This window comes from Eulemur rufifrons, chromosome 1 (assembly GCF_041146395.1).
Source record: "Eulemur rufifrons isolate Redbay chromosome 1, OSU_ERuf_1, whole genome shotgun sequence".
Lineage (NCBI taxonomy): Eukaryota > Metazoa > Chordata > Mammalia > Primates > Lemuridae > Eulemur > Eulemur rufifrons.
The window spans coordinates 10,518,174-10,662,352 of NC_090983.1; the positions used below are offsets into that span (position 1 = coordinate 10,518,174).

Below are 144,179 nucleotides of genomic sequence, written 5' to 3' on the forward strand. Positions count from 1 at the left end.
GTCTGATCTCTCATCATTTGGCTTCCAGTTTCCATTCTCCCCATACTTTAGAAATTCTTCTAAAGCCTCAAGTTTCCTGGAAGCCCTAGATCTTTGCACTAGGTGATCTCAATGCCTGCATTTCTCTTGATACTGAACTAGATAAACCTTCCTCATTCTTTAAGACTTAGCTGGCTATTTCTTCTCATAGAAAACCTTTCCCAATGCTCTAGTCTGGGTTAGTTTTGGGTTGGCCTTTCCCACCTGTATCCATAGCACCTGAGCCTCTATCATAGCTCTTATTTCATTGAGCACTTGTGTCTATGTTCCTGACTATACTGTAACTTATATCCTACTATAATTCCAAGTTTCCCACTTGATTTCAGGACAGGCACTAAATATTATTTACTGTTAAATCCCAACGAACCCTACTTGATTCCTGGCTCATAGTACATACTTGATATTTGTACTGATGAAGATAACATTTTCAAAAGGTATGGAATGATAATTCTTTTAAGGACTGTTACTTTACCAGTGCTAATTCTTATTTTCCCTTTAGTTGATCCAAAAGCCACTGATTCATCCAAGCTAAATTTATTGAGTGTCTAGCACGTGCCCAGCCAGTGGTGGTCATAGTAATCCAGAGGTAACTGACACAGAGCTACTGCCATTGAGGACAGCACTGCCTAGTGGGGAAGCAAATGAATAAATGAAATATCATGCTAAGCAGAGGCATGCATAAGTACATTAGAGATACAGTTGACAGTAATAGAATTACATTTGGAATTAGCATTGGGGAATGAAATGTTTCCAAGTAGAAAAAAATGTTGCATTTACATAAGCAATTAAATGTGCTAAAGATATGAATAGGCAAATCCAAAAAGAGAAACTAGAACAAGCAAATTAACATTTGGAAAAAGTCAGCTTCTCTATTTAATGATAATGAGACACTGTGTTTTGCTTACTAGTGTAAGACTACTTTAAAATCTCACACTAGTAAGAATCAAGGAAAATGAACATTCATAACTTTAATGGTGGGTGTATAAACTTAATACAGTGTCTTTGGAGGGCCATTTGAAAGTAAGAATCTTGAATAGATTAATTCCAATAAGTCTATACCTTTCAAAAAATAACACAAAAAATTTATGTATATAAGGATATTTATTAAAATATTTATACTAATGAGGCCGGGCGCGGTGGCTCACGTCTGTAATCCTAGCACTCTGGAAGGCCGAGGTGGGTGGATCGTTTGAGCTCAGGAGTTCGAGACTAGCCTGAGCAAGAGCGAGACCCCATCTCTACTAAAAATAGAAAGAAATTATATGGACAGTTAAAAATATATATAGAAAAAATTAGCCGGGCATGGTGGCACATGCCTGTAGTCCCAGCTACTCGGGAGGCTGAGGCAGTAGGATTGCTTAAGCCCAAGGAGTTTGAGGTTGCTGTGAGCTAGGCTGACGCCACGGCACTCACTCTAGCCTGGGCAACAAAGCAAGACTCTGTCTCAAAAAAAAAAAAAAAAAATTTATACTAATGCAAACTGGAAACAGGACTGTTTAATAAAGTACTGTATATCTATGTTATGAAATACTAAGCAGGCATTAAACCTCGTTTTTCAAATATTTAATGACACAATAAATGGCTAAAAATGTGCATATAACAATATAAACCACTTTATATTTTGGTGTGTAAGATGTATACACACAAATGGATATACAAAAAGTGAAATTATGGACAATTTAAAATTGTTATACTTTCCGCATTTACCTAATTACCTAGAGCAAGGGCTGGCAAAGTTTTTCTGTAAAGGAATACTTTAGATGTTGTGGGCCATAGGTCTCTGTCACAACTCTCATTGCGGGATGAGAAAAACATGGACAATATGTAAGAAATGGGTGTGGCTTTATGCCAATAAAGTTTTGGTTTACAAAAACAGGTGCCAAGCCAGGTTTATCCAGCAGGCAGTACAGTTGTTTACTGACCTGTGATCCAGCAAGAAAGTGTATTAATTTTACAGTAAAATGTATAATGATTCTGTTTTAAAGAGTCCAGAAGACTAGGAAGAACAAAGAGAAACGAAACATTTTTATTGGGTCATTAAATATGAAACGTCTGATTTTAAATCAAAAGTGTAGTTTATTATGTCTCAAATGAGAAGCAGTACAATTAATCAAAGTATGCCCCTAAACCATTGGCACAGTTTTGCCTTCTTAACGGTAGCTTGTTCATGCCAGCAGCGAAGGAGCCTGGAGAGCGAGTGGCCATGAAATTGCAAAAGGCGTTTTCCACAGTTTGTTGAGAATTGAATATTTTTCCTTGCAAGAAGTGGTCCAAAGCCAGGAAGAAGTGGTAGTTAGGTGGCGGCGCAAGATCTGATGAGTACAGTGGATGCCAGAGAGTTTCCAAGTCCAGCTTCTGTAGTTTGAGCAGCATCGTTGGTGTGACATGTGGTCAAGTGCTGTCTTGCAAGAGGATTGGCCTGTCTCTAGTGACCAATCTCGCTGCTTACTCGCAAGCATCCTCATCATTTCATCCAATTGGTTGCAGTAGACAACCACTGTAATTGACCAGGTTTCATGAAGCGTAGTGGATAATACCAGCGCTGGACCACCAAACAGACACCATTAGCTATTTTTGATGAATATTCAGTTTTGGACTATGTTTTGGCACTTCATCTTTATCCAACCATTGTACCAAACATTTGCGATTGTCAAAAAGAATCCATTTTTTATCACATGTAACAATACGGTGTAGAAATGGTTCTCCTTTATGTTGTGACAGCAGAGGCAACCTTTGAGACGATTTCTCTTCTGACGTTCGTTTAATTCATGCAGAACCCATCTATCCAGCTTCTTTACCTTGCTGATTTGTTTCAAATGGTCCAATATTGCTGGAATAGTAACATCAAACCTTGCTGGTAATTCATGCACAGGTTGAGATGGATTTGTTTCTTTCTTTTTTTTTTTTTTTTTGGAGACAGAGTCTCACTCTGTTGCCCAGGCTAGAGTGAGTGCCGTGGCGTCAGCCTAGCTCACAGCAACCTCAGACTCCTGAGCTCAAGCGATCCTCCTGTCTCAGCCTCCCGAGTAGCTGGGACTACAGGCATGCGCCACCATGCCCGGCTAATTTTTTCTATATATATTTTTAGCTGTCCATATAATTTCTTTCTATTTTTAGTAGAGATGGGGTCTCGCTCTTGCTCAGGCTGGTCTCGAACTCCTGAGCTCAAACGATCCGCCCACCTCGGCCTCCCAGAGTGCTAGGATTACAGGCGTGAGCCACCGCGCCCGGCCGAGATGGATTTGTTTCCACTACAGCTTTTAGCTCATCATTATCCACCTTGGTCTCAGGTCACCCACGTGGCTCATTTTAAAGATTAAAATCACCAGAACGGAACTTCTCAAACCATCGACATACTGTGTGTTCATTAGCTACATCCTTCCCAACCACTTTGTTGATATTTCGAGCTGTCTGCGCAGCATTGGTTCCACAATGAAACTCATATTCGAAAATAACACGAATTGTTGACTTATCCATAGTTCAAAAAAATTGCTTTAAAAAAATGTGAAAGATAATCACAAGCCAAACCATGTGTTTGAAAGACTGAGGATGTACCTTCACAATAAAAATAAAACAGGAAATGTCAAAATGAAATGTCAGAGATATCAACTGTCAAACTTAGTATTTAAGGAAATCAGACATTTCATACTTAATAACCTAATAGTTATCTTTTCATGTATGTTATCCTTTTAAAATAAATTATAATCACCTTTAAGGCAGGCATTTTTATATTGCTCTTTATTCCTTACACACTTTATGAGTTGTCTATTCTCAGAAAGTATTTGCTTTTAAAAAATAAATGCTGATTATTGTCTACTTATATTCTAAGGAAGCTACTGTGAACTCAGAATCAAAGCCTTGTAGCTAAGGTACGATGTTCTGTATGGGGTCCATAAGTTTTCTTGAGGATATTCTAAAGCAATTAAATGGGTGATCTCGCCTGGCTCTTCCTTATAAAAACATCCCACTAAATTGTCAACCTTTTCAGTGAACTACCATTTGAATCCCTGCAGTTGCCTCTCGCAGACGGCTAAATTCCTCCATGTCAGCAATAGCAGCCAACGTGCTTCTGCAGGACCAAGAGGCTGCCTGGCCAGCGGAAGCGTTGTAGAATACTGGCACGTGCGGTGTCTCCTCTGCCCACAAAGACAGCATGTTCTCTTCATACAGCGAAGAAAACTGGCTACTCCTGGCCTATTCCTTTCTTGCCTGTACTCAGTCTCCTGTCTTCCACCCATCCTACCACCTCCAACACACCCTGCCCCTCTTAAAATGCATACATCCATTTAACATCCTTCCAGTTGTCCTTTACGTCTCTTCTGGATTTTGAAACTCGGAAGCTGAAATCATCCTATGCGGCAAGAGATAACAAGACTACTACTGTGTAGGCTTTTGTTATAAGATTCATATCCTTGACGCTGAATTTCCATGAGAATTGTACACTATCCAATCAACACAGGACTTCCTCTCTGGTACTAATCATACCTAATAACCTTTCAAAATTTAAAAATTGTATCAACCTTGAATATTAATATTTATACATAAAAACTAAATCACAGAAATATCCTAAGAACATATAGGTTTATATTTTTATAACATTGGTTTGGTAAAGCATTTCTTGAACATGAATTCAAAGCTAGAAATTATGCAGAAAAGATGGACAGATTTGGCTTTATAAACACATAAAACTGCTATACATAAAAAACAAAATAGAAATATTTGCAAAATACGTAACAGTGGTTTTACTTAATAGTGATATACCAGAAGGTCTAAAAATTTTTTTTAAAGATGACCGTACTAGGAAAGAGGGATAAATCTCATGAAAAGGTAATTCACAAAGCATGAAAAAATGATCAACCTCATGAGTAATGCAAGAAACATAAAATGAAATATTAGATGATATCTTTGACCTATCAAATTCACAATTTTTAAAAAATAACTAGTGTTATCAATGTTCCAGAGGAATAAACACTCTCAAAAGTTTGTAGGAACCCTAAGTTGGGAAAACTTTCTGGAGGACTATAATGTGGATTAAAAGACTTAATGTTTTGCATAGCCTTTGGCCCAGAAACATCCACTGTGGGGATTAATCTATGTGCAAACTATACAGTTGGGCAAAGATGCTAGAAGTATGGTTCATGATCCGAAAGAATGCAAATAACCTAAAGGCTCTACTACACAGGGGTGGACAAACTATGACCTGCAGGCTGGTTTTGTAAGTAAAGTTTCACTAAAAAAAACCTGAGCTCATTTACATATTGCTTATGGCTGTTTTCACTCTACAAGGGCAATGGTAAATGAGACCATGTAGCCTGCAAAGTCTAAAACATATGCCATATAGACATTTAAAGTTTGCAGACCCCTGGTGAAGAAATTTATGCTGTAAGAGACATTTAGTGTAGTTATTAAATATGGTTTTGTACATTATTTCATGATGGGAAAAGGTACTTACAAATTATTACATTTTGAGAACAGAATACAATACTCATATAAACTGTACACAAGAAAACAATTATATAGAATGCACATACACACACTAAATTAGCTGGGGGGAAAATACACAATGTTGACGCTGGTGATCTCAGGGTGATGAGGTTAAGTGTATTTTGGGGGTAGGGGGACTCTCTTTAAAAGTTTTATTCAATGAACACACTTTATTTTTGTAAAAACACAACAACAGGTCTGTGAAGTGATTGCTTTTCAATTTCAAAGGTAAACAGGGTATAAGAAAAACAATTTTAAACACCATTTCTTTAATATCACCACAGGACTGCCCCTCCTTGGCCAGTTTCCAGTCCCTGACACCACTCTTCTGAACTAACTGCTCCAAGGAGGACCGGCACCAAGACAGACTTCATGTGTCTTCGGGTGCTTCTGTCATCTGCAGAGCCTCCTTCCCTCTCCCAGTGGCCGGCTTCACAGCGATAGTGAAACCTGTGATCTTCCAATTGTCCTCTTCCACAGTACCCTCCAGAGGAAAACCCTAAGCCTTTACACATACCTTCGTTGTACAGCATCACCTACTTAATGCCTTTATGTGTGTGAGGGTGAGACTCACACATTTCTTTACTACTTTGTAAATAAAACACTCTCTGCATGGACTCCTAATTCCTGGAAACACATCTAAAACTGAACACACTTAAAACTTAATCCACATATATTGTTACAGAATTTCTATAAATGAATTTTTCTTAACTCACTTTTCAAAATTCTCCAGAGCAATTTTAGCATAACAAATTAACTTTTATACAGACTTTAAAAGCTAGATACAAAAATGATGTATCTAACACAGATAGGACCTAAATCAGTGCTTCTTGATCTTGAATTTGCATACAAATCACCTGGGGATTGTGTTAAAATGCAGATTCTGATTTACTACCCTGGGATGGGGCCTGAGACTCAGCATGGCTAACAAGCTTCCAGGCGACCGCGTCCAGGCTGCAGGTCCTCAAACCACACACTGAGTAGCAAATTACTGAGATTATTTTTAATGCCTTAGGTGGTGTGTGCTGTAGAGAATTCCATCCTAATACTATTTTGCACTGATTTTAAACACAATTATTGACTTTTAGACAAGGAAATGTTTTGCAATGAGTACTCCCATACTGTGTGCACGCGTGTGGGAACAAACACATACACACACACACCCCCTATCCTCTAATCAAATGACCCGGAGAAAAAACTGTCCAACTTGCTTCCATACAGCTGCTTATCCATCAATATAACGCACCCACAATATGCACATTCTCTTCTTCCTGCTTCCTTCGCGCCCTTGCCCCTCAGTCTTAAATTCTACTACTCCTTCACACATCTGTGCTGGGTCTGACTGAGATGCCCCCTACTCTCCCGCAGCCTCACTTCCCTGTCATGAACTTGCACTTGTACACACATCACACTGTCCCCACCTGGATCACCAGCCCCTTCGAAGCACCGCAGTGGAGTGGTTCTGAGCACCTGCCAGGGAATTGCAGAGCTGGGTTCAAAGCTCAGTTCTGCCACTTTATCTGAACAAGTAAGCCATCGTTCCTAAGCTGCTTCTGTCTAGTAAAACAGAAATCATACCTACATACAAGGTTGTGAGAATTATAGGAATTCTCAAACATCACTTAACAAGTCAAAATTGTTCTGCATCTTAAAAAGTATTATTTCTAAGTTAAAAAAAAATATTGGAAGTCTCTGAATGGCCCCCCCCCCCCCGGAATTTGCAAATTTCTCTTAGGTTCCCATAGTTTAGGATACTGGAAATCTTATCTGAAAGTCCTGGTAGTTTCTCTCTTCTCTCTGAGAGCTAGCCATAAATAGTTAGTAACTAAAATAAGGCTGAAAGGAATTGTACTGTTCTAAAATCATATCATGGCTTATATATTCTAAATTTATAAGTCATCTTCTGTGATAACTTTATGGAAATTCAGTCAGAATTGATACTGATAACCATAAACCTTTAAAATGTTTAAAATCCTTCAAGGATTCAACAGAATTTTATTTAGCTCCTTCTTTAAAACTTTTGTAAACCTTAGAAGTTACTGTAGAAGAGAATGAGGCAAATAATATTTGAAGATAGAATGGCCGAACACTTGCTGGGGTTTGAAAAAAAAAAAAAAAAAAGCAGCAATTAAGGTTAAAGGAGCACACCAAATTCCATGCAAAAAATAAAAATAAACACCTACATCCAGACACATCATAGTGAAACTAACACCCCAAAGAAGAACCGCTATTTCTGTGTGTAGCAGATAGAGTTTGTAAGCCTTACGATTAATACAACTAGAGGATCTTAATAAGTTATCCTTCTCTGATTAAAAAAAAATATTTATGAAACCAAAGGAAATGTAGCAGTTATCTAGATTTTTAAATCCCCTGATTACAGATTAGGTTGTTCAGCCCAAAAGTTAAGTGATATCATTGGCAATGGAAAAGGCCTAATTTGTGCTTCTGTAATCCCAAAGCAATATATGAGAATATGAATAAAAAATGTAAATTAAGGTGATCCAATTAATACTTTAAAATGAACTTTTTAAGACAATTCATATTGAGAAAATGCAACAAAGAAATCATGAAAAAAAAATCAACCTCACCAGTAATCGAAAAAGGAAAAGTAAGATGTGGCATTATTTCATATCCCTTAGTTAGCAATCATTAAGAAGAATTGGAGTAAAAATGGCCCACATGCCTTTTTGGTATTTGCAAAAATGAAAATAATTTCTTTAAATAGTAATTTAGTTCAGTGGATGATGTTAATCCTTATAAACCAATAGTGAATAGTGTAGTTTATAAAAATTTATTCCAAGACATAATCCAAGACATAATACGTGGTAGGGAATTCAATTAATTATGAAAAAAGACATATGACCATGAAGACTACACTGCAATATAGAAAATGTCTGAGAGGTATCAAAGTTCTTGAAATGTATATTGTTCACTCACCAATTCCACTTCTAAGAAAACATGACCCCAAATCATGTGTGCTAAAAAACAGGTAAAATTTCTGACACTGAAATACTGGAAACAATCTCAACATTTGTCATGGGTATTAATTTTGAGAACTCCATATAACAACACATAATTAGAAGAGCCTGTAGATCTATATGTGACAATGAAAGAAACCCATGATGTACTGAGGAAAAGGTTGCAAAATAGTAAGCATGATATGATCCCATTTTGTAAGAGGGCTTTATTTATTACATAAAGCCCAGAAGTACTAACAATATACCTGCACAGAATTAGTTTAAAAAAAAAAAAAAAAACACTTCTCCGTATTTTCAGATTCTTTATAATTAGTACATATTTTCAATCAGAAAAAGTAATAAATGTATTTTGTTTGGAAAAAATTGTCATGTAGAAAAAGCACATTAAAATTAAATGGCTATGACCACAATGCAATATTTCATGTCGGCAAGAAGCAAATATGGAGAAAACGAATCCTGAAGTTGGATCATTTGGGGTAAGAAAACTGAATAGTTGTTTTCATGTCCAACAACGCTAGGTTTTTTTTAAAAAAAAATCCATACTCTTACTTATTAAAACTGCTGGAACTAGGAGCTTCGAAGTAGGAATACAATATAGATGAAAGGATGAATTTTAAAGTCAGTCAGAATTCTACCCTTGCCACTTACTAACCAGCTGTCTAATCTTGGCCAAGTGAACACCTGAGTGCCAGTTTCCTTGTGACAAATACTGCCTTAACAGATTTGTGCCACTAATGAAATAGCCATTACATGAAGTACATGGCACAAGTTGGTTTCTAACAAATGGTATCCATACTACTAGTTTAAATTCTAGGAAGTTATTGATACTTAGCTATTTTTGATCTACAAAAATGTCAGTTTCTTATGTTCAATCTAACAGCTATTTGGAAATGTTTAATCCCAATTTCAAAGCAAATAGCTGTCTAATTTAAACACATATTACAAATGGCTGATGAGAATCTTTTTTTAACATTTGGAAGAGATCTCATTTTAAAGTTGGGGAACTGGAATTACCTAAATTCCCCACCCAAATGCTAGTTAATGGCAGAACTTGACTGGGACACAGGAAACTTGACTCTGGTTTAATACTTTTCACAGAGCCCCAAACCCTCAAGAGTTCAGTAAAAATCATTAGCATACCACCACTCAAGAAAAAAATTGAAATGGATAAAAACAATTTGAATCTTTTCTCATTAAGGAGTCTAAAAGCAAACATTAGTTCCCCCCTTGCTGTTCTCTGCCCAAACCCAGGGTTATGGTGGTTTTGGTAATATTCATTGAGTCTAAGGAAACTAAATTTTTTTCTGTGTTCTGGTAATGGTTAATATAAATAATTTAAACAAACAACAAAAATGTACAGAATAGTCAGGTTGGATCCATAAGAAATAATAGTGACTACTAGAGGGAAATAAGAGCAGGGATGTGAAGAACTGGGGCAGTTCACTATTTACCTTTTTGATTTCTACAGGTAGTAGCCTAGGTAAAATCCCATTACAATGCTATCTTAAAACCAACCTTCACCAACTTGTATCTCAAGAAAAAAGATCAGTCTTTACAGGGGAAAAAAAGAATACTGGAAGTAACAAATATGTCTGTTTTTAAACAATACAGATGTTTTGTAATTTAAAAAGCAGGAAAAAAGTGGCAAAGGCAGTTAATAATGTATAACTACTAATGGAATAAAAAAGGATAAGCTGGAAGTAGATGCACGAGTTGCTTTATAGTGATACATGCAAATAATGAAAGGAACAAAGATTCTTCTTCCAACATTCCAGATGTCTTGTTATGTGACACATTCATTTAAAGGAAAGAGGCTGTTCTCAAATGGTACACAAATTCAGAAGTCTTTATTTTGAAAAAAATTCTTCCAACAATATTTCACAATGAACAAGAACTTAACCAAATTTATCTACTAAAGTATTTTAGAAGTGAATATTGAAATCAGCCTGCAAGCTTTCTTTCATTCAATACCTAAAAATCACCTCCTGCACTAAAATTGGTCTTCAAAAATCTTGGCGTATTTTTTCCAAATAGTTCCTGTTGATTAGAAGGCCCTCTTACACTTTCTTTGGAACTTTTCAGTAAAAGTTCCCTTGTTCCGCATTTCTAATCTTAAAGTGCAAGTTACTTTCTATCAGCTGTTAGAAAAAGTATTCTTCATTTAAAAAATTTTTGCAGGAAACATAATCCTGTGCTTGACTAATGGTAAATATATGTTAAGAAATTTCTGACCTCTAATCTGAGGAATCAGAATCAAAACTTTCATTATTACTCAAATTTTTTCTAAAGCAACAAAGGCTAATTTTGAAGAAATAATGAAAAACATGTCATAGTTAATTTTCTCTTCTTAAAAATAAGGTATAGTCTAGTAGGCTAATGTAGATAAGGAAAGGCACAATACCAACAAATAGTAGAAAAAAAAAAATAGTAATCCCAAACCACACTTTTAGAAACTCCAAGAGTTATGGGTAGAAACAATGGAAAAATGAAGGTACAAGATAGATGTGAACTTTGAACTTGCAAAATCTTTCAATGAACTGACTCAATGCCTTTATAGTTCAATTAAAAGCACAGGATTTTTCAATATCTTAAGTCAATTTGAGGGATTTTTTCTCTTCCTTAAGTAGAAGAATTTCTTAAATAGAAGCACAAGATCATAAACAGCTGGTGAGCCTCAAAATAGAATCATATCTATTTTATTGAAAGTTTCCAGCCAGGCAGAATCAAGAGTAATCTTCATATATGCATAAGGATATCCTCGTTGTAACAATATTTAGTAGAAAAGTCTATAAGCAAATGTTCTTCCAAAGGGACATACATATAATGGAATCCTGGAACCATTAAAATAATGAATTAGAGCTGGATGTGGTAATGTGGAAAGACAACCAAGTTAAACAAAAAGAACCAAGTTACAAAACTGAACATTTAAAATAAGGAAGGACAGTGAGAGGCATTTAGAGAGAGATATATAAAATGAATAACATTTCTGAAAGACTATATAAGAATACAAGCAATTATATTCCTTTGGGGTGTGAGAATAAAAGTCGCAGAGGGAGACATACTTTTTCACTTTATACCCTTTGCATATTGCATAATTTTCAAATATCATAAACATAATATTACAAAAAACCTTTCAAGTCTTTAAAAAACCTGATTGTACCCAAAGCGTTCTATGAAATACTGACTATATTAAGATTAGTTTACAATCCCTTGCTGCCTTTAGTTCATGATCATACAGTCAAAATTAGAAGGCTTCCTGGTGTTTTATTCCTCTATCCCACCATTCAAGATTGAGGGAAAATGCAGAGACAATAGAATTCAAATTGTACTCTCATTGCTCAAACTGTAACTTGGAAAATGTCTACTCACAATTTAAGAAAACCAATAAAAATTAATAGATAGGCATTGTAAGCACCAATTAAAATACTTTATCCAGGATCGCTTTTCCTTTTTACAAAAGCCTGAATCACAACATTCTGTTTTCATTAACCCCTACAGCCCTATGTGCTGGACAAAAACAGATTTCAAAAATACATTTAAATAAACATTGAATTCTTATCCATTGGCATCAAATAAGCTGACTGGATAGAGGTTACTGGGTATACATTCTTGGCAAAAGTCTTTATTGGAAAATCCCATGATTAACTCAAACCTTACACGCTGACTCCAATACCAGAATAAGAGGTGGCATAAGCACATTTTCTACCTTTACTGGTAGCCATTTTCTACCCTTACTGAATGTTTGAGGCTAAGAAAATTTGGAGTAGAAGGCCAGTTGCCACATTAAGAGTGCATGTCCCACTGTAAAAAGTTGGAATCAAAATCCAACATTTTAAAACACTGTGCTGGCCAAAAAACAGAATTGCAGACAGAACTGAGAGTCTGCAAGCCCTATACTAGCACTTAGACTTTTTAAAAACAGGGTTCCAAATACTTGAGTCTTTTGAGAATAAATATCTCAGTGCCCAGTATACTTCTAGAAATGATCTAGCATCCAAATGCTTGCTGAATGAACTAACAATATAAAACAAAAGCTCTTCAAATATTGGGTATAATCATCAAATGACCAACAAATTTAACAAATGAGCTGTGATATCATGTCAGTGCTGTGCTGGAGCTGGCTTGCAAAGGCTTGAGAGACACTCAAAGTGCATTTAACGAAATCAGATTGGTCGGTAAAATCAGCTGTGGTGAGGGTACTTACACCACAAACATCAATAAACACTACAAAACAGGGACCTTTCCCTTTCATGAAAGATGGTTCTTAAATATTCACCAGCACAACACTGGATTATATCATGGTCACATATTTGTTCAAATACAACCACATGAAAAGTTTAATAACACTGTTATTTTAAAACATACAAAGAAAAACTTAACTAATGAGGATGAAATCCATACAACAGGTTACTTTAACACAAATTTTAATAACATCATATTAAAAGTAAATTTTAAAATTGTATAGGGTACAAACTACATCAATAAAGGTGGAATGCTTCACAAAATAGGAGTCATCATGATACTTCAGATGCATCTTCACTTTAAAACATTCTCCATTCATTACCTTATTACTTCTAAAGATTAAATAAAACCCTAGAGAATAAGCTGTACTAATTTCATCAAATTATGGAAGGAACTCAAATTAAATGATTAGGTTTTTATATATATTTAAGATGTAGAATATAACTTTCTCAAAATTTCAAAAGATTAAAAAAGAACCTACTCACACATAAATGTGACAGCATTTTAATCCAACAATAAAATGCCTGTTCTCCAGGGCAAAAGCTGTCACTAGCTTAACCTCTCTCTCTGCCTTGCTTCTTCCATTCTGAAAGTATGGGTCCACTTCAGGGATTGTATGAGATAATATATGAAAAATGTTTAGCAACTGTCTGATACACTGAAAGGGCTTAATAAACCATACCCCATCAATACCACCAGTATTATTACTTTGAAGTAAACAATGTTAAAAAGTTTGCAATTTCCATTTATCCCATCAGACAAATAAAAAAAACTTCGAGGTTCAAGGAGTAGTGGTATGTTCACCCTACAAGTAAATACTATTCCAGAAACACACAAACTTAAAGTATGGTGGTTCTCAAAGTGTGGTGTCGGGACTCTTGAAGGGCCCAAGTCCCTTTGAAGGGCTACACAGAGTTAAAATATTTTCATAATAATACTAAGATGTCATATGCCTTTTTCACTCTCATGATTTCACAAGTGCACAATGGAGTTTTCTGTTGTCTATGTGCTGTGTGATATTAAAAAAAAAAAAGATGCATAAGCAGTATGAGAATCTCACTGCTTTTATTAAGCCAGATATTTTAAAAGATGTGCAAAACATAAAACAATGCTCCTGTTCTCATTAGTTTTTGTTTTGGAAAACAGCTATTTTTCACCAGAAATGTTATTTAGATTAACAACTAGATTTATTGTTATATTTAAATGAACAACCATGGTTTTAAAATATCTCAGTATTAATTTTTAATACAGTAAATTATGATAGATAGAAGCTACATGAACAAAAGCACTTTGGGGATCTTCAATAATTTTTAAGAGTTATAGTCCTGAGACCAAAATGTTTCAGATTGTTGGTGCAGTGGTAGAGCAGTAGCCAGTTTACACTCCCCATTCTGGCAATTTACAGGAACTGCACCAAAGAGGGTGTGGGGGCAAGGGTATTTCACAGGTAACACTTTTTCAAATTTACAGAAGGGCTTATTTTAAGGAAGAAAGTAATAACCTAATCTCTATTTTCATAAAAAGAGAATAAAATATTCTCTACTTCAAATAAGAAAATATGCCTTCAAACTGTATCAACAAAGTTTGTCCCCTAAAAGAAAAGAGAAACTTCTTTCCTGAACAAAAATAGAGCAGGATAGAAAATGATTCCACTAGTAAGCCAGAAGTTTGAAGGTCTTCAGTCTTGTCACCTTCTAAGATTCTCTCCTTTCTAGTACTCAATAGAATTTTGACAGTCTATATAAAACTAGAAGCAAATACAAATATAAAGGTCTAACAACAGCAGATTTTAAAAAATAAACAGTAAATACCATTAGAGAAACCACTCTAAAGCTGGATCTCTTAAACTAAACATTTTGATTTTATAGCACTCATTTAAAAGTAAGTGTTCCCATTTAATTACAAACGTCAAGATATACCCAGAAAAAAATAGTCTTCAAAATTATTTTGATAACAACTATTTAATTTACTTCTTAGATGGAAAGCCTGGTGGGTTATTTGAATAATGGCCTACAATTATATAGCATAACTTTGTACATATGAATTAATTGGGATCCAATACAATCTAAAACAGAAATTCGAACACATTTCCTAAGTTTTCCCTCCATGAAAAAGGGGCTGAGAAAGTCCCCCAAAATGTAGAGACATTTCAAGGCTATACCAATATACATCTGGACCTGTGCAGATTTAATTCTAAGAGAAGAAGCACACTGCTCAGAAAGGGGTAGCGATTTTCCAGTCATCTTGCTTATCAAAATGGTTCCAATAAACCACACGTTGAGCTAGATGTACACCGGACAGCAATGTTTTAACAAGTCTAAAACACTATACAGGTTTTAAAATACTACAACAACTCATGTAGTCATCATTGCAAAAGGCATTCAACATGAATAAAAATGTTTGAGGAAACTTCTGTTTACCTCTTTTAATACCAAAGCTTTTTAAAAAATTTTAATCATTTTAAGATAAAACTTTTCAAACATGTATTACATATTTGCATATGCAATTTCACCCTTTCTTGATGACCCAGAGGCATAATAAAGGACAATTATCAGAAGATGATGTAATGTAGTGATGTCCTACAGGCTGGCTGTCCCTACACTAAATGTTTTTGGACAGTGTATGCTCCTCATAGTTTTTCCAGTTTCCTTCCTTTCAAGTCATCCCTTCCCTTCTCAACTGCTAATATGCAATGGGCTGGGAAATCAAATAATCAAAATTATTAAAATCTCACATGAAAACAAATGCATGAGTTCTAACATACATACTTTGTGACTCACATGGCTTGCTCAGAGGCATTTTTCAAAAAACTGTTCCAAGTTTTTTAATTATATTTTGTTTTGATGAGACTGCCAGATTATCTCTGGATGAATGAGGCATTACTTATACATAAATATTTAAACAAGTTCATTTGAATATTAACAAAAAGATATAACTGAACTTAGTAACTTTGCCTTTTTAAACAAAATATTCCATGACTTCAAGGTAACACTGGGTTCCAGTTTCTCTCTCCCCCAAAACAAACATAAACATATGTCGTATAGATTGTATCAGTTTGTCCAAAAAAGAAAAAAAACTGAGGTGCAATCATGTCACAGTTAATGCATGTCTACTTCCAATACATTCAAAGACAATTTTTTTAAAAAAATCAATAGTTAAAATAGGCCTTTTGCAGTCTGAGAATTCAAGATACTTAGAAAAATTTGTAAATACACATACATGCAAATTCTTTATATATACAAATTTCCCAATATTAAGAAGTTGCAAAGAAATTAGAAGGATTACGGTAAATCTGACAAGCTACATTTAAATGCTTTACCATTGACATATTCCTGAATATAGCAGTCAAAGTAGTTTTAACAAATTTTCTACATGGCCTTTTAATAAAAAGTTAGTCACTAGAAATCTTTTAAGAATTCAAGATGTTCTCAATTCACTACTCATATTTAAGGCCACTTTGGTAAAGGCATTGCAGCAAGAACACAAAAACAATAGCATATTTTCTAATATTTATTTTTTTCACCTGCAAACCGTAGCAAAACATGATCAGCTTTATTATGCAGACAGGTATCCCTCTACATTTTTAAAGAATTTAGGCATGTATAAATAGAAGAGCTCTTTAGAAAGGAAAACTTCAAGAATGAATAAAATCTTCCAATTCTGACTTTGTAACTTTCCAGTAGCAATGGTTAAAATGATTTTGGGTCATTCATTCCAAGATATACGACAGCACCTTAAAAGTGGCTGATCTATTTTCCCAGTAACATTTCTCACATAACAATGTGTTAAAGTTACAAATACTGATATGCACAAATAGCTAATTTCTAAGAAAAATATGTACAGTACTGCAGCATAATGAATGTGGTATCTGCAATAACTTAATATTAGCCAATTTTTAATATACATGATACCGTTACCTTTTTCTGCCAATTCACAGGTTAAAACTTGTTACTGGAGCCCTCCGTTTTGCACATATTACCTGGTGTTTAATACACAATGCAGGCTTTTTAAAGACTTCTCTTGTGTTTAAAGCTAAGATCAGTGAAACAAGACAACAGTGCAAGAGGTGGAGAGATGTAATGTGACCACATAAAAGTTCGTTCCAGTAAAGTGTCTATATAAGGCTATAAGAAAGGATTGGTTGATGAGCTTCCTGTTGGAAATTGTCCTGTTGGTGCACCAGTCTAAAGGAAAATATAAGACAAAATAAATAAACAGACAAAAGTACTGTGTGTGCAAAATACAAAATATTAACCTGTATGTAATCTAATCTTATTTAATTAAACTTTATTTAGACTAAGAATTATTTTATTATTATTGGCAATAATATTTATTCATCATTGTTATTGACAACATACTATAATAAAACTATTTTGTGTCAGGCATTGTGCTATGTCTGTTATATCCATTATTTCATACAATTCTTGTAATAGATTCTAAGAAGGGACTTAGCCCTAAAAAGAAAAGCACTTGTGATTCAAACAAAACCTCTGACTCTAAGACTCCCTTTCACACTGTTCACTAATTCCTAAGACCTCTCATAAAGTATTATTTTGACAAGAAAGCAGGTATGTTTTATATTATAAAATAGCTTATTTACTGTCAATGCTTTGATTTGCAACTGACCAATTTTTTTTCTTTTAAAAAGTCAGAAAAGGATCATGCGCTGGCTCCATCTCAATTTGTGTAATCTTATGATGTCATATCAATAAAATACTAAATATCCCTGGTCATCTAGTGGCTATAAGAAAGAAGTTAAAAAATGCTAAAAAATTTCAAAAAAAAAAAGAATACCAAATAGCATCTAATAGAATTCACATCCTACCTACCCTGGTAGGATGTGAATACTATTAGAGTCTATTTTCCTAATGTGAAAATAAGACACAACAAGTTATAAAGTGCTTAAAATTGAGTTTCACTTACCATAAAAGGATTACTAGATACTCCAGCGGCTGCAACTTGACCAAAAGGGGTTACCATTGGCTTTGTTTGTCCAAATGCTGCAAAACCTGCACCTTGTTAAAAACAGAAATCAAGAGACAATCTGATACTTATAAAGCCTAATAATAACTTTCAGAGAAATTCCTACCAGAGCAGCAAAAATAAAATATTGTGGTTAAATTGTTAGGTCTCATACTCTTTCAGATATCACAAACTATCTTCCTGTGGCGTGTCTTAAAAGAGCTTTCATTCAGCTCTTCAGAAATGGTTAATTCCAACTCGTCTCAACAGTGTAAATCACTGACATTCACAGGATTTAATTAATAAATGAGCTTTTGACTATTTGGGAGGGGCTATGCAGACAACACAATGATATCTATGTGAACATCACAATGTGTCTCAAGAAATATTTTATTATTTATGGCTCTTCCGTGGACCATGCTTACAAATTTTTAAATAACCACTGACTTTAAAAAAGGAAACACGTAGTTGTAATTCAAGAATAATCTTCAAATCTATGGACTTCAAATTTTAAGTAGTGAGAGAAATAAGTTAAAAAAATGGTCAAGTGAATCTTCTCACCTCTTCCTAAAAACAAGTAATAAACTCCAACTATAGTACAGTTAAACATTTAGAAAATTAGTCTATTTTACACACACAACACACAAATCCTTACATAAAAAAAGGACACAAGCAACATTTTTGTGATGAAAGAAAAACCCCCAACACACTAGGTCTACAAAGTCTTTTAAAATCAAGAGGCGTACTAGAACACATAAGACAAATGAAAAAGACGACGACAATAGGAATTCTGAGAACAAAGCATTACTCGTTAGATGTCACTGATGTCTCCTAAATCTGTCATCTGGTCACAATTTACAAAATCACTCAGTTACCTGAGGCCCAAATCACTAAAAGCTTCTATTTTTGTGCAGTAAACACTCAGTAGATAATACTACAGAATTCTTTAGCAGAGTCTTTGTGCCCAAGCACATAACATTATGATACATAAAGGACTCCCATAGGGGACTTACTGCCAGTCAAATGTTAGATCTTACCATTGGGCTGTTGAGAAAAAGCTGTCTGTTGAGGGAAAGCTCCTTGCGCCGGGAAGGCAGGCTGCTGGAAGCTGCCACTAAAGCTGGTGGGAAGACTATAGGGAGCAGGAGTGCCGAACCCTGCGGGCATGCTCATGGATGCAGTGCCAAAGGTTGCCGCTGACAGGAGAAAAGAAGGGCTGATGAGTTATGTGCAAGAGTATGTTTTGTTTCTCATATCAACATTGTAGAATAGACATCATTTACCTTGAAAAATATTAAGATGTACATTAAAGGCATTTTAAATTCCAAAACCCCAACAAAGTTAGTAATGAGTTTTAGCACTACAGAGTTTAACTTAACCTACGAAATCTTGTTCTCCTAAAATCCAATGGCCAGAATGAAACTATTAAATGCTGTCATTTGAAACCCAAGAAAATTTCTCAGAATAATTACATAAAGTTTAAGTCTAAACAGTAGTCTGCTTTTTAAAGCCCGTCATTTTTTAATTCATATGTATACTAGTATACATTTTTGTTTTTAGTTTTGTTTTGCTATATACAGTAAATAACAGTCAAAATTTTAATTTTATCTACTAAAGTATCTGCTGTGATGTAATATATCACAGTTTAAAAACCTCTGCAAAATAGTTCACTAAAAATAACAGGACTTCATAAAACACAAAGGTTAGAGGCAGACCACTCAAAACTTACGAAGCTTTGTAACTAGAGCCAAAAAACGAGGTGGTGGTGGTGGGAGGGAGGACAGGGAGGGCAAGAGGGATGAAGGAAGTGGGAGAGAGGGGGAGAGAGGGAGGAGGAGAGAGAGGGATGGGGGGGAGGGGAGGGGGGAGGAGCGGGGGGAGGAGAGAGAGAGCAGCTGAGTCTACTAAAAACACTAACACAATTAAAAGGACAGGTTAAGTTCCCATTAAATCAATTTTAAAAGAAATATATGGATTCCCACCCTTTTCTGAAAGATGTAAATGAAGACAGCTTTGGAAGAAGGTTGACAGAAGGTTAGGACTGCTGATGTATAGAAATTAGTGCAAAATGCACAAATATTAGAAAAGAGTGAATGAGCATTCTTATACGAGACAAAGAATGCAGGATAAATGGACACAATGTTCAGTACTACTGTACTCCTCCTTGGCTGCCATGTCTGGCTGCTAATACCCGGTGGACAGAGCATTACCATGCTGGGGGAAATCTGTGTGTGAACCACTGCGAAACATATATGTAGTATGCTGCCATCATTCGCCCATTTACTAAACACTTATGAACTAATATGCATTAAGGAAACACATGCAGCAGAACAGTACATTATTTATTGCTAGTGAATATTAAAAACAGAACCTTCCAACCATATGTTCTAGGAAAGGTCTCAGTGAAATAAGAGTCAATAATGTTGGTTTAAATATAGACTACTACCAATTACATAATAAAACATTTTTAGCATTATGCTATCAAAAAACCATAATTCACTGAATTTCCCGATTTAAAAAAATTTACCAATTTGTTCACTGATTTAAGGTATAGAAATTAAATACTAAAAATCTTACATAGAATTATGTCTCTTAATTTTCAAAAACTGAAAAACAATTTATAGATGTTGTCCAAAGTAATCCTCGTAGTCTTAATGTTTATAAAACAATGCAATTTTGCTCAACAAAAGTAATTAGAATATCACATTTTTTAAAATTATTTTTATATTATTGATGAGGAAAAAAGGAAAAACAGGCCACTGGGAAGCAAGTGAATTAAAGAATAAGCACACTGCAAGGGAAACAGGAGGGTTTCATAACAGATGACAATGCACTGACACAACTTTGACAAATCATTTTAAGAAAGCACTAAAAAGCAAAACTTGGATACAGTTAAGCAAAACCAAACTCCATGGAATAATGTGGTAAAATGGTTTGGTACATCAAAAAGGCATCAAAGAACTATGAATTCAAACTCAAGAAAAAGAACCAAAGAACCAAAACAGCTACTAACATTCTAATGTGACCATGGAGGTAAGCAATAATGCTTTACGGCATTAACACATAAATCACTACAAAAGATTTCCATGTAATTTTAAATACAATGTAATTTACCCAATGCCACACATCCATGCCCACTCCATTTGAAAACATGGAAAAAACTTAATTCCACATGCAGGGATCCAGAACAGTAGCAGAAGCTTCCACAAGCGGGTAGACAAATTGCCACACAAATCTAGATATTAGTTGTGGCCACCTACCAAAATGAGCGTGAGGAAACACTTGAGAATGCATTGCTCCAGAAAGGCCTTATGGAAAGCCATAAAGAGACCAATGTCAATTAATTTATGGATAACTATTATTAAAATAAAAGTAAATTTGTTTCATTAAAAAGTTCTAAAATTAGAATGTACTCTTGCCAAGCAGGTAGCGTATAAATACATAATAAAAACATTCACAACATGAGCCTTTTTATTTCATATTCATGACATAAATTTACACCGTTCGAAATAAATGGGAGTTTAGAATATTAAATAACAAATGAAGAAACACTGATGAAATCCATTTTTTAAAATATGCACTGACTTTTTTTTATGTGAAGACACAACTATATTCATAAAAAAGGCTTTACAGGCATCATGAGCTACACCCAAAACTGCTATGCATAGGATCATCTAAAATTATCAGCATCCATATTTAGTATTAAAACTTCAAGTCTTGGGAGAGAGCACCTGAACAGTTGATGGTTTTTTTTTTTTTTATTTACAAGTCAGTACATTAACTAGAACTAAAGATAACTCAAGTGAACTAATTTAGTATAAAGGGAAAATTATTAAATATACTAGATCATTAGAAAGGTGAGCAGTATTTTCAGCTCTAAATATAATGGCTGAAAAAAAGAAAGAAAAATGCATTTTGTGCAGATCTTACCTGGCATGTTTGAGGGTAGAGAGGCTACACACAAGTATATGAAGTTAACAGAAAGTAAACAGGCTGTTAAATACTAGAACCCTTTTTTGTTTTAATGATCGGAAATGGTATTATTTCTAAAATATATTTCCATGCCCTATAAATTAGAACACTTTTTAAAGAAGCATACATTTGGGAAACAGAGTAATTAAGAGATTGAGTGGTTCTGAGTGTTGGTTCTGTCACTTTCTAGCTGCACGATGTTACTTAATGTCTATAAGCCTCAGTTTCTGCATTTGCAAATAGGGGATGGAATGACAGGGATAACAAACAGTATCTACTTCACAAAGCTGCTGTGAGGATTTAATATAACAATGAATTAAAGTGCTACATAGTAAACATTCAATGAATGTATTTTTCTTGCTAACTTAAAAAGATGTCACTGTGTTCTGAATTTAAGAAAATGTTAATTGAGGGGGAAGAGTTCTATGATAAGTTTAATGATTTTACATTTATCTCCTTTCTCAGAGCACTTTAAAGGATCTGAGAAGTCTTGTATTATTATTGGTTAAATTGTGTTTGTCCCAGCATTTACCATTTCTATTTCGACACAGAATCCTTTTTCATGGAATATTGCTAATATCTCTAACACACGCCTGGAGACATAGTCCATAAAGTACACTGGCAAAAACTGACTTTAAGTCAATAGTGAATATTAGCCAATATTAACCATTGTACTTCACTGTGCAATGAAGATGCCACCCAAGATCTGGTCACGGACTGCTATAAAATTTTTTTAGACCTCAATATCCTTTTGATATAATTCACATACCACACAATTCATCCATTTAAAGTATAGAATTCATTTTTTAAAGTATATTCACAGGGCTGTACCACCATCATCACAATCTAATTTTAGAATATTTTCAACACCATTCCCAAAAGCAATCCATACCTATCAGCTGTCACTCCCCATGCTGCCCCACCACTACCACCACCCCAGCCCCTGGCAACCACCAATCTACTTTTTCTCTATACATTTGCCTATTCTAGACCTTTCATACAAAGAAAACCATAAATATGTGGCCTTTTGTGACTAGCTTCTTTTACTTAGCATGTTTTCAAGGTCCATCCGTGTTGTAGCATGTATCAATACTTTATTACTTTTTATTATTTAATAATATTGTATGGCTATGGAGCATTTGGTTTCATCAGTTGATGGACATTTGGGTTGTTTCTACTTTTTGGCTATTATGAATAATGCTGCTATGAATATTTGTGTCCAAGTTTTTGTGTGGAAGTGTGTTTTCATTCCTCTTGGGTACGTTCCTAATAGTGGAACTGGTAGGTCATATGGTAACTCTAGACTGACCTTTCTGAGAAGCTACCAAATTGCTTGCCAAAGGGGTTGTCCCATTTTACATCTCCACAAGCAATATCTGTGAGGTTTCTAACTTCTCTACCTCCTCACTAATGCTTGTTATTGTCTATCTTTTATTGACCATCTGTATCCCTTCTTGGAGAAATGTCTATCCAAATCTTTTGCCCATTTTTTAATTGAGCTGCCTTTTTATTATTGAGTTGTAAGAGTCGTTTATATATTCTGAATACAAGTCCCTTATCAAATACATGATTTGCAAATATTTTCTCCAGACTGCTATGAAGTTTAATTTTTCATTGTGTTAATTTTTAAAACTATCCTGTCTCTTTTTTTATTGCCAAGTTGACAATTTTCACTTTTGGCTGCTAAAAGTACCAACTGCAGATTATTAAATGTTAGACATATCTAAATATGAAGAATAAATTGAGAGTGAGGAGCACAGGCAGAGTAATTCAACAATTCTATAAACAAAATATATCCTACATAGCCCAATGTAACTTTCTATTTAATTTTTTTCCTTTGGTTTTGCTCACCTATCCCCATTCTTTTTTTTGTACCAATCCTGATTTCCAGAGTATATTACACAGGTGAGGTGAGCCTACTGAATATTTAGACATAAACAAGGAATAGTATATAATGCTAATTTGTGTATGTTTCATCAATATAAATTTAAATTATAAATTTAGAGGTAATTGTACTGGAATGGAAATAGTACTAGTTTAGAAGTGTTCTGGGTACTTAGGTCAGATCAGCCATTACTTAATTTTGAACCCTCAGGCAAATCTATTAACATCTTTGCAAATCAGTTTCCACCTAGGTAAGAAAACAAGGATGTAGGGGCTAGATTCTATCTATGAAATCTTTCAACTCTGTATTTTATAAGTTTATCTCCTTGGGAAAAAAATAAATCTAAAACCATTCATTCATTAAACTAAATGCTAGCAAATAAAGGCTATTCACTCAGTAACATAGGAGAGACTTAAGAGTTGTAAGAACATTTCCTAATAAATTGAAAATTGTTTTACTTCCATTAATTATATTTAAGGACATGAGAGGGAGGGGGGCAAAAAAGAATGCTAAATATCATAGAGTTTGAAAATTAAAAAGGTCTTAGGCCATACAGGCTAATCTCCTAATGAAGGATCCTATGTAATATGGTTAAAAAAAAAAAAAAAAAGTTAAAGCTGCAAAGTTTAATAAATCCAGGAAAAAAATGATTATTTAAATATGTATTTTAAGAATAAAATATAACAACAAAAACTTTCAAATTTCACACAGAACTATTATGCAATACCCCTTTCAAAGGCTAACTTAACATGTAATTCTGCAATATAAGCATATTTGAGGACAACAAAAAAAATCCTAAAGAATAAGTGGACATAGATTTATCTTTTGAATAAACTTTGCTAAAATTTTATATGAGTTGAGCACATATTATACACTTATGTTATATCCTATATAGAACCTTAACTTTTAAAAGACTTCCATACTCTAAATAAAATAAGCAAAAAAAGCCCTTAAATCTAATGACAGAACCAACTTAGAGGTAGTCATGAGAGGAAAATAATAGGTTCAATTTACTGAGTACATATTGTAATGTAAAGACCACACAATGATTTGCATCATCAAATTTCACAACAATCCTGCCACCAAAAGATTATTTTTCAAATTCTATAGATAAGAACAACAGGCTCAGAGAAATTAGGTCCACACAATAAACCTCAGTCAAGGTACAATTTGAATTTCCATTCCTTAGTTGTTAAATGGGGTTATAACTATAAACATCTCAACAGTATCTTGCAAGCAAATAACTTTACCACTCATCAAATGTTACACCACCACCCCCACCACCATCATCCTTACCCTATTCATTAAAATAAAAGACAAAAAGCTTTCTTAGGGTCACCCAGCAAGTAAAAAATGAATCAGAATTTGAACACAAGTTTGGATGGCTATAGTCAAAACATGTCCACTTAACTTTTCTGAGCCTCAGCTGTCACACAGTGATTTAGACATATATTTGATGAGAGCTGAGGATTAAATGAGACAATATACAAAACCTGTTGTATCATGATATATTTTACAAATTCATTCCACTAAGTCAAAATAATATACTAAGAAATAGAAATGTTGCATGGATCACATCTGATGAAGAAACAGTACAAATGGAAATTTAAAACAATCATTGATTAGGTACACTTGAATTAAAACAAACCATTTTTAAAAAGTTAAATTTGGTGTGAAATTCAAATACTTTATTAAACACTTATTACTAGATACCAACAAATTATGACTAAAGACAATTATGTGAAAAGGAAAATAGTACAGTTCAAATTCCTAATTATAATTTTTAATCTTATCAATGATAAAACTATTTACTAATAATTACTAATTCTTAATAGTTTAATTGTAATGTTACATAGAAGTACCACTCTCTCAAGATTTCATATCAACGTTTGCTATAAGTGGAGTTTAAACTTCAGTGTTATACATACCAAAAAAGCTTATAAACTCTAGATGTAACATATACACAGCCATATCACATGCACTAGTTGACATCCCCAGGTGATGGCAAATAGCTCTGGTGTTCAGGTTAATAAGACAAAATCAAAGTACAATATGAGAAAGATGTGCCTGGTTTACAATATTAATCAATGGGAGGGGAGGGTAAAGAGAATTAGGGAAAAAAATTATCAAAAGAGAAAACATTCAATATCATACCCAAAATTGCATCAGGTTCCCACAATTTAAAAAATGTTAACAACTTGAAAAAATATGCACTACAAAGACCTATTTATTAAGAATTCATGGAACAAACAAATTCATCTGATACAATCTCATGAAAAAACAAAAACTTCTCATAAAATTGTTCTATTAAGACTGAATGAGTTATAGCCAATAATTTTGAAACCAGACCACTAAATAAATAAAAATTACTGTGTTCAGGTCCTATCTCTGTCATGAAGTGTCTATGTAGTTCTAAGAAGTCTCATCTCCACGTTGGGCTTCCCTACCTGAAAAATGAAAGCTTTGACTGGGAAGGGTAGACTCTAGTTAATTTCTAAGGTCCTTCTCAACTGTTAATTCCAGGATTTTATAAACTTTCAGCTCTCCATAAACTTTCCATAAACTTGTCCTTTACGGAAAAACTCTTCTATCCATTTGCCATACCCTTCAGTAAGGAAGAGACCACATTTTCTGGTGTTCTTCACATGGTGCTTTTTACGATAAATACCTTCCCCAAAACTTACTGTTCCATAATCTGTCTTTTTTTCTTACCTGTTGCTCCTCTGGCATTGGTCTGAAATGGATTTGTAGAAGATGCCACAGAAGGACCAGCAGCAGCAACAAATGGATTTGTGGAAGGCGTAGCTTTAAAAAATTATAAAATATACTATAAAATCCTAGTACATCTTGTATTCAAGATTCAAAATATTTGTTCACTATATTTATCAAGATAGAAAATTCAAGCTTTCTAATAATATATCATTGCTTTGACTGACTATCTTCTGGTATCCCTAAAAATGCTATATGATATATATTTGGGTTCTGTATAAAAACCAGTATTTATACCAGAAGCACATACCTCCAAATGGAGCAGGCACATTTGAAGATGCAGGCTGTGTCTGTGCAGAAGCACCCACTGGCACTGTTCCAAAAACACTGCTGAAAACAAATATTGAAAAAGTTCATATTTTAAAAAAAGGGGGGGTGCTCTATCTACAGGGTAGCCATAAAATGTGGAAATAGGTAATACCAAACACATCATGTATCACAGCATCAATATCAACACACAGAAAATTAAGAAGACGTATTTAAGGGTAAAGATTTAATAAAATTAAAAACTGTTACTGCTCCATCAACAATATTCATAAGAAAAACTGAATCAAGAATATTCGTCAGTAAAGCTGAATGTGTCCTTATGAAGAATATAATGACTATCAGAAGACTACCAGTACAGTTTGGTGCCACTACCTTCATTCATGCTAAGGCACCAGCAAGTTCTACATGCCATTGTTTTTATATCATCAATACAAATGTCAATTAATGAAAATGTAAATAATCTTAGATTATGAAAAAAGTTTTAACCTAACAGACCCCCCTGAAAGGTTCTCAGGTACCCCATGGATCACACTTTGCAAACCACTGATATATTGTAATGTAATATCAATAAATCATTTGTTATCTACAACTTGTCAATGTTTCCAGAGTTTTTGGCCACTTTGCCATAGTCCACTATTACACATCTAATGTAGATAATACTAATAAAGCAAAAAATATATAAACCACCCCAAATTTTATTCTTTGGATTCAATTTTTCCCATCCGGCACATAGAAAATGTATTATCAGAGAGCCCAAGTAGCTAGTGTTACAATCCTAACATTTCTCTCCAGAAAAGGTGCTAAAGGAAAATAAGCTACTAGGATAACAAAGAAAGAAGCAGATACAATCCACAGGAATGGGAAACAAAAGAGAAGAGTAAGACATTGTACAGGTAAATCACCTGTACTTCTGAGTCTGTTTCTTTAACTGTTAAATAAAGTTAAGACTAGAAGAGTTTTTTAAAAGTGTAATGTCCTTAAAACGTGTTAGACTTCCTACTGCCAAGAATTCCTTTATAACAGATATATTTGAACATACTAGCAGAAGTGCCTATTTATAAATACGAGTATGACACTGAAGAGATATAGAACTGATGCTGGGCTTGGGTGCAAACATTTCTAAAAATGTGTATTTATAACTAAGGCTACAACATGGCACTTTCATTGTTTAGTCTTCGTGACTGAAAACTGTATCTTGAAAGTATATAATTAGACTGCTAAATGGCTTCTCTACTTAGTACAATCTGTATGTAACTGCTCATTTGAGATGTGTACATATTCCTAAAAACATTATAATGTTCAAGAATGAAAAGTAATAAAAACTGATTCAATGAAAAGATAAAATTATGGTAATTATTCAAAGATTATATTTTAATTAGAAATTTCCTCAAATTTACAAAAATATTCAAAAATGTTTAAATTATGCCCCCAAATAGTCATTATTTAACCATATTATTATTTAGAGTGGAAAAAAAAAAGATAAAACACAAAGCAGAAATGCTGGCTAAGACGAGGTACCTGCTAGCATTACTAGTGGAAGTATATGCATTACTGGAGGTGGCAGCAGAACTGAAAACGCTGTCTAGTTCCGCCAGGGCTGCGTACTTGTCTGAAGATACACTTGACTGACTGGGAACTGAAGCCACAGAACCAACAGGAGCTTTACCTGTGGTCCCAAAGCCACTCCCCTGATCACCACCTGGGAATAAACAGAACCAAATTACACTAAAAATTTTAAGTTACACTTTCAATTTATCAACCACATTTGCCATGAAACACAGGTAAACTTAAAGACTGGTTTGGAGCTAAGCGAATAAATGGACAAGATTCTAGAGTCTTAATCTAATAATCTAGACAATACTGGACAAGATTAGTTGCTATACATACCACTGTGGTAAAGACAATACTGTTTCCATAACAAAAACTAAGATTCTGTACCAACATGTCTAGATTATATATAAAGAAGAAATTACCAAAGTGCTACATTAACATCTCCAAGACAGGTGGACCTCATTCAAATGAACACAGAAAGTCATGAAGTGCTGAACTTAATGTGAACAACATATTAAAAGTATCATTTTTCCAAGGTTCTCCATGAAAAAAATTAGAGATAGTAATAAGAAACATTTACTGAGCACTTACTATGTGCTGGGCACTGTTCTAAATGCCTTACATGCAATAATGTATAGAACACAACTCCATGAGTTCAATGCTATCATCATCCTCATTTTGGAGAGAAGAAAAACAGGCCCAGAAATCAGAATGCAGAATCCAGTCTAGCACCAGAGCCCCGCTGTTCACCACTTCAACAGGCATTTTTAGAGGCTACTGGCCTTAAGACCAAAATTGGGCATAAAAATATACTGTAAAAATCTTAGATTTAAAAAACAAACAAACAAACACCAAGATGTTAACAAAAATAGCTCAACATTAGTACACTATAGAAACCACCAAATAACCCTCCAGCAGTCAGCTCTGTTAATGAGATTTCTTGGCCCTTTATAGCCAGAGTAGTAAAGCATGCTTTCTAAAACAAAATAAAATTTTTTCTAAATTGTTTTCTTTTAAAACTAAAAGTTTACAAATTACTTTCTACATCTTCAGTTTTGCAGGTCCAAAATGTGCCAAGTAAACATCTTACTCGAAATGTTAGTTGTGGACAAAATTTCTATATAACAACTGAGAAAAGCATAACATCCTCAGATTTTAATAAATACAAGCAAATTTAGAGCACTGTTTAATATAAAAATTTGTATTTGTTTTGATTAAAGCTTAATACCTTGCCCAGCACTGAAGATATTGTCTAAATTAGCAAGTGCCGCATATTTGTCTGCTGTCTGTAAACCAGCTTTGTTTGTTGAAACTTTACTAACAGCTGATGCTGTTTGATGACTCTGGGAAGTATTGAAGGTTCCAAAATCAGCACTGGAGGATTTGGGGAAGTTATCAAAATGAGCAAAATTAGCATTTACTGATCCAGCACTTCCACCTGCAACAAAATAAACACAACACTTGAAATTTTTAAACTTTTCCCAATACCCTTTAGTAGACTATAGAATCCTTTTTTCCTAAATTAAGTGTCCTATAAGCAATCCTACATCCTTAAAATCAATGACTGGCAAATGGCATTCAATTTACACATGTGACGATTTTCAAAGGCCTTGGCAACATGTAAGATAACAGGTTTCTATGTTTATTATTTACCATATAGTTAGGAATGTCCTCTGGGGGGGAGAACCTCCATACTACCTGGTTTGAGATTCAGTTACTTTATAAAACATCCAGCTATATACTATGACTTTGTATTAATTTTCCTTAAACAGACTGCAAACAAGATATGAAGCATCCTACTTGGAGGATTCAAGCTTTTGTAGTTTCACAGCAACATGGTTTAAGCAAATCCCAGGAGTAGGGATCAACAATATTTATGGTGTATTATTTTGATCCACAATTTCTTAAAAGATGGTTCTTGAGATTCAGACTTACTTTATTTGAAGAGCTATTACTTAATTCCACATAACAATTTAATGTGCATACAATACCATGATGTCCACAGTAAAATCATGCCCTACCTACCACACAGGTATAAAAATTATAGTACATAATACATGATAGCAATTTTTGACTTATAAAGTACAATTCACCTAAGGATCACTGTGGTACATATCCTGCTAAATCTCTGAAGTCTGCTCTTATTCTAGAGGTTTCCCTAAAGTTCTATCAAAAGACTAAAACCAATGGATCCTGCACTTTTGAGATACTATTATTTCTAAGCCTTGGTTTCAGCAATCAAAATAGTTATGTACAACCTGTCTCTGTTTCCAGACAGTTATATATTTAAGTGATAGCAAAGAAACTTAAAGATATTTTAAACACAGAATGGACACACACCTATTTTAAAAAAAACACAAACATTTTCTATCAATCAGTTTTTTAGACATTCTAAAACAAGTATATACTGATAAAATCTCTTTCAGGAATAAAACTGGTTGTTTTCAATTAAAGCTAGTAATATATGATTGTATTTTTAAAAGTGTGATCTGTTACAAGTAGCTGGTGAACAAAGTACATACTAAACTTTCAACATGTCTATAAAGAATTTTTATTTCAAATTATTAAACCAACTAACTTTTATTATACACTATTATGTTCTCTAACTCTTGAGTTTAATAATAGAAAAGGGAGGGTAAAAGTAAGAGTTTATGAAGGGTTATCATTAAAGAAATATTAACAATCTATAATTGGAAAAACCAATGAAATATAGCAAAAACATACAAAGTAGTGAAAGATGCCTACTTGACAACAGAACTTACTGTGAGTAGCCTGGAGAGGAAAAGCTGAAGTAAATTCACCAAAACTGCTGCTAGATGAAAGCATTCTAAATGCTGGACAGCCAGAAATTATGTAAATGATGAATTTTAAAGAAAAAAAGAAAAGAAAATTGAAAGAAAAAGCTTTAAGACAATACACAGAGTTAAAAGTTGAAAGAAAAGTAATCAGCCAAAGATGTAAATAAAGATTTAATGAGTTTCTGAAAACAGTACAGTTTATGAGAGTATTCGATGTTTAAAGACCAATTCCTGCACAGAAAGCTATTTCCAAGTTTGGTTAAAGTCATTAAATAATCTACTCTTGACTAATAACATTTTAAAAAACTTCCCAAGCTTGTTGCCCTCAAAATTATTTACATTTTTAGTTCTATGGAAGCAGTCAATCAGCTTCCTTTATTCAGAGGTATAATGTCAACCTAAATCAATGTGTTCCACGAACCTAAAAAAACTTTTAGTACTTTAATGGCCCTGGACATGGGAGTTTTAAAAAAGATTCATGTGCAGGAAAAGGAGGGGAATGGATATTGTCAATTAGACAACATACCAAAGAGTACAGAAAAACAAATGAACATAGAAAAATATAAAGAGTTCAGGTTTCCCCAGAGCTTTGGAAGACAGAACTATTTTAAAATCAGATAATTGTAGAATTTAAGTTTAGAGTAATCTTTCAAAATTATAACTAGAGTGTTTTGTTTTTTAAAGTAAACATTTAAGCACCATACTAGAGAAGTTCTACCTGTAGTTTGGGGCTGAAAAGAAGAGTGACTTGCTGTGGGGAAACCTCCAAAATTACTCGAACCACTAGACTGTCCAAATGCATCAAAGTTTGCAAAATCTGCATTTGCAGAATTCTGAGCTGTAAATGGTAAGGAACAACATATGTTAATGAATATGAAAACTATAAATGAAAATACATGACAAATGAATTTAAGAATTTTATGAAAAGTTTCTATGTATCAAAATTTCACTTTATAGAGAATTCATTTAGAAAGTAGATTTTAAATCCTACCAGCATTTAAGCCAATTATAAGTAATTTACTAAAGAGTGTACAGAAATTTCCAAAAACACTTTGTACAATGATAAATTTATATACAATACCCTGTGAATGACCTCAAGAATAGTACTGTAAAAGTGACTCTATTAACAAAGGAAACTGAATTCATAGCACTAAATACATGCATTACACTAAAGCAAAGATGTACAATACATTCTGAAAAAAATCATTGATTTCAAATGGTAATCAGCTATGTGAATCTAAAAAGCTAAGTATCTAAAATAACAGTACAAAGATGGTTTGATTACACAAATTAAATACTCTTTTTTTTAAAGTTTCCAAATATGTCTCACTATGGTCACATAAAAATGGAAAAAAAAACCTGAATGTTTAACAAGGATGTGATCACCAAATAAACTGAGGATATTCACATTCTATTAGAAGCCTGTCATTTTAAACTCATATTAAAATTTAAGAAACAAAGAAAGCTAGTAGAAATTATAACAATTGTACCTCATACTCAGAGGGGAAAAAAAGAAAAAAAGCAAGTTGCATTTCCCAACTGGTCTTCAACCTAAGAGCAAAATTCTAGACTTCCCTAAACTTTAACTATGTAAACAAATAAAACAATTCATAAGTTTTTTTTAATAGGTCAAACCAGATGCTAGCTAAGAATTATATAGAAGATATGATGAGAATAAGAAATAGCTGGTATGCGGGAAAGGGAAGGTTAAGTGCCAAGAATGAAAAGCATGTCCAGTGGGTAGAGAAAGGTTAAAGTCAGGGACACAGTAAAAGATAACCACTGCAAATTCTTTGCAGGCAATTCTACTTCCAGGAAGTTTTAGTAAAGAAATAATCTTGTAAATGACTATGGCTGTATGTAAAAGCTAGACAATGTGTTTTATACAATAAATGAGAAAATCAGAAACTAAAATGACCATTAATAAGGGATCATTTAAATACATTAGGGAACATCATATGATGGAATATATATGCAGCCATTAAAAAATCATGTAAAAGAATATTTAATCCTATACAAAAATGTTTACATCAAAGTAAATAAGATAAACAAGTTAATAAATTCCAGATACACTTCCATGTGCCAATTTTGTTAAACTAAATAATGGTACTGTGTGCACAGAAAATTTGCATTTTAGTTAACTCTAATAGGATTTCAGATCAGCATCATTTTTGTGTTTGTCTGAGGTTGCCATGCTTTTGCAATGAACACGTATTCTACTTGTGAAGAAACCAAAAAAAGTTACTAGATCAAAAAAAAGGAAAAAGTTACTAGACAAAAAATTTTTCTACTAACAAAGCAACACATTTAACATTATTTTACAAAGAAAATCAGGAAAAAGTTACAAACAAAAAATTCTTCCACTAACAAAGGAACATATTAAACATCATCCTAGGAAGAAAACCAGGAAAATGTGGGGCATTTTATGTAATTACTGTTTTGTATATATCTGAAAGGTCATTATAGCAAGGGAGAAAATGTACCTAAACAAAATGTGCCCCTTTTAAGAGGTACCTGTGCCACTTCCCTTCTTGTGCTCTGAAATATGGGGTGCTGCTCTACGTATGGCTGCTCATACTTTACTCTTGAAAACCTTTTTTAAACACCATGTTTTCCCCATCTCTCAAACACCACACAGAAGTACCTAAATTAAAAGGCTGCTTACTGCTTAACAATGTTAACTGCTATATTTTCTGAATACCTTGTAATCATTTGTCACTGTTTTTACTTAACATGACAAAATGCAACTTCTTTATATGCTAAAAATTTCCTTTTCAGAAAATAAAAATAATAGAAGAAATACTAATGGATAAATGACAAATGAAAAAAATGAAATTTTTGAGAAATAATTTTAGAATATCTATACAAGATTAAACAATAATGTACTACGGTTATCATTTAGTATTGCTGAGAATACCAGCAATCAGAAAATTCCATCCTGACGTAAGTAACTATATAACCTTGGACAAGTCCTTCAATTGTTCTCGCTCTCCTAGTTTTCTAACAACAAAATGGGGGTACTCATTAGATGATTTCAACTTACAAACCCACCACTGTGATTCTGTAACTTCTGAGTGAACAGAAATAAATTCTTTAAGGGTTTTGAAATACTAGGCTAATAAAAAGAAAGTTCCACTAAAAGACATAAGTTCTAGGCCAAAATATGTAACATCTAGATAATGTAACTATAAACTAAATGAATAGAGAACATGGTAGAGGAAGTTCTCAAATTTAGAGTTGGTTATACAGGTTGAACGTTCCAAATCCAAATTCTGAAATGCTCCAACATCAGAAACTTTATGAGCAACGACATGATGCTCAAAGGAAATGCTCACTGGAGCATTTCAGATTTCTAGATTTGGGATAATCAACTGGTAAAGTATATATAATGCAAATATTCCAAAATTAAAAAAAAAAAATCTGAAATCTGAAATACTTCTGGTCCCAAGAATTTCAGGTAAGGGATACTCAACCAGTATTCCAAAAGGCAACTTCCTATGTTTTTTTTAACAATTTAATTGTGCATTTGAGAACATCAAACGAAATACATCTGTCCCTTGCAGAAATCGGAATTAGGTCCCTAAGCTAGTTTATAGCTCATAACTCATATAAGTTCATAGCTTATATGAATCGGTAGTAGATAATAATACCCAGTCTATTAATACATTTAATTTAAATTTGGAACATCACGGGGGAAATCTACATTTAACATGTTTCAAACACCATCAAGGAAAAAAAATCAGTTCAACACAAACTATTTGGTTAGTCAAGCCCATTTTTTATCACATTTATATTTTCCTGGTGTTTTCCAACCAAGCCCCAACACATTAATCAAATACTTATTCGATATGGCAAGAAATGGCTTTGTAGTATTATACTTGTACCAGTTTTTACTTCTAGGTACTGAATCTATTTACTATCTTCAACAATTAGTTATAAGTGAAAGAATGAAACTTTAGAAAACACAACTTTGAAAATTAAATTGTAATAAATTCAATAATACAAAAATTAATATCTGGACCCTTGAGTAATCTCTGTACAAAGAAAATCTAAACTAAACAGAATGTTACAAAATAGTAAAGATGTCTCTTAAACAATATTTCAAAAAATACAAAGGAATCAATTCAGTTTGGAATTCAAGACACCAAGTTAATGAGACTGAGTCTTGCTGACAGTTGTCTTTCCTCTTCAATGAGAAACAGATACTCATGAGAGGGGAAGATAAACAGAGAGACCATAGGATACAAACTGGGAGCCCTCAGCAAACTTCTCCGACAGATATGCTCTGAATCACCCATACAGTATTTAACATTTCCACACATATTTCCAGTATAAGTACAATGTATGCTTTTAGACTGTTTAAGCATAAATAAGTAACTGTAAAGACTCAAAATAGTACCAAGCTGTTAGGAAATGAATCTAAACCATTGGGGGAATCTTAGTTAAGATCCAAAGATTAAAACAGAAAAAAAACTATGATCTTTTTTGTTAAATGCACATAGGTATACATATAAATACACATACATAAGTGTGTATGTGTATAATATATAATACACACAAACACACATACATATATGTGGAGGATGTGAAAAAGAGAGAAGAAAAACAATATTTAGATGCTAAACCCTGTAAATGCAATACCTCATCTGAACCTACCACTTAGAAAGTTATCAAAGCCAATTTATAGAATAGAAAATTTAGAAACGTTAAGTAATTTGCCAAGGTACAGATAATAAATGACAAAATCGGCATTTGAACCCAGGTCGTCCCAACTCCAAAGTCCATGTTTACCCAACATTATGCCACTTCCCTGTCCATTAGACTGTTGCCATTACAATTAAGGAGAGACAAATGACTAAATCTACATTTCAATAATAAATTTTTAAATATTACCTAAGTAACCCTGCAAGGTTTATATATTTAACAAACTAAAACTCCATAATTTGTAATTTCTGGTGAAGTGCATTAAATTCTTTTAACAAACATGTTAAATCTGGGAATGGGGTGGGGTGCTGGTTGTTCAAACACTACAAGAGTTATCAAAACAGAGTTACATCTTCAGGAACCAACTCTGAAGGTGCTCCTATTCCAAAAATGGGATAATCTGAGCACTAATAAGAATGACAACAAATTGAGATGTAGCAAATGTTTAAATCCATGAAGTTATAATGATACTAAAGGGGGAAAAAGTCACCACTGAAAATGCTGGGAAATCAACTCATTATTCTGATATCTGATTGAAAAAAATAAATCATGTATTCTGACTTTCCTATACAAATCAGGCCTCAGGATAATCAAAGATTTTTAAGTAAGTATTTTACCTGATAAATGATGGAATAAATTTAGAATATCACCATTTTGTATAGTGAACGCAGGCACTGAGCATCAACAGCTAACATTACAAAAAGAGAAGACAATCCAAAATTATGTGCCTCTTAAACCCTAAGTATTACAGCAGGCACGTCCCCTATCCACAACCCCCCTAGACACGAAGTTGTAATTGATCAAGCCTCTACATCCAACAACTAATTTACAAGAAATACAAAGAAGAGAGGAACTTGTTAAATGGTACCACAGCAGTACAATCAACATATTCAGACTACTGAAAGCTCTATAGGACAAATAACCTAGTTTCTTTAACAAAAAATTATACAGGAGATAAAAAGCAATGGAGGAAGAACCTATAGACTAAGACCAAAGAGACATATTTCACAATTGTAATGTATAGACCTTATCTGAAATCTGATTCAAACAAACTATATGTATGAGTACGTGCACACGCGTGTGCATGCGTGCATGTGTGTGTGTGTCTGTATGGATATGTATATATATGTGGAAAAAACTTTTGGAATGAAAATTCAAATATTGACTATACTACTGTGGTTATGTTTAACAAAGAAAAACCCTTCTGTTTTAAAGATACATAATATTTAAGGATAAACTAATACTATGTCAAAAATTTGCTTCAATAAAAAGTGAGTGGGTAGAATGATATGTAAGATTAGCCATGAGTGACTTAAAGATTATATTATCTAGGTACTTTTGAATATCTGTAATTTTTCAAATTAAAGGGGTAAAAAGGATTGTACATTAAAGCCTTCCCCATTTTTCTGTGGAAAGAGGTCATGTCAATATCTGACATAAAATAAAACCTCCTCTGTGATTAAAAAGCACCACAGTTATATGGTTCCCTATTATACATATGTTAACAGTTATAGGTGGGGGAAAAAAAGTTATGAGTAACCAAACAGCCTCAACAGAACATGTTTACATATACGTAAGTTCAATAAAGAATGGATGTGTCTTGGTGCTTCATACACAGCCCTGGCAAAAGCTTTTGGGAGAAAACACTTACCTGCATGACTGTTGAAATGTGCAAAGTTAGCAAAATTGGCAGTAGCTGTTGACTGAGGAGCTGGAGCAGCAAAGATGTCAGAGCCAAGATCACTCAAAAGGTCAAACTGCTTCTTTTCCTGCTGCTGCCCTTGAGAGCGACCTACAACTGGGGACTATAAACCACATATTATCTATAGATTTTCCAAGTCAGATCTGCAAAATTTTAATATAAAACTATCTTCAATTCACCAAACTTGAAACACATTTACACAGGAAGAGTTACTGTACGCTAACCTAAACCCTCTCTTCATTTTTTCCTTCAAACTTTTTGTGTAAACAGAGCAATTTATCCAGAAGTCCTAGTATGTGTTATTAAAAAGGGTATGATTTAATCCATCGTACTATGCCCTCAGAACCATTCTTATATAGAGGTTGCAACGTCACACAGAAACAGATCTGTCATAGAATAGCTCTGTCAACTACAATGAAGTACAGAAGTACAAACTTTAGGTGCCAACTTACGAAAACACTTTTTTAGAATAAGGTATAATGCAAACCCACCTGTGTTTCAATGTTAAACATGCTTCACAATCAGGCATGTCGGGAAATTTTACTGCTTAAGAAATCCCTTCCTATAAAGTACATCACAGAAGCTATACTGTTCTGTGATGGTCACCAAAGATGCATGTTATACTAATTGTATACTGTAGGACAGGTAGCTACAGCAACATTCCTGTATACCTTCAGAAAGCTGCAGAGAAGTCAAGCTCATCAGCAACAGCAAAAAGAACAAAAATATACACATTTCAACCACTTAACCAACAATCTTTTTAATGTATTATAAACCATGAGGACATAATGATACTGGCGTACAAGAATTAAAGAATTCTCAAATTCTTGATACTCAATCCCCCTTAAGTAGAAGTCCCTACAAAGATTTAAAGACTACTCACCTGACTAGGTGTGCCCTTATTTAAGTGCAGTGCTGGTGCAGAATCCCCTAAAAGAGATTTCAGTGGTTTGACCTCAGGTGTGCTGCTTGTGCTACTGGCAGAGGACCCTGAAATAGATGCATGAACTGATGCCACCACTTTGGCTTGTTCTGGCGGGACATACCTAAAACAAGTGAAAGTCCGTTAACTAAGAAAAATGTAGGGAATTCTATACTAAAAAATGATTATGTTCAATTCTAATTTTGTAAAAGACTGCTTCAACATTAATCTTATCTGAAAACCCTCTCACTCAGAATTGACGGCTTAAGACTACATTTAATTGAAATACTCAGAGAAAGAGTAATAAAGACTAACCACCAAAAGTGTTTCAATTATTTACTTATGCTTTTTCTAAGATAATAAATACAATATAACTGCTTTTTTAAACCACAAAAGACCTACAGTTAATCATCATGATGAGTAGTTAATACCATGCTATAATTTTTAAAAACAAAAATATCTTAAGATCATAAGTAACATTTAGAAACAGATGAGATGGTAGGGAAAACATTTATTATAGTTAATAGCTTAAAATATAAAGGCCTATTATATCAATAAGAATTATCTTCACTGCTTCATGATCAGCAAAAAAAAAACCCCGTATCTATAAGATCAACAATCCTATTTTAAAATGACAGAAGAAGCAATTCATAGGAGATAGAGAAATGAAAACACTTATGAGCTAACAAAAAGGCAAATTAAGGTTTCATTCACGTTTGATCTGAGTGTGAACTTTACAAATGTTCTATTGCTATCTACCGAAATATATATATAGGTATGGTCTGTGCCCACCCCAGAAGTACCACTTCCAGAAACTTACCCTTAAGAATTGGATGGGTATACATAGATACATGTACACATGGATGTTACCATAGTACTCTATAATTTCAAAAAAACTGGGAACTAAACCCAACATCCATCAGGAGAAAAATGTTTAAAGGGGCTATGTTAAACTTTGTATAACATAATACTACAAAGCTACTCAGCTTTGATGAGGAAAGATGCCCATAAAACTTTACAGGTCTTTTAGGTTTGATCTCAGTCATGTAAATACAGGATTCATGGGAACAGGGGAGTGAAGGAAGGAAAGACAGGCAGTAAGGATATAATGACCAAATATTATCAATGCTAACTTTAAGGGGTAGGATTATGTGACAGCCTCCACTCTCTATAATTCTGGGTTTTCTCCTACCCTCCTTCTGACCCCTCATATCAAGCAGGTGGGGGAAGTAGAAAAATAAGAGTGGTTAAGACCCTATTCCAAGAGAGAGTTCAAATCCCAGCTCTACTAATCTATGTCTATAAAACCTTGGGCAAACTACTTCAATTCTTTGTGCTTCCATTTTTTCATCTATAAAATGGAGATAGGGTTGTTGTGAGGCTTAAACAAGTTAACATTTGTAAGGCACTTAGAACAATTCCTGGTACAGGCTTTAACTACATAAGTGTTAGCTGTTATCAAACTACATAACAATCACAAATAATAAAATTGCTCTTTTTCAATAAGTGGGAAAAAAGGACAAGAGACATGAGAATGAATATACAAAATTATGCTTTCTCATAATTTGGCATACCACTGATGATATAAATTCTTCAGTATTGCCAAGTCTTATCAAAAGATAAAACCAGGTAATAGTTACTGGTTCAGAAGACTCATCTGACAAAGGAGCCAATCTTGTATAAGATAGGAAGTGATTTTGAGAACTGGTCAAAAGAACAATTTCAAAATCCCACTGGATAACAACAGCATCAGCGCTATTCAGTGTAGTTTCCCTAGAGTGAGTAATTTAGGGAGACAGCATTTGGATAGTGCTTATACCATGTTAAAAACCCATTTCATTGCTTCCTAGTTAAATGTTACAGGTGTGCAGGAGTTTGGATTAAAAATGTACAGGTCCTGGCCCTCTTGAATGATGGTCACTCTCCCCCTTCATTAACCACTTAAAAGTTTGTATCCTGTTTCTCAGTAAAGAAAAATTTAAAACAAATTATAATTATTGGAGGTTTCTAGTTATTTGGGTTATAGTTTGAATTAATAATATATTAATTGTTATAAATGTGATCTATGGTTTTAATTCTATCAACTGATATTCACACTTATTTTTCTCTTGATAGCTAGAGCTAACCTATCTAAAATCCCAGCTAAGCCCTAATCAAACTAACTTTCTCAATCGGTAAAAGTAACACAACTGAGAAAACCAAAAATTAGGTTAGGGTTATGCAAGGAGAACAGAATTACCTACAAGACAGAAGGTCTAGAAGATTAAGAATTAAAATGATAAAAGGAATATTACACTTTTCATTTTAAAAGAATCATTTATGCTACTATATTATACTACTATATTGTAACATATAATTATATATTTAATACATAATATTATACATATAATTATTACACTGTATTGTAAAAATCATCTCACCTTCTAATAGTTTCTTCCCTTCTGAACATAAATTTTCCTGCTGAATTTTTATCTGTATTCATACCTAATGTCTCTAGTGCAGCTGCATATAGGCCTGGCTAATCTTGTCTCACAAAAAGCAGTCTATTTTAGAGAGCAATAGAAATACAAACTTCGACAGAGCATAGAAGTCACAGCTAACGTGCTCACTGAATGAAGGTAAAGACCTCCCTCCCATAAACCACAGCCCAGTGTTCCCTCAAGACCAAAACAGGCTCTGAATATATCATTCTCTGGGTTATAATACAGTTCTCCTCAGGGAAATAAGAGGTTGTTTACTTCCCCATTATCTATTTTCTCTATTTGTGACTCTCTGACCCATCTTCTTAATTTCTCAAGAAATAAACATACACTGTTCAATACTGATAAACAACCAAAGATTTCATGATTAGTAAGTCTTAGCTATATTTAAATTGTGCTCATATAGCTAAAAATGAAGAGCCCAAGTTAGTGGAACACTAGCTCTATGGATACAGTCCCTGCTCTGCTTTAGGGGCTAACTGTATGTATAACCTATTGGAATTATTTTTAAAAAATTAATATCTGATGGATTTAGTCAGGGGGATAGGGAAGGGTTAAGACACCCTTCTTAACCAGGCAGTAAACTGATTTATTAGGTGAGAAGTAAGAGCTATTTTGAACCGAAAACTTACTGCAGGACACAATTAAGTTATTACTACACCAGAGCTTCAGCATAATGCCTAGTATATAGAAGATACTACTCAATAAATATTTGGTAAATGAACAAAGATTTTAAAAGAAGGCTTGGTAGGTCTAAAAATCTCTACAGAAGATAACAGAACTACAAAGGGTTAGAAGGAAGGACCCCTAACTTTTCAAAAATGGTAGAAGGCCTGATAAATATCTTTAAAAGGCTGCTACTGGGCAGATAAGATAAAGCAGAAGTTTTGCAGCAGCCCTGTTTGAGAAAAAAGATAAAGTAGGAAGTAAATGTTTTTGGTAACCAAATCCAACAAAAAGCCAAAGGATAATCCATGTTTACCTACCTATCTACCTATTTAGTTCCTTCCTTACTGCCTTCTGTCCTTCATCGTGTCAGACTAACCTTACCTATAATTAATGTGATTTGGGGAGGCTTTACTCTAAATACAAACTATTCACTCACCATCTTTTCTTTTCATATTTTTCTTGTAGAAACTCTTTCACTTTTTGTGGATCCCTGAAGTCTGGAATTGCTGAAGATCTATCATCAAATAATCCTAGCCAAATCTGTTTACAGACCTTGGAAAAGAATTAAAAAAAAAAAGTGTTAAATTCAATATCTTCACTTAATGAAATTTTAAGGAAAAATTATTTCTCCAGAAAACTACCTACTTAGTAATTTTAATGATATTGCTTTGAATGAGGATATTTATTACAATCAGAAATGAAGGGACTAAATTTATTTTAATATCTTGTAAAATGCAGTAAAATTTGAGCAACAGAATCATAAGGAAAAATACTTCATAGGGAAATGAATAGTGAAATGGGATTGAGAGGACCTGGGTTTTTCTGTGGTCTCTGCATGATCATAAATTATAAACCATTAGAAGTCATGTAACCTGTATGAATCTCAGTTGCCTTACCAATAAAAGAGAAACTGAACCTCTGTTTTACGGGTAAAGGCAATTTTACAGGCCCTTTAACAAGTTTAAAAAAAAAAAAAAAAAATCAAAAAGAATCAGAAGTAGTAGAATCATAAACAATTTCTATTAAAGTATAACAATAATAAACACAAATACAAGGCAGATACAACTCTAGCTTTATAGTCTCCTACGCTTTTTCTGTCCAATAGCTTTAAAAATGAGAATCTGAGATTTTTCTAACTTTTTAGAAAAATCAGAAGAGAAATAAAGTGATGCACACCTGAAATAGGACACAAAGCACAAAATAAAGAAAAAATACTAATAAAGTGACTTCATCAAAATTAAAACTGTTTGCTCTACCAAAAAAAAAAGAGAAAAAAAATAGAAAGGTAAGCCACCAATGGATAAGAAGTACTTGCAAAATGTATAAGAACTTGAAATAATTTGAATCCAGAATACATAAAGAAATCCTACAACTCAATCATCAAGAAGACAGACAATCCAATACTTTTTTAAAGAGGTGGCAAAACATTTGAACAGATACTTCACCCAAAGAAGATATAAGCAGCCCACCAACTTTAGTTGTATTTTCATGTGGAAAATACAAATTAAAACGACACTGAGACCTCACAACATAGACACCCACATATTTTTAGAAAAGCTAAAAATAAAGACGGACCACACCATGTGTTGGTGACAATATGGAGCAACTGGAACTGGAGAATGTAAGCGGTACAACTACTTTGGAAGACAAGCAGTTTCTTAAAAGTTAAACATACACCTAGCATATAACCCAGCCATTCTACTTCTAGGTATTTACCCAAGAAAACCTAAAGTGCTTTTCCACACTCAGATTGTACACAAATATTTGTAGCAGCTTTACTGACAATTACCCCAAACTGGAAACAACTCAAATGTCCATAAATAGAAGAATGGATAAACAAATAGTGAAATATCCAAAGTAAGGTACTATTCAGCAATTAAAAGGAAATATTGCTACAAGAAACAACATGAATAAACCTCAAGATCATTATGCTGAGAGAAGTCAGTCTCCCCCAAAAGTATACACTGTAAAATTCCATACATTTTAAACTTAACTTATCTATAGCAATAAAAAGTGGATCAGTGGATTCATTACAAAGGGGCACAAGGAAACTCTTGGGGATAATGAAAATGCATGTTATCTTGTTACTGTGGTGGTGATTTCATGGTTTATACAAGTCAAAACTTACCAAATTGTGCACTTTAAACATGCACAAGTTACTGTAGCCAAGTATTCTTCAGTAAAATTATCAAAAACAAGAACACAAGTTTCCAAAATTATATTATTTTAAAGAATAACCAATTATGACACTGTGAAAAGAACATAGTACCTGGTTTCAAAAAGCCCAACAAATATTTAAGAAATCAGAGAAGGAAAAGCATCCTTCTCAATCTTACCTGCTCACTACTGAACTGGGTAAGGGAGATACAAGAGGAAAGACAGGAAATCTGCACAAGAGGAAGGACAGAAAAACATGTTCCAAAACAACATTTCTTTTGGTTCCCTTCTACTCCAAGCTCAGTGCAGATAAAGTCATAAGGCAGAAACAATTGACACATGTAAGGCCTAGCGTAAGCCACAATCCCATCATAAAAATATTTTTGTGGCAAAGCCTGACAAGTACAGACATTCAGGAATAGTAATACAACCTACTGCCAGAAATACTATGAATCTTGAAGAGGCCCAGCTTGTCCAATAAATATTTAGGCACTTAGAAACAACTACACAGGACTCTCCTTAGGCAGAAACCTAACTAACAATTCTTCCAAAATGTAATTTTTAAAGATTCTGTGGCTTTACAATTACATTCATAAAGAGAGGACTGGAACTTTCTGATTTTTCTATTTTAAAATTTCTCAAGTGAGAAAACGAGACATGGTTGTGATCTGCCCAAAGCCATAGACCTATTAATTGTAAATGGTAAAATTAGTTAAGGACACTTTATAACATTTAGTCTCTGCATTCCAAAACCCCTACTAACTACCATTATAAAACTTTTAAAACTAAAAATAAATGAATAAATAAGCATACAAATAAATAAATAAAATGAAGAAGATAGGCTTACTGCAAACAGATTGCAGAGCTGCCATCTTGGCACTCATAATGGTAATACATAGCAAAGATAGAGGGCCTGATGGTAAACTTTATAGATATTTGATTCACACAAAATTCTGTACCAACTACTGTGGTTCTGTTCCTGCTCTCTGACAGGTCAAACTGGTAGAGAAAGTCATTAAAAATAGCTGGTTGGGTCCACTACAAATTCATGCTCTCTCACTGTTGAAGTTCCTCAATGTTATTAATCAGTTCTCATTTCCTACTACATTTGTTACCCCACAGCAGATATTTCCTGTGTTGCTCTAAATCCTATATATTCCTGACACTTTTGGCAGTTGAATTCTTTCTCAAGTGGCCATCAAAATGTGATTCCCCAATTCCCTGGACCAGCAGCATCACTGTTACCTAAGAACTTTTTGGGAATGCAAATTTTCAGGAGCTATCCAAGACCTATGAATTCAGTACCTCTAGGTGATACCCAGCACTCTGTGTTTTACCAAGCCCTCCAGGTTATTCTGAAGTAGGCTAAAGTCTGAAAACCAATGCTTTAGTAAAATCTAGGCCAACGAACTTTCTACCTGTAATTTTATTTCTCTCTCCTTGTCTCTGTACCAGAACATCAGATATAGATAGAAAGGTAGATAGATTCAGACTATATATAGTTTTTGGCATTTCCCAAATTTAGCTAGTGAACCTGTTATTGGGCAAGATTCATTTAACAGAGCCAGCATTCCAGTGACAGAGCTGGGAAAACGTCAGTGTCTATCTCCTTATGATCTACTCACATTTTAGTCCCTGAAAAGTTGTTGCTCCCACCATTCTACTAAAATTGCTCTCTTTCAGCTTGTACATTTGCTAATAGGAAGGAGAGTATAAAGACTTTTCTAGGTTTTTTGTTTTTTAGTAAAATAATAAACACCAACTTAAAAGGGAAGGTTTGAAAAGAGTGAATCAACTAAGGCTGCACATAGCACTGAAGACTTGTGGCCATGAATAGTTTTAAAGTGAAACTAGTCAGAAGAGTAGCTTTTTCTCTGGTCTCATCTGGCTGTTTAGGTACAAAGTAGATAGAACGTTGGCTTTAACCAGGTAGAATACATCAGGGGTTGTATAATAACACACCATGTACCTAAGCTAGTTTAATAAAAATGCAGACATGATGAGGGTGATGGACAACACAGAGGTTTAACAAAATGAGGGAATGGAGGTCAGTGAAATGGAGGCCCTGATGACTGTCCCAATATTGTTGGAGTTGGGCATTAGAGAGAAAAAGCTGGGAAGAGAGATCAGTAGTGGTCACAGAATTGGATGCTTGAAACTGAAATCTAAGAGATGATATAGTTATCAATAAATAAAAAGTCAAAAATGGTATGAAGGATCACTGGAGAGAAGAGATCAAGGTATTCAAGAGGCCACGTGGATTATTTATCTGGATACTGGGACTGCCAAAATGGTGAACATTCCTGGGAAAAAGACAGTATTTAAGGTGCTAAAATCTACAATGAATGAGGGGGATTGATTGGTACCACTGCAACAAAAAAACACAAGAGGTGATAAAATCTATTGACATGAGGAGCATGAAGATGGGGGACTAAAAACAGCACTGAGGAGCAACAACAACACCTACTAAAAGCCATCATTTGCAAGCGCTGAACACATAATGGAATTAGTTTTGAGGATCTCTTTGAGAGGAGGTAGATAATCAGTTCTAAGTATGGAATGAGGTGGTGGTTGTGGTAGTTAATGAGCCTGGACAAAGGAATCAGACTGCCTAAGTTAGAATTTCAACTCTGTTAGCAGTCTGACTTGAGCAAGTTCATTTTTCTTCATCTGTAAACCACAAATAATAATAAAACCTACCACAGGGAGGTTGAGTGGGTTTAATGAATTAATATATGTTTTACACTGAGAAGAGGCATACGTAGTCATTTCAAATAGTAATAATAGCTATATTACTTTTGGGCCTGGTTCCTTAAGTGGTTTGCAGTGATGAGTTATGGAGAGATGAGATAAGCAAAGACTGGGAAGGGAGGTCTCACCAGAACACAGGAAACAGTGGGTTTCTATTGCAGACACAGAACACAGGAAATAGTGGGTTTCTGCTGCAAACAGAATGAAAGCAGTCTTGATAGAACACTCTACCCCTCCTCTTGTAGCACTCTGTACCTCTTGCAGGAAACTCCTTTCAATCCACTTGTATTAGAACCATTGAGCATGTGTCTCATTTACTTCTGGATTCCTCATAATGCTTAAAGCAAAGGGTTATGCCATATTAAGTGTTTAATAAACAGATCAATAATACTCAAAACCAGATCTCAAGGAGGAATTAAAAATAAAATCACACCAGCCAACAGAATAAAGTCATGAAATTATCAGAGTAATTTTTTCCTTATTCTAGTGCTAATATACTTTAGAATTACAATAATAGCCACTGACAGAATCTAAAACATTTTTAAGCATATTTTATCAGTCAGGGTTGCCATAAGGAAACAGATGGCATACTCAATTTGGGCAATTTGAAGAAAGTTTAATAAGGAGACTATTACAAAGCATAGGTAGGCTGTAATGAAATCACAAGTGAGAATGCAGTATCCCAGGGTTACTAACAGCAGGGGCCTGCTACTGCCCAGGCAGTAAAGGCACGAAGAAAGAAAGAGGTCAGCAAAACCTTAAAACAAAGAGGGCTGCCTGATAGGAGCTGCAAACTTCCAATGGAAGGATGCAGCCAGGCTGCAGAAATCCCACAGGAAGAAGTCAAGAAAGTAAATATCCTAACCTCTCTCCTTCTTTACGTGGATCTGTTGACAAGGTTCCCTATCGAGCTGAACCCAACCAGAAGCCAGGGGACAAAGGAGCCCAACTGTGTACCTGGACAGACCAGCTGCCCAGAGCCAGAGCATGGTAAAGACTAGAGCTACAAGGACAGTTGGAAGCTATGCAGCACAGTATCCAAATCACAATAATACTATATACAGGGCAAGTGATTTAATAAGCTCAATTATGAATACCAAAAATAGGAAACTTCATACTCATTCCCAATTACTCGTATATAAAAAAGGAAAGGCAAGAAACAGTGTTACATAAGGCTTGAGAAAGAATAGATGATGGTAGAGATCACATATTATAGTTTTGTGATCCTTTCAGTGACAGCAAAATAGACAGTAGGAAGGAGCTTAGGAAACTTCATGCCAAAATATGACTATTTGGTATAAAGAGTATTTTGAATTAAAGGCCCTTTAGAGATCAACAGGCCTTGGAAGGGGCTTTCTCTCTATCTGCATAAACCAGACAGACCCACCAAAAGAACAATGGTCTTCCCTTCCCTTTCCTGTTATCTCACTATATTGCAGGAGAAAAGATCAAGAAAGCAACCAGAACTGGTCCAAATCATTCTAAATATAATATCTGTCTCTCAAAGTTAATTTGCAATGAGAATCATTTACAAGTCAATCTGCTTACCACATCCATTCATCCTCCCTAGCATACATTTATTGCTCCTAAACAGAATTATCTATATTCCTCATCTCCCCCTCCCCTCTAAAAGGAAGTTATAAAAATATCTGGATCCCATTGGGATATTAGGTAATAACTCTGTGATTCTCCCCGTGAGCACAGTAAATAAACATCTTTTCTTATTAATCTGCCTTAATTGTGAGTTGAACTTTCGGGGGGAAAAGGGAAGTTTTCTCTTCACCCCCGCCATAGTCACCTTTATTCAGACTAAACTTTGTTTTCATAAAAAGAATAAACAATGTGAAATGATTCTGCTTGCAACCTCTAAGTAGAAAGATATAAGAATAAGGAAAGTACAGATGCTCTGGAATTAGAGAATCTTTTTTCATTAAGCCAATCAATAGACATCCAAAGAGATTTCAGACATTTTTTTGTCCTTTCTCTCCTTAGTAGAGATGGAGGATTACTGTCTCCTTCCATATGTAAGATATAATCACAGCATTTAATAATACTTCCCATAAAGCACAAGAACAAATAATTGGAGAGTTAAAAATTAAAAATGTCATGAATAAGTAACTAATACCCACTTTTGAAAGCAGAAAAACTGAACAGATTAACAAACAGAAAATGGTTATCATGAACCTATTCAAAATTCTATCACCAACATATTATTTTACCCTAAAATGAAGAAACAAGGGAGAAAAAGTCCACAATCAAAAACTATCTCAAATACATAACATGACTCAAGTTAAATCCTAGAAAAACAGGTACATTATCACCATTTCCCACACCTATCCAGCCTTCATCAGCATGACCAGATGATTTCTCAGTGATGGCATATCTCAAAAATACATAAATTGAATGATACTTGCAGAAACTAAAACAAGAGAAACTGATAAACTCTCATTTATATATCTTCTTAGGAACTACATAGCATATTCCATCTTAACATTTGGTTTTAGAAAACGTGCTCAAAAGAATTAGAACATAAACAATTTAGTTACTAAAAATAGGCACACAAGTCACAGTGCAGATCACTGAGACATAAGTGCCTTTGTGAACCAGCCACATAAATGGACAGGTAAGAGAATATCAGATTTGTGAGATATTAAATCCAACTTATTTATTTTATCCTAAGTTTGTTTTTTATTTAAGAATAATTACCTTATAATGGCTTCCTTAAGAATCACATTCTTCATCATGGCCTACTAGGCCCAACAGAATCTGACCCTTGATTTAACTCTCCAAACTAATCTTATATCATCACTCTTTCCAGCCACACTGGCCTTAGAACATCTTCCCTGAGCCTGCAACCCAAAGGGGCAATAACCGCCACACCAAATCCCAGATATATACTCTCACATTATTTACTTTCATATCCTTTATCTCACAATTTTCAAATTAATTTTCATGAAGCAGGAAACTCCTCTCTGATTCAACACTATTTGTATGCTCAATACCTGACACATAGTAGGCACTTAATATGTGGTACATGAGTGAAAGAAACTTCCTTAATAGCCCTGAAATGTATGCACAGTAGAAATTACCTTTTTTCTTTTGTTCTATAATTTACATGCTGACTGAGAACATTTAGCTTCCCAACTTACTTATGCAGAAATAACAGTTATCACTGATCCAAATTCTCACACCATGTATAGGCCAAGGATCAGCAAACTGGGCTAAATCTGGGCCAGTGTGTGTAGATAAAGTTTTCTTGGAACACAGCCATGCCAACTTGCTTATCTATTATCTGTGAATGCTTTCGGCTACATCAGCATTGAATAATTGCAACAAAGACCTCATGGCCCCCCCGAAAAGCCTAAAATATTTACTATCTAAACCCTTCAAGGAACAAGTTTGCCAACCCCTAACAATTTAAATAGGATAATAAAAACCTGTTTTAGAGGCAGGTATTACAATGCGCACAAGGAATAATGGAATATGCCAGAAATGGGCATAAAATGAAGGAAGCCTTCCCCTGAAGGAAGAACTTCCCAAGAGCAAGGACTATCTAAGAGCTAATTTAACATACCAATTCACTTGAGAATATAGGAAAAAAAGTACCAGAGTAAGGTTTGATGAAAGATTAATAGGTATTTAACACTTGTTTTGTAAATAACTACTGAGTACAGAGAAAAAGAGAAAAAACAAATTTGGAAAGGGATTAGGAAAGCTCACAAATGAAATTAAAAGAAAGAAGCAAATACTTTGAACACTAGAAAGAAATGAAATGCAATGGAAATTGTTAGTTAGAAAACTTACTTCAAGTATCTGTGTGTTGTAAAGGAGACCAATAACTCTAACTCAGACCTAATGTGAAGACTTAGTAGAAGGCAGTATACACAACTCACAGCACATCTCCACAACTCATTACACTTAACAACTCACAGATTTAACATCAGATGGAATTGTGTTCCAGATGGGTTACAAAGATCCCAAACCCAACTATACTAGCTCAGATAAAACAGGTCTGTAGAAAGCACACACCAACACTCCACGAAAACAAAACAAAAACCTCATGGGAACCAGGAATGCAAACAGGAAGCCATCAGGACCAAGGCAGTCTGACTGCCTGTCTCTGAAGTCCCCTCTAAACTAACCCCTCCACCGACACCAACAGTTTATCATTTTTGCTTCTCATACTATGTCTAGTTCCTGCTCTTGCTTATTATCTCAGTACAACTTTTTTGTTGTTCACTTGTTAGCCTGCACATGGCCCACTACAAACTACCTTTTCAGTTCAATGACTCATTATTTGAATACAGCCTCTGTGAACCTTAACTCAATTTCTTGAGAGAGAGAGGATCCAATTAAGTCACTGGCATCCATTCCTGGGTGTGTGTGTGTGTCGTGTTGTGTTTTGCAGTTTTCCCAGGGCAGGAAGCCTTCCCCTTTCTTCTTTCAGCAAGGAGCATGAGCATATGCTATTTATGTGCTTTGTAAATTACAAAGAACTTTATAAGTTTAAGATTTATTATTAGTGAAGTCACAGGAGTTTCAAGAAAGATTATCATTTGCCCTACTTTCTCAAACTGAGATGATGTAATTTACAGGGTAAAACAACTAACTGCTGCCTTTTAATTCTGTTATATCTTTCACAAGTCTCCAGGTTTTATCTAGTTAAATTTATCAGTCTTTACTTTGTGATTTCTTCCATTGCTTTTAGTTTATAAAGTCCTCCTGCAGGCATATGTTAAATGCAAATGTTGGCTATATTTTCTATTAAATGTTTATGGTAATCACTTCATTATGTTTCTTTATTATCCTCCCCAAATGTATGCATCCTTAAACACAATTTAGTTTTGCTTATTTTTTTAATTATGAAATTTATTTTACAGAAAAGCTGCAAGTATAGTAAAAAGAAGTCCCACACACCCCTTACCCAGAATCTCCAATGTTAACATTTATTTTACCATTCTCTTTAGATAAAATTTTTCCAAATCATTTTACATTGGAGACATGATGAACCTTTTATTCCTAAATGTATATTTCCTAAAAATAAGGACATTCTTTTATATTATCTTAGCACAATTATCAAAATCAAGAAATTAACATTTTACAATATTATATAGTCCACAGATTAGCCAATTATCTTAATAATGGCCTTCATAGCAAAAGGAAGAGGTATTCTTCTTCCAGAATCCATAACTGACTTGTCTCCTCAGTCTCTTTCAATCTGGAACAATTCCTTAGTCTTTCTGTCTTTTATGGCTATGGCATCTTTGAAGAGTACAGGTCAGCTATCTGGTGGCTATGTTCCCTAATTTGGGTTTCTTCCCGATTAAATTCATGTTTGCATTTTGGAAAGGAAAACCACATAACTGATGTCAAGTGCTGTTATATCCTTCACGGTGAATCAGGAGGCACATGATGTCAACTGGTGCCAGTACTAGTGACATTATCTTTGATTACTTGGTTAAAATGTACCTGCCAGATCTCTCCATTGTAAAGTCACTATTTTTCCCCCTTGGATTAATAAGTATTGAGAAACAAAAACCTTTTATAGGAGGAATGCAAGCCCCTTTAAATTACCAGGTCCAGAAGGGCATTTAAAGTGTAACAGCACTCATGTCTCCCCCTTGAGCTAAATAATTACCTCTTGAAGCCACTTGCTATGAGGGCTCTAGACTAACCAACGCCAAGTAGCCATATAATGCCATACACCCTACATAATTCAACAGTGTATAGCCAATCACTAACCAATGTTCTTTGTGTAAACCAATGAGAATTCCTGACAAACAACTTTTGTAGTAGCTCCCCTCTTCTGATTTGTCCTTGTTGTCTTTAAAAAGGTGAGCCTCCCTTTTGTTCTTCAGAGCACTCCCTAAGGCAACTGGGAAGTGTGTCCCAGGCTATGGTCCTCAACCTTTGCACTTGAATAAACTCTCTTTATACTACACTCTGTTCTTTTTGGTTATTTTATATGGACAGTATCTTGCAGAAAGATATCAGACTATTTTCTACATGTTTATGACTTCCTATTTACTCAATGTTTTACAAATTATTCCCAGCTAGTTTTATTTGTTGTTCATTGGATGAACTTTAGAATTATTTCCCAAAAAGAAAAAAAAAATTCCAACAATGTTTTCATTCCAATTGTTCTAAATTTAATTTGTGAAGCCTCTTAAAGCAAAGCATTCCCAAAGATGGTATAAATCTGACAAGCAAACTTGCCAAGAGGGAAAAATTAACCAAAGCCCCCCACCAACACACACATACACAAAAAGTACATTTTTTACATTTTCCAGAATATACCTAGAAAAAACAAGTAGCTGAGCAAGGGAGTAGTAGAATGGGCAAGCTTGTTTGGTTGTATTTCCTTGAATATTCCTTGAATTGGTAGCTTTTTAGGTATGTCATCCATCCAGTGTACCACCTCTAACACAAACACTACTCATCTATTATTTAGTTCAATCTAGGACTAAACAGATAGTGATCCATTTGCAATGACATTCTATTGTCTGGTTGTCCTGGTGACTGGAGGCAGTTGACTGAAGTTTGGAATGTAGTCATTGACCAAGGAATGGAGAGAGACTAGCCCAAATGTGAAAAAAGCCTCTGAAGTAAACCTAACCTGTACCATAGGAGGTAGAAAAGGAGGTAGAAAAGAAACATTTAGTTTTCTTTGCATATTTGTGAATATATGGGTGGGTCACAGGTCAATAACAGAAAAAAGAATACTCAGGCAAAGCTCTTCTAAGTAAAACTAAGATTTGCAGAAGAGGCAAGCTTTAAGTAGGTTTCAAAAACAAATTATCCAATGAGGGGATAATCTGAGCATCAGTATGAATACCTAAAACTGACTGAAACACATCAAATAAATAAGTCCATAGTGATATTTTATTTAAAGGAAAAAAAAACCTAATTGGTTACTATTGAAAACGTTATGGAACTATTTTGAAAAGTTAAATATTGAGGATTCTGATTTTTGTTTATATGCACTGGATCTGCTGATACATTTAAATAGTAGCTTTAATGTACTTTAAAAAGAATAACAATAAAACTATTACATCTTAATGTAAATAACTTTTATTTATGAAAATAGTTATATTTCCTAAACAAAAGAATTAGTGAAGAGTAGCACTGTTTTAATTTTTGCAAATTTCATTAATGCCTGGTTAAATAGAAGACAGATGATTTCTCATTGCTTCTGTTACGTAGCTTCTGGAAATCTCCACTGTACAACCATGAACATAGGAGTAAAAAACAGCAAATTGAGTTTTACTATTATTAAAAAATGTTTTTCCTTACAGTACCTCTCAAAAGGTCTCAAAGATCCCCAGAGGTCCCAGTCTGTACTTGGAAAACCACTAAGTTATAATGCCACCACTTTCCAATCCCTAATTAATGGAGGTAGTCATTGAGCATCAGCAGCGAACATAACCCCTCCCCTGAAAAAATAAAGTGTCTCTTGAGAAAAGAACACACCATACAATCTATGAACAGTGGATCTTTCCCCCCTTCCCAAATTAAGCCTAAATCTTAAGAAGCTATTTTATCCAATTACCAGTTTATAGGCAACTGAGAGGACAGAAGAACATTGACACTACATGGATGGAATCCCTAAAATCCAGACGGTGAGAAACTACTGAACAAATGACTGGATCAGGAGAAGAGGAGGGGGAGAATGAGAACGAATGGCTAGAAGGGAAGCATATAGAATAAAAATGACTTAAAGGGTGAGCAGAGTAGGTTCCTTCCAGTAATGGTAGAAAGGCTCATATTAAAACCCATATCTCCAGCAGGTAATAACTATAATCTCTGGACAAAACATAAAAGACACTAGATAGGAACCACAAACAAACTGGAGAAACTCTTCTACGAAAGAAACAGGTATTTGCTGCTCTTTTAAAGAAGCAGCTCCCCCACCCTACCCCTGCCAACACCTGTAGGGCCGCTAAAACTCAAATAGAAATCCACAAATCTCAAAAGTTTAAAGTACAAGAAGAAAAGAGTTTGTCACAGCCACAGCACTGGAAAGTGGGGGGTAAATCCCAGATAGCCAGAGAATAGGCACCACAAAACTTGCATATCAACTTTGCCCAAATCTGTGGCTCACTCCTGATCTATGCATGTATGGGGCTGACTCTGAACAGCTCAATTAACGACTTAAAGAACTAAGCAGAGATTTTAGCTGGCATTCTTTATGGGGGAAGGGGAGTTTGCCAAAGTAAAACAAACAAACAAAACCAATACTTCCTGGAGGAACAAAACAGAATCCAGAGGCTCTACAACCTATCCTTTCCAATGTCCAGGATATAATCCAAAATCACTAGATATACAAAGAAAAGCGGAAGTGTGAAAAGGGAAAGTGTGACCCAGTGGCCACAGACTTGAGATGATAAACATTTTGCAATTCAGCAGACAATAATTTAAAGCAACTAGTATACCTGTATTTTTTCCAATAAAAGATACACTGAGTATGCCTTCCTCCTCCTGCCTCCCCCTCTACCTCTTCCGCCTAACACAAAACATGCTTACAATAAGTAACAATGTACAAAATATTAGCAGAGAAATAGAAAATACAGAAATAACAGAAAAATACAGTAGAAATAATAGGAAAAAATATAAATTCTAGAACTGGGGAAGACAGTATCTGAAATAAATTAGAGCTTGGAGATAACAGAAGAGTCAGCTAGGGATAAACAGAAATGATTCAATATAAAGAATGGGAAGATTGAGGAAAAAAAATTAACAGAGCACCAAGAAGCTGCGAGATAGTATCAACATGCCTAAAATACATGCGAATGGATCCTCAGAAGGAGAGCTCAGAGAGAATGAGGCAGAAAATAGATGTGAAGGAAAAACGGCTGAAATTTTCAAAATGAAAATGCAATTTGTGAATGGCAAATTTATAAATTCAAAAAGATCAGCAACCACAAGAAGGATAAATACATACACACACAAAAAGCATATCCAGGTACATCACAGTCACACTCTGGAAAACAGAGCGAGCCTCAAATTGGCCTATCATTACAGAGAAACATCAATATGAAGTAAATTTCAAGAGAAAGGATATTACCAAAGATAAAGACAGACTACATAATGACACTTTTATCAAGAAGACATAATAATTATAAATATGTTGGCACCTAACAATAGAGTTACAAAATACATGAAGCCAAAAATGACATATTTAGAAAAAAATATGCAAATCCTCAACCAGTTGTCTAATTGTTCTATCAGCAATTGCCTAACTAGACAAAATTAGTAAAGCAGCCCTACAAGATCTGAACATAATTAGCAATCAGAGCTGTAACTGACATTTAGAGAACACTACATCCAACAACTTCAGAAAATATACTCCTTTCTAGTGCACACAGTATGCTCACCAAGACAGACCATGTGCTGGACCATAAATGGGGTCTCAGTAAAAAAGAAAGCATTGAAACTATATAGAAAATGTTCACTGATGACAGGATTAAATCAGAAATCAGATATAGTACAGGACCTAGGAAAAACCCACATATGTAAAATTAAACAACTACTTCTATATAAACTACTTCTATATAATCAATGTCTTAAAGAAGACCCATAAGGATAATTAGAAAACATGAACTGAATGACAAAATACAGCAAAATTTGTATAATACAGTTAAAGTAGAAATTTATCATTTTATAATGCTAATGGTTTGAACTACATGGTCCACTTATTCGCAAATTTTTTCCAATAAAAGATACACTAAGTGTGCCTGCTTCTCCTGCCTCGCCCCCCACCTCTTCTGCCTCTGCCACCCCTGAGACAGCAAGCCCAGCCCCTCCTCTTCCTCCTCAGCCTACTCAATGTGATGACAATGAGGATAAAGACCTTTGACAATTTACTTCCATTTAATGATAGTAAATATATTTTCTCTTCCTTATAATTTTAATAACATTTTATCTTCTTAGCTTTCTTTATTATAAGACTGCAATATGTAATACACATAACATACAAAATACATATTAATTGACTGTTTATGTTATCAGTAAGACTTTCAGTCAACTATAGGCTATTAGTAGTTTTTGGAGAATCAAAAGTTATACATGCATTTTCCACTGTGCAGGGGTCAGCGCCCTGAACCTCCACATTGTTCAAGGATCAAAACTGTATTATAAAAGCTGTCAAATTAATGACCTTAGGCTCCACCTTTAACAAGCTGAAAGAGGAAATAACCCAGAGTAAACATAAGAAAGGAAATAATAAAGGTAAAAGCAAAATTGTTATAGACCCCACACACATTAAAAGATTAAAACTATTAATATTATGAGTAACTTTATGCCATAAATATGACAACTTAGATGAAATTGGCCAATTCCCTGAAAAATCCAACTTATTAAAACCAATATGAGAAACAAATAACCTGAATAATCACTGTGGTCACTTTCACTCTCTCCCCCAGTGACACCCAGATCCCAGTGTGCTTTTTCATCCTCCCAAAACGCCCGGCCATCTCAATTTGGGCAGCTGGTCAAAGGTTACAGAATCATCAACTCCTAGACAGGTTCCGCCACTTAGTGCCTGAAACTGCCAACAGGGGATGGGGAGAAATGGAGCAGAGGGGCAGGGACGACCCTACTTGATCTCCATGACTCACAAGATAGCTCAATCAAACAGGCGTACAGGCAACAGACCAAATCTGGCCCAAGGGCAGTAGTTTGTCAAGCTCCGACATGGAATATCTAAAGCAATCTATAAAAAAAGAGAACTGGAGGATTTGTACTACCTGACTTCAAGACTTCCTATAAAGCTACAGTAATCAAAAGTATAGAATGGTATTGGCATAAATAAATGGAACTAGAGAGCCCAGAAATATACCCATACTTATATGGTCATTTCATTTTTGACAAAGTTTCCAAAGCAACATCAAGGAAAGGGACGTGTTTTCAACAAATGGAGCTAGAACAACTGTATATACGAAAAATATGAACCTTAACCTCTATCACACCATACACTAAAGTTAATTTGAGATGGACCTTAGATGTAAATGTAAAGGCTAAAACTTTAAAGCTTCTAAAATGAAATCAGATCATTCTCATGATTTGGGAGTACGCAGAGATTTCTTAAGCCAAGGAAGAAAAAACATTAATTACAAAACTAAAAATTAATAATTATTTTATCAAAATGACAAACTTCTCCCTGTCAAAAGATACCAGTAAGAAAATGAGAAAGCCAGACTGAGAGAAAACATTCACTAAAGATATATCTGACAGAGAAAAATGAACAAATTCTGATTTATTCATAGAATAGTACTCAGTTAATAAAAAGGAAAAAGCTCCACATGCATCCACAAACTCAAAAGAAGTTTTATACAAATAATCATATTCTTTATTATTTATATGAATATGAATAAAAAACACAACAATGCTTCTGGAAAAGGGAAGGACTGAATAGGAAGGAGTGTCAAGGAACTTTCTGGAATGATGGTTATGTGCTATATCTTTATAGGGCTTTCAGTTACGAAACTGGAAGCAATTGTCAAAACTCATCTTTAAAGGTACACTTCAGATTCTTGGATTTCACTGTATGTAAATTAAACTTCAAAAAAATTGAATATTGAATTTTAATTAATGGTAGATACACTAAAGTTTTTAGAGGTGATGTGAACTAATGCTTGAAACTTACTCTGAAACACAGGATGGATGGGTGAATGGATGGATACACAGATATCTGCAAACATAGCATAATGTTTATTATACCTGTATAATTTTTCAGCGTTTATGTATATTTGGAATTTTTCATAAAATGTTCAGGCAGAGGAGAAGACAGGCAGATCTGGCCATTGGGCTGTGGTTCTGAGCAGCCTCTGTCCAGGACCAGAGTCTTGCCATGACCATCCACGAGCACGAGTTCAGAGAGACAGTGCAGTAGGTGGCCCAACCAGGCTACCTGCAGGCACAGTAACTGCTGAACCATTGCATTTGCACTACCAGGAGATCTTGCTCAGCTGCATTAAGACCCATGGCACTATGCTGCTATAACATGGCACAAAGCAGGACAAATTCTCATACCAAAATATGACTGCTCGCAGCCATCCCATCCTTGGAAAGATACCAGCATCACAGACCAGCATGGGATCATCCTTAGGGGAATGGTGGAGTCCATGGTCCAACAGAAGACTGGCAAAAAATACAATCCAAATCTCCAAGAAGTTCCTGTAGGCATGGCCTTTGGCTACTCCTACCCAAAGCTGATTCTGCCAGGCAGGACAGCTTCAATTTCATGAAACAGAAGCAAGAAACCTTCAACATCATCACCAATTCCTCAAAAATCTATGGGCCCAGAAAGCCTGTTTGAAATTTCTTCTTACCAGCTTATAAAGCACCCTGCAACCAGATGGCATCTTCTGTTGTCAAGCTGAATGCCAATTACTGTCCTGACAGCTAAATAAGCTTCTTGCTCTGAAATAAGAACCTAGCATCAATTTTCAGGAGCGTGAGTGGCAGCTGATGCCAGAGCAATGGAAAACACTCACGCGAAGGACTACAACTCAGTGTATACCAGGTGACACTTGTGCTGCCTGAGTCTGCCTACAAGACACTAGAAGTCACCTGAGCTGCTATTTCCCAGGGACTTAAGCTAGCAAGGCTCTAAGGTTACACAGTATCCAGCCCGAGTAGCCACCTGTTCTGAGGCCCCTGCTGTCCTGACACAAAGCTCTGTCTGGATCTATCCCAGACCACCAAGAAGTTGCCTACTCCCGTTGCAGGTCTGACTGTGATCTTTACAAGCATTACAGAGCTTTAATGCCCATATTAACCACTCAGAATGTGTGGGCCTTATTGGATCCTGATTCAAACTAACTGTTAAGAGAAGGGGGGGGGGAGGAGAAATTTATGAAACATTAGGAAATTTGAACACTGACCAGATGACTAGATTACTGCTCATTTTTGTAGTCATGAAAATGGTACTGAGGTTATTTTTTTTTTAAGTCCTTGTATTTTAGCAATAACATGAGTTGATGAGTGTACAGATGAAACTGTATGTCTCGAATCAGATTCAAAATAATAAAATGACAGGGTCATGAGTTGATGGGAGTTGGTTATATTATTAATTATTTATGTAAACATATGAATATCTCCATAATAAAAAGTTTTTGTAGGGAACAAAAAAAGCCTAGTAATTTATATTTTTAATTAGATTCAAAGATTTTTTTAAAAGATAACACACAACGGCAAGAATGAAAAAACAAGTTGAGAGAGAGTACAGGTAGCTAGAATGGCTGAGGCAAACAGCCAGAAGGAAATAAACACAGTGAAGTGACCTGGGACATCAACATAAAAAAAACAATTAAATAAACTCTCAAAGTAGTTACTAACTAACAACATCTAGCTTCTTCTATAATGTTCTGGGTTTTCAGTCATCATTCAAAAAGATCCACATGTGACAATATGTACAAAACAAAGATAACATTTTCTATTTTTTTGTTAATTAATATAATCAGATATTTCTCTGAAAGCCCACAGTTAATATCAAGAATGCACTATAAATATTTTAAACATTACTATGTTATTACTGATTAGATTCAGCTAAAATTAAAAGAAAACTATGGTACCATGCCTTTCTTTCAAAATACTTAGAGGCCAGACTGTCAAATGTGTGCATTTCTTCATAAATTTGCAGAAACTGATGAAATATCCTTTTAAATAATACAATATTGTGCCTCAATATTTTAGTTAGATGGTTTTAAACCTCAAATATCTCACTGGTAAGCTATTCTCTCAAATAACTACATTCTGTGGTTAAAAATGTTCAATGTTATTATTAGTGAATTATCTGTTCATATTTATTAAAACCATCATACTGACTGAAATTCTGCAAAAATTTCTCTCTACACTAAATTCAGTTCAAAGCACACCACGTTCCTATAGGACCCTTATTTTCTGAGCTGACAAAACAATTGGAAAAGCATCTTTGCACCTAAAACCATCATCTTACATCTATATGATACAGCAATTTTCAAAATGTTTTCATATACACTATCTTCAAATCAACCTCCTGAAACAGGCAAGACAGATACTTATGCATTACAAAGGAAAATGAAGCTGAAGGAAAAGTGGTTTTCCTGAGGTGACAAGGTTCATAAATTAGTGGTACTGAAACTGAACCATAGATTGTTTTGGGTCCTAGTCTGGAACCTTTAGTTACTATACTGGTCTTCACAACTAGTGATCCATAGCCACCTGCATCAGAATCACATGGGATTCTGGGTGAAAATGCAGACAGACACTCCTGTGTCTCACTGCACATCCAGGGTCAGAATCTCCAGGGAATAGAGCCCAGGAATTTTTACTCAAAAAAAAGGAAGGAAAGAAAGAAAGAAATTAACAACCATCACAAGTAATTTCAATGAAACTTACATGGATATAAAGTTTGAAACTCACTTGAGTATATACTCTTGTGCATTCTCACTGCTCTAGGTACAATGAAAAAGTATGTAAGATTATGTCATGGAAATGACTATGTTTTGAGGGAGTAAGACCAATTCAGAAAAAAAACTGTGAGGGCAAATAAAAAACAAATGTTTTGTAAATCTTATAGTAAATGCTATTTTAAAAAATAGTTTAAAATACATATAGGAGCTGGGTGTGGTGATGCACACCTATAATCCCAGCTGCTTGGGAGGCTGAGGCAGCATGATTGCTTGAGCCCAGAAGTTCGAGACTGGCCCGGGCAATGTAGTGAGAGCCTGTCTCAAATAGAAGAGAAGAGGAAAAGGAAGAGGGAAAGGAAAAGAGGAAAGGAAAGGAAAAAAATACCTTTGCGGTTTTAGTATCTGTGGGATAAAATATTCTTGAAAGATTTAAGAAAACAAAACAGATCCCATTCCAGCAGCTGTAGCTGAAAAAAAATTTTTTCAAATAAAGAAAATAGAGATGATTGTAGTTAAAACATATCTACTGGCAATAAATAATAAAAATATCAGGCCGGGTGCGGTGGCTCACGCCTGTAATCCTAGCACTCTGGGAGGCCGAGGTGGGCGGATCGTTTGAGCTCAGGAGTTCGAGACCAGCCTGAGCAAGAGCGAGACCCCATCTCTACTAAAAATAGAAAGAAATTATATGGACAGCTAAAAATATATATAGAAAAAATTAGCCGGGCATGGTGGCGCATGCCTGTAGTCCCAGCTACTCGGGAGGCTGAGACAGGAGGATCGCTTGAGTTCAGGAGTTTGAGGTTGCTGTGAGCTAGGCTGACGCCACGGCACTCACTCTAGCCTGGGCAACAGAGTGAGACTCTGTCTCAAAAAAAAAAAAAAAAAAAAAAAAAAATATTAGCTAGGGATATAAGTCAGGTTATAAAAGGATTTATATTGCAAACTGAAAACTTTGGAATTAATTCTATAGACAAGGGTTCTTCAATCAACTATCTGTAGACCAAACTGGGCCACTGGGCTATTTTTATACCGCCCTCATCTAAGAATAGCTTTTACTTTAAACAATTGTTTTTTTAAAAAAATTTTTTTTGGCCGGGCGCGGTGGCTCACGCCTGTAATCCTAGCTCTCTGGGAGGCCGAGGTGGGCGGATCGTTTGAGCTCAGGGGTTCGAGACCAGCCTGAGCAAGAGCGAGACCCCATCTCTACTAAAAATAGAAAGAAATTATATGGACAACTAAAAATATATACAGAAAAAATTAGCCGGGCATGGTGGTGCATGCCTGTAGTCCCAGCTACTCGGGAGGCTGAGACAGGAGGATCGCTTGAGCCCAGGAGTTTGAGGTTGCTGTGAGCTAGGCTGACGCCACGGCACTCACTCTAGCCTGGGCAACAGAGTGAGACTCTGTCTCAAAAAAAAAAAAAAAAAAAAAAAAAAAAAAATTTTTTTTTTTTTTTTTTTTTTTTAAGGGATATGCAAGAGACTGCAGGTAGCCCACAAAGTCTACAGTATTTACTATCTGGCCCTTTACAGAAACACTTTGCCAAACCTTGCCATGAGCAACAGTGTAATTGTAGATCCTGAATTAAATGAGTGTATAACTTAACTCTGCCACCCTATAATGATATTTAATATGTTGTTACTAAAATAACTACCAATTTTTATTATTATTATTTAAGCTCAGCTGAAAAGTTAAAATTCTCCAAGAATTTAACTCTTATCACTGTTCTGTTACTCTTGCTTCACCTACTGTTATAAATTTTGCATACTAACAAAGTAACTTCGAGTTTGTATTCCTAGACTATATCACTTGTAAATTTGATACAAATAGTTCAAATTTTATTTTAATCAGGAAATATACTATTCTAAGCTTACTGTCATTAAAAACCTTCTACCCTTTCATCCAGCTTTATATTTTCCTACAATATACTTACATTAGTCTGGAATCTGATTACTCAAATTATGTCATGGGAAAATTTGGAGACTTCAAAGTTGTGCTCTCTTCTCTAAATGATGTATTCTAAAACATTTCATAATTGTGAATTTATACTTTTTCATTATTTTAGAACCAAAAACACATGTGCCTCTCAACTAGGCAAACAATTTTAAGACATTACTATCAAATATTAGGAAGAAAGAGAGGTAGAGTGCAAAATGCTTGTATACACTTTCTAAGGGTAAAAGAAAGTTGAAACTAATAAAATCATCACATTTAACTTCTTTTACGTCTATTAAGGATTCAAAGATACGCAATAAGAATAGTATAACTAAAGTAGTATTTCCTTTCTAGAAAATGAGGCTTTTCCATAAATAATAATGGCCATTATTAATCAATTGCGTTGACTGGCTCATCCTTAACCCAAGATTACAAAAGATGCCCGCTTTCTTTGTTAATTTTAAAAATATTAGATCAGAACTTTTACTAACAGAAAAACATAAAACTAAAAACAAACAGAATGGAATTGATGGAAGCCCATTAAAGGTGAGAAGGAAAAAGATTTCCAAATCCTTACTCTATCTGGTTCCCCATGACACTAGGCTGCCCCTCAGAACTACTGGCTTCCTCCCTATGGAGTGCCTCCTAACCATTCAACATTGCATATACACCCAAAGTTCAAAAATTTAGTAAAAAGGAAGGAGAGAACTTCAAGTGAAAGCTAATCACACAACAGCCTAACAAGTTTAATATAATCACAAAGCTAATTTTCTTCCTCTTTTTTTTTTTTGGCTTTTAAAGCAAAGACTAACAGTAACTTCAATACCAGATGTGCTCCAAATAAAAAGCCTTTTACATTCAACATTGATGAATTTTAAAAACGTATGTTTCACTTTAGGTTTAAGGTAAAGTATTTATGTAGTAGACATTAATTCCAAATACATCATTATATGAGTACATTCTAAAATATCTAAATACAGAATACAAAAATAACTTTTTTTAGATATAGTGAAATTCAGCATTTTAAATAACTTATTAAATCTTATTAAAATGACTGCCAACAAAAAAGTTGAAAATTGTAAAAACACTTACTTCATTTCCATGTTTTTGCAGGAATTCAATTTCCTGTTGTGTGAATGTTGTCATGGAGATAGATTTCACCCTGTGCGGTGGATTTAACCCTCGCCTAAAAGATAAAATATTTTACAAAATTTACTATTATAAACTATATTTTTAAAATAACACATCTAATAATTCAAAACATTTTTAATTAGCACATTTAAACTTGAAACAGTACTTTCATTCCATAAACTAAAAGTATTTAAAAATTATTTTAAACTATTAATCTTCATAATAAATGTCAAAGTTTGGTTACTCACCTAAATAGTATATCTAACAATAAATTCAATTAACTACCTAGTTAAAAGCACATAGTACCTGTAACACAAGAGCTTCTAGGAAATATAAATATAGCTTTTAGTGTGTGTCTGATGAAAGGAGAATATAAATGTGAAGAACTCTATGGTAAAGAATTTTAAAAGTACATCCTAAAATATCTAAATATAGAGTGCAAAAATAACTTTTTGCACTCTATATCCCCTAAGAAAGAGATAATGATGTTTTAAGATTGGGGCTATGCAAATATTCTTATCAAATACCTACCTTTAATTAAGTTTGAGGCTAATTTAGAAAACTATGTGAAAACTAATGTAAGGAAACTTGAGGTAATTAATCAAGGTGAATAAAATCCCATCTCCATCAATATAAGTAAGGATTTATAAGATCCTTTTCAGTCACCTTAGGAGTCAGTTAAGTGTTCAAGAGGAAACCGTAGGGATATGGAGAAAGGATTTAAAAAATAGCTGGATAAATAATTAAATCACTTTCAAGGTCCTTTACAGCCTTGAAGCCTTTTCTGTATGAATGGCTTTAAAAAGACTTTATCTTGATATTTTATCAGGCACATGAAAAACTGAATAGAAATGCACTAAGAAAGTAAGAACCATTTACATGCTGTCCAAATATCACAAAGTTGCCTATCCACCCACAAGAATAACACTTAAATAATCTATGCAAAGTAACAAGTAAACTATGCAAAACTCCATAAAACACTCTGAGGTCACGTCCTCTGATAAAGGCCTCATTTGAAACTGGATTCTAGAGCAGAGTACTATAGTAGCATTTGTACAGAATTTGTCAAAATCAATTTGCAATCATCCATGCTAATTAAATGGGAGATTTAATACTGATGTAAAATAATAAATGTACCAAAAGTCTTTCAAAATTACTCTGGAAACATTTTGAATAATTAATTAGAGTGTGTAACATTCTAGAAAATCATAATATTTTAAGTCAAAACACTAATGAGAATTCAGAATTAATAGGAGCTCCTCAACTTTCCTATCCTGCTTCTTCTTCCTCCTCCTTTCCCTTGTCACAGATGAATGACATGTTTCAGATCATGGTCTGAATTAAGACAAATTACACCACATTCTGAAGTGGAGAAAGGTTAACTTGGGTTTTGCTGTTGTTTTGTTTTGCTTTGTTTAAATTTTAAGTTAATTGTTTTCCTTCTATCTGCTGATAAGTCATAAAATATGGAAATAAAGATTGAATAAGAAGAGAAACTAAACAATTTTATTCTGATAAAACTTTTGAACTATGAAGAAATAACTTCAGTATGAATAACTTGCAATTGCCTTTACAACTTGCAATCATAAATTAAGGCTCTAAAGATTACTTCTAAATTTCCAAAAGTGAAAATTTAAGAAAAGTCATTATTATTCATTTAAGGTATTACACTGTATCTTCCAATTCATCTGTAATATAAGAGCAAGACTAAATTCACCACTTTCAGGGAAGTTAGATCATTTATGACACATACTTACACCCCACCTTGTCCCAAAAGAATTAACTTATAATTGTTTCTCTCAAATGCCTCTACGTCTTCCTTTTCAAGTTTCAACTTTGTCTCTCCTTATTCTGTAATATCTCCTCCTTGTTCCAGACAAGCCTTTACCTTTCCATCTTCCTGGTAATATCTCTTTTGTAAAAATGATAAAGGCAAAGGAATAATTTTTAATGAGGAAATATCAAATACTATTACAAAGGTATATGTCATGGAAATTTTGGAGCAAAGACTTATACCCCTATACTTCTCAAATTGTTCAATGAGGAGACACCAATTCATAAAAACAATTCTGACTCTTTTTACATTACATTACACAGTACAGTGTGTGTAGCATATTAACTGATATATCTCCAAGCCCTACCATATCACAGGGTCCATTAATGCACAAAGAAGATACTCACATTACCTAAGTGAACAAAATTTTGAACTTATGAAACAAATATAACCAGAACATACTCATAACCAAACTATGAAAGGATATTTTTTCCTACTTAACAAGAACACTCATTGCAGGACTTTTTTAAATGAGCTCTCTCTCAATGAACTTAAAGTAACATTGAATTTACAAAAATGGCAAGGCCTCATTTATTATACAAATTGAGTAACCTCAAGAAAATTTTACATGTGTTCATGTTGCTTTCTCTAATTACTCTTTTATATTCCATTTATTCAGGGAAATTAAGTATATTCTCAATGAAAGGATATACAAAGATTTTTTACTTTTTTAGCTTTCAAAAGCTTTGTACATGGATATTACATACTTATAAAAGGTTAGGGAAAACATGAAGACTGATTCTATCAATCATTTAAATATTGGCCAGGTGCGGTAGCTCACTCGAGGTCAGGAGTTCAAGATCAGCCTGAGCAAGAGCGAGACCCCGTCTCTACTAAAAAATAGAAAGAAATGATCTGGACAGCTAAAAATATATAGAAAAAATTAGCCGGGCATGGTGGCGCATGCCTGTAGTCCCAGCTACGGGGGAGGCTGAGGCAGAAGGATTGCTTGAGCCCAGGAGTTTGAGGTTGCTGTGAGCTGGGCTGACGCCATGGCACTCTAGCCTGGGCAACAGAGTGAGACTCTGTCTCAAAAAGAAAAAGAAAAAAAAAAAAGTATATAGGAAACATTAAAATAAATGAAAGAAGGAATAAAATGAACAAGGAATATGTAAGTATCAGAATGAGGCAAATTAAAAAATCAGAATTTCAGAAATGAAAAATTACAAATGTAGAAATTAAAAATCAAACAAATCAGTTAAAGAGTAGACTGGACACATCTGAAGAGACAATGAATGAACTGGGAAGCAGAAAAAAGAAATAACTCAGAAGGCAGGACAGACACATAATGAGACAGAAAAGACGAGGGTCAAAAAAAAGGATAAAATCAGAGTCTGACATACTTCTGACGAATTCTTTCTTTCAGGAGAGAGAACTGAAATAATGAAGGAGAGGTAACATTTGAAATGAGTGAGATTTTTCAGATCCAATAAAACGCAGCATCTACAGGTAAAGGAACACAGCTCATTAAAACGACAAATAAAATACACTTAGAAACATTTTGATAAAACTGCAAAGACAAATAGAAGATCTTAATAGCAATCAGAAAGAAAAGAGGAAACAAAATTTGACTAATAGTAACTTCTCAATGGAAATGAGAAGACAGTGTAATACTATCTTCAATGATAAGAAAAAAATAACTGTTTTGAACCCAGCAAAGCTATCGTTGAAGACGACCAAAATAATATTTTCAGATTTAAAAAAAAAAAGTTTACCCCAGGAGATTTTCACTAATGAAACTTATAGCGTATATACTTTAAGAAGAAAAATAGCTCTCTTTTAACCATGTGAGAATACAGGGAGAAGTTGGCTGTTTGCAACCTGAAAGAGAGCCTTCACCAGAACCCAACCAATCATGCTGCCTTCCTATCTTGGACTTCCAGCCTCCAGAACCGTGAGAAATACATGTCTGTTGTTTATAAACCAAAAAAAAAAAGAAAGAAAGAAGAAGAAGAAGCAGATGAAAATGACCTAAGAAGGTCTTGAGATATAAAGGGGGTAAGCAAAGAAACTTGTAAACTCATTGGCATATCTAAAGAAACATCATCTGATCACCATAATGTCAAATTTGTAGGAGGAAAAATGGGAAAAATTTAACACATTCGCCAATCATAACACTTAAATGAGAATACTTTGCATGTTTAAAGACTTTATGGTACTAGACAAAGCTTAGAATACTAATTAGAATGTGAGTATGAACAGCACAATTTCAATGGTGACCATAAAAGAATATGGAATTTACAGCTTCCAAATCAGTACAAAGGGAAAAATCAAAACAAAAACAAAAAAACTGCCAATTTCTAAATAAAATTATAAATATATTCGATACATAACCTAGCAATCCCACTCCTAGGTATTTACCCAAGTGAAATGAAAACTTATATTCACCCCTAAACATTAATAGCATCTTTATTCATAGGCATCAAAAACGAGAAACCTAATTGTTCCTCAAATGGGGAATGGATAAATAAGCAATGGAATACTATTCAGCAATACAGAGGAACAAACTACTGAAATATACAACTAACCTGGGTTAACCTTAAAGATATCATGAGGAATGAAAGAAGGCAATCTGGAAAAATTATGATTCCATTTATGAGACATTCTCAGAAAGACAAACAAAACCCACAGTGTTGTAGAACAGATCTGTAGTTGCCAGGGGTTGAGGAGAAACAAGGACTAAGAGAGTTTTCTGGTGTGATGGAATAGTCCCATGTTCTGATTGTAGTGATTACATGAAGCTATAAATATGTTAAGACTCACAGAACTGTATACCAAAAAAGTTAATTTTAACGTATGTTAACTTAAGAAATTAAAAACTGTAGTCCTGATTCCATGTTACCATTTGTAGCCACAATCTTTATACTAATTAAAATAAATTTTTTCTCATTAGCAGACTATCTTCTCAACCTACCAAATTTAACCTTTAAATGAATGAAAACTTAATAAACAAAAACTGCAATACTTATTTTTAAGGTGTATTCCTGGAAGCTGGTGCCACTTACCCTTTTTGCAGAGCCTAGTCTAGCTGCCATGTCAATTCAGTGTTTATATTATAAAACACTTTACTGTAATGATATTAGTCATAACTATTGGATGGAAGTGTGGGGCAAGCAAACCACATCACTTTTACGGGGCCAATACTGAAATACCACCCATTTCAGATCCTAAAATACACATTTTAAGTTTCCAGTTTTCTGCAAAAAAACCCTGACTCATTCAGTAACTGCAGTATTGATATTTTGAAAGCATGTTTGCCAGTTAATTGGTTTCAAGAAGTTCAAAGTAACCTACTGGTACAGCCCAATATGTTTTTGCAGTATAATTAAGTCATAAGCAGATCCCTAGGAGTTTTAATTTTAATGACCACCACCCAGGTATGACTTCTAACCAGATGGTGTGACTCATTCCATATGTCCACCAGTATGCTGCTCTTAACTATGCCTCAAACAATCTTGTAAATAGCCATTTGTTCAATTCAAATAACAATCTGTGCTGGATGAATAAGTAGGAAAGCTTGGTTTTATTAATTGTTTTTCTCCTGCTGGGGGAGAAGCTGGTTAAAATATTTTAATAGGCTGTGGAAATTTATGTGGTTGCTAGTAATATTGGCAGAAAGTAATAAAGTTAATTTGACATTTAGATCTATTCCATCCTATTTACTAAAAATACTATATACAATGTTTCATACTACAAAAATTATACACTTAAAATCTAGAACAGATGGAAGATGCCTCTAACAGGTTATCAACATTCTACATCTACAAACTGCTGACACCAAGACACTGTATGCACTGGGTAGTCCAAAATATTAGTCTATCTGAGCTCAACATTAAAAAACTGAATGTGTGTGTGTGTGTGTATATATGTATTACATCATATATAAACATGATGTAAACCACAATTGTTATTTTGGGTTTTTTGGAAAGCCACAAATACTATACCATAAGATCCTTGTAACACAGTAAGCATCTAAAAAATAATGTTCAAGTAATGATTTAAACCTAATTAACGTATTCCAGTTAAAAGTGGTGGACAAGCCAGGCATGGTGGTTTATGCGTATAATCCTAGCACTCTAGGAGGCTCAGGTGGGAGGATCACTTGAGGTCAGGAGTTCGAGACCAGCCTGAGCAAGAGCAAGATTTCTATCTCTATAAAAAATAGAAAAAATTAGCCAGATGGGGTGGCGCACACCTGTAGTCCCAGCTACTCAGGAGGCTGAGGCAGGAGGATCCCTTAAGCCCAGAAGTTTGGCAATGCAGTGAGCTATATGAGGATGTCACCATACTCAAGGCCAACAGAGAGAGCAAGACTCTGTCTCAAAAAAAAAAAAAGAAAAGAAAACTCTAAAAATATCTTCACTACATCCCCAAACCCCCAACGAAATGACAACAAAGGAATAAAAAAGTATTAAGCTACCAGACACAGAAGGACAGAGAACAAGAGGAGCACAAAAACATACTACAGCTCTCTGATAACAAAATTTGGAAGATTAAAAAGTGAGTATACCAGCAGTTACTGACTTCGTGGAGAATGCCAAAACAGAAGCTACTATAGAGGTAGGAGAAGCCAACTAGAAGCTGATTCCCACCACAGGACCTGTGAAAGATTCACTGAAGGAACTGAATGCACACGGAGGGTTTAAGTAAAGTCAAAAATCATTACACTCCTCAATTCTTCAACAGCCGCAAGACTACCCCCACCAGCCCAAGGCACATGTCTGAAGGAAAGTTCACTCGAGAGAGGTTAGGCAGCAGTCCCCAACCTTTTTGACACCAGGGACCAGTTTCATGGAAGACAGTTTTTCCACGGACCAGGGATGGAGAGTCCAGCTCCACCTCAAATCACCAGGCATTGGATTCTCATGGAGAATGCAACCTGGATCCCTCACATGTGCAGTTTGCAGTGAGGTTTGCGATCCTATGAGGGTCTGACATCGCTGCTCATCTGACAAGGGGCGGGGATCCCGCGGTGACGATGCAATGGGGAGCAGCTGTAGGTGCAGGTGGGGCTTTGCTGGCTTGCCGCTTGCCTATTGCTGTGCGGCCCGGTTAATGAAGGCCAGGAGTTGGGGACTGCAGGGTTATATACCAAAGAGACTTCAGACTCAGGTATAGTTGAGGATTATTGTTAGGCACCATGTTAAAAACTGAGGGACGATGTGAAACTGTACACACTGTATGACAGATTCTATGTCACCAGTCACCTCCCTCAACTTGGCTCCCAGAACAGTGGCAGCCAGGCTTTTTATTCCCCAAAACGAAAACTGGAGAAAATATCTCTGAACTAAAAAAAGCATGAGTTTCCAAACAGTTGGGGGGGGGGGGGGAAAAGTCTAAAACACTGAACAAAAGACCTACATACATCAAAATACTTCAACATGAGGTTCTGAACAGCAGGAATAAAAGATGATCATACATACTCCCTAAGATGGAGGAGGAAAAAAGTGTCACAAAGAATCAGTAATAGAAATAGCATCAGACCTCTCAACAGCAACCCTGAAGGTTTGAAGACAACTAAGCAATGTCTTAAATGTTCCAAGGGCAAAGTATTTTCACCTTTGTGAATGTAGACAAACCATTAATTTTTTTACAAATGAGGGTAGAATTAGACATTTTTAGCTATGTAGCTCTCAAAAATGACCTCTTATTCACTTTTAATCAGGACGCTAATGGAGATGTGAGGCTCCTAGAAAGAGAAAGTCCAACGTAGGTTAGGGATTAAAAAAATTCCCAGAATGAAAGTAGAAGAGAAGTCCTGCAATGATAGCTGCATAGCAGGCCTAGAAAGCTGCACTCCCAGAGCAGAGGATTATAAAAATACCCAGAAATGATTTGTCAAAAAAAAAGGACCTGATATGTGCGATCATATTAAAAGAAGTGTTTTGATATGATAAGAAGACCATTTATCTGGGAATATATTAATGATACATACATAGAAAGCAGAGCAAATGAAGAAAACTAGACAATTATAAACTTGAGGGGGAGAAAGACTGTGTAGGTAGGGAGGGTGAGAAGCATTAAGAGAACCAAATCTTTGTCTTCCTCCTTCTAGTCAGTGGATAAGAGCCAAAATTGAAAAATCAAAAAGATAGCATTATAAATATGTTAATTTAGAAGTATTAAAGTAAATATAGAAGGAGAGAACAGTCAAAAGGTTTCAAAACCATTTTCCATGGTAATCAGAAAATTGGGGAAGGAAATAGGTGCCTGCTGTTTGTCATACAAAAGCCTTTGCCTTTTTAAATTATGTGCATGTGTTCTTTTGCTAGAAGTTAGTATTGAATTTAAAATGAATTAAAAATTAAACACAAAAAAAACCTGGAAATAAACTGTTCTTGCTCTTCTAAAGTAAACTTAACTGACACAAATTTTCTTGTAACTGCCACACACTGAGGTTGTATCTCCCCCTAGAGTCATACAGAACCTCTTCCAGTGACAGGCCTTAAATCACCCAAAGACAGTGATCATATGTACAGCTCCCCCACTCCCCATTCTTTTCTTCTAAGCTAAGAGCATTTGTTTCCTGCAAATGTTCCTTTCATACATAGTTTCACATTTCCTTACCATACTTCTTAAAATAAGCAACCAAAATAAGGTATAATTATGACCTCCTCCCTCTAAAAAACATATTAATATATGGTATCAATCAAAAACATTGACCCCTTACTTGGAAGTCTTTAAACAGAATATGTTAAATGTTCTAACTTAAAGAAAAATTGTCATTCCTCATATTTCAAACAATTCAAGTAAGTTTCCTATCCCCACTGTAAAGTCAGTTAAAGAATTTGATTCTAATCATGTTCAGTCAGGTGTCCTTAGGGCAATAGCTCTCTTGTGTGAAGTTGTAAAGGCCGCCACAGGAACCTGCTATAATCAAAGTACCCAAAGTTATAAATGATTTACCATTTTTATATACATTAAAGGAATCCAAGTTGTATTTCCCAAGACAGTCATTACTTTGACTATTTGAATTAGAAAATGCATTACTGAGTACGGAAAAAATGCAAGAGGTAATGAGTTTCTACATCGGAGTTCTCACAAATGTGAGCATCCTGAAACATGCATAGAAAAGATGGGAAGTATCAGATTAGCAAATTTGTTTGTTTTCAAAAAAAATACTAATGGAACAGATACAGAGATAGCTAAAAAGGCAATGGTTTTTAAATTGAGACCCAGAGGTCAGCAAATTCCTTAAAACAATGTTTTAATCTTTTTCACTTATAATCCACTAACACTTAAAATTTTAATGTAAATTTTATCTAGACAATTGTACTTTATCTACGTTGAAACTGAAAGCCAGTGCTTACAATCACATAATGCCAAAACTCATATAGAAATGAGTAAAGAACAGAGACAGACTTACTATGAAAATGATGCCTTCATGCTAAGTTAAAGTCAAATGAGTCTACCACATCCTGAATGCTGAAGAGCTTTCCCAGTACAGAAGGTAATTACTGCCCTGTCCAGCAGAGTCCCTCTGATCCAATCTGCTGGATGAATCCATGATTCTCCTTCCCTCTGAAAAACCTACAGCTAATGCCTGTTGCACAATGAACACGCATGTCTAGAACACCACTCTCTCCTGTTCCTCGCAACTGAGTTTTATGCTTATCAAATGTTGTTTGATATGGTATTTGATAATGTAGTTGGTACAGTGCTCGTTAAGCATATAGTTTAATCAAATATGTAAAACAATGACACATGAAAAGAATTGTTTCCATGTAAACTAAGTGAAGTATTTTAGAGAGTCAACTAAATTGAGTCACTAGGGAAAGCTATTATTTGACCATGGACAGGAACTGTAAAAGATTAAAAACAAAAGTCATAAAAATCTAAATCTATAACAACAATTCAGCATTCATACTGCTTTATAAGTAAACTAAAATGCTAAAAATCATATACAGCACAGTATGAGTCTGGATTATATCAGGAGACAAAGAGTCTATCTAATCAGCGGACCCACATTCAAAGAAAAGTCTTATGTTGTGTTACATAAAAGCGCTGGCAAATTAAGTTACATGTCAAAATAAAAGAAAATGCTTGCTATGTATAATATATATAACATGTATATGTGTATATTTTTATGATTGTTTGCTTTAACTTTTTTGATAAACCTATCTAACATCAATCTTGTGCACATGGAATAAGGAGTTTTAATTATAGCTCAAATATAGAAAATAGCAAGAGAATTAACTCACGACACATGGTGGTATAGATATGCAAAATTCAAAAGAACTGCTTTGGAACAGTCAGCACCATATTCCCATTGAATCCAGAATACACAACAGCACTTTCTGAATAAAACTCAAAGGTAAGAGCACACATTTTGGAGCCAAAAAGTTCCTTACCAAAAAAAGAGGGCATGATATAGCAATAAAACAAAAATGTATGATATATCCATAAACTATCTTGCCATTTAAAACTCAGTGAAGTAAAATCTACCATTTAGATACACAAAATATAGAATTCACAACAATTAAAAATAATCTGTGATAATTATACATTCTTTGGTGAAGGAATCAACATTAGTTCTGGATCCCAACATCAAGCAGGTTGTAACAGCAAATCATTGAGAGTGTATGCTAATTTTACAATTTAAAGCTGTCGGTGAATAATAGTATCTTCCTCATATGATTGTTATTATAATAATGCCTGCCACATGCTAGCACTCAATATTTGCTCAAAAAAAAATTTAGTCCTTCACAGCTGAAAAGGTATCAAACAGTTTTGCCCCATGCCGGCTCATGACTATAATCCCAGCACTTTGGGAAACATAGGTGAAAGGATCGCTGGAGGCCAGGATTCAGAGACCAGCCTGGGCAACGTGATGAAACCCCCAACTCTACCCAAAAAAAAAAAAAAAAAAGAAAAAAAGAAATTAGCCAAGTATGGTGGCGCCCACCTGTAGTCCCAGCTACTCAGGAGACTGAGGCAGGAAGATCACTTAAGCCCAAGAGTTCAAGGCTGCAGTAAACTATGACCATGCCACTGCACTCCATCCTGGTTGACTGAGTAAGACCCGGTCTCAAAAAAAAAAAAAAAAAAAAAGTTTTTCCACTTATTCCAAGTTGAAATTTTACTGTTTTGAAAATATCCCACTGAATGTAGCCACATTAGAGTACCAAAACAAGTGAAAAAGGAATTAAGAATATCAATCACTGCCCACTGTAACCTCCTGAGGTCCCAAACATTAAAATCAGAGCTCCAAAAGGGCATCTGATTCCAATTCATCATAATGCTAATAATTGTACAAAAACAAATTAAATACCTTTTTATCTGTTCAAATTTAATTTTAAAAAAATTAAAATTCTTACAATAAAGATTTATCATAAGAGTCAAATGTACATAAACTTAATAGAGTATAAGTTACTATCCAGCTACATTTACATACCTGTGAAATTCAAAGTTTAAATCCACATAAAATAACTGGTATTAAGAGTGGCAAAGTGTTTCTCAAATGTTGCTTTTGATTTTATCTAAACTCTCACTGAAAAATTTATCATTTTTTAAGGCTAGGACAATCTTTTATTATATTCTTTACTGATTACATTAATGTTTACATAATTGTTTGTTCCGCAGAACAAATAATTTAGTCTAAAACTAGTCTTTAAATCAACTAAAAGTTCTTTAACATGAAGGCAATTTTTTGATGTTGGCTATATTTTAAATGTTTGGAGTATCCATTCTTGATTTTAAGTAAGTATTTCTGTAAACAGAACAGAAAGATCTGTCCCAATCAGGACATTGTCATTCTGCCTTTGTAACAAATAGTTTAACTGTATCCAACTCTAATGTCTATTTGAAAGTTTTACAATCTAAATTCAGTTATACACTCTGAATGAGAATCATTCAAGCATACAGAACAGCCATCTGGAAGAAAAACAGGAAAGATTAACTCTGAGTTTAGTAACATTAACAATAAGATGCTGGTTCAATTTATTTAAACAAAGCTATTAATAAATGATAAAAGGTATATGACTACCCTAAAATTCAGATTCATGCTAGAAGATATTATATACTGCATATCAGTATTTTCTAGGTAAATCTAGACAGTTAGCATCCCTTATTTTATATTTGTACCTCGGTCAGTTAGCCCCATCCTTGAATATAGTATGTGTTCAATAAATATAGTATGTGTATCATTTAATACTCTTAACAACTCTGAGCTAAATGTTATCATCTTCTCATCACAAATAAAGAAACTGAAGCTAAGAGGATGGATCCAGGTGAACCTGCACATAGTGGCCTAACCTAATCCTACATTGTCCTAAGTCACAATGCTAGTGGCAGTATCAAAATATGACTTCAAAATTCACATATTTTCAATTACACCATATCATCTAAATAGCAAATAGTTATTATTATGCTCAATAGTTATATTATTCTTCCTAAGTTATTTTCCTGCATTATTGCTTTTCAAAGAAATAAATCCTCAGGAGCTATTGTCCCTTCAATGTTCTAAAATAGACACTTAACAAGCTGCCATTCTACCATCCATTCCCTCCTTCCCAAGAATCCCAGATTTCTGATTTGGGAACTCTATTTGGGGATCCTTGGTCCAACAGAGTTGGGGTAAAACACATGTCCAATCAGGGCAATGGGTGGCCACATGACCTAAGCAACCCAATCAGAGTGAACTGCAGAACTCTGAAAGTGTTGGACCAACAATATAATTGGGGGTGGGGGCAATCATCTTTGAACGGGGAAATCTAAGCAATATTATTATTAAGTCACTGGATAAAGTCTTAACTTGAGCCAACCAAAAAATTCCCTTCATATTTTCAAACCAATTTGATTCAGGTTTTGGGTTACATCCAGAAAATCCAAACTGAGAGATTTTTATTAGGACATTTCTCATTGCAATGTCTTTCACACATAGTATTGCTCCCTTACTCATGAAATGTCCTCTCTCTCGTTAATAATGCTTTTCATCTATCAGGCATCTATTATGTACTAGGCATCATGTGAAATATTTAACAAACATTATCTCTTAATATGAAAAACAAATCTATACCCAAAATCTGCAAAAGAAATCTTATTCTCACCATTTCATATACAAGAAAACTCAAGCTCAAAGATGTTGAGTGGCATTCTCAATACCACATAGCCAATACTTGGCGCCAGAATTCAAAACCACGTTTACCTAGCTCATAAGTACTTGGTATTTCAACTACATGAAGCTGCCTGCAATGTGGACCTTGTATTTAAAAGTCTTTGCTCAGGCATCAATTCCTCAAAGAAACTTTGTATATCCATTTATATATTTCACAGATATCTCTTTCACAGAAAGGAAATGTGACAATGTACTATAGCTATATGTTTCCATATTTAGAATACAAGCTCCATAAGAAAAGTAAGATCCAGGTAACTCCAGTGCCTCCTACAGTGCACAGGCCAAGTGAGCAATAAATATTTGTGAAAAAAAAATGACTGAAGAGAGAAATGAAGTCCTATTTATTATAGAATAAATGCCATTAAGATAAGCAATTGTCATTATATGGAGATATCCTTTTAGATAGAATATTTCTGAAATGTGAAATCTAAGAAGAAACCTGAAAATATTTCCTAGATACTACATATTTGCTGCTGCGCTTACAAAGGGTTACACAGAAATGTCAGAAATCCAGAACAATAAATATATATACATATAGTTTTCCAAACTAAATACTTTAAATGCATCAAAGGACCTTGTGTTTAGTAAAAGCAGGACACACTTCTTAAGCAGGTAATACAAAGTCAAATACACTTAAAATAAATTGGACTACTGGCTTAATTCTAGAACCAAAGTTGTCCAACATAAGTCATTTAACTTCATAGATTTACTTCTTCATTTGTAAACGAAAAGCATGGACCAGACTATATCCTAGATATCACCTAGCTCTGTGATTCTGCTGCAATTCAAGAATAACACTGGCAACTTCTCTGAGTGTTTCCCTGACTACACAACCTAAAAGTAACCTTAGGAACTTTTTCCTATCACACTATTTTAATACTCCGCATGGTACTTACTCCTGACGTTTTTCTTATCTATTTACGTATGTTTTACCATCTCCCCGCTAGAATGTAAGGGCCAAAAGAACGAAAAAGTTGCTGTATTTTATCAGCACACCCCAGGGCTTCACACAAAACCTAGCAGGCATCCAATAAATGTTTGCTTAACAAGTACTAATACTCATGGAAGATTAATAATGCCTCTTTGCCCAACTTAAAAAAGCAAATAATACTCTACTGGGCTTGTCCTGCATTTTTCAACTTTTAAAAACTCGGTTTTCCCATATGGTATTATGTACTTTGTCTTAAGTATTAATCTTACAATCAAAGGTTTTAAGAATGTTTAGTAACCCCTACTTTGTCAACAACTTACTTTGAATCCAAGACAGTTAGTGACAGAAAAGCATCTTACTAGTTCCAAAATCACCTGCAAACTTTCCCAATGAAATTTCACAGCAACAAAAACCTTATCAAATTAAAGCTTAATGAAGCAAAGAACAAAAAATACCAACCACCCCAGTAATTCAGGATGATAGTCTCTTTGTGAAATAATGCTGTCTTCCCGTCTTCTCCCATTTCTGTGTACAGCCAGGGCACTCGGGTATAGATACACAAGTCTCGCAGATACCGCCACCACTATTTGGAAACACACAGCTCCTAGTCGACACCTTATTTCCATTAAAACTTTCCCCAAACTCCTCAGGACTCTCTTCAGACCATAAAGCTAAAACCTCACAGCCTCAAATTTGCTTCTCTGCCTCCCCCTCCCGCAATTAAGCCTCTTTAACTTTTCCCTTGGGATTCACATCTCTGCCACCGAGACATTTTAATCCCCCTATTCTTAAACGCCTGCTTTCTCTCGTTCACCTAGACACCAGGTACTCTCCATCCGAGCGAAAGAGCACAGGCTAAGCGTCCCTGCTCTCTCCCACCACAGCTGCTTCCCCCACCCCCTCCGCCGGGGCCCGCAGGTGCCTCGCCGGGAACCGCCGCGCCCCAGCCGCTGAGAGGCGGGGCACACAAAGGACCAGCGCCGCTCTCCCCGGCCTCCACGCATCTTCTCCCTACAGCCCGGCGTGGCCGATGCCCTGGAGATCGGAGGACCAAGGCAGGTAGCTGCCTGCTCAGCGGGGACCCGAGATGTTCGCCCCTGCCACCCACTCTCGGACCCCAACCCCACATCCCACCCACGAAGGATGCCCTAAGCCTAAACCCTCGCCCGGCAAAACTGAAAGCGCATCCCCAGTCCGGCTGCCCCTGCGGAGCGCATCCCACCGCCAGCCTCCCCCGCCCGGCCCCGAGAGCCGGCGCCCAACTGCCTCCCCCGGCCAGAGCGGCCGCCCCCGACGGCCTCCCACGCTGCCCAACGTCTCCTCGGCCCCGGCAGGGCTCCCGTCCCGCCGCCCGCTCCCCGACCTCCCGGGAAAGGGCCCGACACCCGCCCGGCGGCCCCGCACTCACAGGCTGCCGGAGCAGGAGGTACAGACGAAGGAGCCGACCGTCATGTTCACATAGGTGGGGCCACGCTGGTCGCAGTCGAAGCACTTTCGGTTGTGCGGGAGGCCAGTCATGTCCCGCAGCATCTTCAGGTGCTTCTCCTCCTGCTTCCGCTTCGCGCTGGCCGCCATGGCCGCGGCGCCGAGGGAGGAGGCTGGCAGGGCCAGGAGCCGGGCGGCGCTGCGCCGGGGGCCCGCGGTCCCACGGGCCGCCCTGGCCGCGGCCGCAGCCCTCCGTCGGCACGCGCCGCCCGCGCCGGACCCGGCCGCCGCGGCTCGGCTCGACTGGGCTAGACGCGGCGCGGGCGCTGCAGAGCGCGGGCTGACGGGCCACACCAACCGGCCGGACCGGGACAACCGCCGCCGCCGCCACCTTCCCGACTGCTCCAGAGGGGAAAAGACAAGGAAGGGGCTCGGCAAGAGGAGGCCCGCCCCGGGCGGCCGATGGCCAAGTGTCGGCCGGCGCCCTCTGCTGGCCAGGAGGAGTCACTGCGGCCACGCGCGGCCTGGGCCCGGTCGGGGTAGAAGCAATGGTGATGATGATAATAATAAACAATATTTTTTGAGCGCTTACACATGCAGAGCGTTTCATGTGGGGTACCTGTCTCCTGCTTAAAACTTTCCAAGGCCTTCCCACTGCTTTGGGGATAATTTCAAATTCCTCACTGTGCCCTAAAAAGCGCTCCCATAGTCTTTCTAGAGCCTAGTCTACCTACCTGTCACTTCACCCTCCGCTCAGCCACACTGGATTTGAGTTTGTTCCCGAACACAGCAAGGTCCTTTCTGACTCCTGCAGGACCTTTGTCCTTGCTTTTCTCTCTAAGTCAGTTTCTCAATCTTGCCACTCAACACTTTGGACCAGTTAATTTTGGGGTGGCGGCTGTCCTGCACACGGTGGGATACTGGGCGGCATTCCTAGTCTCCCCCACTGGGCCCCAGAACAACTCCCCCACCGGTGGCGGCAGCCTAAAGTCCCCAGACATGGCCACAGGTGGAGGGAGGCTTAGGGGGTGAGGTCATCTGGTTGAGAACCACTGCTGCACACGCAAGGCCAGATAGATCATTCACAGCAGACAACTTCCCATTAGTCACGTGGGGCTCGGACTTCATCCCCCTCAGACTGTCCCAGATCAACCCAGCTACTGTTGCAGCTCACCTTCCTCAAAGTTGCTCTCCAGCAAATTGCTGTGTTGCATGTTCTTCACAGTTCTCACTGTTTGAAACACTGCATCTCGTGTAGTGTTTGCTGTATCCTGTCTGGGCTCTCCCTTTAGGCTCCGAACAGCTGATCCCTGTATTTCTTCACTACTCCATCCCTACCCCTCCCGGAGCTGGAGACTAGGTGCTCTGTGTTTGTGGAGTGAATGCGTGGACTATCTCATCTAATCTTCGCGACAACCCTTGGAGGTGTTATTGTTACTTTCATTTGACGAATCAGGAAAATGACGCTCTGGAGGATTAAGTGAATTTACCCAAGCACACGTGTGGGGAATCTGGGATTCCAACCCAGACAGTCAGACTGCAGGGCCCAAATCTCTTAATCACTGCCAGGGTCAACTGCAGGCAGGATGGATGTTAGAAATCATCCCTGCCCTGGATTTCCCAAAGGAGTTCAGGGAAACCCAGAGTGCTGGAGTTCTAGAATCACTCAGCTAGTGAATAGGAAAGTAAAAGTAGAATCCAGGTCTCCTCATTGCCAAGGCCAACTTTCCGATCTCCCATAAAAGTGGGTGAATCAACCAAATGAGACTTCATATTAATATAATACTATTAATAATAATTACTGTCTTAATATTAAAAGAAAGGGACAGATAGATTGGCCAATAGATTTTAACTTTTTCTATTATGGAAAATATCAAACTGTCATGAGCCCATGGCCCAACTTCAATAATTATCAGCTCATGGCTAATCTTGCTTTATCAATACCCTCACCCATCCCTCTTGACCCCCTCCTATTATTTTGAAGCGAATTCTAGACATCCTACCATTCAGTTTGTATCACTAAAAAATAAAAAAAACACCACCTTTCTCTTTTTAAACTTAACCATGATATAATTAGCACAACTAAAAAGCTAACAATAATTCCTAAAAATCATCAAATATTCCACCAGTGTTTAACTGCAATTATGTCATCAATATTTTTTAAAGATTTTTACAGTTTGTTTGAATCCACACCTTGCGGTTGGATACTATGTCTCAAAAAGTTCCATTTATTCTATGGGTTTCACCTCTTCCTCTTTTTTTCCATTTTTCCTTGCAATTCATTTGTTTTAGGATTTGAGCCCTTTTTCTTGCACAGTATCTCATAGTCTATATTGTTTAACATGTTCCTCTATCCTTTCTGCTTCCTAAAAATTTTTAGTTGAATCTGATTCACTCATATCCAGTTCAATGGGGGGTGGGTGCAAAATTTTATTTCATTATGTTCTTCCATCAGGAGGCACATAACTGGGGTGGAGGGTATCTGAATTCATTAATTCATTAAGGGTTACAAAATGGTGATACTCTAATTCTGTCATTCCTTCATCGTTTATTGGCTAAAATAGTTCTATAAATAAAAAAACTTCCCCTCATCTACTATTTGGTACAGTTCATGTCAGAAAGGCAGGATAAATATTTGATTTCTTTCCTTTATTCACAAATTTTCAAAATAATATATTGGTTTCCTATCACCTTCCAGTGGTGAGCAATATTCTTTGTGTTATAATACAGTCAAGGATTGAAACATATTTATATATTTCATATCCTTGATGTTCACATTGGCCACTGGGAGCCCCTTAAGGTTGGTTCTTGAGTATTTTAACAAGGCCCTTGACTTAAGGTCAACTGGAGCACTATTCCGGCAGAGGCCTTGGGCCTTTCAGAGATGAAAGCACTGGCCTAATCCAAATAGAAGGCTGACTTACCAGCCCCACTCCGGCTAAATATAAGACACCCAGCAGTCTCTTATTTATTACCAACAAAGGTGCTTACCCCACAGCCAGTGGCTTACTTGTTTCTATATTTGCAAAGCTCACTTGCCATTTGTTTGTTCTCTGGTTGTGCATCTCTCCATGGTCTATCACCTGATAAATTCCAACATCAGCGGGCATGACTATAGCACCTTGTACAAACAGTTGAATGAGTGATTGTTTTATGATTGTTTTGTTGTTGTCGAATGAGGGTTGTTTTTGTTGTTTTGAAGAGACAGGAATAGGTCCATTTCCAAACTGTGGATCTACAGTTCAGGGGAAGATGTTTTCCTCAAGTAAAGCTGAAAGTTCATATGACCTGCCGAAGGTTGGTTCTTTCATACCATATATAATATCAAAGTAGGTTTCTACCTTTAAAAATCCAAGGAGAGTTTGCCATAAATCAAACAAGACTATTTGTTTCCTGTAATTTCCTTAACTCTCACAACAACGCAAAGGAAGCTATTATTATCCCCATTTTACATATGAGGAAACTGAGACTCTGCAAAGCTAGCTTGCCGAAGGCCACTTTAGAAGTGAGGCAGGAAGCCAGGATTCAAATCCAGATCTGGCTGCAAGGCGCCAGCTTCTGCTTCCAGTGACTGGATACTGATCCTGCTTATTGGATTTGCAAAGCAGAAATTATCTTTAGCGATGTTAGCACCGCAGCTAGAGGAATATTTTCAAAATGTAAATGTGATTCAGACATAGCCAGTCCTCTCCCCGTACTGAAGCCTTCCATGGGCATCCCATTGCTCTCAGGAGGAATGAAAACCTAGGGGGCTCAGAAGCCCTGCACGGGCAGCCTCCGTTCTGCCTGCTGGGCTCCGGCTCTCCGCCTCGCCCTGCCCCAAGGTGCCCCAGAGTCTCAGTCACCACCCTACGTCTTTAACACTCTGCTCCAGCCCTACTTCCACTCACCACAGGGCCTTTATACATGTTGTTTTTGTTTCCAAAAGATGGTCTTCCATCACCTCTTTCCCTTCTTACCCTCAGATCCAGCTCAGTATCTGTTTTTCAGAGATCCCTCCCTGACCTGCCTAAGCAAGCCAGCCCCCACATTACGTGCTTATAGCACCTTACACCACTCCCTTGCAGCACTTACTGCTTGGGCTATTTATATCACTTTGTGATTTGCAGTTAGGGTCCCTTGTCCCCTGACCTCTCATACACTGCGGGCTTCATCCAGGAAGGGGCCAAGTCTGTGCTTGCTCACCATTATTCCTCCACCACGTGGCGTGGGACTTGGCACTTAAAGGGGCTCAATAAATAATGGTTGAATGAATAAATACATGCAGCAGTGGAGAGCCAAAGGATAAAGCTTCCCCCGGTCTGATGCAGTGGGTTCAGCATTCTGTGCATTGTTGTCTCTGCTGCTTTGGCTCTCAGGACTCCGGTTCTGTCAAAGCTACAATCGTTTTGTTAAGGAACTTGCAAATTCTGAAATCAAACCTCTAGTCATAAGAATCTAAAACCTTCCCGTATGCTGACTGACTTGCTTCAAGTCTCTTGCCTGTCTTATCACCAGGGGTGAGTCAGAGAAAATGTCCTGAACAAACCCTGGTGTTTGGAGAGGCCCCAGGGAGCCAGCAGCAGAGCTGCCAGCTCATCCCAGGCTGCCCCACCCTGCGTGCCTGTGGGCCAGGCCCAGAGAGGAGGCCCCTCTGTGTCTACTCCAGAGCCAAGCAGGACAGCCGTACAAGCATCGCAGGATGGCCGGCGGTAGATTCGTCCCTGGAGGGCTTTCCATTTATGAAAGACCTTAATTTAGACTTTTGACAGTATCTCTGAGCTGCCTGCAGTGTCAGGAAGATCCATCAGCGGAACAGAAAGATGTTTCCAGACACACACGCGCATGTCCCCTGGTCGTCCTCCTCACCTGCAGTGCACACTGAGTTCATCTTTTTAATAAGTCTTCATCTTACTTTATGAATAGCACATTTACCTTGTATTTTTTTTTTTCACTTACTTGTATATAAAATGGGCTAATTTGTCAAGTTGAATTATTTAAAAATATGTCACAGTTTTGGGGAACCCTGGTTTTACGTGTTTTCATGTTTTAATATTCTGGGAACCTTGAAAAAAATTGAAGTGGCCACGAAGCCTCTCTAAGACATGCCACCTTCTTCCCTGAGTCCCCACACTCCAAGCCGTCTTCGCCCTTGGAGCATAGAATCTCTCAGAAGCCCCCAAATGCTCCCTCAAGCACCCAGTTCCAGGCATGTGACTCTGGGTTGTTGAGGAACTTCCATTGTCCATTCTTAGGAGAATTGAGGACACTTTTAGGACATTCTTAGGGTCTTAGGGTCTTCCTTTCCCTCAGCCCCCATGATGCTTGGAGCTGATTTGGATTACAGAAAGGCCTCCCCCGACAGCAATGAGCCTTTACAATTTAGGGAAACTGGAGCTGTGGGTTTTCTATTTTGATTAACAGTCTCCCTCCCCTTGGGGTGACTTTCTCCAGCTTTTGGCCAGGAGGCCAATGCTCATTTTTATGGCCCGTGGAAGTAATGCAAAAGAAAAGTAATGTTGGCCCCATTCACTCCCCCAGGCTCCAGCCAGTTTCACAGAGTGAATAATCACAGGGCCTCAAGTATAAAGCACAGTGGAATAATAGTCAACTTGATTTTTTTTCCCTTTGAAAGTACCTTCCTTTAGCTGTGGTTTGATTATTTTTAACATTGCTTCCTGACTTTCTTTTTAATTTGCAAGAAGCAGTGAGGTAGAAAAGGAAGAAGGGGGAAAAAACCTACAGAGAATAGCCGTTGGTGCTCACTTCCTGGAAATACCAGTGTGGTTTCTCATGCTCTGCAGTAGACACCTGAGGGGCACGAGTTCCTCAACACCAATGTTGTGGCATTGACAGGTAAGCACCTGGCCTCCTCCTCCCTATGCCTGCCGAGAGAAACAGAGAGACCCTCCAGCTGTCTGTGCTGTTGGAGACTTGCTTTTTTTTTTTTTTTTTTTTTTACCTGGGTTCATTTTCTGCTGTCATTTGGGAGCTTTGTCTCACTAGCTGAATTCTCTGCACTCAGGGAGCAGAGACCAGGTCATACCCTTCTGTGTCCCTACTTTGCCAGGCCATAAAAGATGCTCCATAAATCATGCCAGCTGATTGATCCAACCTCAGGCTGTTCTGGAAGCCCAAAACAATTGCAACCTGACTTCAGTTATCCATTTATCAGAAAGGCATTTTTTGGATTTTAGGGGGAAACCAGAAGTAGCTTTCAGCCTTAACCTTCCTTCCTTCCTTCCATTCGATGACTATTTACTGAGCACCTACTACCTGCCAGGCACTGTGCCAGACACTGGGGATTTACCAATGCACAAGACAAAGTCTGCTTTCCTGGAGCTTGTGGTCCTACCAGAGGGAGAACAGACAATAAACACGTTATATAATGGGCCAGGTGATGCCCAAGAGCGCCAATGGAATATGAAGCAAAGTAAGGGAATAGAATGTGAAAGGAGAGGATGCTACTGAGCGGTCAAGGCAGGCCCAGAGCAGATGAAGCAGAGGAAATTCTAGGAGTTGTATATATCAGAAGTCGCAGGTAAGGGCCAGCAAGCTGGCTCAGGCCTCGAATCCCAGCACTCCGAGAAGCCAAAGCGAGAGGATCCCTTAAGGCCAGGAATTCAAGACCAGCCTGGGCAGCATAGCGAGACCCCATTTCTAAAAAAAAAAAAATAGAAAACTTAGCCAGACATAGTGGCCCTCAACCTGTAGTCCCAGCTACTTGGAAGGCTGAGGCAGAGGGATCACTTGAGCCCAGGAGTTTGAGGTTGTGGTGAGCTATGTCTAGTCCAGGTGACAGAACGAGACTCTATCTCAAAAAAAAAAAAAAAAAAAAGTCACATGTAAAATGACCTGGCCTGGAGGCTGTGCAACCCAGCAGCCTCCCTCCCTTGTAAGTCTGTGCCAGAATCAGGAATGCTGGGCTGCCCTAGCTGCCTGTAAGGGCTTGAATCATAATCTGCAGACGCCAAGGGAGAGAGAAAAGGTCCCTTCCTCTGCAGTGGGAAGAGAGTCCGGGATAAGAAATGCTCCATTCACGTCGTCAATGGAACTTTGTTCTTACCCATTACTGAAAAGAGAAAGGGGATCTTCCCTTCTGGTTCAGGGGAAAGAAAGGGGCCCCTGTGGGGAGAGAAACCTGTTCTAGTTATCAGAAAACAAATACCAGCAGGGCTTGCTGGGCCTACAGAAAAGGAAAATGGACCCTCCCCCGGCAGCCCTCCGTTCTGAAGGGGTCAGATGGAGGTATTTTAAAAGTGGGTCTCTGAAAAAGCCTCATCTCTTTCCTTTTGCATTTCTCACCAAATGCTGGCAGACAACACTACGGGGTGAACTGAGCACAAAATAACTCCCTAGCCATAGCGCCCCCTGCCCCTGGGAAGGGAATCGATTGCCGCCTTTGATACCCCAGTAATGACAACTAAACATTTCCTGGTACTAAGCACCCCGTTAATGCTCACAGAAGCCTTTGGAGGTAGATTTTATTGTTCTATCCATTTTACAGATGAAGAAACTAGGCTCCCAAGTTGAGCTTGCCAAAGTCACACGGCTGGGAAGTGGTCGAGCTGGGATTTGAAGGCTGGTGGTTCAACTTCAGAGGCCACAATCGAACCTTTGCAGTCAGCATTGCCCTCTCTGTTGGGTCCTCTTCTTGTGACTCCAGCCCTGCCTTCCGTGCCAGCCCTGCTGCTTTCCTGGGTCTGAGCTGGGCCCTGGGGGGCCAAACACCCCGGGACATAACTGGGCATGTTTAGCCTGAGACTTTATAAGGGGCCATCCACCCCCAGAGCTTCAGGCTGTGCACTGGAAGAACTGTTCTCACTCAAGAAGTTATTCAGATGATGGAAATTACCTAAAAAGTTACACACACCAAGTTCCCACAGTGAAAACATCCTGAATATTCATTTAGGTAATTGTTGCTGTACAGATCTGTCCGTGTTGAATGTGCATGGAACCTGACAGCAAAGTCTGCTTCAGGACTGAGGAAGCCCCTAGGGTGAGTTTACAGGAACAAGCCCACAGCCATTGTTACCATAAGGACACCCCCACAGTTTCATCCTTAGTCACCATCCCAGCCCTGGGCCTATTCATGATTCAGAAAGTTCTAGCAAGGACAGCTTGAGAAAATGTACTCAGCATGGCACCTGGCATATACATAAGCACTACTATCATTATTCTTAGTGTTTTAAATACTGCATACCTACTAATTCCCTCTCCACTCAGCGTGTGTTACCTGTAAGGTGCCAAGTCAACCCCGACTGCAGTTTAGCTGCAATTTGCCAGAAGTTTCTATAAGTAGACTGCCCTTGTGTGTGGCTACATTTTGGTTGGTTGAAATCCCTTGTGGTCTAAGTTGTCTGAATGGCAGTCAGTGATGTGCACGAACAACTATATTTTACTCAGTGCACACAAGTTTTTATTTGTTCTAAGTAAATATCTGACTGTGTCCAGGTCAGCAGACTCTGCAGATGACATGCTGCCACCACAGAAACAACATGTTCATTTATAGGTGTTTTATTAATATCTGCGGAGGAAGAGGGGAGAATGTGTGTCTCTGTGTGTTTAGAAAGTGGTGTCCAATTTCCTTTAATCAGACTGATGTGTGCAGAACCTAATACAAGTAAAGCCAAAGTTCCCTTGTCCACCGCACACAGTCCACCAATCACATCCCCTCTCCCAGCAGTAGTGTCATGTTCTTACCTTTCCAGACCTTTCTTTGCATGCTCTTACATACACATCCAACATATTTCACCTACGTGACAACGACCACATTTGGTGAATGTGGCTGAACCGCAGAACAGCAACCCAACATTCTGCAGCCTGGCTTGCAGCCGGGCGGCCGTGGACCACAGCCAAGACAGCGCTGGCTGCTGTTGCCACCCCCAGGAGCCCCAGGGAGCACCGCCTTAGCCTCCCATGAGCACTGCCTCTGATTTGTAGTCATTAAAACACAAGAAACCCTCTAGAACAGTGATTCATTTTTCATAACTCACAGGCTTTCAGGGTAATTTTAACAACTACTTCCCCTTTCTCATACAGGTTACATTTCTTACCTCCTTTAGATATCCACAAATCTGATTAATATGGGTCCATTCTCTATAAGGACTGGAAGTTGCCATCTGAAGTGTTTTGCCACATGTTTGAGCTGTGAGCATGATACATAGTTATATGATTACCTGAAAAGGGATCTACCCATAGAAAGTTTCAAACTGAAAGAAAGAATATTAGAAACCACCTAGACCAGTGACCCCTTCAGAGGTTTGGGGTTCCAGCCCCTTTTGAGAATCACATAAAAGACACCAACCCTTCCTTCCCTGAACTATGCACTGAAGATATAAAATATCATCTCAGGCTGGTCCTTGTGCCCAAGGTTAAAATGCCCCTCAATTTACTAAAGAAAATGAAGGATCCTGGTGGCAGAGCCAGAACAGGAACCCAGATTCTCCATGACTCATCATCTCCCCGAGTTTCTCTCTGTCTCAGTCTGAAGTCCCTGTTTGCCTGCAGGAGCAACAAAGGTGGGGAGGAGGGAGGGGGAGGGAGCCCTGGATTTAAGGAGGGAGATGGCCAGAGGAAGGGGACAGTCCAACATCTAGACCTTAGACACAGACGATGGACTCCTGGAACATGGCACTCCTCCCTCCTCTGCCAAGTCCAGAACAAAAGAAAACAGCTTTACATTAAAGCAATCAGGCCTTGGTTAACACAAGGAGAATTCATTTTAAGTAACAATCTTTGCATTTCTGAAAGGAGTTTATATCATGTCCTCTTCAAGCCTCTTAAAAATAGAATAGCATCTCATCTTTCTACGATGGCTTGGATGCAGACAGATACGAAGGCAAGAAGACTGACTTGTCAGGAGTGTTGCCTCCGTGGTCTCTGTACACCGCTGCTGCCTCCGTAGCACAGGGCAAGCAACACTCACCCGCGTGGTGCCGTTGCTAACCAATGCCACGCATAGCCTTGAAATCCTTTGCAACCCACTCATTGCTGCAGAAGTTACTGCAAATGATGCCATTAGGCAGTGAGGTCTACACCCTGTTTGCCATCCTATGTCTACACGACCTTCCCACCTTGCTTCTGGTCTCTTGTGGTTAGATATTTCCCTACAGTCTCATTTAAACTTTCTGACAGCTTTACTTGGTTCAGCAGAGGCTCAGAGACCTCTCTTTCTAGGGCAGTAATCTCTCCCAGGGTTTCTTCTAATAGCTGCACTCCTACATTCTCAGTCATGTGAAATAATTAAGAAAGCCCTAAGTATTCTGGCTTCTAACTTACTTATGTTTACGTAGACTATGTAGATAGCTCTTCAGAAGTGTCAAGCTTAGTATTATTATTGCCATCGGTCTTGTGTCTTGATTTTTTGATTCCCTCTTGTGTATCCATGACTGTTCTCTCTCTCTGCGTCTCTCTCTTCTCCCCTCCTCCCCCCCTCCCCGCCCCCATCTATTTCTGGACTGTATCTCTAATGTTAGACTTTGGAATAGACTGACACAGTCTAAGCTGCATCAGGACAGTTCAAAAACAACAGAGTAAGGTAAGATCTATCTATTACGTCAATGAGATACATTGAGATTAGAGGTCCTGCCAGCCCCCTTCCTGACTCTCTTCTTTGCTTGCATTACCAAGCATTCCAGCACTATTTCTGAACTTTCCAACCTTGTGTTTCCCTCAGTGCTCCTTCACTTGGTGATTGTGTTTTGTGACATAGTTACTGTGCTGCCCCCACAGGGAACAAGCAAGTTAGCGTATAGGGACCTAAAGCTCTTCCAAAGTGGAAGCAGCAGCGTGCTAGGGATATTGCAGCCTACATCAGGGAGGGCGATGAAGTTCCTGTGCAAGGGATGTAGACCAAGGAGGTGACTAAACAGGAGGATTTTGCTTGTTTGTTTTAGTTTATAGTTCTAAGCCTTGTTTAAAACAATGTAAACCAGCTATGGAACGGTGGCTCACGCCTGTAATCCCAACTCTTTGGGAGACCATGGCAGGAGAATCACTTCAACCCAGGAGCTCCAGACCAGCCTGGGCAACATAGTGAGATCCCACCTCTACAAAAAATAGAAAAATTAGCTGAGCATGGTGGCGCACCCTTGTAGTCCCAGCTACTTGGGAGGCCGAGATGGGAGGATCACTTGAGCCCAGGAGTTTGAGGTTACAGTGAGTTATGATGGTGCCACTGTACTCCAGTCTGGGAGGCAGAGTGAGACCCTGTCTTAAAAAAAAAATGTAAACCAAGGAAGGATTTTAATATTTTCTGATGTGACTGTAGAAAATAATAATTTGGTTCCTTCCTCTTTTGCTAGTCAAAAGAAAATAATAATTTAGTCCCCCTGCTTCTACACTGAGACCCCTCCACTGTCCATTCTCAACCCAGTAGCTGCTCAAATTCCTGCAATGTCCACCCTCCTCTGCAGCCCCCCTACCCTCCTGTCACTGGCTGCAGCCACTCTGACCTTCTCACCACGTCAGGAACATGCCAGGCTCCCTGCAGGGGCCTCCACTGTAGCTGTTGCCTCTACTTAGAGTTAGCAGGCTCTGGCTTGGCTGACTCCTTCACTCTCTCCCTCCCAATTTTTCAACCAGGCCTGTCCATGACGACCCTATTTAATGTGGCAGTCTGCCCCTCCACACACACACACCAGATCTCCATCCCTGCTATGCTACTTTTTATTTTTTCCAGATCCCTTGTGAACTTCCTAGATATTCTATAGTTCTCTTGTTAATATTATGTTTATGATTTATTATCTATCTATCCCCTATAAGACTGTAAGCTCTAGGAGGGAAGAATCCATTCCTGCTTTTCCACTAATGTATTCCAAATGCCTTCAATAGTACTAGGCACTTAATCAGTGCTCAATTAATATTTGGTGGATAAATGGTGGAATAAATACATAAATGAAAGGATAAAGCCTTTTTTCTGAGCTGATTGCCAATTAGTAGTGAGAACATCACCTCTAAATGGTTTCTGAAGTAAGGGAATGAGGGAAAAACGGAAATGTCTGCACACAAATGATAAATATCATTTACGTCTCTTCTTAATATATACTCATAGATGTTGCTTACCTGTTTTTTTTTTTTCTTTCTTTTGCTTACCTATTTTAAAGGAAGCAAAATTGACAAAACTGTAAGCAGGTAGTTTTCACAATAATTTTTTTTAGGTTTCTCTATATAATTGTTTTTTATATAAAACAGTAATTTATTTTTTTGCAAAAGGTGGTGATAACAGTTCCTTGAATCTTCCTGACAAAAAACACATAGTTGCCTAGATGACTCTAATAGAACATCAGATTTCCCTTCATTGGGTGATGAGTATAGGTAGCAAAAATGCATGTACAAAAAAGTTATTTAGAAGTCATAAATATTTTGCCAAAAGAAAGATGCTTTTGTGGTTGAATGATGGAATAATTTATGCTAACTACCTTTTAGTGACTCATTTTGCATGCAGAGGTGAGCTCATGTGATCTCGAGCCAAAAAGCCCTCGTAAGACATACTCTCTGGACTGTCAACAAAATGACAGGCTCAGGGGTCACACGAAGACAGTGTAATGTATTATCATTGAACAACCATCATTCCACCCAATTAACTTTTGCAGAGGAAGCAACCTTGAATCTAAATGCTAACAATATTTGGCTGTATGAACACATCATGAGTCCATTGAAAAGGATGTCTGATACTCGAGGCCTGATGAAATCATGTTCATAAAACTTTGAATTTGAGAGAGAAGAGGAAAACTCATGCAAAATGCATTACAGCTTGATGTGCTTTGAGTCTTTATGCTTCTTAAAAGTGCATTTTTGTCACTGTTTATATTTTAAAGACTGAAGGATGGTTATTGTTTTCTTGAACATGTTTTGCAGAATTGCTTTTCATAATCTAGATGCCAGCATGATTAATTAAGCATGCACACTGTGACATTCTACTGTGCAAGCTTGAAAAATTGCAAGCCTAACCTTTTTAAGAAGTACACGTAATTGCTGCGACCTGGTGAGAGGTGACACGAAATGAAAGCTTTTGTGGCAAAAGTCAAGGGTCAGCAGCATTTTGTGGCCAGAGAAGGGGATAACCTTGGTCTCTTAGACAAGGTGGCCTCCCAGGAAAACCCAGACCACGTGTTTAAATTTGACCTGGATTAGCAAAATCCAGAGCCCTCTTTCTTGCTGTCTTCATAGTCAACAGGTATTAACTGGGCTTAGTGGCAGATCACTCTCTCTGACTTCTGTGGGCTGTGACTCAGTGGTGACACTCGCCTGCAGGCCCCTTTGTCCCTAAATTTTTCCCATCACACAGCACTTCTTTCTGATTGTATTTCTTTGTCCACTTTGCACCACTTCCTCTCGGGAGAGGAAGAGCTCAGATTGGGAGGAAGACACAAGGTTTTTCCGTTCATCTTCTCTGCTCCTCTCTTGGATTCCCCCTCCCCCATCCTCTCACCTCCCAGTCCCCTTCCCCATTCTAAATGGTGGCTATGAACTGAGGCTTATGAACCAGACTGCTTGGGTCTGGTCCCTGCTCTGCCCCAAACCATCTGTGGGGCTTTGGTGTAGTCACTTCCACTCTTTGCACCTCAGTCTCCTCATTTGCAAAACGGGGATGATAATACCAGCCACATTCTGATGTTAGATGAGATAATAGATGTAAAGTTCTTTGAACAGTGTGTGGCACTTACTGGCCATTGCTGCTACTATCTTCAAAAGCAGAAATCTATTTATCCTTCAAGCCTCCTCTGCTCAGATCCTAAATCGTTTATGAAGCTTTTCCAGACTTTTCCAACCAGATATAATGGTTTCTTGTTTATTAATAATTTGAACTCTTGGAATACTAAGTTGGAATACTAATACTTTTCTTATTCCTTGGAAAGGTACATTTACTGAGCAACCAAGTACTAGGCTCGATACTGTATGTGTATTATCTCATTTGTTCTTGAAAAGTGGGTATTACTACCTACATTTTACAGATGAGTTCACCAATTCTCACAGAAGATGAGCTACTTTTCCAGATTTACAAAGCACCCATGATTAAACTCATTTTTCCACTTAACTTTACTTCTGGATTAAATACTCTCCGAAGGCAAGATCAGCAGCTCTTTTTATTTCGTTTTGTTTTGTTTTTTGAAGCAGGGTCTTGCTCTGTTGCCAAGAGCTGGAGTGCAGTGGTACGATCATACTCACTGCAACCTCAAGCTCCTGGCCTCAAGGAATCCTCCTGCCTCGACCTCCCAAGGTGCTGATATTATAGTCATGAGCCATTGTTCCCAGCCACTATCTCTTGGAGAAGGTATTTATAAACACCAAGTGTTAAGTTTGAAATGAATTTGCTATGCTTTACGTCTAGCTTTTGGGGAAAGAAAAAAAAAAAGAAATGAATTTGCTGTTTGGATGCAAGAGTCTAAAGAATTGGCATTTTTATAGCATCGTATTGTTTATAATGCATTTTCAAGTGCATTATCTCGTTAAAATCTCACAACAATTCTCAGAGATATGTTTTGCGATTGTCTCCGTTTTTCATATCTGAGACCAGGAGGCAGAGAGGTTAACTGGCTTTCCCCAAACCAAGTTGCCAATAATGGCAAAGCCAGGACTCAAATGCAAGTCTTCCCCCATATACTATACAATAGACCACCATTACCTTTTGCCCAATACCATCTGAGACCCAAAAAATAGCACAATGTCATGGCAACAACATAAACTTTAGCGGGGCACAGTGGCTCACACCTGTCATCCCAACACTTTGGGAGGCTGAAGCGGGAGGATCACCTGAGGCCAGGAGCTTGAGACCAGCCTGGGCAACATAGCCAGACTCTGTCTCTACAAAAAAATAGGAAAATTAGCTGGGTGTGGTAGCATGCACCTGTAGTACCAGCTACTCAGGAGGCTAAGGCAGGAGGATCACTGGAGCCCAGGAGTTTGAAGTTTCAGTGAGCTATGATTGTGCCACTGCATTCTAGTGACAGAGCGAGACCCAGTCTCCAAACAAAACCAAAAACCAAAAACCAAAAAGACTTTGTATGAATTTCAAACACTGCAAAAGAGGCAATGCCCACGAATTAGCAGAAAACACGAAACTGTGTTGCCAGAGTTCAGAGAGTTCAGGTCTTTCAAAAGGAGGAAGACAAGGCTGGGCGCGGTGGCTCACGCCTGTAATCCTAGCACTCTGGGAGGCCGAGGCGGGTGGATCGCTCAAGGTCAGGAGTTCGAGACCAGCCTGAGCAAGAGTGAGACCCTGTCTCTACTAAAAATAGAAAGAAATTATCTGGCCAACTAAAAATATATATAGAAAAAATTAGCCGGGCATGGTGGCGCATGCCTATAGTCCCAGCTACTCGGGAGGCTGAGGCAGTAGGATTGCTTAAGCCCAGGAGTTTGAGGTTGCTGTGAGCTAGACTGACGCCACGGCACTCACTCTAGCCAGGGCAACAAAGTTGAGACTCTGTCTCAAAAAAAAAAAAAAAAAAAGGAGAAAGACAGAGAGGCGGAGAGGCAGACCAAGTTAAAGAAATCGAAGTCTCATTCTGTGAGAGAAAAGAGTTCAAATAGTTCCTTTAATCAAAATGTGGATTTATATAAAGTAACAAACCAATTGGTTTTTGAGAACTCTTTAAGTGTGGACCATCCTCATTTGTAAGAATTCACTTTTGGAGCATTGCCTTTCTCAGAAAGGTCAGGTTTAGTGTCATTTCAACATCTTTCTGGCAGTGGTCCCTACAAAGGGATTGGACTGGATGATGTAATCATTTTTGTTCACTTTTATATTTCTAAATGTGCAAGTGCAGGTTGGTGTGTTATACAACAGAGGGGGGCGGGGAAAGAATGTGTATTTAGTAACATGCCCCATTTCGGTAAGCAGCCAGTGCTTCTTAGGGGCTTTGTTCACTGCAGATATGTAGAAAGATATGGAAGCAGAAATGCTGACACGTGTTTGCAAAGGGAACAATTGCAACATTAGTGAGGGCGGTTGATCTATAACTTCCTTTGCCTTTCTTCACCTAGGGCTCCTGATGGGGCCGGGGAGGAGCTGAACAGTAATCTCACCTTCCACATGGACTCCCCTCAGCGTAGAGCAAATAGCAGACATGGACATGATATCTAATGGGTCATTTATTTAACATGTTATCTGCTGAACTCAGTGTACAAAGTTCTAAGCCACGTGGTGTGGGGAATGGAACAAGGAACCAGATGCAGATCCTTCCTGAAAAGGATTTTCTGTATAATAAAAAAGGAAATGTAAGTGATCTTAAAACAAGACAGAAAGTGATGTGTCACAAAAGTGGTGAGATAATATGCTAAGGCAGTTCACAGGAAGGCATGATCCCTTCTGTCTAGAAGGATAAGGGAAGGGAGGCTTCATGGAGGAGGTGGCAGTTAAGTTGGGAGGATTGGGAGGGCACATGGCCCTGGGAGGAAAGAATATCTCAGGCAGAGGAAACAACCTGGACTAAGGCTGGTTGCAAAAAATACAGGAGCTGGACACAGAATAGAGAATTCAGTTTATAGTGTAGGATGCTCAAAGATCAGATTATTATTGGTTTTTTAACTTTTAACACAAATTTCTGTTAATGAGGTTTAAAAAGCATTAATAAGAGTGTCTTTCAATAGAGTGAAATCTTTGTAAATTACCCAGTGATTGGTCTGACCCCCTGTTAGCTCTCCTAGCAGAAGTGCTTCAGACTTACAAAGCCACATGGCTGCTGTAGCCACTGGGCTAATGTCACCCCCTAGGAAGCCGTCCATAGAATAATGTTTACCTTTTACTTCTGAAGATCTGCCTTTAGTTGGTACAATCTGAAAAGTTCTGCAAGCTGTGGAGCAGCTAGTAAAATCCACACCCCCTTCCTTATGAAGCTTGCTAAGGCAGCTGCTTAATTCAAATGCTGAACTGAACATTAACAGTAAGCAATGCTTGTACTGACTCATCCACACCTTATCCTTCATTTCACAATCCAGATGTGTTGAATCAACTTTTCTTCTATGTGTGAATGCTGTCAGGAAAAAAAAAAAAAAAAAAAAAAAAAGGAAGGAAAGAAGAAAGGGAAGGGAGAGAGAGAAAAAAAAAATAGTTTATTTGTTGTACCCAAGTCTCTCAATTTCTGCATTTCATAATCCAGTTGAATCTAGGAAGCATAGTGTGCTATCTTTCCCAAACAGGAAATAAGTAAGGTATTTTGCTGCCAAGTTGAAGATACAGATTTGGCTGTGATTTTTAAGCCACCTGGTAGCATATTTCAAGATTTCTCCTCTTGTGGCTCTCAGCCCATCTCTATATGAATGTACACTGAACTTGAATACCATGAAAAGGCTGACTTTTTAGCTCACTTTGAATCACTGGACTTTTCTGCCTTATGAAAAATGTACGCTGCAGTGTTGTCTGGCCCAAGCTACTAAAAAAAATCTTTCTTCAGGAGAATTTGACCCTGTTCCCATTGTTTTCTCAGCATGTTTTCAGCATCAGTGCATTGATTATGCTGTCATTAGACAGAATACCGAGACAGAAAAAAGATCTATTAGATCATCAAAGTCTGTTCCTGGAGCAGGCCCAAGTCCCCCGGGAGCGACTGTGACATGCCGTCTCAGGCAAATGACCAAGGAGAATTTAAAGCCATGTAAAATTTTACCCTGCCCCAGTTTTTAATTTTTGAAAGTTTCTGAAATAACTCTCAGAAAGAGACTGTCCATGAAACAGTGACGGTGCTGAATTTAGGTTAGTGGTTCTCAGCTGGAGGCAATTATGCTCGCTGGGGGGATATTTGGCAATATCTGGAGACATTTTTGGTTGTCATAAATCAGGGGAGGGGGTGCCCACAGCACCTGGGAGGTAGAGGCCAGGGATGCTGCTAAACACACTACACGGCCCAGGACAGCCCCCCACAACAAGGGATTCACCAGCCTGAAATGTTACTGGTGCCATGGTTGAGAAATCCTGACTTCGGTCTTTTCCTAAGTCTTTTTCCTGCTGCTTAACTATTCACTCGACTCCAAACAAAACAGACTCCTTGACTAATTAAATGACACACTATTTTGAAATAAACTATTTCAAATAAAATTCCTACTAATTCTACTTCCTAGTCCCAAAATAAGCAAGTATGAACAATCATACAGAGAAACAAAAATCATATTTTCTAGTTATTTTTATTTTTTATTTTTTTATTTTCACACAGACAAGATCTTGCTATGTTGCTCAGGCTGGACTCGAGCTTTTGGCCTCAAGTGATCCTTCCACTTTGGCCTCCCAAAGTGCTGGGATTACAGGTGTGAGCCATTACACCTGGCCACCTTTTCTAGTTATTCCAAGATTTAGATTGTTTTAAATTTAACAGTACTCCAGACCAAGTAAATAATGTTCTAGAGACTCAGGGAAAAGGAACCATGAAATGCATAAGGAAAAAGAAACCATGATACTTGCCTTAATAACTAGAACCCTGTTGTTAATCAGAAACTTATATTTTTATTTCTATATATTCTTGAAGTAAAAGTTTGTATAGGCAGAGCCGATCTTTAAAGTCAAAACCTTAGGCAAAAAACTTTTGATGGCAAACAAATATTTCAAGAGTATTAAATAGGTACCCCTCTGCAATCATACTTACCATCCATCCTTTTTGGGAAGAATTCATATTTGTTTTTTTTTTTTGTTTTGTGTGGGTTTTTTTTTTTCTTTTGTAAAAGATAATATAAGGTAGATAGAGTGATAGAATAAGGGAAAGAGGAAGGGGAGGGGAGGAAAGAGGAGATAAATACAAGCTTTTTGTTTGTTTGTTTGTTTTTTTCCTGCAGGTTTGAAAGAACCTTGGCTAACAGAAGCTTCCTGGTTGGTTGTTCTATCCTCAACTCTCTGTGGCATTTGGTGCTGGCCTTGGTCTCATCTGTAATGTAGATTTCAATGCTAAATGTCAGGGGGGAAATGGAGAAGGCAATGTGCTTTATGAATTGTTACCAAAATACTAGCATCAAAGAAGCAAGCAGTAAACTACAGATACATCAGCTTCAGGTTATCATGTCTCATACGTTTGCTTGCTTCGGGTTTCTAGCTTTGTGAATCTAATTTGAGTTAATATTTTCAAAGACCAAAAGCGTTGTGACAAATTGCAGGTTAGTGCAGACATTTTGCAAGTGCAAGAAGCAAGCCAGATCCACTGAGAATCCCTGTTCAATATATGGGTTGTGTGTTTGTTTGTTTTAACTCTTCAAGATCATCAGGATAATGCTGTCTATTTGAAACATTAAATATATTTACTCTTCAGCCTGTTGAGGAGTCATCCCTTCCTTGAAATCTTGCCTTGATTATGACATTCTTTTGTTCCTGCCTTCTCCCCCAACAGAATCAAGGTTGGACTTTTCTGCACTGTTGAGCTAACTTGAATTAAAATCTGTCATTTGTGTTCAGTCACAACTCTGTCCCATTTCCTAATGAGCTGTGTCTTCTCTCCAGGCATTTCTCGGGGTATGTATGAGAATGGCACAGCTGAGGCTTAGCGGAGACTCCGTGGTGACATTCAGTACGTGAAGCATCTGCACAAAGCACACAGTTGAGCATGTCCACCCTCTATTGTTCTTAACCTCAGTCACTCACATTCCTCCCCTCCCGAACGAGGCTGCCAAGGACAACTCAAACACGAACTCTTCACAGGGAAGACAGTAGCATTGAACGTAACAGGACTAAGAATCGATACGTCAGGTCCTAACTTTCTCTATCAGCTGGGGATACACTGAGTGAACTCTTTCCCTTTATTTTTATTTTACTTACCTTGTAAAAATTACAATAGTTATGTAAACTCATGATGCATGAAAAAATGCCTAGCACACAGAATGGCAGTGAAAGTTAAGCTTCCTTTCCTTACCTGTCCACCCCGAGTCCCACTGCTCAGAAGTAAATGCTATTAATAGTTCCTCATGTGTTCTCCTAGAAATTTTGAGAGAATAGAGGAAAATTTATTTTTTTCTGTGCCCCAATTTCTTTTTTTTTCCTCCCCAGAGCTCACAGTACTACATATCACCACTAAATCTTTCCCAGGCCCGTCCCATAAATATCTCAAACTATTCCAAATAAGCTAGAGAGACAATTAGAGAAACTAAGAGATTGTGATTACTATAAGTGACAGATTTTAAATAACATTTTTCCCCCTTCAGTGGTTTCTCTTCATGCTTATGTGCTTTTAATCCAAATTCTCAAGTTCATTTTGAATTTTATAGCTGTTTTTCTTTAATTTAAAAAAAGAGGGGGGCTTCATTTACTGAAAGTAAGCGAGGGCTTAAACTGACATCAATCCTGCAAATCCATGGAGACTGTGGAACTCGTGTGTCCCTTAGTGGACCAAAGACCTGAACGTGGTGGTCCTGTATGCTCGAATATCTTGTCGCTCCAAGATCCCGCACCCTCACTATTCCCTCTACATCCTGAAACGGGAGCGTATCACCCCACTGGCTTCTCTTCCTGGCTGCTTTCCTGTTCTCTCTAGACAAATCTTTAATCTCTGTGTTTTTAAACACACACTGGGAACACACTGCTGTATGTGGGTGTGCCCCCTGGGTCTCTGTGGTGTTATTCTGGCCTCCAGTCTGCTTTCAGGGAGACCCACCAACTTCACCCAAGCCACTGAGGGGCTGCCACCAGGTGATCACCCCTGTCACGCTCTCACCTGCAGGGCACTCTCTGGCTTCCCGTCCACCTGGAATGGGAGCTCTGCCTGGGTCATCTCTCCACAGTCCCGTAGATCCCTCCTTGTGACTCGGGCCCAGAAGTTTTTTGGTCACTAGCATGCACCTCCCTGACTCAGGCCTCAGGCCTCTTAACCTTTTGGCGTATATCATCATGGACAGAAAATATGTGGAAGACAGTTTCTTTCTTTTTTTTTTTAATATTAAAAATTTCAATTTGTAAATATTTTTTATTTAACTTTTTAATTGTTCTTTTTTTTTTTATTTCATCTTATTGTTATGGGGGATACAGAATTGCAGGTTACATACATTGCCCATGAGCTCCAGGCGTGTCTGTTCCCCAGATAGTGCACGTTGCACCCATCATGTAGGTATATGTCCCTCCCCCCCAACCCCCCCTTCCCGAGTCAGCACCTTCAAGCGTTACCATTCCCCAAACGGTGCACAATGCACTCATTGTGTAGGCATACCCCCATCCCCTCCCCCACCCCACCCCCCCAGTCTGATATGCAATTGGTGTCGTTCCCAGATTTGTATTTAGGTGATGATCAGGGAAACCAATTTTCTGGTGACTACATGTGATGCTTGTTTTTCCATTCTTGGGATACTTCACTTAACATAATGGGTTCCAACTCTCTCCAGGAGAACCATAGAGATGTCGTATCTTCATTATTCCTTATAGCTGAGTAATATTCCATGGTATACATATACCACAGCTTACTAATCCAATCATGTATTGATGGGCATTTGGGTTGTTTCCACATCTTTGCGATTGTGAATTGCGCTGCTATAAACATTCGGGTACATGTGTCTTTGTTACAGAATGACTTTTTTCCTTTGGGTATATGCCCAGTAATGGGATTGCTGGGTCAAATGGCAGGTCTACTTGAATGTGTTTAAGATACGTGGAAGAAAGTTTCTGTCTTTTCTTTTCTTAACTTGAAGTCAGCCCAGAATATTAAACCTTATTAACAGAAACAAAACCAAGCAGATTTGCAGGACGAGAGAAACAGAAATAAAAGCCACGGCATGACCGAGGGCTGACAGGGAGGTTAGGGTGGACTTTATTATTAATATTAGCCTCCATCACCCCTCCTGAGCCCCAGGCTGACTCAGGTAGCTACCCTCGCCCGGACAACCCTCAGTTCCTCAGGAGCAGCTGCACCCTCAGGACGGGAGGGAGGCCTGGGTGGCCTGGGTGCTGGAGATGATCGGAGAATAAATCTGCTGGTAAAGAGTTTCATTAAATGGTGCAACTCTGGATCCCAGGAAGAAGGATACAGCCAGTACCAACGCATGCTGAGCACACTGTCTCAATGTGAATTTTCAATGGGCAAAACTTTGTTGGTATATGACATGAATCTAAGAGAAATGGAAAATTATGAAAAAATTTACAAAAAAATAGAATGCAGCATTGCTAGAGCACATGAAAAAAATTGCTGAGTGCAAAAAGCAAATTCTTCAAGCAAAACAAATACGAAAAAATCGCCAAGAATATGATGCTTTGGCAAAAGCACCAAAAGCCCGAGGCTCAGCAATGGGCATGGGGACCGATGAGATGAGGACAGGCTGCCTGGGGCATCCCGGGGAGGTCTCCCCGTGCTGAGCGGAAAACAAGAGGAAGAGGGGGTCTTTCTCTTCCTTTGACATCAGTAGGCGAGGAGACGAGGCCCAGAACTTATCAATATTAGCCAACAGACAAGTCAGCCCGCAGGGGAACGCAGAGCCTGGGACACAGAACTCAGCCTCAGGATTCGGTCAACGCTGATCACGCCCGATCACAACTCCCCGGTTCTGAGAGCCAAGACAGTTTCTCGCCATTTAAGCTGAGTAAGTTCAGCATCTTTACTCAACACCAAAAGCATTCTAAATGACACAGACCTAGAGAAGTGAGCCTCAGAGGAGCAAAAACAAAACTTCCACTGCACAAACCACATTTTGTCCCCTTGGGCAGAGGAATTGCTTTGTAAAAAAAGCACAGTATGGGTCCTTTTCAATACCGTTATGGTTTCTTTGAATTCCTGTAACTTATAGTGTGTTTGTTTTGGCCTGTTTTTTTTTTTTTCCTTTGTGGAATGAAGACTCATTGTTGGGTTTTTTTCCTTTTTTTCTATAATAATTGAGAACCTTAAGACACGGCTAAATATACAAAAATAACAGTATCAATAAGAATAACAATTGCATCTGAGGCACTGCACTAAATTTGGGAGTTATGGGAAGAGATATGAAGAAAGAGGAATAGCATGGTGCTGGGTGTAAGATGCTCTCGTTAGGATTTCACCCCCATAGAATCATGGAGAAAGAGCAACTAATGTAACTCTATCTGACAGTAGCCTTTACTGGAAGAGACATTTGACCCACGTCTTGAAGCATCTTTTAGAAGAAAATAATTTAAAGTACAGAAAATTATATAATAAACACTCATCTACCTATTTTTATAAATACTAACATTTTGCCATTTTTGCTTCAGATACAGTTTTTTAGTTAAACTTGTTATTTTGAGATAATTGTAGATTCACAAGTAGTTATAAGTGTTAAAAAATTAACTGAGGCACGTTAAAATTTTAGAGTTTATTTGAGAAGATAGATTCATGAATTGGGCACCACTAAACAACAAGCAGTTTGGGCTCCACTGAGGGGGCCACGAAGGGAAAACTTTTATAAGGTATTCATGGAAGCAAAACAAAATACAGCCATGCATTGCTTTTTACGACAGGAGTGCATTCTGGGAAATGCATAGTTAGCGATTTGATCATTGTTTGAACATCATAGAGTGTACTTACACAAACCCAGACGGTATAGGTCTCTACACACCTGGGCTATGTAGTATAGCCTATTGCTCCTAAGCTGCAAACCTGTACTGAATACTGTAGGCAATTGCCACACATTGCAATTTGTGTATTTAAACATATCCAAGCAGAAAAGGCACAGTAAAAATATGGTATTATTATCTTATAGGACCACCATCGTATATGTGGCCCTTCTTTGATGGCAATGTCGTTATGTAACGCATGACTGTATTTGATTGGTTAAAGTGAAACAGTAGCCTTAAAGTTCTTAGTTGTAGATTAGTTGGCGGTTTCTGATTGGTTAAGATTAAGTTTCATCTTCCTAGGCCATAACCCTTCCTTCTGCATTGGGTTTTGGTTTGCTTATGTAGGAATTCAAGGCACTGGGCCATCTCAGCCTAATGGCCTCCCAATTAATTATTTTAGCAAAAGAAATAATACGAAGAGATCCCTTGTAACTTGGTACTGTAAGGCTGGTGGTGGGCACCCCTCCCCTCCCTAATGAAAAAAGAAGAAACCCACGAGACCTGCTGAAAACAATGCCTGCAGGGCCCAGCTAAGTTAAAGAATAGCCACACCTGGATGGTTACCCTGATAAGGGTCTCAGTTCCTGGAATCCATACATACCACCAGCCCCTCCTAGTTCTCAATACCCACCCTAACACCATAACGGAACCGAACAAAACCCCATCCCCCAGCTCTGAAACATACATAAACCCACACAAAACTTCTGGGCAGTGCGACTTCTCGGGCCCCTCTCTCGGGACCCGTTACCCTCGCCTGGGAGCGCTCAAATAAAGCCTTGTTGCTTAACCCTTTCTACTCTGCTCATCTTTCTTTCTCTGGCACCGACCATCCAAAAACCTTACAGTACCATCTTGCAGAACTATACTAAACTGTCACAAGCAAAATATTGACATTGATACAATCAAGACAGAAACGTTTCCATCACCCCAAGTAGCCCTCGTGTTGCTCTTTTATAGCCACACTAACATCTCTCCCACCACAACCCTTTCCCTAAACCCTGGGAACCACTAATTTGTTCTCCATTTCCATGCCTTTGTCATATTATAACTGTTACATAAATGAGATTATACAGTATGTAACCTTTGGGGATTTTCTTTTTTCACTCTGCATAGCTCTCTAGAGATTTATCCAAGCTGTTGTACGTATTCGTAGTTCATTTCTTTTTACTGCTGAGTAGTATTCGCTGGGATAGATATACCACAGTTTGTTAACCATTCATCCACTGAAGGGCAGCTGGGTTGTTTCCCATTTTTGGCTGTTACTAACAAACATTATTATTATTGCTATAAACATTCATGTATAGGTTTTTGTGTAGACATAATACACAAAAACATATTTCTTTGGAATAAATGTCCAGGAATGCAATTGCTAGGTTATAGCAGTTGCTTATTTAATTTTATTTTTATTTATTTATTTATTTATTTTTGTTGTTGTTGTTGAGACAGAGTCTCACTTTGTTGCCCAGGCTAGAGTGAGTGCCGTGGCATCAGCTTAGCTCACAGCAACCTCAGACTCCTCGGCTTAAGCGATCCTACTGCCTCAGCCTCCCGAGTAGCTGGGACTACCGGCATGCGCCACTATGCCCGGCTAATTTTTTCTATATAGATTTTTAGTTGTCCATATAATGTCTTTCTATTTTTAGTAGAGATGGGGTCTCGCTCTTGCTCAGGCTGGTCTCGAACTCCTGACCTCGAGCGATCCACCCGCCTCGGCCTCCCAGAGTGCTAGGATTACAGGCGTGAGCCACCGCGCCCGGCCTTGTTTAATTTTTAAGAAATTTCCAAGCGTCTTCCAGAGAGGCTGTACCATACTACTAATAGATTTCCACCAGCAGTGGATGAGTGATCAAGTTTCTCTGCATCCTCATCCGCATCTTGTGTTGCTTTTAAATTGTGCTTTATTGATTAAAAATCAATTTAAAATATTGATTTTTTTAGGTTAGCCATTCTGATAGGTATTTAGTGATATCACATTGTGCTTTTAATTTGCATTTCCCTAGTAGCTAAGGATGTCGAACATCATTTTTGTGCTCTTATGTGCCATCAGTATCCTCTTCTATGAAACGTCTCCTCATGTCTTTTGGAAATTTTCTAACTGAATTGGTTTTTTGTTTGTTATTTGTTTGTTTTACTGTTGAGTTTTGAGAGCTCTTTGAATATTCTATATACTAGTCCTGTGTCAGATATGTGCTTTGCAAATATTTTCTCCGATTCTGTAACTTGTCTTTTCAACCTCTTAACAGGATCTTTTGCAGAGAAAAAGTTTTTAATTTTATGAAGTCTAATTTATCAATTTTTCCTTTTAGGGGTTGCACTTTTGTATGATACTTAATAACTCTCTGTCTAGCCCTAGATCCTGAAGACTTTGTCCTATGTTTTCTTCAAAAAGCTTTATAGCTTTATGTTTTATATTTATGTCCATGATCCATTTCAGGTCAATTTTTCATGAGGTTTGAGATTTAGGTCAGGATTCATATTTTTGCCTACGGATGGTTGCCTGTGTACTCCTGCACAGTATGTTGAAAAGGCTATACAAAGTCAGCCCTCTATACCCACAGGTTTGGCACCCTCAGATTCATCCAACCGTGGATCAAAAATACAGTATTCACGGGATGTGGAACCTGCAGATACTTTCATATCCACAAAAGGAAAGCCTATTGTATCTATCCTAATTTTGTTTACCATGCTCTTTCTTCCTTCCTTAAATTCCAAGGTCCCTTCTTTTATCATTTTCTCTCTATTTAGAAAAACTCCTCCTTTAGTCATTTCTTTCTCTTTTTGTATTGCCTACCCTCAGCAGCTGGGTGCCAGCCTGGGCCACTTCCATGTGGCTCACAATTAAAAAGGCCACCTATGGGGGTGGGGGCAGCCCCAATTATATACAAGCACATGCTCTGGTTCTGCAGCCTGACCCTTGGCAACATGTAGAGGTGCACAGTAGGTGCTCGAAGGCAGCACATTAGTCACTTCTTTAGAGTAGGTCTGCTGGCGACTGAGTCTCTTAGTTTTCCTTCATCCCACCAATAGTGTATAAGCGTTCCCTTTTCACTGCATCTCCACCAACATCTATTGTTTTTTGACTTTTTAATAATGGACATTCTAATTGGAATAAGATGGTATCTCATTGTGGTTTTAATTTTAATTTGCATTTCTCTGATGATCAGTGATGTTGAGCGTTTTTTCATATGTTTGTTGGCCATTTGTCTATCTTCTTTTGAAAAATACCTGTTCATGTCATTTACCCACTTTTTAATGTGGTGGCTTTTTATTTCTTGCTGAGTTGCTTGAGTTCTTTATAGATTCTGCACATTAGTCCTTTGTTGGATACAGAGTTTGTGAATATTTTCTCCCATTCTGTAGGTTGCCTATTTACTCTTTGATTACTTCTTTTGCTGTGCAGAACAAGACTGATTATTTTAATGGAAATAAAATGTTACAGTTGCTATTGAAGACTTCTTTGTCAATTTTACCCAATCTCATGGTCCTCTCTCCCACTCCATGTATCCATCATCCATGTTTGTTTTTATTTTCATTGCACATATAGATAACTGTATATTATATAGAGAGACTTTTTATTACTTAAAAATGTACATATCATATCTTATACAAAAATTAATCCAAACACAAAACTATATAACATAAAACCACAAAATTTTTTGAAGAAACATTGATTAGTCAAAGTGTTCTTAGATGTCACACAAATAGCAATGATCCATATAAGAAAAAATTGATAAATTAGATTTCAACAATATTAAAAGTTTTTGCTCTGTGAAAGACACCTTTAAGAAAATAAAAACGGCCGGGCGCAGTGGCTCACGCCTGTAATCCTAGCACTCTGGGAGGCCGAGGCGGGTGGATCGCTCAAGGTCAGGAGTTCGAGACCAGCCTGAGCAAGAGCGAGACCCCGTCTCTACTAAAAATAGAAAGAAATTATATGGACAACTAAAAATATATATATAGAAAAATTAGCCGGGCATAGTGGCGCATGCCTGTAGTCCCAGCTACTCGGGAGGCTGAGGCAGGAGGATCGCTTGAGCCCAGGAGTTTGAGGTTGCTGTGAGCTAGGCTGACGCCACGGCACTCACTCTAGCCTGGGCAACAAAGTGAGACTCTGTCTCAAAAAAAAAAAAAAAAAGAAAATAAAAACAAAAAAGAGAAAGTATTTGCAAATCATTTGCATATCTGACAAAGACTTTTATGTAGTCCATATAAAGAACTCTCAAAATTCAACAGTAAGAAAATAAGCAATCCAGTGTCTAAAAATGGGCAAAAGATTTAAATAAATACTTTACCAAAGAAGATATACAAATGGCAAATAATCATATAAATATTATTAGTAATTAGAAAAATTTGAATAAACTGCAGTGAAATACCCCCATGTATTAATTAAAATGACTGAAAATAGAACCAAAGCCTGATAACACCATATATTGGCAAGGACATGGAGCAACTGGGACTCTCCTACAATTAATGTGGAAAGCAGCCTGGCAGTTTCTTACAAAGTTAAATAATACCTACTTATGACCTAGTAATCCCATGTCTACATTTTTACCCAAGTAAAATGAAAACCTAGGAGAACGGTGCACAAAGGTTTGTAGCAGCTTTATTCACAATTGTCAAAAACTGAACACAGCCTTAATGTCGCTCAACGAACTACGGTCTATGGCAAAATGTAATATTACTTAATAAAAAAAGAACTATTGATACACATAACAACTTGGATGGATCTCAAGGGCATTACGTTGAGCAAAAAGAGCCAGACTAAAAAGGTTATGTTCTATATAATTTCATTGATATGACATTATGGAAAATTGCCAGAGAAAAGAGAAGTCTGGGGGATGAGATGAGTTTTGACTAAAAAGAGGCAGCACAAGGGAATTTGGGTGTGTATACGATGAAACCGTTCTGTATTCTGATTACGGCGGTAGTTACAAAACTGTATGCATTTGTCAAAATTCATATAACTATACACCAAAAAGAGTGAATTTTATCATATGTGACTAAAAAGTAAAGAAAAAAACTTACACGAATGTTGCCCCACTATATTCATCCTTTTGCAACTTTCTTATTCATTCAACATTTTTTATTCCTAGATCTATACACGTATTTAAAAATTTAAATAGGTAGAAGAATGTAATCTAAGTAGAGGGACTATTAGAAACAAGGGTTTAGAATGAACATGACCCTAGGCTCATCCATACACTGTATTCTAAAATGGAAAATGTCATTAAATCGAGCAGGTTCCAGTTGATCCTCTGGGGGACGTTGCTTTGACATAAAGGTTGACAGAGGTTATCCATCTCCAGGCATTGACTCTGATCTTCAAGGCTGTTATTCCCAAAAGTGAATTCTTCCAGGGACCTCAGCTATGTCAACAGTAAGCAAAGAATATAGGGAAACTAGACTCTGCATTCTCTCTAAATTGTTTTTGTCCAGTCCTGTAAGAACCAAGTTTATTTATATTAATATATGCTCCACTGAAAAAAGAACCAAATAGTCCTGTTCTGTCAACTTGGTGGTGACATCAGCAGGATGTTTAACCACTCAGAGTTGCTTTCCTCTTCCATAAAAAGTTGAATTGTCTTGGATTATTTTAAGCCCTTTTCTAGCTATAAAATATTATAGGATATTAATCAAACCTCTAAAGCATTTAATTATCTGTTCAACTGTCTGACATGTCTCAGTAGCTTACCTGGGTGCCCTAGATATAATTAAGAGTAAGAAAGAACCCCTGGTTTAGTGGGAGCCACAGCGTGGCCATATTCAGTGAATAGTCAATGAAGGAGCGTCAACAAGACAGCAGTTCACGGCCAGTGTGGGAGTTGAGAAAGGATGAGAAGGATGAGGATGCCAAATAATCATCACTATTGCTTCTCTGTGCTCCACCTTGAATTTTGTTTGCAAAAGAAAACAGGATGTCTTCCCTCTGCTTCCACTGTTCTGTCAGTGCATATGAATGAACAGGAAGCTACAGACTCTCAGTCATCCTTAATGCTCAAAACATGTATCCTCTAGTGTCTTCATTTCTTATTTAGCAAAACATAAAATGAAAGCATCTGAAACTAGAGGGCCTCGTGCTTCAGCAAACGTAAAGATGTAGAAGCCTTCCCAGTGATGAGTAAGCAAGCATTTACAGTTGGCCTTTTTGTGTTTGTAAGTGGTAACAGCAGAGCTTTGAGAAATGTGGGTAGCACATTTTCCCACACTTCTTCTAAAGAAACAACAAAAAATAAATAAATATTCTAGAAGATGATTTTAGAGAATGAACATAATTCCTACCCATTAATTACCACATGATTTGATGCCAGGAATGTTCATTTAAAAACAGTTAACCCAGAAGTTTAAATGACAAGGGAAATTCCTGCGGTAAAAATCTAACAGTCCACTAATATAATCTTACATGCATGTGGAAAAGCATAAAATATTAAATATGGAATAAAACAACCCACTCAGTCAATATTGATATAAACAGTGTGATATTTATTAGAAATATATTTGTCAAAGATGGAACAGGATTTCATTATAGGCTAGAGAAACTCGGTTAATCAGAAAGCTTTTATTCAAGTTTAAATAGGAAATGGGGAATTTCTTTCCCGGACTTTAACATCTATTGTTGAAACTCTTACTAAAATGTACAAGCTTTCCTGACTTTCTAAGCACAGAACGATTATCACAGTTGAGTTAACCCTTGAAGACTGAGGTTTATAAACATCCATGATAATGGTCAACTACTGTAGATGCTAGGGTTAAAGATCAGTACTCAGAACTTCAGGTGGACCCCAGAAAATCCATTTGGAGAGAAAAATTCCTGATGTGAGCTCTAAAACATTTTTTAAGTTCTCTCCTTTCACCAGGTTGTAGAGAGCAACAAAAAGTTTAGCAAAAGATAACTTCCACTTAGTAGATTTTTGGCCCATTGAGATCTTACTATATAAGAAGAGAAATACTCACGAGTATAGATGTTGAATATTATAGTGGATCTCAGTGACTAGTTCCCCAAAATACTATTTGATTGTGAAGAGTAAAATAGTAACCTTACAGTGGGGAGACATGGCAGATACCACCTTAGCCAAATTACCAAAGGTGACCTTGTAGCAATGTGACTATCAACAGCCTGGGTCTCCTGACAGGATGTGCTGAGAGAACTCAGCATTACTTGCCTGGTAATCCTGCCAAAAATGCATAACCCAAACCTAGTCATGAGAAAATGTCCCACAAACCTGAGTTAACTGAGGAACAATCTACAAAATAAGTGGCCTGTACTCTTCAAAAATGACAATGTCATGAGAAGAAAAGATGCAGAAAATTGTTCCATGTCCCAGGAGACAAAAGACACAAGATGGCTGAATAAATTTTGGATTCCTTTTGCTATAAAAGACATTGTTGGGAGAATTGGCAAAGTCTTAATAAGATCTGTAGATTAAATAATAGCATTGTTTCAGAGTTAATTTCTTGATTTTGATAATTGTCCTATGGTCACCTGAGAGAATTTTAGGAAATATAAATTGAAATATTTAGGGAGTAAAAGGTGACCATATCTACAACTTACTCATAGATGGGCATGAGAGAACTTTTTGGCTGATGAACTGTTTTATATCTTGATTGCGGTGATGGTTACAGTGGTTACATGAACATACACATTTGTCAAACGTTCATTGAACATGAATGCCTGAATTTTATTCTTTGTAAACATACCTCAATAAATAAAGCTGATTTTTTTAAAAAAAATGTTCACTTTGACATTGTATGATATTGTTTTGTGAAGTATTTAATAGCTACTCGAGTATAAGAAGCCATATGAAGTAACTTTATGGTTTTTATGTGTATGGTTTCTATATTGATTGATTGCCTAAGTTGATATATGAAATTTAACAGGTTATCACTAAACTAAAAACAAGCTCACTCTCTCCATTACATGTCATTTTATCGCATCTATTTTAAGTAGTCTGCAACTAAGCTTGTAGGTTCTCATGCAAATCTTGCTTTTTTAAAGAACTACAAATATTTTCTAGCAAAAAAACCTCTTCTTGCCTATAAAAGATCTCACCACCATAAAATAATCGCTATATTTTATACTATATAAAAATGAAAAAAGAAGAGTGTGCTGGCGGCTTCAAAGGAAGTGAAAAACCAGGACCAGGCCATTTCTGATCTTAAATAATAGGATTCCCATTGTTCTGTGTCTCGCTGGAGCTTAGATATTAACTCAGTTTAGGAGAGGGATTGTAAAATGGATGGTTTCCTGTGGTGAAGAGATTCTGATGTTTTTACAGTGTGTTACCAGAGCGTTGAGAAAAGGTGAGCAGCAAGGGTCAGCAAATACCACAGAAATTGGCTCCCAAACCTCAGCAGTAAAAGGCCGTGGGGAGGAGTACAAGCAACTCTGAAGACAGGTGAATTTGGGCGGAGCCGCATTAGCAAAGCAGGATGAGGCTGCCTGGAGGGGCCAGAGCTTCACAGGGAAGTGAACTGAAAGGTGGCAGCTTTCATTCGTTCTGGCTTTACCAAAGTAACACATTACCTGCCGTGTGAATTGTATTTAACTCACGCTGGTTTTGAGTCCCGGCCTTGTGAAGCATGTGTCTCTTCTCCTTGGGAGCCGTGAGAACTATTCTTCAAGTTGCATATAACTCGTGTGCAGAAAACAATAAAACATAACACACTTTTCGTTAAGTTAGAAAGGATAGTTTTGTTTTCCAAGTTTTTATTCTATTTTTGTAATGAAACGCTGTGGCCCCAAGGAAAAAAATGTGTTTTTCTAGCGTGGCAGGCAATGTGTTAACCAGGCATCCTTGCCCAGATCCCTTCTCTACGGCTCATTTCCTCATCTGCAAGATGAAAGGGTGCACACTAAGTGATCTTCGCAGCTGTCTCCCATCCTACGATTCTGAATCCCAGGATCTTTGGTACGGGACACAGAGGTCTCTTCTACCCCGAATTTCTGCCACTTCTCTCCCCCTGGCTTCCCAAATATGACAATATTGTCATAGTTGTTGTCTCTATTGCTACATGGGATATTCTTTGTATAAGAGGAAATATTTAAGTTATTTCCATTGTGCTTGCTGCTTACTAGGAGATAAAAAGTGATTCTTCTTTTTCTACTACATTCCTTGGAGTAGCCATAAAACTTTCCACAGCATGTAGAGTAGCAGGGTATAGATACAGCTAATAGATAAAAATACTCTGTTTGCTTAACCTATGTCCCCCAGGAGTTTCTAAGCAATTGAATGACCGAGTGAGTAGCAACAACAGCTGTGTGAGTAAACTTGTAGATTCACTTATCACCATTTACCAATGAGCAGGTTCTGGATTTTAAAATGACATGGGAATATCCTATTCTTAAAACATAATCAAAAAGCACGTAGAAAGAACCATTCCAGTCAAAGTATGAGGCCAGTTCAAGCTCCAGGCCCAAATCACACATGGCTTTACCTTATGGTAAAAATGGCTGGTTTAAACCCAATGCAGGTTCTGAAGCTGAACAATGCTCTACCTGAACTAAAATATGGGAACAAACACTTTTGCCTCAAAGAAAAAAGAAGCTGCTTTTCATCCCTGATGTTGCCACCTTTTGGGATTGCCCCAGGGTACAGTTTGTCAAAGTTTTCTCCAGAGAACAGTAGTGTTTCAGCCTGTGTTGTGCTGCCTTAGCAAAATGCCATAGACCAGGTTATGTATAATGAACAGAAATGTATTGACTCACCGTTCTGGAGGTTGGAAAGTCCGATATCAAGATGCTGATTTCTTGCCAGGACCTTCCAGCTGCATCTTCACATAGTGGGAGCCTCATATGGCAGCAGAGCAAAGAGAGGGTGAGAAAGGAAAGGGGGCCGAACTCGCTCTTTTGTGAAAAGCCCACCCCCACCACGTGAACAGCATTCATTCATTCATGAGGGCAGAGCGCTAATGGCCCAATCACCTCTTAAAGGTCCCACCTCTTAACGCCGTTACAATGGCAATTAAATTTCAACTTGAGTTTTGGAGGAAACAAACATTCAAACCATAGCAAACAGTCATGAAAGATAGATATGTACAGGAAAAGGGATTCTGAGATCAAATAGGTAGAGAAATGCTAATGCTCTATCCCCTACAGGAGGGCCAATCTACATTGACCCAATCAAGGCTTTGAGATGTTCTGCAGTCATTAAATACTTTAACTTTATCATTAACTTTATTTAAATGGAAACATTTTGAACCTAAGTGACCTCAGAACACTTTTTCCACATAGTCCCTTCTTGTTCTGCAGAACACACTTTAGGAACCCCAGTATTGGGGTTAATTTTACTGACAAGAGTCCAGAATAGATTCAGGTCCAGCTGAGTCTGCTCCCTGAGCAGGTCACTCCAACAAATCACAAGCTTCCTTGGTGGAGCAGGAATATACCTCAGGGCACAGGACACAGGGTAGAAATCACCTCAGGAGCACCATCCAGGGCTGGTAGAGGAAAATTTTGAGCAAGAAATTTGGACTCCTCAAACTCTTGGGCTCAACGAAGCCTCCTGCGTCAGCCTCCCAAGAAGCTGGAACTACAAGTGCACACCATCATGCCCAGCTAACTTTTTATTTTTTGTAGAGATGAGGTCTCACTGTTGCCCTCACTGGTCTGAACTCCTGGCCTCAAACTAACCTCCCACCTCGACCTCTCAAAGTGCTGGGATTACAGGTGTGAGCCACTGTGTCCAGCCAGTTTTTACTGAACTCTTATAACTATAGCCATTCTATGGAGCAACAAATAAATGAGTGTAAAACTGGATATTGGTTTCTATTTTTGTTTTCAATAATGAATATGAAGCAAGTAAGAGGTATATTAAAACTTCACTCATTCATCAGTGATGTGAGTAATTTCTTAGGTGAATCAGATAATAGATTTTGAATACTGGAAGAATATTTCCTCAATTTTTTATGCTATTCACAATGTAATAGCTGCAGCTAAGAAACACTTTAAAGTTTAATGTACATTGTTAACACTTTCTCTGTCACTTTATTAAGTCTAGACCAGAAATTGACAAACTGCTATTAATAGTTATATTAAATATTAGTATTATTAATTAATAATATAATTATATAAATAATAAATATTTTCCAAATAATGTTAAAAATAGCAGCAGCCTGTTTTTGGAAATTTTATCTCCAGTAAAATTTTATTGGAACACAACCACACTCATTTCTCTATTATTATCCTTGGCTGCTTTTATGCTACAATGGCATAGTTGAATAGTCATAACAGAGTATGGCCTAAATATTGACTATTTGGCCATTGATAGTAAAAGTTTGCTGACCTCTGATCTAGAAAATCAACAAAACAACAAATTAAGCCCTGATCTGTAGCTTTTGCTCATTACCATGGTGTAAATATTTCCACTGTGGCAGGTTTCAAGCTACATCTGCAACATCCCTGATTGTGGACTTAGATGCACAGAAGCACAACATCATGTGGTATTTCCATCAAACAGATTCAGTGGGTGCAAATAACCTCTAGAGCTGGATAATAGTAACATATAGTACAAGAATTAGGAAATGATGAGGTTCGAGAATTTATTATCTTTGTTTATAATGTAATTTATTTTATTACAAATATCTATAATTTAAATTTTTATCTCTCCAGTCCATCCTCTATACCAGTGTTTTTAAAACTATATTATGTATCTGAATCATCTGGGACTCTTTTTTTTTAAAGGAAGTCAAGTTTAGTAATGGAAACGGGGGGGGGGGGTAGGGGGAAGAGTAGAACAAGGAGTTGGATCTGTCACTGGCTGTGAACAATCAGTTGAGATAACTCACTACCTTTGACCCAGCCGTCACCTGGGATTCCTATTAAAATATAGTTCCTGACTCAAGAGGTCTGGGAAGAGCCCAAGATTTTGCATCTTCTACAAGCTCCCAGCTGACACTGATGCTATTGGTCCTGGGACCACACTTTAAGGAGTAGGGCTGGCCTGTTGCTAAACACTCTGTCAAACACATGAATCTGACCATGTGACTCCCCTGTACCAAGCTATGTGTGGTTCCCCAATATTTCGCACCTCTGTGCTTTTTTAATATTTCCCCCACTACCTGAGATCACCTGCTGCCTCCCTCCTGCATCTTCCCGGGAAACACCTTTTTCTCTTTCAGAGGCCAGCTGCATGGCAGCCTCTTCCATGAAGTCTCTTCTGACATCCCCAGTGAGAAATGGGCCCTTCCCCTTGTCCCCGCTGCTCCCTGTCAGCACATCCGTCTTGTGACGCTTTGCTGCATCCGTTTGTGTGTATGACTTTCTCCTTCATTAAACCAAAATTCCCTAAGCCATATTCTGACCTCAACACAAATGTCGTTTCCTCCAAGAGTCTCCCTGACCCCCCAAGAAGCGCTCCCGTCCCTGCCTGTCACTATCACCCCCATCCTGCCTCTTTCTTTCAGAGCACTGTCTGCAGCCTGGGATTTTATTTTAGTTTTTATTTATAGAAGCCATCTTATTTAACGCAATTCAGCCTAGTACTTGGTAAGTTGACTAAAAATTAGATGCTAAAATTGGGGAATTATAGCAAGTGATATATACATATGTTAAATATTTTTGTGAAAATACAAATAGATGCACATTTCTTGGTCTGCGTTTTAACCTAGGCCATCATCCTGAAACTGTTGGTTGGCGATCTTTCTTGCATAAAGATAGCCATAAAGCATCATCCACAATTTCTGATTTCATTGTCTTTACAGTGGAGCAAGCATATAAGGAAACCTGTAAAGCAAGATTAAAAAAATTTTTCTTATCTTTTACTATTGGGTCCTGCCCACGCCTAATTTAACAGCATTGTTTAAAAGCAACCCATCATTATCAAATCTTCCAAAGCGTGTAATTTAGTTGTTTTTTTTTAAACAAACATTTTATTTTGGAGTAATTTTAGATTTTTAGGTAAGTTTTAAAGATAGTACAGAGGGTTCCTGACTACCCTCACCCAATTCTCCCAATTGTTAATATCTGCATTACTATGGTACATTTGTCAAAACTAAGAGACTAATATTGGTACATTATTATTAACTAAAGTCCAGACTTTATTTGGATTTTACCACTTTTTCAATTGTCCTCTTTCCATCACAGGATCCAAGCCAGGGTGCCTCATTGCTTTTAGTGGTCACATCTCCTCTGGTCTGTGATAGTTTCTCAGTTTTTCTTTGTTTTGCATGACCTTGATAGTCTCGAGAGATACTGGCCAGATATCCTGTGGGACTGTATCCCAATATAGGTTTATCTAAGGCTTTTCTCCTGATTAGACTCGGTGTTACAGGTCTTTGGAATGAATCCAGCAGAGGTGAAGTGCTCTTCAGGCAGATGATATCTACTTGTATCACTGTGGATAGCAACATTCATGTAACTGAGTTTTTGTAAAAAACAATGCTCATCCTTTTAGCACTCACATTACGTTAGCTTACATATGATTTCATTGAATAATGTAATCAGAAATATAAAGACAAGTGGCCTACGCAGGATTGGGAGCAAACACAACCGACTCTTGGTTGGTGTGGGTCTCGCCTGGGGGTGGGGGAGCAGAGCATTTGGGAGCGTGGCCATCAGCCTGCAGGGGCATCGGTTAATGGGTTTTATGACGGTCTGGGAAGCATGGGCTACTTCAGTATTACACATTGAGAGGCTAAATGAGCATGAACCATTTACATTAGAGATGCAGAGTTTAAATCTCTTCCTCTGGGAAGTGGAGGTGGGTGAAGAAATTCCCCTGTGCTTGGTTATTGTGTGCTTCCCTCCTCCCGCATGACTGCAAAGAGCTTGTCTGATGTACTCATCACTCTGTCTGAGCACTTAGCACAGTGCTTGGCACACGGTGGGAACTCACTGCATATGTGCTCAATGAATAAACGACCAGAGCGAACTTTAGGTGTGTGTCAGTCAGGGTCTAGTCAGGAGCTGGAAACCTCATCCATTGTTTGAACGGAAAGGATTTAGTTGTTAACTAAGTATAAATGTGTTGACTAGGTAGGTGACAGAAATGGCGAAAAGACAACACTCAACTGTCGTGGAGGTAGCCCCTGTAGGAAGCAGCGATCACCCCCAGAACCTGGGGAAGAAAAGGAAGAGGCTCACACTGTTAAACCCTAGGTGTTTAGAGGAAGAACCTCACAAAGCTGAGAACCAGACCCTCAAAGAGAGGTGCCAGACATTACAGTTGAGCCAGTGTGAGGAGACTGGTTCCGAAAGTGTTGAAAATACCGCAAACTGGATTCAGTGGTTTCCACAGGAAGGAACTGCCCGGGTGCCACTCACAGGAGCAGGAAGTGGTCAGACAGCAGCATGTGTGCCTTCCTCCTCCAGCTGTGTAGTCTCCCTCTCACATCTCCCTTACAGGAAGCCAACACCAAAGCAGAAATGTGGTTTGCAGAGATCCGGCCCCAGAATCATGAAGCAGGGTATGGAAGGGTAGGTCTGGAGCTAAAAGACAAGAGCTTAGTGACTGGCCTAGGCACAAATTAGGTCACAGTCATTGTTAATGTGGCATTTTACTACCCCAATACCTTCTTCCTACCCCACTACTGTAGGGCCTTCGCCTCCATTTCTGAGCTCCTTTCTCATCTGACATCTTGCAGAGTCCCCAGATGTGTCTCAGCTACCGCAGGAATGTAACATTGCCCTGTCTCCAGGCCAGTGACCAGGACCCTCTGATGACATTTAACATAAAAATATATATTAAATAGTTGGTTTAATATATACTTTTTAATATATACAAAAATACAAAAAATACAATATTTTATAATGTCTCTTTGAGGAGATTTTTCTTCATGGGTTGGACTGATTGAGGCTTCCTAAAATATATAAGTTGAGTCTGGACCAAACATGCCCTCCTTCCCTGATAAGTCTGCTCAGCAAATATAGATGTTCTTCACTGCAACAAGGCCTTCCAAACTAAACTAAACATTTAAGATCATCTTTCTTGAAAAAAAAATGGTATTGCCAAGTGTGTTGAGCACCCAGCCTTCCAAACGGTTTGCATGGTGAATGCTGGGAGAAGGGATGTGAAGGGGAGAGCAGTTCCAGGATAATTTCACTAATCCCTTGCTAGCTATTTCATCAAGGTCAACTGCCTTAATGCTACTCTATAATTTTAACTCACTTTGGGGGGAAAATCTTCTACATTTCTATATCAGCTTCCCCCTGAACTCTGATGTGATGCTAACCAGCTCATTCCTAAAGAGATTAAATTATCCTCCGTCTGTGTTATAAACATTTTACTGAGCCTGTTCTTAAGCATTTCAAAGTTTAAAAAAAAATAATAAGAATAGGTGGAGCACAGAGGATTTTTAGGGTAGTGAAACTATTCTGTATGATACTGTAATGGTGGATACAAGTCATTATACATTTGTCCAAACCCACAGAATATATAACACCAAGAATGAGCCCTAATGTAGACTCTGGGCTGTGGGTGATAATGCCATGCTGCCGTAGGTTCACTGATTGTAACAAATGTACCCTTTGCTGCGGGATTTTGATAGTAGGGCAGGCTGTGTGCAGGGGAGAGGGTATATGAGAATTCTCTGGACCTTCCTTGCAATTTTGCTCTGAACCTAAAACTGCTCTAAAATATAAAGCCTATTAAGAAAAATAAAAATAACTTTTAGAAATGCCTTTGCAGAAATTATTGCTTGGTTTTAAGGCACCCACCATGATGCATTTTTCTCCCAAGGAACCCCATGGTACCCCTTTCAGTTTATATCTATGGTCCACTTCCACCCTTCCAAGCCAAATTTGCCATACCTGGGAGGGGGTGGTGAGGGAGAAGAGTTATATATGTGGGAGTCGTGATCACCAGGCTTGCTTGAGCCTCAGTTCTGGATTTTCCAGGAACCTGCATGTCTTAGTACCTTCAGGAGGCTAAGCTGGGTGGCCTAAGAAACAAACATTTATTTCTCAATTCTTGAGGCTGGGGAGTCCAAGATCAAAGTGCTGGCAGATTTCGCATCTGGCGTGGGCCTGTTCCTGATTCATAGATGGCCTCCTTTTCACTGTGTCCTCCCGTGGTGGAAAGGGAGCAGGAGAGCTCTCTGGGGCCTCTTTCATAAGGCCACTAATCCCATTCACGAGGGCTCTGCCCTCATGACCTAATCACCTCCCAAAGGCCCAACCCCCTAAAACCATCACCTTGGGGGTTAATATCTCAGCATACGAATTTGAGGAGGACACAAATATTCAGTCCATAACACCATATCACCATATGGCAGGGACTGAGTCTGACACCTCTTGGCCCTCTCAGCACCCAAGGTGGTACTTGGCACACATTATTTGCTTAATAAATGTTTATTGAGTGAATGAATGAATGAAGAAATCAGAAAAACAAATGGAAATTGAAGAGTGAGCGGAGGCAGTTTCTGGAGGAAAGATTTGAAGAAAAAAGAACAGAGAGATGGCAAAGCTTGTATTTTTAGTATCCCTTCTTCTGTGCCTTGGCAACTCCTATGTGTAGAGCAGCAGAGATTGAGTCAGGAAGCCTCACTCCAGGTTTAGGAAACATTGTCAAGGTGACAGAAAAATCTAGTCTCTTCCTTCCTGCCGACCTAACTCAGCCAGCAGTTCCTTGCCTGGGAACGTGAGATTCAGATGCTGACATTTCCAACAGCAGTGGCTTAGATCACCCCAAGAATTTCAGTACCCAGAAATAAAGGGAAGAGAGAACTTGGGTGTGAGATTGGATGGGTCGGACACAGGCACAGAAACGCACGTGGGAAGACCACACATTGAAGGTTTCGAGATGTGTGATGATGAGCACACATGAGTTCAAACCAATTTCAACCTTCACCCTTGCCATATAGTCTGACCAGAGCAGGAGTCATCAACAGGGGGCCCATGGCAGGGTACCCACAGACAAAACCTGTCTGGCCCAGGTGGTTTTCTTTTCTTTTATTTTGAATGGGTTGCCAACATGTAGAAATTGGGAAATTTCAGATCAAATCTGAATTTCCGGCTTCTTGTGAAAAAGCAGATTTGGGAACAGCTGGCCTGTTTCCTCATGGCCACAGGGGGCTGTAGGGGGAGGGAGTGGCGGGGGTGGTGGCAGGGGAGCTGCTTTCTCCACCTGACTGGCTTCCTTCTTTAACCCACCAGCCCGGCCCTGTGGACACTGGTGTTGGCAACCCCTGCTTCTCTGGGCGCTACCCAGAAGGGGCCTTGGTGGGAATGGAGCCGAATGTGACAGCTGACTTCTGTGATACATTTCCGAGAGGATAAAATCACACTAATGAGCCACTCTGTTTAGTAGAAATCGAAGTTTCCTGGAACCTCTCAATTACTAGCTCAAATAAAAAATGTCACAATACCGTCATTATACTGAGTGATTTAAAGACACAAGGGTCAGTTTTTATAAATAAGATCAATTGTTCCTCTCTTTGCGCTGGTCCATTTGGCCCATTCCATATCGTGTACATATCTTAGTAGAATGTCCAAATGAAGGTACGTTTCTTCCACCTTTACAAATGATCATCAGAATTTACCATAACTCAAATGAAGGAACTACTGCTGTAAGAAATGGTCTACAAAAATTGGCTGAATTATGAAATTTGCACTTATTTGAAATAACACATCCTACTGACATTTCCCTTCCGGCTGCCTTGGCATTAACGTAAGAATTAGTTATGACTCAGCATTTCCCCACAACAGCTGCCCACAGGACAGATCATGAACTGAAGAAGAGCCATGCTGATTTTACCCTTTTGCTTCAGCTTTCCTGGCTGAGGAGAGGCCGTATGCCCGCAGGGGGAGGGCAGGGCACAGGATTCACTGGTGCTGACTGGGGTTCAAATGCTGACTCAGGAATGGACCAGCTACAGGACCTTGAAACCATTGTCTACACCCGGGATTGGCAAACAATTTCCGTGAAGAGCCAGCTAGCGAGTATTTTTGGCTTTGCTTACCATATAGCCTGTGTTGCAACTACTCAACTCCCCAACTGTTATAGTGTGAAAATAACCATTGGTCTACTAAAGCTGTCATAGCAAGGTATTAATGTCACAGACTGGGTGACTTAAACCTGCAGTTCCCAACCTTTTTGGCACCAGAGACTGGTTTCATGGAAAACAATTTTTCCACAGGCAGAGCAGGTGGGGGGGAATGGTTTCAGGATGATTCAAGCACATTACATTTGTTGTGCACTTTATTTCTATTATTATTACATTGTAATATATAATACAAAAATTATACAACTCACCATAATGCAACCTCTCTGCTAATGATAATCTGTATTTGCAGCCACTCCCCAGCGCTATCATCACCGCCTCAGCTCACCAGGCATTAGATTCTCGTAAGGAGCGTGCAGCCTTGATCCCTCGCATGTACAGTTTACATAGAGGTCACACTCCTGTGAGAATCTAATGCCATAGGTGATCTGACGGGAGGCGGAGCTCAGGCAGTGAAGCAGAAGATGGGGAGCGGCTGTAAATACAGATGAAGCTTCGCTTGCTCGCCCTCTGCTCACCTCCTGCTATGAAGCCCGGTGCGTAACAGGCCACAGACTGATACCAGCCCTGTGTTAAATGTTACCTGTACTAAATGTACAGTGTATGGACAGGGTTTGACACAGTGCGTGGCATTAGCAGAGGTTCCCTATTTGTTTGACAAATAGTCTGTGTGTGCCCACAAACGTGATGAGTGCTGTTTCAGGTGCCAAGGATACAGCAGTATGTGAATCAGACACATCGTGTGCTCAGGGGACTCACATTCCAGTAGGGGAGGGCACAGACAGAGATGGATGGTGAACAGGTACACGTGGTGGCATTTTAGCTGTGAGGATCAGGGAAGCCTGCCCATGAGGTGAAGAGAAGTAGGATCTACAAACCCTCACTCCTCTCTCCTCTGCTCCCCTGCGGGAACAAATTCTACTCCACATGGTTACCAGAGAGAAGGCCTCACTCCAACTCATTTCCGTGTGGGTGGGAGCAGTGCTGACAGAAATAAGAGGTGGGATTCAGGGGCCTCCGGCCATACAGGCATGTATTATCCCACTCAGCTGGGGGTTCAATGTCAAGGTCTTGTTGGCTTCTTCATTCCTCACCAGTTGATATGCAAACTAGACCATGCACTGAGAAATGCCCCTGTGTAATGGAACTTCTCCCTGGGGAGCAATAGGTAAAAATAAAACCCCAGGAAACCCCCACGTTTCTCTTGGTGGGGTTGAGATAGGAGCTGGCAGGTTGGTTTCACCTCTGCTTGGCTGTCGACGGAAAACCAAATGAATCACAAGGCAGCCGGAATGGAATCACTAGAACCTTAAGACTACACCAGAAAACCCCAAGGAGTCTTCAGGCCCCAGGGATCTAAGAAGACAGTGTGGCTAACTTGTCTACCCTGGACACAGCTGCTTGTCTTCCCCCACTGTGTGTCTTCTCCTTGAAGAGCAGGAATGGCCAGCTTGAGTTATTGTCCTGAAAATGGTTGGACTTGAATAAAATTCAAAAGACTTAACCTCTTTGGACTTGATAATTTCTCCACAGTTGGCCTCATACACTTTCTCCTGAACAGTCAATGGGAGGGAATGAGGAGGAAAAAGACGGGTCTCCCACAAAGAACCCAGATGCATTCTGTAGCATTAACAGACCCAAACAAAGGACTCCCCTCCTTTCTCCAGAATCCCTTACCAGCGGCACAGCTTGCAGCCACGAGGGGGTGGGCCCCTATCTCGGTGACAGACACATTTGGCTGCCTGAAGGTACCAAGAATTGTCAACCTATAAATAAAGCATTCAGTCAGAAGTGGTTAAGCTGAGAAAGGCAGCTGAGAAATTAGTCAGGAAGTTGCTACATTGAGATTTAGGGAGCTGAGGGGTTTTAGAAGCACTTGAGTGATCACCAAGTCACAAATTCTTACAGTAGTGGCTCCAACAGAGGGCAGACACAGGAATCGCTGCCTTCTCTGGGCTAAGGAGGAGGACGGGAACACTGGTGCACATCCACTCCTGAGCAAGTCCCCTAGCAAGGAAATCAGACTCTTCTCTCAGACACCTAAAAGTATCAGACACAAACATCCACATGGTTGCATTCAACTCTAAGCTTCAGGACCATAAAAGATGCGTCCTCCCAAATCCAGCCGATTCTCTAGACTACCCACTGTGGCCCAATGACCGAGCGTCCGCTCTTGGAGTGTGGCCAGTTGGATCCCCAACCAGCTTATGCCCAGGTCTTTTTTTTTTTTTTTTTGAGACAGAGTCTCACTCTGTTGCCCAGGCTAGAGTGAGTGCCGTGGCCTCAGCCTAGCTCACAGCAACCTCAAACTCCTGAACTTAAAGGGATCCTCCTGCCTCTGCCTCCCGAGTAGCTGGGACTACAGGCATGCGCCACCATGCCCGGCTAATTTTTTCTCTATATATTTTTAGCTGTCCATATAATTTCTTTCTATTTTTAGTAGAGACGGGGTCTCGCTCTTGCTCAGGCTGGTCTAGAACTCCTGAGCTCAAACAATCTGCCCACCTCGGCCTCCCAGAGTGCTAGGATTACAGGCGTGAGCCACCGCGCCTGGCCATGCCCAGGTCTTAATAACAAAAGTTCCCCTAGTCCTCCCTTTTCAAGTTTTGAGGCCCTTCTCTCCGTTTCGATGGGAAATGACTAATGGCCATAACGCAGGAAAGACGAGCTAGGAGATAAAGGACAAGAAACACGCTGCAGCAGGCTCCGGAGGACCCAGGGCGCTTCCAGACGGATTACAGATTCAGTCACATTTCTGTTAGAGTGAGCCGGCAAAAAACAAGCTACGGAGTCTAGAACTGGGGCTTTAACTGGGTAAACTATTTTTATACATTTAGTATATTTTAACGTATATTTAATATATTGCTTTTCAGAATTCACCTGGATTTAGAAATGAGAAAAAGATGTTCTTAAAGGACATATGAAGACCATCTCCACTAATTTATGGAGGTAATCTCTACAGAGACCCTACTATCTGCAGCTGTCGAGAGGAACCAGGTGCGTGGGAATCGGAGGGGATGGAGTCTGGAGGTTTTTCCACGGTATATTCGTAGGAACCTGTCGACTTTTGCACCATGTCTGTGTATCACCCCCGCAAAAAAAAAAAAAAAAACCCTTAAATTTTTGATTACATATGAAGAACAATCTGTATTTTTTTGTCATAAAATCTCCCTGCCACTTTTCCTCTAAAGTAAGAAATTCTTCCAAAGCCTGAGGAAAATGATGAATTCAACTTTTCCTGACAGGAAAGACAAAGTCTGAAAATTATGCCTGATGGGTGGAAGGAAGAACCCTGGCAAGAGACGCGGCGCTGACAGACGAAGAGACGCACGTCAGACAGAAGTCAGACCGTTGCACTAAAACCGAGATAGAAGAAAATGCAAAGCGCATTTAGAACAATCTCTTCCTTCTTATCGTCGGCTTATTCCACTAATCCAAGCACTTTCCAGTCGTCGCTCCCAGTTTCCATCCTCATCCAACTCACTGTGGGGTCCTTTTTCCATTTCTTCTGAGTCGACTCAGAAAATTCCAGAGTTCCTCTTCTGGTAAGGAGCGTGGTGCTGTCGGGTTGCATTTTTTACCGCACGTTGGTTCCCTGTGTCCCGGCAGTGACCCCCTGCAAATGCCACCGGGCCAGAGAACTGCAAGACCGAGTGACGCGCCAGGAATTACGGGGCAGGATTAGCAGCGGAGCGACAGCCCGGGAGAGGGATGCGCTTCGCCCGGCTGGCAGAAGCGCGCGAGGGTTACGCAAAGGTCACGGTTCGCTTGCTGTGCCCTCTGACCTCTTTTGCAAGGTGAGCCACAGGATGCCAATGATACACCCCAACCTTTCGCAGGCTGCCCTGACTCAAAAGGGGTCCCCAGACGCTGGCTGCCGCAGGGCCCCGTGGAGTCTGAGACGATACCGCTCACAGCAAGACAGGAGGACTTCCAGGCGGAGACTTCATGGGTGTTGCCATCCAGTGGGTGGGGTGCGTCTGTGTGTGGGGTGGGGAGAGTTTGCTAAGACAGATGCAGCCTTTCGGTTCCTCCTTCCTCGGACTCCCATTTTAAAAATAGCTAATGGCCAAGCAGGCTCTCGAATGCTAAAAATGGGGGGCATGAAATAAAACACGCTGCTACCGGCAGCAGATCTGGGGTGGCGACGGTCGCCCACGAAAGCAGCCCGGCGTGCAGGGCTTTAGAGGAGTCGGAGTTCGCTTCTGGCCAAAGAGATTAGGAAAGGTTCCCCGGGAGAGGGGCCGCGCATTGCTCACTTTGTGGAGTGAACCCAAAAATCAGGGAGGGGAGTGAGAGCAGCCCCGGCCAGAAGCCTCTCCATGGCAAACGCTGAGCACTTCCATCGTCCCCTGCATTTGGTAGAAGGTTGCTGGAATCACCACTCTCCGAGAAACAGTTGGATAAACTAGACCCAGATGGAATCTCTATAAAAAAAATGTGGCCCACAGCCATGAAAGGGGAGCTGAATGTGTGATTAGCATTCTGTCTCAGAGTAAGAATAGATGATGCAGATACTGCTGGTTGAGACTGGCTCCCAGAGAAAAGGAGCCAATCGATGGAAATAAGTGTCTAACGCTCCCTCCCAGGGGCCGGGCTGTCCTACTCTGGGCTGTGTTGGGAGACAGCCTCCCATGTGACAAGTGCACAGCCACTTTTCCTCCTGTGAATGAGGGGCTTTCTCAGAATAAAGCTTTTGTACGCAGGGATCAAGACAGCCACTGATTCTCTGCAGTCTTCATATCTGTCTTTTCTGAATATCCAGACAGAGAGAGACAAGTCCTGATTATGGTGATATTAGCCTAGATACTGCCCAGTGCTTAGCCCAAGGATAAGAATTCCTCCAAGCTCCTGGCAGGCTGTCTCCACCCTTCGACATCAAATTCTGCCTCTTTGATTAGGTTTTGGGATGAATTTTGCTCCTCCCAAAAACACACTTTGTTAATCTCCTTTAGGTCTGGGAGTTAAGCCAAAAATTCTTGGAGAAGGGTGAATTCCTTTTTCCTCGCCCAGGCTGACGTTTGAGCACACATCGCCCTCTTGTGTCTATGACACATTTGACGGCGCAGTTTCCAGCACCGGCTAGAAGAGCAAAATGAAGCCTTTTAACAGCTCTCAAGGCTAAAGACCTCAGCATGAGAGGGAGAAAGAACAAACACACCAATTTCCCCTGAATGCCCAGAATAGTCCAGAAGTTTGTGAAGACGGTATTAATAATTACTCAACCCAGAGCTTTGAAAATTAAGCAAAAATATAAGGCATGGTAAAATCTGTATTCAAGAGGTCACAGGCAGAAAATTTTACCTTCTGACAGAGCTGGGCATTTTCCATAAACTGAAAGTGTTACCACACGATAGAAGCATGACGATGTTCTCCTAGTATTTTCATATTCAACACATTGCCTTTTGCGTCACCTTTCATATCTTCTCTGGCATTGCCCATCCACACACCACACACATATTCACACATGGGCTGCATGAGTGTGCAGACGTGCCCATCTGTGGGGTTTCATTCTCAATCACAGTGGAAGACTGCTTGTCTTGCTCCTACACCTCTCACAGAGAAGGGGTGGAGCTGTACATTTTACAACTGTACCCCACCTTCAGAAAACTGCCATCAGGGCCTCTGTAGGGGGCCTCAACTGTGATAAATGGTGCCTCTTCAGGTGTGCAGTGCACAACCTGAACATCCTTACCAAGCAGCTCTGATGAAATACCTTCTTGACTAAACAGTGCCAATGCTTGTAGCATGCCTTTAAAATCTCATTCTTGTCACTACTCAAGAAGTAAGTGACACTTGTACTTTCCTACGTCCTTATGGATTCCCATTCCAGTAGCGCTAATCTTCTCCCTAAGGACCTTTGTGTTTTCTTCACCATTTGTTTTTCAAGGTGCACCCTGTTTTTAATGGGGCACAATCCCTTTCCTCAAAGGAGCAAAGCTCCATTGCAAACTTATAGGCTATGTTAGGGATCGGCAGGTAAGGGGGTTATTTGAGGTGGCAGGACATTTCTGACATCCCTTCAATTATGCTTTTTATGTCTGTCTCTGTCATCTCTGTGAGCAGAGGCCTCTCTTCCTTTTCTTTTCTTTTCTTTCTTTTTTTTTTTTGAGACAGAGTCTCACTCTGTTACCCGGGCTAGAGTGAGTGCCGTGGCATCAGTCTAGCTCACAGCAACCTCAAAATCCTGGGCTCAAGTGATCCTCCTGCCTCAGCCTCCCAAGTAGCGGGGACTACAGGCATGTACCACCATGCCCGGCTCATTTTTCTATATATATTTTTAGCTGTCCATATAATTTCTTTCCATTTTTAGTAGAGACGGGAGGGTCTTGCTTTTGCTCAGGCTGGTCTCGAACTCCTGAGCTCAAACAATCTGCCCACCTTGGACGCCAAGAGTGCTAGGATTACAGGCATGAGCCACTGCACCCAGCCATTCTTTTCTTTTCTTATCCCAGTCTTACAGACAAAAGAACGCTTGGTCTGGCAGCAGGAAATAAATCTGGCGTTTGCCTCTAAGGACTTCAATTGCAGCAGTGTCCATATTTGCATAACTGCACCATAAAGCAGGAGTATGATTTACTCTGACCTCAATTATTCTGGTAAATTTTTTTTTCTGATTTCCCTTTATAGTAAACTGAAGCTAAGGGTACAGGTCAGGGCTCTCTTGGTTTCTTGGACTCTTATTGTAAACGAGATTAGATTAAAAACATAACAACCCCAGTCAGTTTTCTCAGGGCCAGTTCCTAAGGGTGTGGGGTGACACGTGGACCAGTGTGATTAGTGTTGCCAAGTGATCCCTGAGGACGCTCCCCTTTGTCTGAGGCATGACGGTGGGCTCTTCCTGGGTGGAGAGAGAAGTCTAAAAGTGACTCCCCATCACTTGTGTCCATTCCTCAGCCCACTCGAATCTGGATTCTGTCACACCTTCGAAAATAACCCCAGTTCACTGTGTCCCGTCCTCCACCTCCTTGAGCTCTTAGAGTGATCTCACTTGTCAGAGCTGCTCACTCTCTCCTTAAAACGCTCTTTTTCCCTGGCATCCACAACACGGTTCCCTGGTTTCCCTCCTACTACTCTGGCTCTCCTGGAGGCTCCTCTGCCATGGCCCTTTTCTGAGTCCCAGGGACATCCTTCTAACAGCCATTTGACATTTCCAGATGTCTGATGACTTGAAGGCATTTCCAATGCAACCTGACTGAACCTAAAGTCACAATCATGCTTTGCCCAAAATAATCTCAGCAACAAAATTGCTCCTCTCATCACCTAGTGGTCCCTCACATCAGAACCTGAAGCAACTCTTGACCACTCCCCTGTCCAGTCAATCATGAGGCCCCTTCTAAATATGGGACCCACTGGCTCCTTCTCATCTTCATTGCCACACCTAGATCCGAGCATCACCACCCCTCTGCCACTTACCACAGCACCCAAGGTCTCCCCCTCTCCATGTCCATCCCCCTCCCACCCATGCGCCACCTCCATGCTGCAGCAGATCAAACCTTCACCCCCACTTAGAGCATACCTGAGCAGGAGAACTTCTGGAATTACCGACAGGTCCTACAGTGCTGGGCAAGACCCACCTGGTCAGGCCCAAAGTCTCATCGTAAGCGATTCCCCCTTCTTTCTTCACCCCTCACATGGTCTGGCTTTCTTTCAGTTCCTCTAATTCCAAAACCCCCCCTCTTCCCTCAGCATCTCTGCCCTTCTTCTTGCCTTTGCCTAGAGCACTCTCATTCCCCTACTTTTGTGCCCGGCTCCTATTCAGGTCTCAGCTCTCAGCTGTGTTCTCCGAGGACACCTCCCCTGACCCACAGACTGGGTCAAGACCCCTCTGCTAAAAGTATCTCCTCCATAGCACCTCTCAACCAGTAACCAAAATATATGTTTTGTTCTCCGTTACAACAGTTGCCTTCCAAGAAGGGTGGACTCTGTTAAAATGAAGGACCTTTCGGCTGCTGAACATCTTAAAGAGTCTTACTGTGAAAGGTGATGGGAGAATGAAAACATTCTTCCAAATACAGTGGCGGGAAAACAACAACAATGCTGGAGTTCTTGGGGCCATCCCAGAGATGTGGGCGAAGGGGGGAGGTGGGGTGGGTACTACGGGATTGAAGGGTACGGAGAGGCCTCAAACGGGGTGACTGGGAAGGAATCTGGCAGAACAGAATTAGCATTGAAAATAAAGAGTTTTATTTACCCAGAACTCGGTAAGAGATCCACTTGTCCGTGAGAGAGATCTCTCCCTGCGGAACTCAGCTTGAATTTTTCTTCCAAGTGACAAGAACACATTTGGCAAGAGGCATGTCTGTGGGAGCTGACAAGATCAGGACAGAGTCCAGAGAGGTGGAAATGCACAGTACCTGACTGTCCCCGCTGAGAGTGCCCACCACTGGGGCCGTGGGGAGGGAGCGGAGCACAAAACAGGACGTGTTTTGTCACCCTGGGGGTGACATGTGCAGATGCGGCAGGAGGGAGGTGGGCTGGCACCTCCCTGGGCCCCTCCCCATCCCAGAACGAGCTGGACCCCAGGCTGACAGCAAGAGCTACAAACACCACCGTGGGAATTCCCCAGGATCAGTCATCAGCTGACAGTGCACACAATGTTCCCAAAGAGATGCTATTAAGGGACATTTATAACTAATCAGCGTATTCCCAGACACACCCAGGCAGGAATGATTCTAGGATGATGACGGAGAGGAACACGGTATCAACGCTGGGCAGATCTTCAAGACCTGTAGCTCCTCAACTGGCCTTGAGTTTTTTATCAGTTTGGGGAACAATAACAGTAAATATTTGCTTAATTAAGGAATAAAGTTTTCATTCTAATCAATCAAGTAAGCCATAAAACAGTTAAAAGGAAGTTGAACCTCCAGAGCAGGGTCCCAAATTTTCCTGCAAAGGGCCAGGTCACAAATCTGTTAGCCAGGGCAGCCACCGACCTACTGTCCCTGACACATCTCTTTCTTTTGCTCTCTTTCTTTCTTTTTCTTTTCTCCCCCCCCCCCCCCCTTACAGCCCTTTGACAATATAAAAACCATTCTGAGCTCAGGGACAGCACAAACCAGGCCAAGGGCAAATTTGGCCCGTGGGCCATAGTTTACTGACTCCTGCTTTAGTGTAAGGAGAAATAGTAATATTAACACTAGACCACACTTTCTGAGTGCTATTACGTACCACGTTCTTAATCTCTGTGCCTACCAATAGCTTGCAATACTCGTCTCTCTACAGAAAATGCACAGTAGCAGGCCTTAAAATAATGCTATGGGTCTCTGAGAACCATAAGTATGCAGAAGTTTCACTGCTTACCATCCAAACAAAGGTCTCCTGAGAACACACAGGGAGGAGCTCAAAATTCATGCTTTTTTAAAAATTGTGGGTCCATTGTGTTTTCTCCATTACTGAAATTCTCTCAAAGCTACTTTTACTGCCTATGGAAGTCAGAATAAACTTTCCCTCTAGACTTAGGGGATGAGGGGATACGATCTTTATTACATTTCAACTATGGGCCAGGCCTTATTCTGAGGGCAGGGCCTACAGATGTGGATGCAGGGCCCATAGCTGTGTGTGCAGGTATACAGATGTGTGTGCAGGTCTACAGATGTGAGTGTAGGGTCTATAGCTGTGTGTGTAGATCTACAGATGTGAGTGCGGTTCTACAGCTGTGTGTGCAGGTCTACAGCTGTGTGTGCAGGTCTACAGCTGTGTGTGCGGGTCTACAGCTGTGTGTGCGGGTCTACAGATGTGAGTGTAGGGTCTATAGCTGTGTGTGTAGATCTACAGATGTGAGTGCGGTTCTACAGCTGTGTGTGCAGGTCTACAGCTGTGTGTGCAGGTCTACAGCTGTGTGTGCAGGTCTACAGCTGTGTGTGCAGGTCTACAGATGTGAGTGCAGTTCTACAGCTGTGTGTGCGGGTCTGTAGCTGTGAGTGCAGGTCTACAGCTGTGTGTGCGGGTCTACAGATGTGAGTGCAGGTCTACAGGTGTGTGTGCAGATCTACAGCTGTGTGTGTGGGTCTACAGCTGTGTGTGCGGGTCTACAGCTGTGTGTGTGGGTCTACAGCTGTGTGTGCAGGTCTACAGATGTGAGTGCAGGCCTACAGCTGTGTGTGCGGGTCTACAGATGTGAGTGCAGGTCTACAGCTGTGTGTGCGGGTCTACAGATGTGAGTGCAGGTCTACAGGTGTGTGTGCAGATCTACAGCTGTGTGTGTGGGTCTACAGCTGTGTGTGCGGGTCTACAGCTGTGTGTGTGGGTCTACAGCTGTGTGTGCGGGTCTACAGATGTGTGTGTGGGTCTACAGCTGTGTGTGCAGGTCTACAGATGTGAGTGCAGGTCTACAGCTGTGTGTGCGGGTCTACAGCTGTGTGTGCGGGTCTACAGATGTGTGTGTGGGTCTACAGCTGTGTGTGCGGGTCTACAGCTGTGTGTGCGGGTCTACAGATGTGTGTGTGGGTCTACAGCTGTGTATGCAGGTCTACAGATGTGAGTGCAGTATCCACAGCTGTGTGTGCAGGTCTACAGCTGTGAGTGCAGGTCTACAGCTGTGTGTGCGGGTCTACAGCTGTGTGTGTGGGTCTACAGCTGTGTGTGCAGGTCTACAGATGTGAGTGCAGTTCTACAGTTGTGTGTGCAGGTCTACAGATGTGAGCGCAGGTCTACAGCTGTGTGTGCTGGTCTACAGTTGTGAGTGCAGGTCTATAGCTGTGTATGTGGGTCTACAGTTGTATAAGTGCAGTATCCACAGCTGTGTGTGCTGGTCTACAGATGTGTACAGAGGGTCTACAGTTGTGAGTGCAGGATCCACAGCTGTGAGTGCAGGTCTACAGTTGTGAGTGCAGTATCCACAGCTGTGTGTGCAGGTCTACAGATGTGAGTGCAGGTCTACAGATATGAGTGCAGGGTCCACAGCTGTGCATGCTGGTCTACAGATGTGTGCAGAGGGTCTACAGTTGTGAGTGCAGGATCCACAGCTGTGTGTGCAGGTCTACGGATGTGAGTACAGGGCCCACAGCTGTGAGAGTGGGGACCACAGATGCAAGGGGTTTGCTATCGCTGCAATTGTACTAGTAAGAGAAGACAGAAAATAGACACGTAAATAAGTAGGGTTATGTCAGACACTAATATATGGTCAGAGATGATAAAATAAAGTGGTCTGAGTGGGAGTATCTGGGCAAGGGGAAGGAGGATGGGACTGGATGCAGACTCCCTGGAAGAATGGATAGGGTGATGAGGACAGAGCCTCTGGAAGATGTAGGGAAAGAGCTTTGAAGCGGAAGAAACACTTTTGTTCATTGGTCTGTTTCCTCCTATTCCCTTTACTATTCTCTCCTGCAGCCCAGGGGCTAGACCCTAGTGAGTTTCCCAGCCCCTCACCCCCAGTGCCCATTCTGCTCCTGAGAGGAGGTGTGAGGAGGCAGGCACAGTGTAGGTGAATGTCTGGGCTTTGGCAAAGGTAGGACTTGGCATTCCAGGTGCTGGCGTGTGGTTTCCCTGTGCCCATCATCAGTGGTTTCCTGCACATTCTGGCCTCCCTGATTCTCTGGTGAAGCTAAGAGCAACTATCCCTTCCAATCTTTTCATCGGCTTACATCAAAGTCTCCAAATTTTTTTATTTTATTTTATTTTTTTGAGACAGAGTCTCACTCTGTCAACTTGCCTACAGTGCTGTGGCGTCAGCCTAGCTCACAGCAACCTCAAACTCCTGGGCTCAAGCAATCCTACTGCCTCAGTCTCCCGGGTCGCTGGGACTACAGGCATGCGCCACCATGCCCGGCTAACTTTTTCTATTTTTAATAGAGACTGGGTCTCACTCTTGCTCAGGCTGGACTCAACTTCCTGAGCTCAAGCGATCCTCCCGCCTTAGCCTCCCAGAGTGCTAGGATTATAGGCGTGAGCCACCGCGCCCGGCCGACGTCTCCAAATTAAATACTGCTTTTCTTCAGAAACAGTTTCTAGAGTGGCTTTTCCCGTTCTAATTCTGACTGATACAGGGAGTGCAAAGTCCTGGGGTGGGAGTGCATTTACTGGAGCGAGAAGAGAAGGTCACGAGGGAGTGGGGAAATTGAAGCCAGAGGTCATTCACCTCACTGAGGGCTGTGCAAGCCATCCTAAGAATTTTGGATTTTATTCTAGAAGCTCTGGAAAGGCACTGAGGGGTTGAAAGTGGGGGAGAGAATTGAATAGGAAAGGGGAGAAATGGACAAGACCAGAAAAAAGAAACAGACCTAAGGAAGTACAAATAATAACACCACTGATAAACATTACTATAACATGTTCTGGAAAAGAAGAAAATGGCTAAAAGGTAACTTGGTAACTATTAGCCAGCACCTGAAAGGCTATTTGATTTTTTTATGTTTGCTAGATGTTTTCCATCTATTCTGAGCACAAAGGGGAACCAACCTCAAACTGCAGAAGCATTCAGGTAAATTACATGGAAAAAAAAAAATCCCTGACTGCAGAGAGAAGTGGAATAACTGTTTTTCTTGAGACTCTACCAGGATAAGATAGACAATTAATGATTTTTGGCTGGATAAAATCTAATTTGAACACAGTGCTGAGTGTCCTTAGCAATTGAATATACACAATTATGGAAAATTTGGTCTCATGTCTATATCCACTGCATGAAAAATTGACTTTGATCTTAATGCTGTAGGTTGATCATTCTCTATTTGTTCAGGAAGTCTAGTCCCCTTACATAACTTGCAGACCTCAAGTTAAGGAAACAAAGTACAAAAATAATATACCATATAACTTTGTCATGAGTACACTGTAAATAATGTTCACAATGATAAGAAGGCTAAAACGTATCTCCCATTATTGCATACTAAAAAATCATTTACTGAACATGTGATACGTCTTCGGTAGGAACACAGGCAACAGAACCGATAGGCAGGAAATGACGGAGGGAACAGGGCAGACGCCATTGGCAATAACGGCTCACCTCTCCCGTTGACTCAGGCACTAAGCCAGCCAGGTCCAGGTTCAGCCTCAAGATAATCACCGTGATGTCACAGGAGCAGGTTATGGGACATGATCTCCAACGCCCTGGGTCTGTCAGCTGTGGGCCCAGAGGGAGGCTGGCCCATACAAATCAGGTCCCAACAGAGAGTTTCTGCCCTCGAGGTAGAAGGCTGTAAAGCAAACCCCAAACCGGACAGCAGGTCCTGGGGCCCAGGGGAGCAAGAGGCCAAGGTGCAGGAGAGAGAACTGACAAGCAGTGGAACAGGCAAAACAGAAGGTGGGCTGGAGCAATGCCGCAGGCATAGGCGGTGCCCTCTCTGGCTTCCTGTAGGACATGGACAGAGCCCGCCTGAGGTCACCAAGACCTGGCTTAGAATCTCAGCTCTAAGTCAGTGCTTGCGAGACTCTGAGCAAAATACTCAAACCCTTAGAGTCTCAATATCTTCATCTTCAAAATGGGAATACTGGGGGTCTTCATCACCCAAGGATAATTGGTACAGGTTAAAAAAAATCTTGAAGTAAATCTGTTTACACAGAAACTAGTTTCACAGGAAATAATTTGTGAATGTTTAATTATAACCCTAGCTTTAAAAATGAAACTAAAAATTATGAAAAGAATTTTTTCATTTTATAGTTAACAAAGCATAGGTTATTATTACAACTAGTGCTAATTTTTTAGAACAAAAAATGACTCAGATTTGTTGGCAGGGTGCTGGCATATTTTTCCTGACAGCATTTTTGTGCATGCCAGAGGGTTTCTTCAGTTTTCCTAAAGGTCTATCCCAATACTTTGACCTGCAAAGAATTCTCTTTCCATGATGTGGCACCCTAGTGTCAATATATTTCTTACAAGAACAGATAGGGAATGAACAAATATAATTGCTTTCAACTTTAATTTTTTTTAAACTATGTGCAGCTTTTTAAAAATATATGGAAATCATTTTTATCCCTGACAATATACTAGACTAGATTCTCTGCAAAGTCTTCCCTCTCTTCAAGACATTTATAAATTCTGGATAAAATAGAACAAACACCCCTTTAAATGGAGAACTGGCTCAGGAGAATGGTTTGGTGTGTATCTGTCTTTACAGATCTTTTCAGACACACACACACACACACACTTAGAACCATATTTAAGTGAGTTCATATTGTTCTCCAACTTCCTTTTTTCCTTTTCGTCATGTGTCTTTGAGATATTTTGTACTATATGTCTTTGTCTCATTTTTTAAAAGCTATGTCATAGCACATAGTATGGATATGATTTCAATTGAAATTATAAAACCACCCTCACACTTCTGATTTTCCTTAATTTGCTGATATTTCTAGGTTATATTTATTTTCTGTTTCCTCCCATGAGTGTGGAAACTTCAGGGGGCAGGGAGCTTGTTCACTGATGTATCCCGTGTTCTAAACAGTGCTTATCACACAGTAAACTCTCAATAAATATTTGCTGAATTAATTGAATTGAAACGCTATACTTCAACCAATTCCCCAATGACTTGCAAGTTTCCATTACTCTGAGCGATGCTGCAGACATTGTCATGTGTGTTTCCACATGCACAAAACTGCGAACAGTGGAACCCTTAAGACTAGACAATGATGGTCACCAGATTAGAAACTGTATGGACAACTACTTCCGTTGAGAAACAAGCAAGATAACTCGCTATTATTTTATCTGTGCTTACTTATTGCAGATACATAATAAATGACTATTAGAATTGTTGCTCAGATCTTTTCCTGGAAGTTTTAATATTGCTCTGCCACAGAGAGGGCACAAGACTCCAAAAGAGCCCCACATTCACTCTTCTTTCTCCCTCACCCTAATCCATGTCCTTCCCACAGAAGTATTAATATATCCCTCTTTCCTCTGGGATAAGAAGGTAGAAAAAGTGAGCTCTTGGCTACTTCCTTCTTATTGCTCTCAGTTGAGCCTAAGGGCAGAGCGTGAGCTATGGTGCCCAGCCTATTTTCTCTTTTATTTGCAAAATATGAGGACTAACCAGGGCAGCGGGAAGTCTAAAACAGGATGGGAGGGGCTCCTACAGTCTATTCTTCTCCTTGAATCTGGGACATGGGAGATTTGGAAATGTTAAGTTTTGAGGCCTCTGATTGGTAGAGACATCAGTCTTGGAAGGTATTTCTTTGCACTATCACTTGAGGGATCAATGATAATATTAAATAAAAATGAAAAAGGGTAGATATGACAATTCTAATCATGCCCACAATTTGGATGAAGACTTCAGCGCTAGACTTTCATTGGTTGTGCAGAAATCAATATGACGGCGACATATTTCAGATCCTCATAGACCTATTGTAAACACCTTTACAGCAAATAAAATCAGAACTAAAATTAGCTATGTTGAGGTCAAAAGTCCGTAAGAAGGAAATAAAGTAGAGATGTTGTAAAATTCTCCCAAGGAAATTGAGATAAATGACAACAGGGAACTAACCATGTGCTTGGGTCAAGCCCAAGTCCAAAGATGGTACATAAGGGCCTCCCCCAGTGGAAGGAGGCATCAGACCTCCCTCACCTCTCCTGAATCCTCCCTCCTCACTTCGCCTGAGTCCTCTCTACTGACACCATGGGTTGCTGTGGCTGTGAAAGTTGTGGTGGCTGCGGTGGCTGCAGTGGTGGCTGCGGTGGCTGCGGTGGTGGCTGCGGTGGCGGCTGCGGTGGCGGCTGCGGTGGCGGCTGCGGTGGCGGCTGTGGCGGCAGCTGCACCAGCTGCAGGTGCTACCGGGTGGGCTGCTGCTCCAGCTGCTGCCCCTCCTGCCGCGGCTGCTGTGGGGGGTGCTGCAGCACGCCCGTGATCTGCTGCTGCCGCCGCTCCTGCAGCTCGTGTGGCTGCGGCGGTGGCTGCGGGAAGGGCTGTTGCCAGCAGAAGTGCTGCTGCCAGCAGAGCTGCGGCTGCAAGAAGCAGTGCTGCTGCTAGGCGGGCACCGGCCTCTGGAAAGGTGGCCCTTTCCTGTGCTTAGGTCTTTAGACCTTCTGTATTTTCATCTCTTCTGTTTCACCTAAACACTGAGGCATGTAATTTAATAGAAATGCACCTGACTAGAAGTCAGAAGCCCAAATTCAAGTCCATACTTTGCCAGCAGCCTGACCCCAGACAAGTCACTAGCCTTCCTGAGTCTTGCTTACCCATCTGTAAAATAGTAAGGTTGAACTAAGAATCTCCAAGGACCTTTTCAGCTCTAACGACACACGAATCCTATGGAGTTCTCAAAACTGAACTCATAGGCTCTCCATCCTCACACTCTAAAGGTTTCTCTTATATACCTTATACTTTTATATGCCTTGGCTAGAGTGAGCATTAAAATCTGTTCATACAAATAAAAACCACCCTCAGTCCAATATAATCCAACAATTATAATCTGCACTGCAACAAAAACAGGCCACAGCTCACCTCATAAGGGTGCAAAAATTCATATGAATGAGCTCAGTGGAATGAAATAGTGCTTTTTAATATATTGTGGTTTTTTTTTTTCAACATTTACTTTGTGGAATTTCTGCACTTATATACCTCTTATATAGGTTATATACTGGACATTTCTTATAGATTCCAACTTTTCCCTTATTTTCCTAAATATAATTTCTTTTTTTTTTTTTTTTTTGTTGTTGAGACAGAGTCTCACTTTGTTGCCCAGGCTAGAGTGAGTGCCGTGGCGTCAGCTTAGCTCACAGCAACCTCAGACTCCTTGGCTTAAGCGATCCTACTGCCTCAGCCTCCCGAGTAGCTGGGACTACAGGCATGCGCCACTATGCTCGGCTAATTTTTTCTATATAGATTTTTAGTTGTCCATATAATGTCTTTCTATTTTTAGTAGAGACGGGGTCTCGCTCAGGCTGGTCTCGAACTCCTGACCTTGAGCAATCCACTCGCCTCGGCCTCCCAGAGTGCTAGGATTACAGGCGTGAGCCACCGCACCCGGCCCCTAAATATAATTTCTTAATAAAACACTAGAAAAAAATATAGTATTATACTGTGTTCATTTTGATTTGTTTTGGTTGTTGTTTTTGAAGAGGGGTGACAGTGATGAAACCGATGTTTGGCAACACGTGTTGAAAACTTCTGGAAGGTTATAATGTGAAAGACAAGGGATACATGGAATTTATGGGGGTAATGCTAGTAGCTCCTGTAATGAACCGACACAAAAATATGCAATGATGCAACACAAGTTTTTTCTTGCTGATGTCAGCAATCCTAGCAATTCTAGGTGGGCAGAAAGGGATGAGGGTTGGGGGAGCCATTTTCCACTCAGTCATTCAGGGATCTAGATGGAAGAAAGCGCTGATGTTTTCAAGACATGTCCTCTAAGATAGATTAATTGTCTCCACTCTATAGGTGGAAAAGAAGAGAGTAGACAAAGCCCATCACTTCTTAAGCGCTTTGGCTTGAAACTGACACAGCTGACTTCCCTTCTCTTCCCATTGGTCAGAAGTAGTCACATGGTCCTACTGATGTGGAGGAGGAGAAGCTGGGCAACCTAGTCCATTATTAGGTCAACAATTTCCAGCAACAACCTAATATGAAAGGGAAAAGCATAAAATTTTCATGGATAGTTAGCTGCGTCTACCGTATAACACGTATATTCTAAGAAAGCTTTCAACTGATGTGGCTGGAGTGTGTTTAGAAGGGGATGCCGTGAGGCAGCTTAGGTGGATATTTAATACTCATTCCTATCACTTGAATTCCTCCTGGGGTAGTTAAACAGGTCCCTGAGGCAGATCATTCTTTAAAGAATACAAATTTTTCTAATACCTGTTCTCATTTGAATCAACAAGGTAGTTTTGACTTTTTTTTTAAATGCTATACATCACTCTAAAGTCACAAGTACAAACATTTAGATTCTCTTAAGAAGGATCTGGTATATGGTAACCATAGATATTCAGGAGAAAGTTTTCCCCATACAATTCAAATGGGCTCACTATCATGGCTGTAATGAACTGTCTTGCTCAATATCCATTTAAATATCCCTCTACTGTTTCTGTACAGCAAAGGCTGGGATGATTAGAAACTACATTTCCCAGAGTCTTCTGCATCTGAGGGGTGGATATTGCAACAATTGGATCAACCCTCAAGGAGTATGAAAGACAGAAATGAAGTAAAGTCTATCTTCCTGCAACTTTGGTCTGTTGCTACTCACAAGGAGAATGGGGGCCAGTGCTGAGTTTTCTGCAGCGCTCAGTGTTCCTGGGTCCAGATATTCATTTCATGGAAGTTAAGAACCAGTTGCAGTGGCAGCAGTGGTCAAATTCGGTGTTCTAGCATCTAGTCACCAGCCTAGAGGGGGTGGAGGGGTGATGACCACAACGGCGGCAGTGGTTTCCTGGACTATAGCTATGTGGTGCGTGCTTGAATGGAATCGTTCCAGAGATGGTTTCCTGATTTCCCTGCCTTTCTGGCTACCCTGTCTCTCTAGGGACAGCAGCGCCCCCTGGGCCAGTAAAGCAGTCATGTCAAGTCCTGGGAAGCATTTCTGCAGATGAGCCTAGAGCCCGCTCTTCCAGCCCTTCCGACAATTTTGTGCACATGATTCTCCAATTACATCTATTCCCAAGAAACATAGCTAGAATTTTGATTTTCTGCAACTGGCTAACCCTGGTACAATAAATGCCCTTTCCACCACCTTTTTATGTCAAATGCCAGCCATCCTCCAAAGCTGAGAGGAATCCTGATTCCCAGCTCATCTTGAAAGAATCCTTCCTTTTCCTGAACTCCTAGGCTTTTGCTGTTTTGACTTGCCATGTGACCAGTTATTCATGTACTTTTCTATCCTCCGTTTTAGTAACTTTTGGTTTTAGCTCTTTTGGTTACAGAAAAATAGAAACCCACTAAAAGGAGTATAAAGGGATAATTTATTATAAGAATATGCAGGCATGTCACAGAAAACAAACAGGACCTGCAGTCACTCTTCACAGGGTAGAAATCAAGAAGTAAAAAGCCACGGGGAAGCCTGGCAGCTACCCTTTCTCTGCCTCCCTCAAACGACACATGGTCTCTCACCTCTTCTCCCTGTACATCTGTTTCTCCTTCCTCTTCCTTTCCCTCTCCCCTTCCCTCTCTCTTTCCTTTCCTCCTCCTTCTCCTTCTTTTTGTGCAGACCAGTTTCTCTGTTTCTCCAGGCAGAGCTCATGGATTTAAACGATATGGTGGAGACTGATGGTTGTCGACCCAATACTCTCTTGTCTCAGTCTTCCCTCCAACTTTAACCAGGCACAGGCCACTTGGAATAAATACGACATTTCCCATGTTGCCACATGGCTGAATTCTAAGCAATGAGATGACTTTTTACAAACCTTTAAAGCCTCTTCCTTTATCCTTCTGAGCAGAGAGCAGATATGATGGTTGGAGCTATGGTTGCCACATTTTGAACATGAGAATGAAGAGATCAAAGAAATGGTGGATCCGTGAGATGGAAGGATCCCTGAAGAAGTGGAGCTACGATTCCAGCTCTTGAGTCCCTACTTTTAGACTTTGTGTGTGTGAATAACTATGTTGCTATCTTAAGCCATTGTTATTTTGAATTTCTTTTCACATGTAACTAAGCTTAATCCTAACTGATACACATGTCCTCCCATTGCATACATGACAGGGAATAACTAGTGCCTTTTGGTTTCAATTCCAAGCTCCTGGGAGAGATTGTATTTACCTGTATTCCAATCAGCAATGGCCAGGGGAGCAAAGTTCCATAATACAAATGAGATATAGAAGTTCTATGCATGTAAGTTGTGGGCGGTTGTTTTTACGGAAGGAGACATGTTTGTTGGGCAGATACTAAAAAGTTGTATACCATACTCCTTCTCTTCAGTTATAAGCTAATTTCCTTTTCATCTTTACCTTAAATATCATCTTCATAACATACAGACTATATATCTGCATTTTCACAGAATTCTGCATATGCTTACTTTTAGCCACAAGTGTAAGGAGCACCAGACTCGGGTGGAAATAAGTTATGTTATGCCTACCTGCAAAACCATGTGGCTTACTTAGTTTGGGTCTTCTGACAAACACTCTGGAAATCAGACTTTTGATTCTCATGGTTGGGCAGAATCCAACCAGTTCAGGTCCCTGGACATAAAACAATCACCCAAACAGTTCTTCAATTCAACACCTTATGAAGACTGCAAAAGAATTTGAAATTGTAGAGCCTGCATTCTAAAATAAGTAACTGCTATTTCCCATGCATTCAACTCAGTAATAAATACATAATTTATTTATGTAACATTCTGTATTTACATAATCATATAATTTGTATGACTCAATGGAAGGCTAATTCTAAATTGTTTTTATAAAATAAAAATTATATTTCTAGAAAATTACGTAATTGTTCTAGAAATCTCAACCATGTGGAAATATACGAATCATACAATACGAATAGACAATCATCCCATCTCTCAACCTAGCTGTAGTGGTGTTATTTCAGTCATTCTCAGTATTTTGTGCGTTGTGGAGATGGTAGATTATTTTTAATCCTTTGGCACAAAAAGTCATTTCCAGCTTGAGCCCCAAACTGGAACTACTGTTTCGGTGCCCATTACCAGGGACACCCGGTGTCGCAGGCTGCTCTCTCAGCCCATTGCACCCGCGCCTGTGGACGCCACTGACTGCACCGCTGCACTCACTGACTCCCATTCCTAGTCGCATTTGCTGAATTTGTGCTCTGTGCTGAGATGAGGATTACACAGGAGTAGAAGGAAGGCACCGTAGATATCAGAGCTGCCTAACATTCCAGCCTTTCCTTCTAGGCATTTTTTTTTTTTTTTTGTATTTATTTGTATTTTACCCCCCACATGAACTCAGGCGTAACTGAGTGACTTGTTTGGCCAATGAAATGTGAACAGAAGTGATGAGGGTCACTTCTGGGGAGAAACGTTTAGACCCAGATTGTGGCTCACCGCATTTTTGTACCCTGCCTCTACAATCTCGGAAGCCTGGACTGAGACGCTGCTGCCACAAGTCAGGATCCCTCAGTAATTACCTTGGGCAGAACCCCCTTGTCAATCATGATGGCCAGTGAGCTTAAGCAAGAGTTTTGTATTTTAAAGCCCATCCAAACTGATAAAGTCTTCTCTTGAAGAGTTCACAAACCAGGAGAGAGAGAATATGGAACTACAGTGTAGAAATGGAAAGTACTGTACATGGCTGAGTGTTGAAGGTTTGAATAAAATAAGATATGGTAATCTTCCCTCCCATCTCTCTCCTATTGCTGCCTTTCAGTCTCGTAGTATTAGCTAAACCTCCCCCACGTCTTAGGTGGGCTCTCTCCAAATACGGATTAGTCTACAAGACCAGAATAATATGACATCAAAAAATTTGTATTGCGTGCATGTGAACACGCAGCCTGAAACTGAACCCTAATATTTTGACGAGGACATTTGCAGCAGAGAAAATACTTTCTCCCAGTCTCATGCATGTTCGTTTTCTTGTTAAACAATTTTAAAATAAGAAACTTCCATAGCTGATAATAATATAAATAAAACAGGAAAAAATTATTTCTGTTAACTGAATATTCTTGTTTTTATTTTTCATAAGGCATACCAGTAAAGGAGTATGTTAGAGGAGCTCATTTTAAACTCATCTTTTTTTAATCTGCCTATTTTCATGTGTAAATTTATCTCACAGAAACCACAGAGATTTTTCCGCCTTCCTTTCTTCCTCCTGTTATAATAGAAACTTACTCTTAGTTCCTAGCATAGTCGTCATAATAACGTCCTGCCCTATTGGACTCTGAACTACTTTCCACAATTCATTTTTATAACTGCTGAACTTTAACCAGAAGGTTGGGATAAAAGGCGAGACAGTGCCACGCAGTCACAGTCACACTGACGAGGTTCCTACCTGGACGGGGAGGCCATGACCTGCTGCGAGGGATGGACGTCCTGCAACGGGGTCTCCCTGCTGATCCTTCTGGTCTTGGGCGTAGCTCTCAATGCGGTGCCTCTGATTTTCAGCTTAGTTGAGGAAGACCAGTTTCGCCAAAATCCCATCTCTTGCTTTGAGTGGTGGTTCCCAGGAATTATAGGAGCAGGTTTGATGGTGAGTAATATTTATTTGACTTGATGTGGAGAAGGGCCTGCCTACTTCACCAAACTCCTAAAGGTTATCTTGCAGCCTTGCAGTTAGTTACGTCTTGGTTTAGGATACAATTAGGAGCAGGGATAATGTATTAATTTATATTGGTCATCAGTGAAGAGTGGCAAATTAAACTATGTGGTGCAGGCTAGGGAGCTTGGGCAAAAAAACACTAAATTGATATAAGTTGGTTGGGTTATGACTTCTCCCATTTCTTCCCATGTAGCCTGCTCTTCTAAGCTTTATAGTTAGCAATGGGGACCTTTTGAATTCATTCCCTCGACTTGACTTTGCTCCACACCAGTCTCTAAGTATTTACAGGGGATGCAACAGGAGTGGGAAGTTGCGCGACAGGAATGAGAAGAAACCTTCCCGTGCTCCATGAGTATCCCGGGTGATAGCTGTGAGGCATGAATGTTACATGGCCTATAGCTGAAGGGAGTTCCCTAAGAGGTAGGGACTTGAAATCCTGGGTCTCCGGCCTCAAGGCCTGTTTAACGCAGCTATTACATAGACCCTAGACCTAGAACATCACTGAGCTTGCTTAATGGTTTGATGATGACTAATCAGTCTGCCTGTGTTGAAATCTGCAGCAGAGCAGTGCCATGTGGGAACTCCTGAATGCAACCAATCATGAATCATCTGAGGTACTTGCAACAGTTAGATTTACAGACCTTCTCCTGGGAATTCTTAGTAGGCCTCGGTAGGACCACTTGTAGAGTGGAATACTGCTTTCAGATCTGGCAGAATATTTCAGCTATGCTTCTGTTTCCAACATATTATCATGAACAAAGTATTTATCCTGTGGTTTTGTTTCCGTGTTCGTAAAATAGTGATGTGGATCTTGAAGTTGAAAACTCAGCATCCAGGAGACTTCTTTTTGTCTGTTATACCACTAGGGGTCTAGTTAGTGCCAGAGAAATGAGTGTGTGTGTGTGTGTGTGTGTGTGTGACAGCTGCAAAGACCAATATTATCAGTGTTTTAGAGATACGGAAACATGGAGGCGACTTTTAAAGAAATCCAGGGCCGAGTGCGGTAGCTCATGCCTGTAATCCCAGCACTTTGGGAGGCAGAGATGTGAGGATCGATTGAGCCTAGGAGTTCAAGACCAGACTGGGCAAGATAGTGAGACTCTGTCTCTACAAAAAATTAGCCAGGTGTGGTGGTGCATGTCTATAGTCCTAGCTACTCTGGAGGCTGAGGCAGGAGGACCACTTGAGCCCAGGATTTCGAGGTAACAGTGCACTGCATTCCAGACAGACAACAGAACAAGAAAAGAAAAAAGAAACTCAGGGCATAATTTTTACTTGAATCACCAATTCTTAATGCTGATGAAAGAAAGAAAGAAAGAGAGAAAGAAACAGAGAAGGAAAGAGAGAGAGAAAGAAGGAAGGAAGGAAAAGAAAAAAACTCAGGACACAGTTTTTATACTTGAATCATGAATTCTTAATGATGATCAGTTGCTGCTGCTGGTCTTACCCCCAGCCTTATACAGAAACCCTGTTTTAGGCCATTATGTGTTAAACTCCAGATAGAACTGTGTCCTTTAGCAGGTACACTGGGCTTGAGACCCCTCTGACATAAGAAAGCCATTCTAGGAAGCATCCTCCAAAGGTGATGGCTTTGTTTCCTTTACCATCACAAGCAACGTCTTCACCTGCTTCAGG

The 144,179-nt window shown here is 38.7% G+C and overlaps 2 protein-coding genes and 1 non-coding gene across 9 annotated transcripts in view; 1 reads left to right on the forward strand and 2 right to left on the reverse strand.

Moving 5' to 3' along the window:
• Positions 1 to 16,214: 16,214 nt before the first annotated feature.
• On the reverse strand, positions 16,215 to 79,359 carry AGFG1 (ArfGAP with FG repeats 1). 7 transcript variants are annotated; one of them, XM_069466453.1, is made up of 14 exons: positions 79,084 to 79,359; positions 63,756 to 63,849; positions 41,861 to 41,976; positions 38,237 to 38,399; positions 37,303 to 37,456; positions 31,666 to 31,785; positions 29,378 to 29,587; positions 28,117 to 28,297; positions 26,582 to 26,661; positions 26,275 to 26,367; positions 20,966 to 21,013; positions 18,743 to 18,901; positions 17,667 to 17,758; positions 16,215 to 16,927 (listed from the first exon to the last, which is right to left on the reverse strand). In XM_069466453.1, exons 1-14 carry the CDS (start codon positions 79,248 to 79,250, stop codon positions 16,868 to 16,870), a joined length of 1,737 nt encoding a protein of 578 aa, XP_069322554.1. In that variant the 5' UTR covers positions 79,251 to 79,359; the 3' UTR covers positions 16,215 to 16,867. The 7 variants fall into 7 exon arrangements, with proteins under 7 accessions (XP_069322554.1, XP_069322561.1, XP_069322588.1 ...); XM_069466460.1 differs by lacking the exon at positions 20,966 to 21,013 and adding an exon at positions 30,912 to 30,983 and having other exon boundaries at positions 17,667 to 17,752; XM_069466487.1 differs by lacking the exon at positions 31,666 to 31,785.
• A 26,007-nt stretch (positions 79,360 to 105,366) lies between these two features.
• Positions 105,367 to 105,501, reverse strand: LOC138388079 (small nucleolar RNA SNORA76). Its single transcript, XR_011234068.1, has one exon. It is a non-coding gene; the product is annotated as a small nucleolar RNA SNORA76 (small nucleolar RNA).
• A 36,791-nt stretch (positions 105,502 to 142,292) lies between these two features.
• The window catches only part of TM4SF20 (transmembrane 4 L six family member 20), an 11,813-nt gene continuing 9,926 nt past the window's right edge, over positions 142,293 to 144,179 (forward strand). The window contains exon 1 of the mRNA XM_069466505.1: positions 142,293 to 142,475. Coding sequence (XP_069322606.1) covers positions 142,293 to 142,475 — 183 coding nt within the window. The remainder of the gene's footprint in view (positions 142,476 to 144,179) is intronic.

Coding starts and splice junctions, on each gene's coding strand:
- AGFG1 (XM_069466460.1), bottom strand. CDS start 79,250: ATGGCGGCCAGCGCGAAGCGGAAGCAGGAGGAGAAGCACCTGAAGATG. Junction 38,400..41,860: donor AAATATGAAAAGAAAAGATG/GTGAGTGAATAG, acceptor CACTTGTTTTAG/GTATGTCCCGCCAGAACAAG. Junction 16,928..17,666: donor TATCTAGTAATCCTTTTATG/GTAAGTGAAACT, acceptor ATTTTCCTTTAG/ACTGGTGCACCAACAGGACA.